Raw genomic sequence first — 125,742 nt, 5'->3', positions numbered from 1 at the left:
AATAGGAGCAGAAAAATATGAGCCCGTCATTCATTAAGGTCATGGCTGATCTTTTACCTCAATAGCATTTTCCTGGCCTATGTCCATATCTCTTAATTCCTCTAATATTCAAATATCTATTTATCTCGGTTTGGAATGAAATCATCCGGGATAGAGAATTCCAAGGATTCCCCCTCCTCATTATGAAGAAATTTCTCACCATCTCATTATAAATGGCCAACCCTTCATTGGAAACTGAGATCCTGAGTTTTAGACTCCTTTGCTGGGGAAAACATCATCCCTGCATTAACCTGTGAAACTCTCAAGGAATTGCAAGAAACTGCAGAGGGTTGTTGACACAGCTCAGCACATCACAAAAACCAGCCTCCCCTCCGTGGACTCTGTCTTCACTTCTCACTACCTCGGTAAAGCAGTTAACATAATCAAAGACCCCTCTGACCCCGGACATTCTGTCTTCTTCCCCCTCCTATCGGGCAGAAGATACAAAAGCCTCAAAGCACTTACCACCAGCCTCAAGGACAGCTTCTTTCCCGCTGTTGAATGGACCTCTTGTAGGATAAGATGGACTCTTAACCTCACAGTCTACCTTGTCATTACCTTGCACCTTATTGTCTGCCTGCACGGCACTTTCTCTTTAACTGTAATACATTATTCTGCATTCTGTTATTGCTTTTACCTTGTACTAACCTGATGCACTGATGTGATGAAATGATCTGTGTGGATGGCATGTAAAACAAAGTTTTTCACTCCATCTCAGTGCATGTGACAATAATAAACCAATTACATTTCAATGATGTCACCCTCTCATTCTTTTAAACTGTGGAGATTAGAGGCCTAGCCTCCTCAATCTCTGCTCGGATGACAGACCTGCCGTCAGTCTGGTGAATCTTCGCTCCGTTCCCTCTACAGCAAGCATATCTTTTTTTTAGATAAGGAGGCCATAATGAAGTGCACTACTCCAGATGTGATCTTACCAGGGCCCTATATAATTGTAGTGAGACATCTTTACTCTTGCACTCAAATCCCCTGGAAATAAAGGCAAATCTTTTGCCTTCCTAACTGCATGCTTCACCCATATGTTGACTTTCAATAACAGGGATACCCAGATCCTTTCGAACATCAACATTTTCCAATTGCTCCATGTTTAAAAGATACTCAGCATTTCTATTTTTACACAAAATTCTATTGTGCACACAAGGGCTGCTGATGGTGTGGGGATCAATGGTTGGAACAGGGGTAAATTGGAAGTTTGAGACCTCTCTCAACATTAGTAAAATGTCTTTAACTTTTCTATCGTTACTTATTGCCGACCCCTTGTTGCTGGTGTCCACACTAACCCACCCACCCCTTTCATTATTAACCCAACCCTTACCCTGGCACCCCGCCCTCTTGTGGCCCCCTCCATGACCCCTTCCCCACACCCTATGCAGCTCTCCATTAACTCTGAGAGGTCCATGATGGCAGATCACAGAGGAAGATCCCATTCTCCCATACACAACACTTTGTCCTGACCACGGGGTATCTCTCTCGAAAGCAAATCAACTGGCTGTTATCAGATGAGTGACACAAGAGACTGCAGATGCTGTAATCTGGAGCAAAAAGGCAAACTGCTGAAGGAACTCAGTGGATCAGGCAGCAGCTGTGGAGGCAAAGGAACAGCTGACATTTTGGGTTGACTGATACAGGATCTCGACTCAAAACATCGACTATCCCTTTCATTTCCTCCAGCAGTTTGTTTTTTTATCAGATTGGTGTCTGTGGGATCCTGCCTTATGCAAATTAGCTGCTGAGCTCTTTATATCACCCAAGTGAAATTCATTGCTAAAATGCCGATTAAGTGCCAAAGCACTTCAGGATATCCTGAGATGAAAGCTTTGAAATAAACTGAGTCGTTCTGGTGTAATAGGAAGGCGGTGCTTCAGAGATTCCACAGATTAGATAGGTTATGAAATTTTGAGAAGCAATTGAAAAGTGATTGCCAAGAGTTGTTCAGTTGTGGTCCCTGTGGATTTGATACAGAAAGGAAAATAATTTCCAGTGATGATATCAATTAAGGCAGATTTTTTGGGTGAGCTGCAGTTGTACAGTCAGTCAGAACCACTCCTAGACACACTTCATATTTGACCCAGGGTCTTTGGTATTAGAGTCACAGAGCAATACAGGACAGATACAGGCCCTTTGGCCCAACCAGTCCATGCCAACCACATTGCCCATCCATCTAGTCTCAATTTCCTGTGTTCAGCCCATATCACTCCAAGCCCTGCCCCTCCATGTACTTCTTAGTGCTTCTTAAATGATACTATTGTACCGGCCTCAACCACTTCCTCTGGCAGCTCATTTCATATACTCTGTGTGGAAGAAGTTGCTCTTCAGGTCCCTTTTAAATCTGTCCCCTCTCACCCTAAACCTATGCCCCCTAGTTAATTTATGGAAATTACTTAGATATTGGTGAAATCATAGTCATACTCTTCTCAATTCTCCACATCTTCTCTCAGTGAAAGTAGAAAGCTTCATGACAGTAAAATAGGTGATATAATGGACAATGAAATTACAGAGGGATCTTGATCAGCTGAGTAAGTGGGCTGAGGAATGTCAAATGGAGTTTAATTCAGATAAGTGCGAGGTGTTGGCATTTTGGAAAGTCAAATCAATTTGAACTTTCACAGTGAACGGTAAGGTCCTGGGGAGTGTTGTAGAACAGAGGGACCTTGGAGTTTAGGTACATGGTTCCCTGAAAGTGGAGGCACAGGTGGACAGATTGGTGAAGAGGGCTTTTGGCATGCTGGCATTCATTAGTCAGGGCATTGATTATAGAAGATGGGAGACCATGGTGCAGTTGTACAATACGCTGGTAAGGCCACACTTGGAGTATAATGTTCCATTTTGGTCACCCTGCTGTAGGAAAGATGTTATTAAACTGGAAAGAGTGCAGAAAATATTTACAAGGATGTTTCCAGGACTTGAGAGATTGAGTTTTAGGGAGAGGTTGGACAAGCTAGGTCGTTTTTCCTTGGAGCATAGGAGACCGAGAGGTGATCTTATAGAGGTATATAAAATCATGAGGGATATAGATAGGGTGAATGCACTCGGTCTTTTTCCCAGAGTTCAGAAATCTAGAGGGCATAGGTTTAAGGTAAGAGGGGAAAGATTTAATAGGAATTTGAGCTGCAACTTTTTTTTTTACACAGAGGGTAGTACGTATGTGGAATGAGCTGCCAGAGGAAGTGGTTGAGGCAGGTACAATAACAACTTTTAAAAGGCAGTTGGACAGGTACATGGATAGGAAAAGTTATGTGCCAAATGTTGGCAAATGGGACTGGCTTGGATGGACATCTTGGTTGGCATGGACCAGTTGGGCCAAAGGATTTGTTTTCATGCTGTATGACTCCATGACTCTACCCTCTCCACCACCAATCACTGGAGTTGGTGCAATGTTCTTAAACAGGGCTAAGGACCCTGAACACAAGGGATGTGAGAAGGGATGGGATCTCAAACTTGTTTATCTATGAGGTAGCTGGGAGGCACAGTAAACACTTACGCGTTTTCTTCTAATAATTCATGCATTTTATTAATGGAGAAAGATGGGTTAAGAATGGATTTCCATTGCCTTAGCTGAATCAGGGACAAATTGCTTCAGAGGAAGCTAAAGAGTTCAGACCACAAAAACTGGACCCAAGTATGGCCAACTTACATGGTTAAAACATACAGCAGTTTGCAGGTTTTCCCTGTAATAGTGTGGATTTGTTTTCAGTGCTTCGTTTTCCCCACACTTCCCAAGGACATGTTGGCAGGTTAATTGGCTACTGTCAATTACTCCTAGTGTGGGTGGGTAGCAGGAGAATCAGTGGAATGTTGATGGACGTGTGTGAGAAACTAGGTTATTAGAGAAATAATAGGATAGTTAGAGGGGAATGGGATATATGGTGTGCTCTGGGGGCATCCTTCTTTGACGTGAAAAGTAAAGGAAATATGAAATTCATTCCCAATTAGATGTGCTGTCCTCTGATGCTTGTACCTTGCTGTGGTGGGTCAATCTAAAACATAAGAACATAGAATAGCAGGAATAGGCCATTTGGTTTCTTGAGGCTGCTGTGGCATTTAATAAGATCATGGTTGATCCAACCTTGACCCCAACACCACTTTCCCACTCTCTCTCTGTATCCCTTAATTCTCTTTTTATTCTGCATTTTACTTTGTAACTACCGTACATCAAGGTATCATACTATAACATACCAATGATCAGGTTCTTCTCATGAACAGCATTCAAGACATCAGTGTAAATTGTTGATCTTAGTGGAAATGTCCAGAGCCATTTGCCGTATTAGATTCAACAAATCCTGATCAATTCTGCATCTTCAGCAGTAGTTCACCTGGAGCTCTGCCTTATCTTTCATCTTTTACATTGCAGTCTGTGTAAAGATTTCATCTTCCACTTCCTGTAGTTCTGCCAACTACCTGCCTATTTACTCAACCTATTCATATTCCTTTTCAGGCTCTTTATGTTCCCCTCACAACTATCCCAGCTAGCATCAGCAAGTTTGGCTACAGTACACTTGGTCCCCACATCTAAGCCATTAAAATCCATTGTAAATTGCCAAGCTCCCACCACTGATCCCTGTGGCACCCTATGAGTTACTGACAGCCACTATGAAAATAACCCACTTATCCCGACTCTCTGTTAGTTGGCCAATGTGGATTTCATTATATTACTCCCGACATAGTGCACTCTTACCTTGTGCAGCATAGCCGTATGGCTAATAGCTAAACCTTTGAGCATGATGGGCCAAGACTCATGGACTCTGCAAACAGAAGTCAACTGTACATGAACTCTCTAGCCAGGTGCAAAGAAGAAGTGGAACCAGACAGCTGCAGCTTATTGTAAGAGTTATTCAACCCAGTGGGGGCCCAGGTCGCTCAAATTAAGGATGGAAAAGGGAACAGTGGAACGGATGTGTCCCGTTTACCTTTTTTGGAGCTGATTTGCAAAATGAGTTGAGATTGTTTTGAGCAAATCTGATCAGAATTTTCGACTTGCACTTCTTAATTTTTCACAATGCTTTGCATTTTTACTGACAGTTTTCTATCCTTGCAACTGAGGTGACCCAAGCACCCATCCAAATGTGACCTTAAGACTTGGCCTACAAATTTCTATTATTTTGCCATTCCATAAAATTAAGTGAGAATGTTAGATAAATGGTTGTCTCAACACATTTCCCACTCCCAACAAACATTCATAACTGGTTATCTATAGGATAATGTATTCCATTTATACTAGGCTGGTTATCTTGCCACTTCCGAAGAATAAAGTAAGGACCTTCTTTCTTTTCCATCATGAAGTTATAGTATAGTGGTACATGATATAATCTCGGACCTCTTGCTTCTGTAATATGATACATGCTCCTTAACTTATCACAATCACCATACTACCTATATATACAACAAACATACAGAATGTAAAAATAAATGTTTATTTTTTAGTTGATTGTGTTAAAAACGGTACTTACTTATTGCTTGGTCAAATCCCTTACATGTTAGGGAAACTTCGATTATGATGGATCCAAAATCAATCCTAGATCCATTTCAATGTTAAAATTAGAAGAAATAATTAAACACAATAATAGACATAAATAATGAAGGAAAACTTATATGGAGATTATACCATTTATTATGGAAATACATGGAATTTCAGTGAGGTTACATAATGGAATATTGAAAATAAAGCTATGAAGACATTCAGTTGATTGGAAATAACATCATAGAATGACCCATGTATATAAAAATTAAAAGTTGCTTACACATAGCCAGAGAAACTCAAAGCATCAACTCCAAAATACGTCAGGAGACACAAAAGATTACAGATGCTGGAATCTGGAGCAAAATACAAGCTGCTGGAGGAACTCAGTGGGTCAGCCAGCATCTGTAGAGGGAGATGGACAATCGACATTTTGGGTCGAGTCCCTTCATTTGGACTGAAAGAGCAGAGGGGAGACAGCCAGTATAAAGAGGTGAGGGGGAGGGGTGTGGCAAGAGCTGGCATGCGATAGGTGGATGCAGGTGAGGACTCGTCGATTGGCAGATGGAGTCAGTGGGGGAGGGAAGGGTGGAGAGAGCAACAGAGGCTGGGAGGTGATAGGTGGAGGCAACAAAGGGCTGCAGATGATGGAATCCGATAAGAAAGGAAGGTGAAGAGGGAGGGATGATGGGCAGATGGGAACAGTGGGAGGAGGGGACAGGGGACCCAGTGGGAGGAGTGTATGGGTGAAAGACAGACGGAGGAAGTGGAGGAGTGGAAAGAAACTGGCTGATAGAGGGTTGTGGGGTGGGGTTGGAAAGAAGTGTGTGTGTGAGAGGGCCTGGATAGATAAGAAGGAGAGAGAGCAGGTTATCCGAAACTAGAGAATTCAATGTTCATGCCATGGGGTTGTAGACTACCCAGGCCAAATATGAGGTGACGTTCTTCCAGTTTGCATGCCATTTTAATCCCCCTTCCCATTCCCACACCAACCTGTCTGTCCTCAGCCTCGTCCACTGTCAAACACAGTGTACTTCCAGCATCTTATGGTTTTATTTCAAATTTACATGATTTGCAGCTTTTTTTGCCTTTCGATTTGCCTTGGACAAATTACTTTACAGAATCATGCACTTCTTGCCAGGATACTCCGGAGCATATACTTTGTTTTCAGTGCCGTACACAAAGTAGCTGTGCTCTTTGTTTTTCCACTGGAATTGCACTTCGGTGACTGGGATGATTTCAACCGTATGTCGCTAGCAAGGGAGGGAGAAAAAAAGCATTATGGTTAGAGAGGGATGGGGACCTGCATATAATGGGTACAAAGGAGATTGTTATTTTAGGAGTTATTAGTTAATTGAGACAGCAGTCAGACTTAATTAATTAAAGACAACAGCTAAATCACCAAAGAGCCATCAGGAAACTCTGAAAGCTCAAACAATAGTCCTATAAGAATTGATTATGAGGAAATCACTCCACGTCCTCTCAATGTCCTTGTGCCTCAGTACAGCACTTAGTACAGCAGCAAACCAATTAGAAAAAGACTTGCATTTATAAGGCACCTTTATAACATCGAGATGTCCCAACTATAGATTCACAGTTATACAGCACAGAAACAGGACCTTCGGCCCAACTTGTCCATGCCGACCAAGATGCCCGTCTAACTAATCCCATTTGCCTGCATTTGGCCCATATCCCTCTAAACCTTCCTATTCACGTACCTGTCCAAATATAACCAATGAAATGCTTTCAAAGTGTACTTAAGGAGCAATGACAGCCTATTTGCACACAGTGGTGTAATTATGTTTCACTATTTTTGTTACCTTAATTGAGAGGTAGGTATTAAGCAACATGCTAAGGAAAACTTACTGCTCTTCTTAAACATAGTTGTCTTTGGAAGAGTAGGCAAGGCCTCATTTTAACGTCTCATCTGAAAGATGGTGCACCCAGCATTTCAGTGCTCCCTCAGTGTTTATCATGTCCATCCAGGTTTCTGGTGTGGGATTTGAACCCACAAAAGTCTGACACAGAAGCAAAACAGCTCCCAATTGAACCCTAGCCAACACCATGAAAAAACAGGTATATAGCAGGTTTAGGCCTTGTTTGGTAATGCAATAGCTAATCTCAAATAGAGCAGTAGAAGGAATTTCAAATCAGCAGCTAATGAAATAGAGTGTGGGGAGGCAGTGTAAAAATATCGAATAAAACTGTGATTCTCTACTGCTGCCTATTTCATGGGAAATAGATACTGTGAATGTCTTTGGGGCACTTTGCTTTGTTAAATAAACATAACGTATTAAATAAAAGTGCAAATTCTTGATGGGTCACCTAGCCAATATTTAAGCCTTTGCCAATATTATAAGCTCGATGCTACAAAATAGAGATATGTAGAATTATTCCTGAGCATGAATCAGTGACTTCAGGAGAGGAGAAAGGAAAATCAATAGAAGGAAATAAGCCCTGTGGTGAGATAGTTCCAAATCACACTGAGAGCAGAAGATCCATGTGCTGCTTACTGATAGCAGGGAGCGTAGAACCAAGCTATTAAACCAGACTTGTCATATTTGAGAGGGAGGGAGTGCTCTAATCAATTGATTTTTATCTTGTGCTGGTCTTAGGTAAAGAGCACAATGGCCTCAATTTCACCACCACCCCCCTCCCCCCACTCCTGATGGGTGGGAGAAGGTAGTGGGAATGGAGATGATTATAGTATTGGTTTTGAGTATCTCAACCCCATTTCCAGGCACCATTATAGTTATGAACCAGATGAGCCTTGTGCTGGAGGAAGTCATTTTAGGGGATGGGGGTCAATGTAATATGCAAAATTCTTGATCGGAGGTTTTTGACACTGCATCTAAGCAGAGAGACCAGGTAGCATCAATTCATTGGTAGTGGGAATGGCAGGATGAGCTGATTCATGAGCAGTAGAGGCAGGCTGTTGGGCTGTGGGCTGTGCTGATTCATTTACCTCAAGCTGTGGTATTCAGACCAACGAATCCTCCACACCGCTTGAGTTTGCATTGTTCTTTGTCTGCTACTGAGAGTGTCCATCAGTTCAGCTTCAGTAACTATGGATGCCTCTGCTGCATGTTTACAAGAATAATATTGCTTTGTAATCTTCTGATTAAGATTAATTGATTTTGATCAGAAGATTCAGTGCATCAGTTCTCAGTAATAGATTGTAATTATGATATAGGACAAGAATTCCATTATCTCTACATGTAGGTCCTCCCCAGGTTACAAATGCCCAACTAAAGTACAGCCTGTACATATGAATGAGCATTTGGGAGATCAATGAGATGGAGTTGCCGGCTGCTGCGGGGCTTCAGGCACCTTCTGTCGCCTGGGAACATGGGTCACGGCTACATTTCTGACTTGAACTGTTCAGGTTACAAACAGTTCGCAGGAACAGAACCTGCCATAATCTAGGGAGGACCTGCAACTGAAAAACGTTTGTTGGTGGCCAGACAGTTTGGTAATGATTTCTTTATGTTATCATGAATAGCCCCTATGTTGTGATATTGTAGCTTCATGTGGTAATGCCATTACTGCACATATGCATATTGGCTAAGAGGTCATGGTTGGTATGTACATGGAAAGATGGCAAAGTGTACCTTATAGGACCACCTACTGAACTGGCCACAGTTAGCTTGCTCTCCCAAGGCTGAAGCTGTGATACTATAATGGCTGGGCTGCTTCATGTTTCCTTCTCACCTGTTGGATTATACGAGAAGTCTTTCCAAACTGAGTCCAATGCTCCTGGATCCCCTGCTGGGAGATCTGATTAATCCTGGGATCTGGGAAGCCCAGGATAGGGTACACCTAAAATGAAGAAAACAAATACGACACTTGGATAAGACATGAATCAGGATGTAAGCATTCATTTGCATCCCCAGAACAAAGTAAAATTGCTAAAGGAATGCAAAAGGCTCTACAAACCAGGATGTTTTGGTGCCATGACTTGTGGAAGCAATGAACATGATTTCTTGCTTATATCAAGGGATAGATTATAAATGGGCATGTTCCAACTGAAAGAGTCCAGGTCAAGGTACAGTGTGTGACAAGGACTTGCAATAGGCGGAGCGGTGATCAATTTAGACCTCTGGATGACTTGTCTATTCCCATGACAAAATAACCCTATACATTCTGAGGCCCATAGATTGGCCACAAACTGCTCAACACACATCCTGATGAAGATCACTGGTTTAATGACTCAAGATCAAGCCAAGCAGGTAAGTTATGCAAGGGAGGGAGGGGGCAGAGGCTTTAAATGGTGAAGGGTCTTGACCCGAAACGTCGACTGTTTATTTCCCTCCATTGATGCTGCCTGACCTGCTGAATTCCTCCAGCATTTTGTGTGTGTTTATAAGATAAGATAAGACATCTTTATTAGTCACATGTATATCGAAACACACAGTGAAATGCATCTTTTGTGTAGAGTGTTCTGGGGGCAGTCCGCAAGTGTCGCCACGCTGACGGCGCCAACATAGCATGCCCGCAACTTCCAAACCCGTACGTCTTTGGAATGTGGGAGGAAACCGGAGACACGGGCAGAGTGTACAAACTTTGTACAGGCGGCGGCCGGAATTGAACCCAGGTTGCTGGCGCTGTAATAGCATTACGCTAACTGCTACACTACCATGCCTGCCCTGTTGCACTACCATGTTGCTACATATTCCAGCACCTGCAGAATCTCTTGTGACTCTAGATGGTAAAATTATTTTGGTGAGCCTCAGTTGAGTACTCCTGCTCTCCAGCTCCTAAAAATTATTCAGCTCCATAACAATTGGAGCTTGATCAGTATGCAAAACACAGGATTGGATTAGCTTTGACCTAAAGTGACAACTATGTCCTCAATTACATCAGAGGAGCCCAGCATCCACATGTTACCTGAAGCAAGCAGAGCATTCTTAGGAGAGCCAAGTTGTTCAGTAGTAAGGATACCAACTCCACTTTGAGGCTGTTACCATAAGGCTAGTACAGGATAAATTAGCCTCTTAACACGTTTTTCAGTCTCAACACCTATTCTCTTTACCTGAAACTGTTGATCACTGAAGAGCTCCTTCCCAGTGACTTTACTGAGTTTCTGTGTGGGAAATTCACACTGTTGTTCAATAACTTGTTCAAATTTGTTGTTTTCCCTATTTATGAATGAGAAAGCAATAACAAGCCATCAATAGTTTAATAGAACGTATCTGGCTTTTAAACTTCCACTTTCAAAATTAAAATGCTTTTCACTCCATGCTTCAGTAAATCTATTCACTAAATCTAACTAAATATCAGCCAATCTATACACTGAAAGCAATAGTCCATTCCTAACAATGAGCCATACTTTTTGGAGAATTGGTTTCCATTGTGTAAAAGAAAAATTGCCATAGGTTTCTGTGTAGAGCGACTTCATTCTGGAAGCAAAGTCTTGCAATATAATCTTACAAAAACCTGTTGAGAGTATCACAGTTCAAAGTGTCACACAAAGGAAGTGTGTGTCACGTTTTCACCTGATTAGTGGAATAACTTAACCCATTCCAGAGCAAAGGAACAACTGACTTCCAAGCAGCGATCTAGCTGCTTGTTAGGTCCAAGTGACCTCTGGATTGACGACTGAGCTTCCCACACAGAGGAGTTGTGCAAAGATTAGATCAACTTGTTCAGTGCTCTTTATGTCCTTAAAGGAATAAGGTAATAGTTTCACATTGACATCAGACAGCTGTGGTCTGGGGACCTCCCTTCTATCTATTCAGGGCAATCAAGATCTCATGCAGTAAAAAAAGTACATCAGCCTGAACAACATCAAGCCAACCGATGCACTTCCTTCACCTCTTCTCTCCCTGCCTGCTGAAGATGCAGATTACTTGCTGTATCTTGGTTCCTAGTGCCTCAGTCATCCCATGGAACTCAGCCAACTGGCCATTACTGAAATCTGAACTTTATTTAATGACGGTATGGCTGGATCCTGACCTGATCCAACACTCACATACCGAACAATTCTAACATGGAGTGAATATAGAGAGTCCGAGATCACAGGAACATTCAGTGAGGAAATAGGTCTTTCAGCCCACTTGAGTCCATGCCAACTAATTAGCAGCATTTACACTAATCCAACACTAATCCTATTTTATTCTCCCCACATTCCCACAATTCCCACAGTTTCTATCACTCACCTACACTGGATGCAATTTTACAGCAGCCAATGAACCCACCAACACTCACATCTTTGGGTTGGAAAATAGAGCACCAGATAGAAACCTACTTGATCACAGCGAGAATATGCAGACTCCACACATGCAGCAACTGAGCGGAGGAACTGGTTAGGTCACTGCCGTTGTGAAGCAGCAGCTCTGCTACTGTGCCACTGTGCTGCCCTGTAGTCAGAATAAGCCCTGCCCCATTTCACACTTCCCAAAAGGACATAATGATCTATGTGCACCCATCACAATTCTAACTTTGCAGTTACTCTCAAAACATTCAAGAAGCATCCAGATGAGCAGCTGAATTGCCAAAGCATTAAAGGCTATGGTCCAAGTGCTGGTAAATGGGATTAGTGTCGATGGGTTGGCATGGACATGGGGGGCTGAAGGGCCATTTCTGTGGTGTATGACTCCATGACCTTACTTGGTGAGCTATACAGCAGAAAATAATTCTACGGACCCAGAGGAGCAAGGAAAGACAAATTTAATTTTTCTCCTATTAAAAATACACACACAGTTTTAGCTGCCTCTATGTAAAATCCTGTCTAACTTTATCTAGTGAAAATATTTAAGGTTTGATGTGACAGGTACCATGTTTAATAAAAATGGCCGACTCTCTCCTTATCCAAGTAATCAACCCAACTTTCTACCAAAGAATCAAAAACAAAACTCACCATTTTACTGTCAACTGAATGTAAAAATACAATTGACCACGGCCTTGGCACACATCGCACTTCTGTTGCCCATGTCCACTGCAGGATCTACAACTGGGGGAAAATGAGACAAATGATGATACAGTCTGCATCACATATCATATCTTTTTGCAGTGATTGTGCCTTTAATAAACATAAATTATACTTTTTATTATACTTTTTACTAAATTATACTTTTTACTAAATTATATAAATTATACAGCAGATTATGCCTCTAATAAACAAGTAATAGTGAATTAGCTTTTGTCCTTTATTAAACCAGTTCCATCATGGATACAGCTCTCCCCACCATTGAGGACATCTATAAGAGGCAATGTCTCAGGAAAAGTGACATCTGTCATTAACGACCACCACCATCTGGGCCATGCCCTCTTCTCATTGCTGTCATCAGACAGGAGGTACAGGAGCCTGAAGACCTACATCTCAAGATCCAACAACAGCTTCTTCCCCACTGCCATCAGGTTCGTGAACTGACCTGAAAAACCCTATATTTCCTCCTTGCACTAATGTCATTATGCAGCGACACACAAAGCACTGGAGGAACTCAGCAAGTCAGTCAGCATCTGTGGAGGGAAATGGAGTGTCAATGTTTCAGATTGAGACCCTTCATCTGGACTGAAAGGTTGAGGGGAGATAGTGCAGTCTTGTGTGTGTCCACTGATGTTGTTTATTTTGTCATGTAGGTTATGTATAAGTTATCTTAATCTATGTAATGTACTGAGCTGCTGTTGCAAAAAGCTAATTTTCAAGGTATTTATACCCTAGGTATATATGCCTATGACAATAAACATGAACTTGAAATCATATATGAACTGAATAATTTCTGGCTCAATATTAATACATCTGCACTACTAATTATATCTTAGTTGATAATGCAATTTCTTTGGAGCTTTATTAGCTGTGTTATGCCATCCTTTTGTCTCTACTTTCCAATTTGGTTGAAGGTCCCATGCAGTTATGCTGCAGCACAGCGTAACCCATGCCGTGGGGTGACTCCCTTACTGATAGCAATCAGGCCACTGTAACAGAGTTTGCATGTAAAAACCAGGCACTTCTCCAGAGTATGGAGAGAAAGCCACGAGGAATTTATTCTATTCTAGGATTCTTTCCTCATTTCAGAGGATGCCCTTCTCTCTTTCCCTAGAGAGCAGCAAGATCAGAGAATACAGTATTGACTATGAGTTTAGCCAATATTCCACAATCTCAAATGAATACTAAATAATTTGTGGTCAGAAACTCTGGCCCTGAGGACAGGTGAAAGGATAGGATCAATTGGCACCTAAGTCATATCATGGACGTCACTAAATCAATCTGTACTCAGTTCAAATCTAGCACGTCCGATCGGAACAGAATATTTTACTTTCTACAGAGCAACCAGTCAAGAACATGTTGTGGAAGTACCTAGTCTTTCAGTAATTCTGATTTAGCAAAAGGTGAGGTTCAGAACAGAGCAGGGAGAAAAGTACATTTAAATTGAAAAATTAAAAACTAATTAAAATTGTTCATTAAATATACAATCTTTAGATGAATGAATAAATAAGGTTAGACAGGGATTGCAGTACAGGAGACTTGGCCCAAAACCTGCAGGTGAGAGTTTATAGAGAGACAATCACATCGGCAGTAAGCCACTGCTTCTTGAGAAATCTTAGCCCAGAGTTGTTGAGCTGGAGTCCAAGCTGCAGACATTGTAAGACATCATGGATAGGAAGAGTGAGCTGGACACTAATCCAAAAGGTAATCATGTCCCTTAAGGTAGGCAGTGGTATAGGTCTAGCTAGTGCTCAGGCATTGGAGGGGGTGCCTGACTTCAAGCAGGTAAGGGGAGCCTGTGGAATATTAGAGGACCTTGGCTTTTGCCCTTATCCAGCAGATACAAGGTTCCCTCTGCTTGTGTAGGTGAAGAAAAAGCCTCACAACGGATGGGAAAACTGGCCATTGGATGCCATCTGGGTAGGGGGAGTGAAGCGGGGGTGGTAGAGGTGATTTTCAGGTTTAGTTACTATTTTCCACAGAAATAGCAGATTTGATGTTGCCTACCACTTTCAGGGTAAAGGCCAACCCCACGCCTGTAAACCCTGCATAAGATAGGGTTAGTAATGAGGTCCTCAGGAAGGTTGAGCTGCTAGCAGCCAAACTGAAATCCAGATCCTCCTTCACCTGAGTAGCCATGCCAGGTGCAAACTGTCATGAAGCAAAGGGAAGGTCAAATATGCGTCCAGTAGAGTGGCAGTAAGGGCATCAACTCAAGGGGCACTGACTCCAATTATGGGGAAAATGAGAGCCATTCCTTTGGGAGATGCCCCACTTAAATGGAGCTAGGACCCATAACCTGGTGGAATCCAATGAGTAGAATGGTGGAAGGAGCGTGAAACTGATTGTGGGGGGTATGGAAGGTATCAAGGATAGACAAAACTGTAAGGGTGTGTTCAAGACTGAAGAACAGAGTAACAGTTTAGGTAAATAAGACCATAAGATATCAGAGCAGAATTAGGCCATTCGGCCCATTGATTCTGCTCTGCCATTCAATCATGGCTCATATTTTTTTTAACCCCATTTTCCTGCTTTCTCCCTGTAACCATTACCAATCAAGAACGTATTAATCTCTGCCTTAAATACACCCAAAGACTTTGCCACCACCCCTGTGGCAATGAATTCCACAGATTCACCACCTTCTGGCTGAAAAAATTCCTCCTAATTTCAGTTTTAAAGAGACATCCCTTTATTCTGAGGCTGTGCCCTTGGATCCTAGACTCGCCTACCAATGGAAACATCCTCTCCATGTCCACTCTATCTAGGCCTTTCAGCATTTGGTAGGTTTCAATGAGATCCCCCCCTCATCCTTCTGAGCTCCATCAAGTACAGCCCCAGGGCCATCAAACACCCCTCATACATTAACCCTTTCATTCCTGGGGTCATTCTTGTGAACCTCCACTGGATCCTCTCAAGGGCCAGTGCATCCTTCCTTAGATACAGGGCCCAAAATTGCTCACAATATTCCAAATGCGGTCTGACCAACACCTTATAAAGTCTCAACAGTACATCCTTGCTTCTATATTCTAGTCCTGTAAAAATGCAAGCTTAGTTGATCTGGCAGGGACAGGGAGCTTATGAACAGTTATAGGAAAATATTTCACATCTCAGATGATACCAGGCAAAAATAGAACAGAACTAAAAATAAAGAGCACTATATATAAACAGGTGAAGTATTCACAACTAGTTTGATTCCTGGATGAAGCAATGGGTAAGCTAGGCCTCATTCACAACCTCACTTTTATTCTTACCTTTCTACCCCGTTACCCATACAATGATTGCATCTGGTGTCATTGCCAAGCATAGATCCTCTACCATCGCACATCCTACATTTCACCTGTAGGTGGAAATCGTTCAATGTTATTTCAACGTATTTCACAAAATGACCACCTTTTACATGTGTAGATTTACATCTTAGTGACTTAGCTTAAAATGCAACACGTTCTCTGGGGCTAGAAGTGCATGCTCCCTTGCACTGAATTCAATGGAGTCAGTTTTGACCACTTGCTCTGGAATAAGCTGGCCATCCATTTCAGTGGCCAAGTGGAGGTCCTCTATCAGCCCCAAAATTTCAGGCTCCAGCTTCAAGTACGTTTGCCAGGAGTCCTCTTGGCTTTGATGGCCAACTTGAGCAAACATAAGCTCTGCGTGGGAAGGTAGGTCACAGAGATGGAACTGGCGGAGTCCACACCCCAGTTTCCATATTTAGAGGGTCCTATTGCTTGAAGCAGATACTCAACTCCTTTTAATGAGCAGTTAAGGCTACCATCCCCATTTTGAGCTTGTTTCTGTTCCCTTGGTAATGGCTTTGAAATCGTTGGTCCTTGCTGTGATACAGTCCAAAATGTACTTTCCAGTTTCTACAGATACTGTAACAAAACTGTGCCAGGCAATTGCTGTAAGTGTGTAGTTGGGTGACGTGTGCTCCAGTACTGGTGGGGAGCAGCACAGTCTCTCATCACCAAGTCAGATGGAGCTGGATTCTAACCTCACTGCAGGTCCCGAGCGCATAATTTTTCAGTGATGAGAGAACAGTTGGACACACCATCTTCTGATTGGGATCTTGAACAAGCCTAATCCACTTGTAAAGGTGGACATAAATCTTTAGTATTCCAAGTGCCCTAACTAATATTTATTTCTCGACCCACTTCTCCAAGATGCCTTAAGTGCTCTTCTGTCTGAGATTTCTGGGATCTTGCTGTGTAAACCCAGAAGGCTCCATTTACCTACATAATGGTGACTACACTTCACAAGGTAACCTTGCCTGTGAAGGGCATTGACGGGCCCAGAGAACCTGAAAGGTTTTTTATAACTGCATGTTTATTCTTTGTTAACTTACCCGTCCTGTTTGAAGGCAATCATTGCATGGGATTTTACCCATCGCCATACATTTGTGGCACCCCTGGAACAGAGCAGATTCAAACAAAGTGAATGCTTCCTCCCAGCTCAGTAACTGGTCAGGATACTGGAAGTTTCAAATATTAAGGCAATGCAAAGAACATAGAACATAGAACAGTACAGCACAGGAACAGGCCATTTGGCCCACAATGTCTGCACCAGACACAATGCCAAATTAAACCGAATCTCTTCTCCCTGCACGATCCATATGCCTCCATTCATGTGTCTATCCAACAGCCTCTTAAATGCTTTTATTGTATCTGCCTCCACCACCACTCCTTTGCAGGACATTCCAGGCACCCACCACTCTCTATGTAAAAAAAAGTTAACCCACACATCTCTAACCTTTCCCCCCTCACCTTAAACATATGTCCTCTCGTATATGACACTTCTACACCGGAAAGAAGATTCTGACTATCTACCCTATTATGCCTCTCATTAATTTTATAAACTTCCATCAGGTCCCCCCTCAGTGTCCGACATTCCAGAGAAAAACAACCCAAGTCTGAACAACAAAAGGGTGATCATCTTCTTCAAATGTTTTGACTTTCCATTTCCTGAAAGCATTCGTTAAATGTCTGCATATTCGAGGACCCTCAGTTTCCCCAACATCTGGACTTGGAGAAGAAGTGAAGTTACCAGTGTTCATGGAAGTTTAGCCCAAGGTGAGTCAGTAACAGTAAGGGATAAGGTGAGTGGAGGTGGAGGAGCTGGAATGAAAGGAAAAGCTGAGTATAAAGCACTGCACAGACTGGCCCGAACTCACAGTGGTGCACTATTTAGCAATGCCACCACATAGCTGTAGCGACCCAGGTCCAATCCTGACACTCAGCGCCCTCTGTGTGGAGCTTGCATGTTCTCCCTGTGACCACTTGGGTTTCCCCCGGACGATCCGGTCTCCTCTCATATCTCAAAGATGTGCTTTCAGTCTGATTGGCTGCTGTAAATTACCCCAAGTGTAGGTGGGTGGGAAGAGAATCAGGGGGCTATTCTTGGACATATGAGAGAGAATAGGCTGCAGGGAGATGTGGAGAGATGGGATTGGTGCATTGCTCTGAGTGCCGGTATTGACTCGATGGGGTGAATAGCCTACTTTGTCATAATGCAATATGAAAAACATAGGAACTTTAGCAACAGTGCCAAAGGTTGGAATGGCATCTTAAAACAATACAAAGGATCTGTATGACAGACCTTGGCCTTGCTTGCAGTCTGAACTGAAGGGATGAAAATTGCTCCTTTTCCTAACAGTGGTGATTATATAGAAAATGAGTTTGGTCTTTATGAAAGCACACATCTAAGTCAACAATCTGTCATAATTCTAAAGTGTTGGCCATCTGACTCAAATTAAGCACAGACAGGCTGTGAGGGAAATGGAAAATTGTCACACTTGCTGTAGAACCACACCTGCCGGTGTGTCCTTGGAACAGTATAAAGGGAGATTTAGTCTTTTTGTGTAACAGCACTGGATAAAATATGGAGAACTTCATGCTGAAATGTGAAAGTATCCCATCCCCGACATTCACCCTCCTCAGATTGAAGGGCTTCCTGTACTAGTCCATACTGAACAGCCTGATATCTACTGGTTAAACATCCTCTTCAAAGAACACAAAAAGCAAAAGGCTGCAGATGTTGAAAATATGAAATATTGAATGTTTCCAGCATTTTCTCTTTTTTAATTCCCTTAAAGAACATCACCTTCTGAAAGCCAACCAAGCATTCTTACTGAAAAGAAAACAAGCGCCTTTCCAAAATTCTGTAGCCCCTCTTCAACAGCCTCCGCATCCTACAAACAAATGACAGCCTGACCTCCAAATGGCACAGCTCCTGGCTGACTGTAAACACTGCAAACCTAGTGACTGACCTGACTGATGGACTCCCAGGCTTCAGCCTTCCAAGGATAAGCCGAATGACCCTCAACTGCTTAAGGATGGGCCAAGTCAGATGTGCCCACCTGCTCCACGAGTAGAACAGAAAGACTAAGGGGTACAAGTACATGGCCCCCTGAAAGTAGCGTCACAGGTAGATAGTGTGGTGAAAGAGGTATTTGGCATGCTGGCCTTTATCAGTCAGGGCATTGAGGATAGAATTGGGATGTTTTGTTGCAGTTATACAAGATGTTGGGGAGGCCGCATTTGAATATTGTGTTCAGTTTTGGTCACCCTGCTGTAGGAAAGATGCCATTAAGCTGGAAAGAGTGCAGAGGAGATTTACAAGGATGTTTCCAGGACTCGAGGGACTGAGTTATGGAGAAAGGTTGAGCAGGTTGGGACTTAGTTCACTGAAGCGTAGGAGAATGAGGGGTGATCTTATAGAGGTATACAAGATCTTGCGGGATATAGATAGCGTCAATGCGCAAAGTCTGGTTCCCAGGGTTGGGGAATCAAGAACTAGAGGGCATAGGTTTAAGGTGAGAGGGGAGAGATTTAATAGTAACCCCCAGGGTAACTTTTTCACGCAGAGGGTGGTCAGTATATGGAATGAGCTTCCAGAGGAAGTGGTTGAGGCAGGTACATCAACAACATTTCAAAGGTACTTCGACAGCTACATGGAGAGGAAGGGTTTAGAGGGATGTAGGCCAAACGTGGACAAATGGGACTAGCCTAGATGGGAATCTTGGTCAGCATGGACCAATTGGGCCAAAGGTCCTGTTTCCATGCTGTATGACTCTATGACTCTAGATCACAAGGAGCAGCCCAAATGTGACTGTGGTTGTCCCAGTTAGACCTCTGCCAAAGTGATTGACCAAGTAGCAGCACAGCCATTCACACTGCCTCACCCGAAGTCATTGAATGCAATGTTAACCTTGACACTGAGTTATCCCTAGCCATATATATACTTATATAAAACATAACCAGCTGAAGATGCATAAATTCGCACTGAAAAAGAACACTACCGATAAAGGGTTTAGAAAATTACAGGTAATCCCACGAATGCAAGATCGGTCTCCGCCCAGCATTATTGAAGGATCCTTCAGTTCACAGATTGAAGATTGGAATTGACTAAAGCTGTTAAGATGCCCATGGAGTTAAGGAAATGAAATGTTTTCTCTGAGGAAGCCTTGATCTTACCCAGAGCTCCTACTCCTAATGCTGCGAAATAACTGCACTGCCTCTCATCAAAGATCAATGGTCTAGGAGGTAAATAAGAACCTCTGTTTCCAAGTTTTTATGTGGGTATTTGGGATTAAAATAAAGACTGTTATAATGGCTGCAAATGCCATGATCTGTATCTAAGAGTTCCAGCTTGTTTTATTCTCCCTCGTTCACCTCCCTTTATTTACACCTCTTCTAGTCAGATCAGCTGCAATATACAAGCCTTCAACATCCTCTACCAACCAGTACCAACAATGCCTCTGCCATCCAGTGTCTTTTAATCTTCTAGCTTGTCATAGACATTCCCTTTGTTCTTACTACTTCTCCCCCTGCTTGTGCTCCAACATTTCCTAGTTCTAAAGAAAATTAACTCTGCTTCTCTGCCTGATCTGCCGAGTATTCTCAGCACTTCCCATTTTTATTTCAGATTTCCAGCATCTATAGTTTGCCTCTTTCCCTAAAACCTACTGTTTTAAGTTCATTTGCTCAAATATATTCTTTAGTGTCAAATGTAGTTTGACATTTCAGTGAGGTATCTTCAAACATTTTGCTCTATTAAAGTTACTCTGGTTGTAGCTACACGTCTGGCATTTGCTGGCTCTGTCCTTGGCTCTGAGTTACTGTACCTTGACAGATGCAGTGTTAGGCACCTGTACTTTTTTCTTATTTTTCTCAAACATTTTCGGAATGTCTACTGGCACTTCCCATGGCGGGGGAGGGATGCCAAAACCAGAGCTGTCAATCACCTGACCTGAGGAGAAAGAGTAATGAGAGAAATATTTTAAATTTATATTCCAATTGTAATGAGAAAGCTGAAAATAAATGAAAATATGTTCTGACCAAGGGTCTTTGACCTCAAACATTGACTCTATTTCTCTTCCCACATATTGAACTTGCCTTGCTTGGTATTTCCAGCATTAAGCAACTGATGTCTTTTGTTGTCTTAATATTACATTATTTCTGTTTGGGGTTGAGGAGACTGGTATACAGCAGTCAGTACCCCGTGCCAAATCTAGCTCTCTTCTGCAATGGCAGATTGTAGACTATTTACTATTATTTTGAACATCTGGGTTAGAGAAACACAGTTGAGGAAGATGAATACAACAGGTCCACTCACAGACACCAGACTCCAGAAATCTGCTTTACTATTTATTTAGTTTTTGGGATCTGAGCATTGCTGGCAAGGCCAACATTTATTACCCATCCCTGGCCGCCCTTGAGAATGTGGTGGAGAGCTGCCTTCTTGAACCAGTGCAGTCCTTTTGATGAGGGTACTCCCACAGTGCGGTTGGCGAGGGAGTTCCAGGATTTTGACCCAGCAATGTGGAAGGACCAGCGATATATCTCCAGATCAGGATGATATGCAACTTGGAGGGGAACCTGCAGGTGGTGGTGCTCCTATGCATCTGCTGCCCTTGTCCTTTATGTTGGTAGGGCTGGTGTGTTTGCGAGGTGCTGTTGGTGTAGCTTAGACAAGTAACTGCAGTTCATTTTGTAGATGGTGCACTATTGCGCCCCTGCGCTCTGGTGATGAAGATAATTAATGTTTAGGGTTGCTGATGGGGTGCCAGTCACTTGGACAGCTTTGTCCTGGATGTTGTTGAGCTTCTTGAGAGTTGCTGGAGCTAGACTCATTCAGGAAAGTGGGAAGTAGACAGAGAGTTGTGGGCATAGCTCAGTCCATCATGAAAACCAACCTCTCCTCCATGGATTCTGTCTACACTTCCCACTGCCTTGGGAAAGCAGCCAACATAGTCAAAGACCCCTCCCTCCCCAGACATTCTCTCTTTTCCCCTCTTCCATTGGGCAGAAGATACAAAAGCCTGTAAACAGGAACCACCAGATTCAAGAACCGTCTCTATCCCATTGTTATAAGACTCTTGAACGGACCTCTTGTATGATACAAACTCTTGACCTCACAACCTACCTTGTCGTGGCCCTTGCACTTTATTTGTCCACCTGCACTGCACTTTCTCTGTAACACTATATTCTGCATTCTGTTATTGAATTTCCCTTATAATACCTCAATGTACTGATGTTTTGAAATGATCTGTATGGATGGCATGCAAAGCAAAGTTTTTCACTGTATCAATAATAAACCAATTACCAATTATTCTATCAAATTCTGGATTTAAGCCTTGTATATGGCAGAAAGGTTAGGCTTGTATCTTCTGGAGTATATATATGTGCTTGTGCAAGAGATGTGCAGAACATTCTCTTGCAATGCTCTTCTTACCAGTCTGGGCTATGACAAAACAGCTAATCCTATTCTTTTAGAGGCAACACACAAGATCCTGTTGAGTCTTGAGAAGATGGATGTAGGAAGGATTCTTCCTCTTGTGAGAGAATTTAGAACCGGGGTCAATATTTAAAACTAAGGAGTCATTCATATAAGACAAAGATAAAGCAATCTTTTCTTCTCTCAGATGGATATGAATTTTTGAAACTCTCTTCCTCAGAGAGATTGGAAGCAGAATTTTTAAGGCAGAGGTAGGTAGATTCTTCATTAACAAGGGGCTGAAAGGAAGACAGGAATGTAGAGTTGAGGTTCCAATCGACTGTGGTCTTACTTAATGGTGGTATAGGTTTGAGGGGCAGAGTGGCCTACTCCTGCTCTGAATCCATATGATTGTGTTATGATGAGAATTCAACAGCAGGCCCACTTGAATAAGCAGCATTAAATCAGTAATTTTGAAATGTGTATAAGCTTCTCCATGAGGTGTTAATCCTTTTCTGACTTTGGCTGCTCTCCATTTCTTTTTTCAGAAGTCCATCATTCATAATAATGAAGCCCCCCTCTGGAGAACAGATCAACAGCATGGTAATAATTAACAGTAGGCTATTTGACCAGAGAGGGCTACCATATCAATTTTCCTCCCTTAACTCAGGCCCTTGGTCAAACATACATGCCAATTTTGTGAACCAATTCAGAAAATGCTGAAAATTGTGTCCAAGATCTACCCAGTGTGTGAGGTTTAGTTATGCATCTGCTCATTTGATAACTATGTTAAACCACCTGAAGAGTAGCTTAAAAAAAACTATGATGGGTTTTCAGATGCACTTCCAATAGAGAGTTAAGAATTATATTGGTCTGGAGTTCACTGTTGCTGCAAATAATCACTCTGTTTAAGCAGAGATTAGAATGTGACAAACTCACCAACATAAGGTTCACTTTTCCATTCTGGTGATCGAGATTCGGTGAAGCTCTGAAGGCGATACTGGAATTAAAGTTAAATGAATCGTCAAATTCTTTCAATGCATCTATAAATTTTGTTACGTCAGAGAGTGCTATGTGGCATATTAAGGGTCAAGAAATACAGAGTAACAAACAATCTGCTGGAGGAACTCAGTGGGTCGAGTAAACTCGACTCTCAGTCCTGATGCAGGGTTTCAAATTAAAACATTGACAATTCCTTCTGTCCTCAGATGCTGCTCGACCCGCTGAATTCTTCCAGCAGATTGTTTGTTGCTCCAGACTCCAGCGCCTGCGGTCTCTTGTGTCTCAAGAAATATTGAGCTTGTTTTAGCCCATTGAGTGTCATGAGTATTTTGTTCTGGGACTGCAGAGGGCCTTATCTACAATCCAGATAACATGCCTGGAATACAACAGAAAATGCTGGAAATACTCAGCTGATCAGGCAGCACCAATGGAGAAGGAAACAGGAGTTAATGTTTCAGGTCAATGGCCTCTAATTGCTTCTGAAGGAAATTCATCGAGCTGAAATGGTAACTTTATTTCTCTCCAGATACTGACTGACCTGCTGTGTATTTCCAGCACTTTCTGTTACATTTCATATTTTCATCATCTGCAGTATTTTGCTTTGAACTGATGCACTGGTAATTTGATTCAGAATTTACGAATCCCATGTCAAGACTTCCTTGCCGAATAGATAACTTCTCAAGTTATTAGACTGCTACTGCCTCAGTGACAGCTAACATCTTTAGGAAGCTGAACAATGAGGTCTCAGGCACTTTCTTCCATCATCTATTGTTTCAGATCCTCCATCACACAGCATCCACTCTTCTACTAACATCGTCCTCTGAGACAGTACCCACTCCCTAGATCTGGTAAATCCATGAACACCCACCTAGACAAGTTAGGATAGTGGGTGCAGAGACACTATCTCCAAGTCACCATCCAGACTGGACATCATGTTCCTTCATTATTATTGGGTGAAAATCCTGGGCTTCAGTTGCCATCAGCATGATAGAAATACATTGACTGTAAGCACTTCAGGAGTTCAAGAAGGTGGCTCACCACCACCTTTCCAAGTGCCAGTGGCAGTGGGCAATAAATGCTGGCCCTTCAGGAGATACTTACAGACCCTAATCTAAGGGAGGGACAGGGTGACTCAGAACAAGTACAGACAAATAGCTGAAAGAAATTTCAACCCCTCATTGAGAGATGAGAACATACCCTATACATGTTGTATGGTTTTAACTCTTTGAAGACCATTTCTTCAGCAGGACGGCTGCTGTAGGTGACGTGTTCAGATGCATACTGGATCAACGCTTGTCTGGCTGTATCCTCAGAGATGGAGGGAATGCTGGGAGAGAAACAACACAAAGAGCATAGTGTTTTTCCATTCATTTGCCAGTGTCACATTGATCCGTGAAAATAGTTATCGACAATGTGGAAACTTGCTAACAAAATGCAATAAACTGCGATTTAAACAGGTTGCCAATGGGAAGTAAAGATGTCAAATTAAATATTTCTGTTAAACTGCACAAAGGAACATAGCAGAATCCTTGAAAGGGATTTTATTCTTAAATCTCTTATAAAAAGTAAGATAAACATACAGGATCAAAATATAAGTGAAACCAAAATAGTGCTCGTGAGGAAGCCACACCTTCGATGAGAATTGGAACTGAAAGCAGGCCAGGATTTTCCATGTTTTTTTAATACCACCCATAATTTGTTCCGAGTTTTCATGCGTTTCAATGTAGGATCAGCTAACACCCATATGTTGCTTTTCGCCCTAAACATTTAGCAGCCTTTCAGCAAGAAATCTGGCCAATTACCATTCAATCAGTCCACAAAGTGATGGAAGTGACGAAGAAAGTGCACCAGCACCTCTACCTTCTTAGAAGCTTCAGGAGATTTGACATGTTGCCAAATACTCTAACTAACTTCTACAGATGCACTGTTGAAAGTGTCCTAACTGGTTGGTTCATGGCCTGGTATGACAATTTAAGCCCACAGGTACAGAAGACGCCGCAGAGAGTAGTGGACATAGCTCTCCCCGCCATTGACAGCATCTACATGAGATGCTGCTTCAAGAAGGCAGCTCCTATTATCAAAGATCCCCACTATCCGGGCCATGCCCTCTTCTCGCTGCTACCATCGGGCAGGAGGAACAGAAGCCTGAAGTCCCACACCACCAGATTCAGGAACAGCTACTTTCCCTACGACCATCATGTTCTTAAACAAACCTGCACAACCCTAACCCTACCTCAGCAATGGAACACTATAGACCACCTCTTGCACTATCATGGACTGGTCTCTGATTGTGTTTTTTTTTGCATTAATGTCTTGTTTTACACAGGCTTTTTCTTCACTGTCTTGCAATTTATGTGTAATTTATATATAATTTCTGTATAATTTATGTTCTGTATGTTGTCTGTACCTGTGTAAACCTGTGATGCTGCTGCAAGTTTTTCATTGCACTGTACCTCACCGTACTTGTGCACATGACAATAAGCCTGACTAACTTGACTTGACTTAATTTGATGGTGTCATTGGCAGTGCCATCTATTGGCACTTATTCATCAGAATCTGCTTACCGACACTCAGTTTGGGTTTGATCAGGGCAACTCAGCTCCATAACTCCTGACAGCTTTGGTCCAATCATGGATCTAAGAGCTGAATTCCAGAGGCAAGGTAAAATTATTGCTCTTGACATCATGGCATCATTTAACTGAGTGTGGTATCAAGGAGCCCTGGTAAAACTGAAGTCAATGAGCATCAAAGGGAAATGCTCCAGTGATTGGAGTCACTGCTTGTACAAACAAAATGTGGTTGTGGTTGTTGGACGTCAATCACCACAGCCCCAGGACACCACTGCAGGAGTTCCTCAGTGTCCTAGGCCCAACCATCTTTAGCTGCTTCACCAATGACTTCCTTGCTATCATACGGTCAGATGTAGGGAGACTCCCCAGCCACCATGGGAGTAACTTCACCAGAAGACCTAGCACTACCTTCTCAAGGGTAATTAGGGACGGCCAACAGATGCTGGCCTTACCACTTTGAGTGGTTGAAATGAATCACACTGATAAGGCAACATGTAGTGGAAGGATATGCTGAGCGACGAAAGGCTTGCATAGAACAAACACCTAGGTAAGCCACTTAGGTTGAATAGTCTGTAAGTTATATTGCTAGCTAACTCCAAACAATATGTACAGCTCCGATCGATCTAAACTGCTGAGGCAGAACTTTCAATGACCCTGAGATTGCCAAGCTACTCTGTACCAACCATATTTTCCAGCATGGATCCAGGTGTGTCTGCACAGAGGTGGCTTCCAGCTCATCAGCCTGGGCCAGTGCAACACAGGGTCTCTCTCCGTGACAGTGAGGGATGCACTCATAGAATGGCTTTGACAACTGGTAAGGCCCTGTACCCTGCAATGGATTCCAGGACTTTTGTGAACAAATCTGACAGACATTTCAACACTATGAGGAAAATCTGCCTCATTAGCTGTGCTTCCACCTCCACACATGCTGCCTGATTTCCTGTGTATTGCTAGCATTTTCTATCTTTATTTACATACTGTATCCAGATCTCACCTCCATTGCTGATTAGACTGTGGTTGGCCACCCTCTGCGTTGTATGCTGGATAAACCGGGGGAGGTAGATATCTTTCCTCTGTGAAGAAAAAGAGATGAATTTCCCTTTTTACACAATATCACTACTTGTTGACATTCAGCGAACACGCAGGCAACATTAATCGTTGTTCTAAAGTGCAACCAATCTGGGGAATCCCTCTAGAGTCATTTCAGCTCCTGTACTGAACTTAGCAAACTTATGATGTGGCCGACAAGAAAGTGCTTTGCCCAACATCTTCTTTGAGGAAAACTTTTTAAAAGAAGACCCACAACAGTTAACTTTCCTGCCATCCTTTGTCCTTGTTTGGAGAGAAGGGGATTTTACTGTAATTTGCGTGACCAAACTAACACAACCCACTGAGGGCCATTGATGGATGCTTTCTGCTTGAAATTTAGTACCAAGCAGTTAGCTAAGGGAGTCTAATAGACCTCTTTGTAAGAGCAAAAAACAAACTGCCAGAGGAACTGAGCAGGTCAGGCAGCATCTGTAGAGGGAAATGGACAGTCGATGTTTTGGGTAGAGACCCTTCTTCTGGACCGAAAGAGGAGAGGGGAGAGAGCCAGTATAAAGAGGTGGGGGGAGAGGACGAGCAAGAGCTGACAAATGATAGTTGGATCCAGGTGAGGGGGGGGGGGGGGATAAGCAGATTGAGGAGGGAAAGGTGGAAGTAGTGACAGAGGCTGGGAGGTGATAGGTAGAGGCGGCAAAGGGCTACAGATGATGGAGTCTGGTGGGGGAGGAAGGTGGGAGGTAGGATGGGCAGATGGCCATCTACTCTACTGCTACTGGCTATCTCCCCTCAATCTTTCAATCCAGATGAAGGGTCTTGACCTGAAATGTCGACTGTCCATTTCCCTCTATAGATGCTGCCTGACCCACTGAGTTCCTCCAGTAATTGTTTTATTTTACTCCAGATTCCAGCACCTGTTGTCTCTTGTGTTTCCTTCTCTCTGAAAGAAGTGAGAATTCTTTTCTTTTTTTTGGAATACTTGTGTACAGAGTTTCATTTTAGAAACAGACAGGTTGATTGCGATGTTGTCACATTACTAGGCTACAATTTGAAGGCTGGAGGGAGCTCCCTGGATATCCAAGTGACAATTAATCACTAATCAAGTGTTAACTTTATAGATTGCACCCCTACCTCACCTGATAACCTCATAGCCACTTTTAGTCAGCGTCATGAAGGGTGAAATAACTGAACACCTTGAAAAGAATAATAGAATGGAGCAGAGTGAACATGGACATATGAAAGGAAAGTTATGTTTGACTAACCTTTTGCAGTTCTTTGAGGATGTGACTAGTAGTACAGAAAAGAGGGAATTAGTGGATGTGGTTCAATTGGATTTCCAGAAGGCTTTCAATAAGGTCTCTCAAAAACCTAAGGAAGTTCAGCATGTCCCCAATTTCTACAGATGCACCATAGAAAGCTTCCTATCCGGATGCATCACAGCTTGGTACAGCAACTGCTCTGCCCGAGACCACAAGAAACTGCAGAGGGTTGTGAACACAGCTCAGTCCATCACAGAAACCAGCCTCCCCTCCATTGGCTCCGTCTACACTTCTCGCTGCCTCAGGAAAGCAGCCAACATAATTAAAGACCCCTTCCACCCCGGATATTCTCTCTTCTCCCCTCTCCCATCAGGCGGAAGATACTAAAGCTTGAAAGTATGTACCACTGGGCTCAAGGACAGCTTCTATCCCACTGTTATCAGACTCTTGAATGGACCTCTCGTACATTAAAAGATGAACTCTTGATCTCCCAATCTAACTTATTGTGGCCCTTGCACTTTATTTGTCTACTTGCACTGCACTTTCTCTGTAACTGCAGCACTATATTCTGCATTTCGTTTTTCTTTTTACTACTCTGATACACTTATGTATGGAATGATCAGTCTGGATGGCATGTAAACAAAAGCCTTTCACTGTATCTCGGTACATGTGATAATAACCAACCATTTGGTTTGGTTTGGTTTATGATGTTAGAGCCTGTGGTATAGATTAAATACTGGCATGGATTAAGAATTGGTTATTGGACATAAAGCAAAGAACGGGAATAACGGATCCTTCTCAGGTTCATAGGTGGGATATTTCCAAGTTTGTTGATAATACTAAATTATGTGGGATTCTGGGTATGGAGGAGGATGTAAGGAGGCTTCAAGGGAATATGGACAGATTAATTGAGTAAGAAAGTACTTGACAGATGGAATACAGTGTGGAAAAATGCAAGGTCACCCACTTAGGTGCACATAAATGGTAAAAAAGAAGTATTTGTTAAATGATGAGAGATTAGGTTGTGTTCATGTCAAAGAGACCTAGCTGTACATTATCCACTGAAGGCCAATACATAGGTGCAACAAGTGATTAGGAGCACAAATCGTATGTTGGCCTTCATTACAGCGGGTTTGATTACAGGACTAATGGATTCTTATTGCAATACACAAAAATTGCTGGAGGAACTCAGCAGGTCAGGCAACATCCATAGAGGGAAATAAACAGTCGATGTTTCGGGCCGAGACCCTTCATCCGGACTGGAAAGGAAGAGGGCAGAAGCCAGAATAAGAAGGTGGGGGGAGGGGGAGGAGCACATGCAGGCAGGGGATAGGTGAGTTCAGGTGAGAGGCGAGCCCAGGTGAGGGGGGAAGGTAGGTGGGTGGGGGAGGGGGAGAAGATGTAATAAGCTGAGAGGTGACAGGTAGAAGAGGCAAAGGGCTGAAGAAGAAGGAGTCCAGTTGGATAGGGCAGTGGATCATGGAATTAAGGATGGAGGAGGAGAGGAGATGGGCAGATCATCAAGGTGAGGGAAGGGAACCACAGGAATAAGGGAAGACAAAGGAGTGGGGGGGGAGGGAAGGGGAAAAAAAGGAGTGGGGTTACCAGAAGTTAGAGAAATCAATGTTAAGGCCATCAGGCTGGAGACTCCCAAGGTGGAAGATGAGGCCATTAGGTTGGAGATCCTTCATTCCATGGTCCACTGCCCTCTCCTACCGGATTCCTTCTTCTTCAGCCCTTTGCCTCTTCTACCTGTCACCTCTCAAGTTATTACATCTTCCCCCCTCCCCCACCCACCTCCCTTCCCCCTTCACCTGAACTCATCTATCACCCGCCTGCGTGTCTCCTCCCCCTCCCCCCACCTTCTTATTCTGGCTTCTGCCCTCTTCCTTTCCAGTCCTGATGAAAGGTCTCGGCCCAAAATATTGACTGTTTATTTCTCTCTATAGATGCTGCCTGACCTAATGAGTTCCTCCAGCACTTTCTGTGTATTGCTCCAGATTCCAGCATCTGCAGAATTTCCTGTGTCTCTGGATTCTTATTGCAGTTGTGTAGGACTTTGGCTAGACTACACCCTAGAGCGTTGTGTACGGGTCTGATTACTTACCTAACAAACGATGCACTTGCCAGAGAGGGGGTGCAGCAAAGATTTACTGGACAGATTCCAGGGATGGAAAGTTTGCCTGATGAGGAGAGACTGAGAAGACTGAAATTTTCTACCCCAGAGAGGTCAGAAGCTCAGTCACTGAATTCATGCCAAACAGAGATCGATAGATTTCTGCACATTAAAGGAATCAAGGGGATACAGAACTAGTGCTGGAAAATTGCATTGAAGTAGATCAGCCGCCATTTTGGTAGGCTGTTTGCTCCAATTTCTTATGCTCTTAAAATGCTCTTAAAATAATTCAAAGAGGTTACCTTTCATTCTTCTGAACTCTAGAACATATGATTTCTGTTATTCTACATATAAAGCATCTGAAATCCTCAATTAGGTTGGATATATTAATGTTGAATGGGGAGCAGTGGATCTATGTTCATGTCACCCTTCCTGTTGAATTCACATCCCAACAAGAATCTCAGTCATATTTGTATATGCAGTAAAGCTCCAATACTTGGATATATGACTGTTTGGAAATCCTGATGGTTTGGCATCTGGCTCACTTGGTTCTGGATTGCCACGTTCCCTTTACCACACTGGGGCCCCATTTCTCATGTTCCCTTTAACACAGCAGTGCTTTAGCTCCTGGGCTTCCTCTAACATTTCAGCAGCCCCGGTTCCTATACTCCCTTGAAGCACACCTGGTTCTGTTCCCCACACTCCCTATAAACTAGCTGGGCCCCCATTACTTGCACATAGAACATAGAACAGTACAGCACAGGAACAGGTCCTTCATGTGCCTATCTAAGAGCCTCTTAAATGCCTCTGTCATATTTGCCTCCACTACCACTCCTGGCAGTGCATTCCAGGTATCCACCACTCTCTATGTAAAGAACTTGCCCCGCACATCTCCTTTGAACTTCCCCTCTCTCACCTTAAACACATGCCCTCCGGTATTCGACAATTTGACCCTGGGAAAAAGATACCGGCTGTCTACTCTATCTATGCCCCTCATAATCTTATAAACTATCAGGTCTCCCCTCAGCCTCCACCGCTCCAGAGAAAACAACCCTAGTTTGTCTAACCTCTCCTTATAGCACATGCCCTCTAATCCAGGCAGCATCCTGGTAAACCAGATCTGCACCTTCTCCAAAGCCAACACATCCTTCCTATAATGGGGCGACTAAAATTGAATGCAATACTCCAGATACACTCCCTTTACACTTACCAGGCTTCCTGGTAAATGTATTATATTATCATGTTACATCTTTAAAAGAGTGAGTTAATAGTGTTCGATGTATTAATTCGAATAACCTCCGATAGTCTGGAAAGTCTGCCAATCTTGCACTGCCAAAAGCTCAAGTGTGCCAGATTAACGGAGTTTTGCTGTAGAAAGAAAACCTGGTCTCAAACTATATCATGTTTAAACTTGGAAAAAATTAGGAGTGGTACTGTTGATCCTTCGCTTAAATTTGAGGAAGTTTGAAGTCCATTTATTCAATATTTCCACATGATATAGATCCCCTTATAATAACCTTTCAATTTAGAGGAACGGAGTTGATGACATAATATTGCTCTGTTTCTATTGAGAAATTTTAATCCAGTTTGTTTTTCTGCTTTCTTTTAAATTTTTTTTTTCTTTAGCTTAGTTTGATTTGATATATTGTTTATAATTTTTCTTATTATTTTGGGGATTTTTTTCTTTCTTTTATATTTTATAATAAATCTTTTTCTTTTATATTATATTCATTCACTAACAGATCGTTGGATCTACAGATTTTTTAAAATACTTTATTGTTCTTTATGATTATCCATGTCATGATTGTTCTCCTGATCTCTTTGTATTACATGTATAAACATTGATATATTAATCTGTATTAATTTGAAAACTAATAAAAAGATTGAAAAAGAAAGAAAGAAAGAAAGAAAGAAACCCTGTGGATCTAAATTGGGTCAATAATCCAAACTTGTATTACAGCACGTAACTGATCCCCATTAACCCTTTAACAACCTCTACTCACTTACCTCCATCTGCAGCTATGGACTCATAGCCAGCCAGTTTATCCAGCATGTTTGCTGGTGGTACAGTTTGGCCCCCACTAGCCATTGGAAGATCTCCAGGCACTGCACCTATGAGGAGTAGAACATTTAGTTTAAGGTCACAGAATTTGTTTCTTCCAATTCATGCTTTATGTGTCGAGTGATGAAGCAAACATTTTAAACAGACATTTTTACCCTCAGGAACCCTTCCAAAACTCAAGTGGAGATACTCTTAGATGCAGTGAGTGGACAACTGATCACACTACCCTGCCCTCGCTCAGCCAATGTTATTCAAGGTATTAGGATGGTTCCAAGGGAACCAATCAACAGTGCAATTAGTCCAGTACTCTGAGTCGATATTTTTGCCATCCAGTCTGATGCCATCTCCATTTGGGAATAGGAGCCTATGTATGTACCAATCCTCTGCCAAAGTGAGCAATGTGCCCTTCCATCTGTTTATGCAGATATGAGGGACCTCATGGGAGGATCCAGAATAAATAGGTAGAGTGATTATGACAAAGGTGATGGACTGGGCTAGTAATCTAGGGAATATTAAAAAAAACATGCAGATGTTGGAAATCTGAAATAAAAACAACACACATGGGAAAACCTGCAGGTCAGGCAGCATCGACATAAAGAGAAACAGTTAATGCTTCAGGTCTGAGATTCCTCACCAGAACTCAGAACATTAACTGTTTCTTTTTCCACAGATACTGCCTAACCTGCTGAGTGATGCCAGCATTTTCTGTTGTTATTTATGATAATCTAGGGCAGTGGACTGATGATCCAGAGATACGAGTTCAAATCCCACCATAACAAATCAATTAATTAAATAATCTGATGAAAGTAGAGAATATTAGTAATGATTATGATGAAGATACTGTTTATCTTAAAAACAAATCAGGTTCTTTGGAGATCTGATTACAATCATAGTCCAAGCATTCACAAAACAGCATAATTGCAGAGGCAAGGTAAGAGAGACTGCCCCTTGGACATCAAGGCATCATTTGACCAAAGTCAAAGGAAATGAATGGATAGGGTAGTGAAACAATGATTAAATTATCAGAATTAGTAACCCAAACGCCTGGATAAATAACCCAGAAGCCAGAGCTCAAGTTCCACCAAAGCAACTGTGGAATTTAACCTCAGTTAATAAAATATAACCTTGTCTTAGTAATGATGACCACAAAAATGACTGCCTTTGTCCCCTGGTATTTGGCATTTACTAATACAGTAAAGGATATAGGACCAGACAACACCCACCTCTGGTACCAAATGCCAGTGTTTCAGTAGTAGTCACACCACTAAACAGCTTATTCCAGTACAGTTACCACATTGACATCCATGTGACAATGTGAAAAATAGCCCAGACATGTCCTGTTTACAAAAGGCAGGAAAAAGCAAATCTGGATAATTACTCTTAACAATCAGTGTACTCTCAGTCATTGGCACAGTGATAGAAAATGCATTAACAGTGCTATCAAGCTGCACTCTCTTACCAAAACCTAGTTTGAACTTCCTCAGGACCAATCAACTTCAGACGTCATCACAACCTTAGTAGAAACATGGATAAAACAGTTGGTTCTAGAGGTGAAAGTGACTGCCCTTAATATCAAGGCAGTATTTGGACTACAGAAGCAGGAATAAAACCGAACTCAATGGGCATCAAGAGGAAGACACTCTAGTGACTGGAGTCAAACCTTGCATAAAGCAAGGTAGAGTCACAGAGATACACAGCATGGAAACAGGCCCTTCGGCCCACTGAGTCCATGTTAAACATCAACCACCCATTTACACTGATCCTACATTAATCCCACTTTTTCTTCTTCCCACATCCTCAGCAACTCCTCTGAGATTCTACACACACACTGAGTAATTTACAGTGGCCAATTAACCTACCAACCCACACATCTTTGGGATGTGAGGGAAAAAAATGGAGCACCCAGCAGAAACCTATGCATCACAGAGAGAACGTGTAATCTCTGCATAAACAGCACCCAAAGTGAGAATTGAACTCGGGTCTCTGGCACTGTGAGGCAGCGGCTCTACTTAGTTGTGCCACTGTGCCACCTCCAAATCAAGATGGTGGTGGTTGGTGGAGGTCAGTCCTCCCAGTCCCAGGACGTCACTGCAGGAATTCCTCAGGGTAGTGAACTGGGCCTAACTGTCTTCAGCTGCTTCATCCATGGTCTTCCTTCCATTTAAGGTCAGAAGTGGGGACATTTACTCCATGGGGCAAGACCCAGACAAAATTCAGGGCTGGGCTGCTAAGTGGCATATTGTATCCGGGCCACATCAAGTGCCAGACAAATGCCATATGCAACATCAGAAAGTCCATCCACTTCTGCTCACCTTGACATTCATTGCATTCAAATGCACCACCTCCACCGCTCCTCCTCATCCCTACCCAACCAATCATCATAATCCTGTGGGTCACCACTGACCAGGAACTTGTCTTGGTCAGCCACATAAATAGCTTGCTGTAAAACTGGGTATTTTGCAACAAGTTATTCACCTCCTGGTTCCCTATCTATTCACAAGATGCATTGCAGCAACTCTCAGAACAACGGAAGCCTCTTCAATAACAGCTCCCAACCCACAATCTCCACTGACTAGAAAGACAAAGGCAGCAGGTGTATGGAAAGGCCATCAGCTAAATATTCCCCTCCAAACTGCACACAATCCTTAGGGAAAACCAAAATCACTGCTCATTCCATTGTCACTGGAGTTAAATCGTGGACCTCGAACAGCAGCATGGAGTACCTTCACCACATGGACTGTAGTGGTTCTCGAGCACAACTGGGGTCTGGCATTATGTAGAGTCTCTGCCAACAGTGGGCACAACCTGAGAATGATTAAAAATTATAAAGGCTAAATGGTAGCAAATGTAAAGAAAGAAATTAGAAAGAAATGGGCCAAAATTTATTGAGTGATTCTTCTCCTTTAAGTTCACGTCCATATAAAATTCAGAACCACTCTACACAGATGTATGAGGCATAAATGTGCTACCACAGGGATTTGACACAGATGTCTAGACGATGTTACACTTTACTCTCTTCCAGTCATCATTACAAAGCTGGTGGAACTTTAGTGTAGTGGTTAGCATAATGCTTTACAGTGCCAGCGACCAGGGTTCAAATCCGGCCGCTGTCTGTAAGGAGTTTGTACGTTCTCCCCGTGTCTGCGTGGGTTTCCTCTGGGTGCTCCGGTTTCCTCCCACATTCCAAGGACGTACGGGTTAGGAAGTTGTGGGCATGCTATGTTGGCGCTGGAAGCATGGTGACACTTGCGGGCTGCCCCCAGAACATTCTACGCAAAAAGATGTATTTCACTGTGTGCTTCGATGTACATGTGACTAATAAAGATATCTTATCTTATAACTCCTCCAGAAACTAAATGGATGGAAATCAGATAGAATTGCTGGAGGAACTCAGTGAGTTAGGCAGCATCTGTGGAAGGAGAAGGATGGTTGACATTTCAGATCGAGACTGATGCAGGGTTTTGACCGGAAAGGTTGACCATTTCTCTGCCTCCACAGATGCTGTCTGACCTGCTGAGTTTCTCCAGCAGTTTGTTTTTAGTTCTAGAGTACAGCACCTGCAGTCTCTTGTGTCATCATCAGACAGAACTGATTGTTTTTATCCTTTGCTAATCTACACACAGATTAAAATTTGCCTCAATTCTATGGATTAAGAATGTGTTTTGGTACAGAAACTGGAGAAACGACACATTAAATTTGCTCTGGTATTTATTTCCACTTGAGCAATCTAGTCTATTTCCACAAACTACTTAGTTCCCAACTAAAGGCCATAGAGCACATTCGAACTTAATTAGTTCAGATATTTTACTCAGAAAACAAGGATAGATCTGAACTGGGAAGTTCACCAGTCGCCCAGTAAGCACCAGCAGAATAATAATCACCAGTCATAGGTGGAAGGAAGCTAATTAAATCACTGAGACTCAAAATGATGAACTTTAATTGGGAAACTTAGAAAGACTACACTGGTTCTCCACAGTGTTCTGATTTGTTGGTTCTCTTGGTCCTCTGGTCTGAACTCTCACTGGGACATCCCCACTGGTATTTTTAAAAAATGCCTCCACTTGGGCAGGGAACCTGGTGTGAATCCCTATCAACACACACAAAAAGTGCTGGAGGAACTCAGCAGGTCAGCCAGCATCAATGGAGAGAAATAAACAGTCGACATTTCGGGTCGAGACCTCATGAAGGGTCTCGACCCAAAATGTTGACTGTTTATTTCCCTCCAAAGATGCTGCCTGACCTGCTGAGTTCCTCCAGCATTTTGTGTGTGTTGCTCCAGATTCCAGAATCTGCAGAATCTCTTGTGTCTCTGGTGTGAATCCCTGTTCTCTGCTTGTGCTCCAATGTAGCAGTGAATTGTCTATGGTTCAGTGTGGAGAGGCTGGCAGTGAGGGATGGCTTTGGATGGGTCAGAGTGAGAAGGTATTGGTTTTGGTTTATTATTGTCACTTGTACCGAGGTACAGTGAAAAGTGTGTCTTACAAACTGATCGTACAGGTCAATTCATTACACAGTGCAGTTACATTGAGTTAGTGCAAAGTGCATTGATGTAGTACAGGTAAAAACAGTAACAGTACAGAGTAAAGTGTCACAGCTACAGAGAAAGTGCAGTGCAATAAGGTGCAAGGTCACAACAAGGTAGATCGTGAGGTCATAGCTCATCTCACTGTATAGGGGAACCATTCAGTAGTCTTATCATAGTGGGGTAGAAGCTGTCCTTAAGTCTGGTAGTACATGCCCTCAGGCTCCTACCCGATGGAAGAGGAGAGAAGAGAAAATGTCCCAGGTGGGTGGGGTCTTTGATTATGCTGGCTGCTACACCAAGACAACGAGAGGTAAAGACAGAGTCCAAGGAGGGGAGGCTGGTGTCCGTGATGCGCTGGGCTGTGTCCACAACTCTCCGCAGCTTCTTGTGGTCCTGGGCAGAGCAGTTGCCATACCAAGCCGTGATACATCCAGTTAGGATGCTTTCTACGGTGCATCGGTAAAAGTTGGTGAGAGTCAAAGGGGACAAACCAAATTTCTTTAGCCTCCTGAGGAAGTAGAGGCACTGGTGAGCTTTCTTGGCCATGGCATCTATGTGATTTGACCAGGACAGGCTGTTGGTGATGTTGGTGAACTTGAAGCTCTCAACCCTCTTGACCTCAGCACCATTGATGTAGATAGGTGCATCTACACCGCCCCCTTTCCTGAAGACAATGACTAGCTCTTTTGTTGACATTGAGGGAAAGGTTGTTGTCATGACATCACTCCGCTAAGCTCTCTATCTCCTTCCTGTACTCCGACTCATTGCTGTTTGAGATACAGCCTACAACAGTGGTATCATCTGCAAACTTGTAGATGGAGTTAGAGCAGAATCTGGCCACACAGTCATGAGTGTATAGGGAGTAGAGGGCTGAGGATGCAGGCTTGTGGGGCACCAGTGTTGAGAATAATTGTGCCAGAGGTATTGCTGCCTATCCTCACAGATTGCGGTCTGTTTGTTAGAAAGTCAAGGATCCAGTCACAGAGGGAGGTGTTGAGTCCTAGGTCTCGGAGTTTGGTGACAAGCTTTCTTGGAATTATTGTATTGAAGGCACAGCTGTAGTCAATAAACAGTATGTGTCTTTACTGTCCAGATGCTCCAGAGCTGAGTGTAGGGCCAGGGAGATGGCATCCTCTGTAGACTTGTTTCGTCGATAGGCGAATTGCAATGGGTCCAGGTTGTCTGGTAGGCTGGAGTTGATGCGTGCCATGTGGTAGATGCGAGGATGTGGTAGAAGTCGCTGCCTCCCCCTCTCTCTTTGTCTGTTTACATCACTCTCTCTTGCCCAGAGATTTTTCAGGGCAACAACTCAACAGTAATCACTAGCAAAGAACAAACGGTGGGTGAAAAGGATACAGCAGCTTCTACCACGTCCAACAGGAGGTGATGACAGAGATGGTAGGATCTGGGTGGTCTGTCAGTGCTGGGAGCAGGTGCTGCCAGTCTCCAGCAATAGGACACACTCTGTGCGACCAGGGTGCAGCCCAATCCTCACACCTCACCGCTGAGTGACCACACCCCTTACCCAGCCTGCCCAACCCCACCCTTCACAAGCAGCCGCTCTACGCAGAGCCATGTTGCAATTCATTGTCAGGCTCAGGAACAGCTACCTTCCTGCAACCATCAGGTTTGTGAACTGATCTGCACAACCCTAACCCTACCTCAGCAGTGGAACACTATGGACCTCCCCTTGCGCTACCATGGACTTGTCTCTGATTGTGTCTTTGTTTTTTTGCCCTAAGGTCTTGTTTTTGCACAGGTCTTTATTCTCTCCCTCTATCTTCACTGTCTTGTGTAATTTATGTATAACTTATTTAGAATTTATATTCTGTGTGTTGTCTGTACCTACGTGCCTGTGATGCTGCTGCAACTAAGTTTTTCATTGTGCCTGTACCTCACTGCACTTGTGCACCTAACAATAAACTCAACTTGACTTGATTTGTATCATTTCCCAGCACAGGAGTACTGTCAATAACACATCAATTATAAATAATGACTCTTTTGAGCTCTAATCCTGTTAGCGTCCTTGTGAACTTATCTGCATACCATTTCTGTGTCTGCTAATGATGGCCAGCTTTATTCCTTGGCATGTATTTATCCATCTCATTTTGGATTCAAAAATCAACCAATCCCCTCTTCCTATTGCCATTGTTTTGTTCTTCTGTTTGTGTTTAAGTTTTGCTTGCTTCATGCTCAAGTTAACGAGCACAACAAGCTGCAGTTAAAAAAAGCCCTGCTTCAGGCTAAGAGCATGGTCGTGATTATGTGTTTTTTTGCTTTGCAATGAAGCTGAATGTGCTTATTGATGTGCTTCGGAGAAGAACTGAACAGGCAACAAGATGGTCAGGATTAAATCATAACACATGTGAAGGGACTTGTTGAGAATAATTCAAACATTCTGAAACGCACAAATGCCAAAATGGAATGCTTACTTCTAGATCCGCAATAGAAGAGATTTAAGAGAACACTCCCTTTGCAGAGTTTCACTTTCTCAACAAATCTTTATCAACAGAGCTAACCATTACTGCATTTTGTAGGGAGTTCCAATGATATTGCTCTCTGTGCCATAAAATTCCACAATCAGTTCCCCTTTCCAGACATGAATGTGCTGCTTTATCAGACACTTACAAAGTGACTAACCAATATCCATTTATTATCTACTGTTATGTAGCACAAAAAAAAGCCCTTTGGCCCATCAAGTTGATGCTGACCATCATGAATCCACTTACACTAATCCCATTTTTTCCTCCTGCATCAACTCTTCCTGAATTTCTTGCTATCTTGGGGCAATTCACAGTGGCCAATTAATCTCCTGACTAGCATGTATTTGGCACAAGGGCAGAAATCGGAGCACCCATGGGAAAACCATGTGGTCATAGGGAGAACATGCAAACTCCACCCAGGCAGCACCCGAGGTCAGGATTGAACCCAGGTCTCTGGAGTTGTGTGGCAGCCAAGTTACCTGCTGCGGAAGAGTTGAATACAATCATTCAGCAAGGGTACTATAGCAATTCTGTAGTTCGTATTGTCAGAAACATAGAAATTGAGAAAAGAGAAGCACGTGTAGGCTATTTGGCCTTTCAAATGTGCTGCACTATTCAATAAAATCATGGATGATTACCAAATGAATTGTCAATAAATCCTTTGATTATGTATCCAATTTAGGACAACATCTTTGGTCACTTCACTTTAAACAAATGCACATCAAAAAAAGACAAAATTATTTTAAGTAAATAAAATGTGAAAACTAAAATGCTTTCTTACATCAGTCTATTGTTTTGGGCTCATGGTTTTTCATCAAAACTGGGAGAAGTTAGTGATGAAGAGGTTTAAGGTGCAGAGAAATGTGCAGGTGTCTTGTACAACTTATGTACAACTGATGTTCTTGTGTTGTCTGTACGTATATGCTCGTGATACTGCTGCAAGCAAGTTTTTCATTGTACCTCTACTTCTCAACTTGACTTGACTTGAGGTGGGGGAGAGAATGGAGGGAAGAACTGTGACACAGTGAAGGTAGGAAAGAGCAAATGACAGAAGGAGTGATAGTGCAAGGAGAAAGAGAGCAAGAACAGATTGTGGACATAGTCACAGTGACTCCCAGTGCACTCTGAGTTACGTATATACTTTTCCATTCAGATTCTGCTAATGGACAAACTCACTCTCATTGTGCAGATATATATATCAGAGGGAATTAATTCTGCCAGAATTCTGATGAAATTCTGATGATGGATCTTTAACCTCAAACATTAACTGTTTCTCTTTCCACAGATGATGCCTGACCTGCTGAGCATCTACATGAGGCCCTGTCTCAAGAAGATGGCACCTATCATCAAGGATGCCACAACCCAGGTTATGTCTTCTTCCCACTGCTACCGTCGGGCAGAAGGTACAGAAGCCTGAAGTCCCACACCACCAGGTTCGGGAACAGCTACTTTGCTACAACCATCAGGTTCTTGAACAAACCTCCACAACCGTAATCACTACCTCAGCAATGGAACATTACAGACCGCCTCTTGCATTGCCATGGACTTGACTCCGATTATGTTTTTTTTGCATTAATGTCTTGTTTTGCATAGTCTTTTTCTTCACTGTCTTGTATAATTTATGGATAATTTATGTTTGTCTATTGGCTGAATCCATATGCCTGTGATGCTGCTGCAAGCAAGTTTTTCATTGTACCTGTACCTCACCATACTTGTGCACATGGCAATAGACTCGACTTGTGTCTGGACTTGATTTGACTTGAAATTCAAAAGACAATTTGTTACCTTTACCAGGAACAGATATAATGGGTCAAACCCAACTCTGCAGTTCCAACACTTAGGGAATTATCTTAAAACCACACAGAATGGGCTGGGTCCAACCTGGATCCCAGGGGACCAACCCCAAGATTCCCATGTCCTTCTCCATTTCTCTGTATCCTTGCAAATCATCCCTTAATACACACCCATCAGCCCTTTACACTGGGGTGTAGCCAGCAGCCAATTAACCTGCCACCGTGCATGCCTTTGGGACGTGGGTGGAAACTGGAGCACCCTTGGGCACAGGGAAAATGTGCAAACTCCACACAGACAGCTCCGGAGGTCAGGATCCAACCCAGGACCTTTTTTTTTAATACAAACGTTTATTCGATAAAAGCACTACAAAAGGACATCCAGTGCCAAAATACAACAACTAATACAGAAAGTTGAAGGGAAACAATGCAAACTGCAGAACTACAGCCAGCCCAGGACCCTGGAGCAGTGAGGCAGCAACGCTAACCTGAACTGGAATATTTCTCCCCTACTTTGAGGATTATTAAGATTTTTGGTTTCCCCGAGATAGTATATTCAAGAGTCGAGAGCAGAGAGATAGTCTCGTTCCATTCACGCTTTTCCCAGACTCACAGCACAAACCTGGTACTGGAGAACTTTGCTGGAGTTACATTAAAGTTATCAAGCAGTCGAGCCGTCGGGGCGAATAATTGGACGCCTTTTCCAAACAAAGATTTCAAATTTAACAGTGTACAGTTAACTTACATGGCTTTGCTTGTTGGGGGTCCATAAGTTACAGCTCCGGACTTTCTGTTGTTCGCTAGTCCACAAGCCTTATAGTCGATCACAATTGCTAACGCCCCGCGGACTCCTTCTTCCGAGAAACAGAAAGCAACTTGTGGCAGAGTGTTAACAGCTCTACTTCTTGGCACTCCGTTATAAAAAACACTGGCCAGACATTATGTGCTGCGCGTACAATGCAATCACACAGCTTCCACTGTACTGGCATCTATTAATACAATATTTGGGGCGTGTCTAAATCCCGACTCCAGACGTGTTCTGCAGGGCACCCCTCTCCCTCCACTCCCATTCCCCCATCCCTCTCCACCACACCCACCCTCCCTAACCTACTGTCTGTCCTCCACCTTTCTCCACTAATATTCCCTCTTCCCCACTCTTCCTCTTCTCTACCCCGCACTCTTATTTATCGTCCCGTCTCTTGCCACCCACGCTCCCCTTTCTCTCTCCATCCTCTCCCCTCACTCTACCACTACTTCCTTCTCTGCCTAGGCTGCTACCCCTTTTCCTCCACTCTCCCCCACTCCTGCCCTGCCCTCCCTACCTTCCCATCCCATCTCTCTCTCCAGTCAACACTCTCTCTATCTCTGCACCCCTTTCTCTCCACTATCCCTCTCTCTAGTCCCCTTCCCTTATTTTACAGATGTTTACTTCCTTCCATTTGTTGATCCTGTTGACAATGACTCTGAGCTGGGTCTTTGTGTGTGCACACAGGCAAGCTTCATCGAAGCACTGCTGCTCGATGACAGAAACTGGAGTGATTTGGGTTCTGGGCTGGAAATGATGGCAGTTGAACAGCTTTCCATTTGTCTTGTAGGTTCATTCAGCTCTGGAGGGAGGTATGTTGGAGGCGAGGAAGCAAGAAGGATTGGGGAAGGTGTTGGAGCAATGGCATAGCCTTGCCTAACCCTAGTCTGCACCTGGAATAGTTCTGTGGTGGAATTGTGAGTTAGATTCAGGGCTTGCACTTTATCATAGACCCTCAAGTCATACACCCAGCAACAGCCTTTCAGCCCACCACGTCCATGTCAACTATCAAATATCCATCAATACTCTCTCCCACAGCAGTCATTCCCTCTTGTCTCCCCCTTCCATCGAACAGAAGACACAAAAGCTTGAGAACACATAAGACCAGGCTCAAGGACAGCTTCTACCCTACTGTTATAAGACCCTTGAATAGATCTCTCATACATCACAGATGAACTCTTGACCTTCCATTCTACCTTGGCGTGGCCCTCGCACTTTATTTGTCTACCTGCAAAGCACTTCCCTGTAACTGTAACACTATGTTCTGCATTCTATTATTTTTTCCCTTTTCTACTACTGCAGTGTACTTATGTATGGAATGATCTGTCTGGATGACATGCATACAAAAGCTTTTCACTGTATCTCAGTACATGCGACAATAATGAACCAATTACCAATTATCATTACTATTTTCCAGCAGTTGGCCCATAACCCTCTATGACATGGTGTTTCAAGTGCTTATCTAAATATCTCTGCCCATCACTCTTTCAGGTAGAGTGTTCCAGATTTCAAACACCCACTAGCTGGAAAAAAGTGATCATCAAATCCATTCTAAATCTCCTAACCTTTACCTTAACCCATGCTCTCTGGTCATAGGCATCTCTGCTAAGGAGAAAAGTTTCTCACATCTACCCTCTCTATGCCCTTCATAATGTTGTATACCTCAATCAGGTCACACCTCAGCCTCCTCTGCTCCAAAGAAAATCAACCTTACCTATCCAGTCTCTCCTGATAGCTGAACTGCTCCACCTCAGGCAACCCCCTGGTGTATTTCCTCTGCGCCCTCTACAGTGCAATAACATTCTTCCTACAGTAGGATCAGAACTGCAGTCCAGCAGTAGCAGACCTTGAATGGAAACAAATGTACTGCGGGATGGTGTCAAGGACACTCCAATCCAGAGTTAACGTTTGAGGCGTTGTTCAAAATGTTCCTTCTAGCCACCCTGTCTGCCTTGCAGTCTTTGATAAGTTCTCCATTCTGTTCTGTCAATGGGGTGTCCACCAGATGTCTATCTGCTCACTATCCCTCTTCCTTTACTTGGGTAAGGTGGTGGCGCAGGTGTTAACTTACTGGGCCAGTAATTTAGGAACCCTCACCAACAATCCAAGGTACTGTTTTCAAATCCCACCATGGCAGCTGTGGAATTAAACAGTTAATCAGTAAATAAATTCGGGGTGGGGGGAGGGGTGAGGAAACCTGTCAGTTGTAACGACATCCACAAAGCTATGGGATTGTTGCAGAAGGCCCATCTTGATTTCTGATGATGCATCACAGGTTGGTATGGCAACTGCTCTGCCCGAGACTGCAAGAAATTGCAGAGAGATGTGAACACAGCCCGGTCCATCACAAAAACCAACCTCCCCTCCATTGACTCCATCGACACTTCCGGCTGCCTCGGGAAAGCAGCCAATGTAATCAAGGAGCCCTCCCACCCTGGTCATTCTGTCACCTCCCCTCTCCCATTGGGCAGAAGATATAAAAACCTGAGAGAACGTACCACCAGGCTCAAGGACAGTTTCTATCCCGCTGTTATCAGACTCTTGAACAGACCTCTCATAAGCTAAAGATGAATTCTTGATCTCCCAATTTAGCTCGCACTGGCCCTTACACTTTATTTGTTTACCTGCACTGCACTTCTGTAACTGTAAAATGATGTTCTTCATTCTGTTTTCTTTTTATTACCTCAACGTGTGGCATGACCTGTCTGGATGGCACACAGACAAAAGTTTTTCGTTGTATCTCGGTAGATGTGACAATAATAAACCAATCCAATCCAACCATGGGAAGGAAATTTTCTGAAAGTTAGATTTGTAATTTTTGAAGTGTATAAGAATGAGGGTGACCTCACTGAGGGCATCACAAAGTAGATGTTGAGATACATCTGCTAGTGAAAGAGTCTCAAACTGTACAAGATTGGGTGGGGGTGGGGGGGGAGTGGGGGGGGAAGGAGGCAGTAATTTAAAACTAAGGTGCCAAGAATTTCTTTCCAGCAGAGGGTGGTGAATCTCTGGGGTTCTCTATCCCAAGGGGTTGCAGAGCTTGGATCACTGCAGGTAATTAGAAAGGAAATAGACAAATTTTTGAAAGATCAGGGCTTTGTGGAACATGCACAGCTGAGGCCTGGGGCAGATCTGTCATGATCTTGAATTTAGGGAGCTGGTGGCCTACTCCTGCCTTCTTATGTTCTTGTGCATGTGCATTTGCTCATATTATATTCCATTTATCATCTTTTTTCCCCTCCCCTGACCTATGAATACCTCTCTACAAACTGTTTGTATCCCTGGCATCTGCAATCTTTAGTGAGTTGGGGGGGGGGGAATTTAAGATAAAATTAAGATATCCTTACTAGTCACATGTACGTCGAAACACACAGTGAAATGCATCTTTTGCATAGTGATTTGGGGGGGCAGCCCGCAAGTGTCGCTGCACTTCTGGCACCAACATAGCATGCGATTTGCTCCAAATGGGGGTAAAGAGGTGCTGCGTGATTTCAATTCTAAAGAGTTTGTTCTGATTTTAAATTTATGGTCTATTGTTCTGGCTTCTGGTTTAAAAATGAGCAAAAGATTTGTAGCAAATATAGTACTGGTTGTGAACATTGCTTTAAGGCTGTAACCCCTTTAAACATTGTGTCATGTGACAAACTGCTCTTTGGATTACAATAATGTACTGTCTTTAGTAACTTCAAAAATAATCTAGGAGAAGCCCTTGAATAAATGCCGCAGAACTTGTTTGAGTTCCTTGTGCATCCGTCTGTGCATTCTGTAATAGAATTTGTCAAAAGCTTAAGAAGCCACTGAGCATGCACATTTTACACTGGTGATGAGGACAGCAATCGTGAAGAATCACAGTCAGCAAAAGGGACAAAATTGGCAAGGATGTTGTGTGACTACAGGACTGTGTTGAGACTGTGAAGCTGCCAATAAGGTGCAGTCATGTGACTGCAAAAAAAAAGACAACCCATGCTGCTGTCCGCCAACCGGATCCCCACCATCTGGGTCATGCCCACTTCTCGCTGCTACCTCAGGCAGGAGGTACAGAAGCCTGAAGTCCCATACCACCAGGTTCAGGAACAGCTACTTGCCTACAATCATCAGGTTCTTGAACCGACCTGCACAACCCAAACCCTAAATCAGCAACGGAATATTACAGACCACCTCTTGCACTGCCATGGACTTGTCTCTGATTGTGTTTTTCTTTTGCGGTAATGTCTTGTCTTGCACTCTTTTTCTTCACTGTCTTGTATAACTTATGTATAATTTATGTTCTGTATGTTGTCTGTACCTGTGATGCTGCTGCAAGCAAGTTTTTAATTGCAACTGTACCTCACCGTACTTGTGCACATGACAATAAACTCGACTTGACTGGACAAAGTTTAACAGTTAAAAATGGCAGTCATATTGGGACTGGTTATATTGGGAATTGCAAAGTAGGCAAAAAAGGCAAGGTAGCCCTTCCACTTGTACATTAATTGTTTTTCATCATTGAAAAACATGTGGACTATGATGGGCCTTGACCCAAAATGCTGCCTGTCCATTTCCCTCCACAGATGCTGCCTGACCCACTAAGTTCCTCCAGCAGCTCGTTTTTTGCTCCAGATTCCAGCATCTGCAGTCTCTTGTGTCTCCAGATATGAGAGGATGTTCCCCATTGTGAGAGAGTCCAGAACTAGGGGCCATGATTTCAGAATAAGGGGTCACCCTATCCCCTTTAAGGAAGACATCCCTCTCTCTCAGTTTCTCCGCTGTATCTATTCTCAAGGTGAGCCTTTCCGTTCCAGGACCTCTGAAATGCTCTCCTTCCTCAGGAAGTATGCCTTCCCTTCTACCGTAGTTGATGGAGCCTTCATTGCATTTCCTGGACACCTGCTCTCACCCTCTCCTCCCCCCAGACAGGATAGAGATGGAGTTCCCTTTCTCCTCACCTTTCACCCCACCAACCATCACATCCAGCATATCATCCTTCCGCATTTCCGCCAGCTGTAAAGGGAATCACCACCAGCCACATCTTCCCACTTCTTCCCACTTTCTGCAGGGTTCACTCTTTCCGTGATTTCCTTCATCCCTCCTGACCCACCCCTCCCTGTCGCCAGGTACTCTCCCCTGTAACCATAGGACGTGCAACACTTGTTCGTACACCTCCTCCTTCACCTCCATTCAGGGACGTAAACAACCTTTCCAGGAGAGGAAGAGATTCATGTGCATCTCCTCGACCTCATCTATTGCATTCAGTGCTCCTGATGTGGCCTCCTCTAATTCAGCAAGACCAAGTGTAGACCAGGTGCAGCACCTGTGCTCTGTCTGCAGTGGTCACCTTGAGCTTCTGGTTGAATGTCACTTCATCTCCCCTTCCCATACCAACCTGTCTGTCCTTGGCCTTCTTCATTGCCAGGGTGAGGTCAAACACAAACTAGAAGAACAGTACCTCTTATTCTATTTGGGTAGCCTACAACCCAATGGGATGAACGTTGAATTTTCCAGCTCCAGGTCACCCTCTCTCCCTGTGTTCCCTTCCCACACCTACTGATCCACCTCTCTCTTCTCTTTCTTATTTTCAACTGCCCGTCATCCATACACATACCAACCTCGGTTTCTTCTTCCTTGGCCCACTCCCCCATCTGCTTCCATCTGCCCATCACACCTCCCTCATCCGGTTCTACTTATCACCTTCCAGCCTCCACCTCCACCTCCCAGTCTCTACCTTCCCCCTCCCCTCCCTCCACCTAGCTCCACCTGCCCATTGGTTTTTGTCCCCTTATCTATTTCCACCTATCACCCACCAGCCTCTGTCTCTAAACTCCCCTCCCTGGCTCCACCTGCCCATCATCCCCCACCTCACCAGCCCCGTTCACACCACTGCCTCTCACCTCTTTACACTGGCTATCTTCCCTCTACACTCACAGTCCTGATGCTGGGTCTCGATCCAAAACGTCGACCGTCCCCCAAAGAAACCATTCAACCCGCTGAGTTCCTTCAGCAGTTTGCTTTATGCTCCAGATTCAGGTTTTACTTTATTGGTGTTTGAGGATGTAAATTGGCCATTGCATTTCCTACAATTCACTACACTTCAGCTGTGGTGCTTTGCATTGGTTTGATACCACATGAGGTTTTAAATGACCAACCCCTACTCTTGTGATGTCTTCTCCTTTGAGATTTTCTCACCAGTGGAAACACCTCAAACATCTACTCTATCTTGCCCCCTAAGGGTCATATATGTTTCAAGAAGATGACCCCTTATACTTCTGAATTCCAAAGAAAATAGATCAAATGGTGGTTGGCGGTGCAAATTACCGTGTTACTGTAACTACTTTAGTCCCACTGCATCCCTCTCATCTTTGACCTTTCCAGCCTCCTGAATGCATTCAACATTACCCCTCCAAGTCCCACTTACTCCAGCCTCCTCTCCTTGCACAGGTCTTCTCCACCTATAAACCTACGGTGATAGATGAAGCTCCTTCCAACCCTTCTCAACTCCAGCCAAAACATAGAAGGATTTCGACCAAATGCTGGTATAGATGGGTACGATGGTTGGCATGGACATGGTGGGCTGAAGGGCCTGCTACTGTACTCTCTATGACTCTCCAACCACCTTCATTTCCCAAGGTGCAAGATCTTGGAGGCAAATGAAAAGCATGTTCCGCTTCTTTCTCCATCAGCTAAACTTGTAGCTCCAAATGTGCTTCAACCATTGGTATTCGACCCCAACAATTTGGTCAATTCTATTCACGAGTCAGTCCTGGTTCGACAGGTCAGTGAGCCCTGCCATCTGTCCAGAGCTCAGCCCAGGGCTGTACAGTGAGGTGACCTGTAGCTTGCTGTTAGTACACAGTAGAAGGATGGAAGGCAATATTACACCTCCATCTTCATGTGGGAAATCCACAAAGGAAACAACAGCCAGAACAAGTTTGTTTGCAAGTCATAAAGATAGTGCAAAAATAAGGACACCACTTTCACAAACCTAACAAAAGTCAGTCACGCTTGCTGACTATGAGCAGTTAAAGTCTCCCCATAGTTAGCTAGTTTCTTTACACTCCAGTCCATGCATCAGGAGCACAGAGAGGCACTGTGTAATGTCAGGAGTGCAGCAACTCACAAACTACCCACCCCGTCGGGCACCTCTTGCCCCATCTGTGGAAAAGTCTGCAGGCCAACCTCATGAGTAAGCTGCAGTGTATTTGCTACAACTGCTGTTAACAAACGTTGGCATTCCAGTGGCTGAAATGGCAGTTACACAGCTCACAGTTCTGCTCAAAGTGAGTTAGTTACTGATGTACTAATCCTTGATTGTGGCCTATAACACATATGTGCAAGCCTTCCAGAATGACTCATTTCTGAAATCAAAAGCAGAATTATAGTCAAAGGGCACAGAAACAGATCCTTCAGCCCACAAAGTCCCCACCGACCATTCACTATTCATTTTTTTTAAACACTAATCCTACATTAATCCCATTTTAAAAATTCTCACCACATTCTCTTCAGCTCCCACCACATTCTACCACTCATCTACACACCAGGGGCAATTTACAGCAGCCAATTAACCTACCAACCCACATAACTTTGAGACCTTTTGGATGTAGGAGGAAACTGGAGCACCCAGGGGAAACCCACGCGGTCACAGGGAGAACATGCAAACTCCACACAGCTCCAGAGGTCAGGATTGAACCTGGATCTCTGGTGCTGAGAGGTTGTGGCCTTAACAGCTGTACCACTGTGCTGCCCATAGTGGATTACAAAATGCACAAACAAAATTATCAAATACAACATTTCATCATTAAACCCTCAAGTAGTCAACTTGATCTGTTCGGTTGTCAGTTGAGAACAGACAACTGCTGTAAAGTTTATTCTCCCACTCAATTTCAAAGTTCAATGTGCTTTCAGCTTCTGAAGTTTTACTGTGCTGAAATGGTGGGAGTGTGGGTTGGTGTGTGACTGGTGTAGGGTTCTGGTGTCTTTAATCATGTCCAAAGAAGCTGAAACTTACAAGCACTCCAGTCCCAGCCTGTAACTCTGGAGCATGGTTCTGGTCGCAAAGCTACCCAACCTGACCTCCCCTGCCTCAGACCGCACACCCTTCCAGTAATACATGGCTGACCTTGTGAGTATGCAAATAGTGAGGACTCAGTGAACTAATACACAATTCTGATGCCAAACCGATTACTGAATAATCAGATACCGGATTATTGATGGTTTAGTAGTTTGTAGGAACATAACCAGTGGAACTGATGTTGCTCAGTTGCCAATGGCGTCTCTGTCCAATCGTCCCCAGACCCCATTGCATGTCTGACCCAAAAATAAAAGCAGAACTGCTGGAAATACTCAGTAGCTGAGGCCACATCTGTGGGACGAGAAACAAGGTTAACATTCTCGTTCTGATAAGGGGTCTTCGACTTAAAACATGAGCTGTTTTTCTTTCCACAGATGTAACCTGTCCTGCTGAGTGTTTTCAGCATTTTTCTGTGTTTATTTTAGATTCCCAGCAACTGCAGTTTTTAGATTTGCATGTCTGACCCTGATCAATGTCATAACCCCTGATAGCTTTTCTCATTATGGTGTGTGACAACTAGGACCCTGTAAATGATAGAATGTTATTGTTAGTGAAAAGGGTAACCTTGCACCTTCCTGAGGCAGGGTCAACAGAATTTCTCAAATATGACGTGACTGACATTAGAATCTGAACACTGGAGATGTGAACAGTGAGGGAGAGATGGTTATGCTTCCAAAAAATGCTCAGAAACAACTATTGAGAACCTTTTTAATAAGTTTGATCCCTTACACCAAGTAGTAGACAGATGTCAGGATTAATTGCAACTAAGATGATAATTGTTTGAAAAGGTGCAGCCAAACAAATGTTAGTATAAAAACCATGATGTTCAGTGTAAGAAAAGTCAATCTGACCCATTCTTGCTCTCTCTCCACAACTTTACAATTATAAAAGAAACCCCACCATTGTCATAATGTGTGCAAGATAACATGGAGTAAGTTAAATTCTGTTTATAAGCTCGAAGGATTTACACCAATTGCATTACTAATGCACTTTAATGGGGTATTGGTATCAAAAGGCTACTTAAAAGAGTTGACCAGTCAGTCCTGTAGAATTATCCTATACTAGAATTATCCTTTAGTAATTTATTCTGTAGTATTATAGAATTATCCAAACAACTACTTGAATGAAAAAAATATTCAGAAAATATAGTTGTGTGGTAAAGCAACTAGGCTTCAAAATCCTCATTTAAAACTGAATTTGTTACAGCAATAGCATTTCCATTATTAATCCCATTTTCACCCTCTTCTTTCCTCTCTCAATCTGTCTCTTTACTCATCTCTTGATCTGTCTGTGTTTCTTTGCACGTGTCTCTCATTGCGTCTCTGTTTGTATATCAGCTTTCATCTGTTTGTCTCTCTGCCTGTGTCTCTTTTGATCTGTTCACTAGTGTCTCAATCTCTCCCTCTCTGCCTGTGTCTCTCAATCTCTCACTTTGCCTGCATTGCTCTTGGTCAGTCTGCCCATGTGTTTCACCAGCCACTCCTTCAGCAGTTCTTGTGAACTTTTATCTTCTTGACAAATCCAATTACGAAGCTAGAATATTACTTGTTAAAAAAAAATGCACAATCTCCAGCATCAAGCCTCATTAAAGTTGCATTAAGGAAGTATTCTGTACTTTCAGGAACCCGTTACAAAAATCAAATGTTTTTTCTGATATGAACACTAATGAAATCTGCCTATGCAACAGAACATACAGCACATCAATTACAAGCTTCGGTGGTGATCACCATTCTTTCAATATAAATGGAGGGAGATGACCAAGGCTGGACAGAGGATCAATCATCTTAAAGCCTTGCGTGTACTGCCAGCTCATGCCAACACAAAGCGGCATCAGAATCCTGGGACCATGTTACATTCCCACCAGAATTTGCAAAGCAAGGCTCCGTTACTGGAATTAGCCTTTTACAATGGGTTAATCCTGTGACCCAGGTTTCTGTCGTGAGGTTCCATACCATGTTTGAAGCCTTGGAAAACTGGCTCTCTTCTATACTGGAGAGATCCTTCTCCTTTTGCCCACTAACTCAGCCCAGTGACTCACACTGGGTAAGTTCTGCAAATGCTCCCAGTCATCGAAAATCTTATGTAAGTGGAGCCGAGAAAGGTAACATCAGAATCACGGGGAAGGTAATGAGTGAAGCTTCATCTCACCTCACCAGAGATCCACGTATCAACATTGGCCAATTTTATCCCTTACCCTCCACCCATTGTGCTGCCCATTCTGTTACACTGGCTGATCAAGGATAGAAGCAGGAGTAATCCTGGTCTAGGTCTCAATGGATTGGGTACTCAGTGAGAAACTCAGTGGCATTTATTGATCCTTTAGCACAGAACAATTGACTCAGGTTTAACAGATATAACTCATCAGTAAAGTGCAGAGTTTGATCTGGGATTTCTGTAGCCTAGTGGTAAGCTGAAGCTTCATGTGTATTTGATGGGCAGCACTGAAGGAATGGCAGTTTGGTCCCACTGGTATGCTTATAGAATGGTGCAGCAACACTTGGCAGGATAGTCAGGGGCATGCACTTTGTTGTCAACTCCGCATACAAAGTAATTGTATTCTTTTCCTTTCCATTCATAGTATACTTGAGTGATGGGAATGAACTCAATCGTCTGACGCTGCCAAAAGGAAAGAAAATTCATTTTAGTTAGACTTTGGGGTGAAGATTGGAGTCTGGGATTGGTTATTTGGACAAAGGCCAAATTTCCTTCTACATTAACTTCGCAAAACTTAAAAGCGTAAATGATTTCAATACCCGCTGATTCAAAATAGGGTGCAAATCAACAGCATCTTGCATTCATGCAAGGCCCTTAACATGATAAAATGTCCCAAGTTGGGTCAGCAGTGATAGCAAACAATATAGGACCTCAAATAGTGACATGAGGAGATAGTAGAATGTGGATAGACTTTAAGGCATGTCTGGAGAGAGAGGTAGTGAGATTTAGGGTGGAGTGTCCCAGTTTAGGGCCTTGTTGCAGCCACCATTGTTGGACCGATTAAAATCATATGAGGCAGGAGTTGCTTCAGTGAAAATACAGAAAACCTTTTCAGTATTGAGGCAAAATAAAGAAATTAGGGTCCCAGAGAGGGTGCAGAGATGATTTATTTGAATTGTTCCAGAGATGAGGAATTTCAGGTTAGACTGAAGAAGCTGGGGATGTACTCCTTGGGGCAATAAAGGTTCAGAGGACTTGCAACAAAAATGCGATTCAGGTGGGGTAAGTAGAGGGAAACTGTTCCCATATGTGTTTGTTTTAAGGATCAGGCAACGGAGATTTAAAGTGATGGACAAAAGTGAAAGGAGGGATGTTTTGATGCACAGTGACTGTGATCTAGAGGTCTCTAGTTGTAAGAGTGAAGGAAACACAACCTTTTAAGGCATTCAAAGGGGAACTGGACAGGTACTTGAGGGATGATAATGCACAGGGCTACAGTGAAAGAGCAGAGACAGGGGTTGGCTGGATTGAAGAGCTGGCATGGACTTAACGGATGATAATGCGCAGGGCTATAGGGATAGGGTGGGGGTATGGGATTGGCTGGATTAAAAATCCAGCATGGATTTGATACTCCAAGTTACCTCCTTCAATGCTGTAATGCATCTATGATTCTACAAAGCTATGAAGCAGGGTCAGATCACCCAGACTGGGTAAAAGTCCCAAAAAACCATCTTCAAATGAGGCAACAAAAGGTGTATGAGGAGCACGTGATGAGTTATTATGGGTTCCAGGCCCGACTTGAAACTCACCTGCTGGATTACGAGAGACGTTCTTGTTAGCTGGACCTGATGCTCCTGGATGGCCTTCCTTGAGGCCTGATTGATTTGAATTTCTGGAAACGTTACTATAGGACTGACCTAGGGTGACCAAGAAAGGAACAAAGACCATTTCAGTCCAGAAAATCAAGCCTGTAGCTCCAAGTCAGAACACTCATTGCTCAAACATTCATTGCCCAATTCTGATCCAACTCACTCCAAGTTGACCCAATTTTTGATTTTCACTGACCGAATTCCCTCTAATTCTTGATGTCATCAGTTTTGCAATGAAAACACAATCCAGTCCCCTTTAAGGAACAAGAGGTGTGAGATTTCAAAAGGCAGGCAAAATTTTAAATTATTTTTTGTCACAGTGGAAAATGCTAGTAAAACTAAGGAAGCGTTGTGCTGTTGGAGGTGCTGTCCTGCCAATGTGATGTTGAACTGATGCTCTGACCATCCTCTCAGGTGGAAGAAGAAGATTCCCATGGCATCATTTTGTTCTCTCAACCATGCTGATTAACATCTAACCCACATTCAATATCACAAAAAGCTTATTTGGATGGAGTGTTAGGGGACATTCTGAGGTCTTGAAAGTCCTTTATTGAAATCTTCCTATAAAAGAAAGAAGTACAATGGAAAGAGTTGGCAAAAAAGGATGGTTCTAAATGTACAAGCAATGGGGGAAAGAATGGATGACGGAAACATATCTTTTCCTCTGGAATTTCTTTGATTGGAGGTCATCTCTCCTATAAGTTCACAGATGTCTTTGATGTTCATCCCAAGTTTTAAGCAGCAGCACTTCTCAATCAATAAAATTTAGGTGAAAAATCAAACACATCTCATAATACAACATGGATGCAGGTCAACAATTCCTAATTGAGTGATAAAATTTCAACTAAAGTTGGGGAAAATCAATGTTAGGATACAGAGAAGGTAGGTTTGGTTTGTCAGGACAGATATTCAGTTGTGTCATGGAACCACAGAGCACAGAAACAGGCCCTTTGACCCGTCACCTCTATGCTGACCTTTTTTGCCGACCTACTCTAATCCCATTTGCCTGCATTAGGACTGTATCCTTTTATACTTTGTCTATTTAAGTGTTTGTCTAAATGTTTCTCTAACATAGTAATTGTATCTGATTCCAGCACCTCCTCTGGCAGCACATTGCAAGGATCAGGGGTTAATTTCCCAGTGAAAGTCAGGATCTGAATAATGCAGTTCACTTCTGAAAACAAGGACCAAAGACAGGCTGAACAAGGAAGTACTTTAATCCAGTTACAATGCTATGTAGCAATATGGGTTGTGAGGTGGGTCAGAGAGGCTTTGAGAGTCCAGACAGGTTACGTGAATGGGTGAAGGCTCGGCAGATGGAATATAATGTAGAAAAATGTTAGGATATCTACTTTGGTAGAAAAAAAAAGGCAGAGCGTTTTTAAGTGGTGAGAAATTGAAAGGGGAAAACAAAAACAATCCCTGCAGATGCTGGGAATCTGCAATACAAACAGAAAATGCTGAAAATACTTAGGTCAGGCCACATCTGTGGGAAGAGAAACAGAGTTAATGCCTCAGATTGAAAGCCTTTCATCAGAACTTCGACTTGAAATGTGAACATTCTTTCTCTTCCTTCAGATGCTGCCCAACCTGCAGTTTCTGTTTTTACTGTAGAAATTGAAAGATGTTGGTGTTCAGAGGGACTCGGGGGGATCCTTGAACACAAGCCACTGGAAGCTAATGTATTGGTACATCTTAAGGAAGGCAAACAGTATGTTGAACTTTATTGCAAGAGGATTTGAGTAGACACATTTTGATCCAAGTATACTGGGCTCTGGTGAGACAGCAGCTGGAATACTGCATTGCTGGAATACGGTCTCCCTATGCAAGGAAGGAGATGCTTGTTCGAGGGGGAGTACAACGATGTTTCACCAGATTAATTCTGAGGAGAAATTAAGCAGGCTGGGTAGGTACTTGTATAGAAGACTAAGAGGGGATCTCACTGAAAATTCTTAGGGGTTTTAAAGGGTACATACAGGGATGAAATTTTCCCGAGCTGGGAGTCTGGAACTAGCTAAGGGTCTAGGTATCAAGCCAATCAGGGGAAATTAGGTTAGTTCAGGAAAGTGGTGCTGAGTAAAAAGTCAGCCATAATCCTACTCCACTGTGGAGCAGGTAGGATGACCTGTTCCTGCTTCTATGTTCTTTTGAGTCCCTTCCTATGGAACTAGCAGAGCAGAACTTTCTCTTTTTATGCTTTAGACAAAAATCATAACTTTTACCCGGGTCAGCAAGCACTCTCCAATCAGGTCTATCTCACGGAGATCCATAGTCACACAGAGCAGAAAACACGCCCTTCAACCCATTGAGTCCACACCGACCGCCAAGAAACCACCTACATCAATGCTACACTCATCCCATTTTATTCTCCCCACCTTCCCATCAAGTTCCCCAGATTCTACCACTCACCTACATGAGGGGTAATTTACAGCAGCCAATCAGCCCACCAACCCATACATTTTTGGATAGTGGGAGGAATCTGGAGCATCCAGAGGAAACCCATGCAGCCAAAGGGAGAAAGTGTAAACTCCACACACACAGCACTGCAGCTCAGGATTGAACCCATGTCTCCGGCACTGTGAGGCAGCACCTTATTATCTGCGCCAGTTTTTCTCTAAGAAAATCAAACCCTGCTTCTGTCTTCTCATTGGCCTCCAAACCTAGCATTTCAAAAGGAAGACGGGAGCTATTCTTTGCTGCTTTCTGAAGTTTTCCTAACTCTCTGGTCTACCATTACCATCACAACACCCTATGCCTTTCTTTCAACTTACTACCATCCTTCCCTTCCTTGGTTAGCCACAGATGGTGGATCCTTCTCGTACAGCCTTTCACACTGTGATTGACCTTGGCTGAGGTTCTTGAACTATCACCATAAACGTCTGCTCCTGGTGATCCACCACCTTACCTCTTTGTATGTTTTTCTGGTCGTCTTCTTTCTCTTTAGACTACTGTGGTCACTTTTATGTAAAAGAATAACTTTCCATTTCAGGAACCCATTCCCAGCATCAAACTTCAAAGAAAGTAGAGATGCTGGCACATCAGCTTCATGGTTGGATATATGTGTTGGGCCCAGGTTAGATCCTCTAAGATATTGGCACCCAGGAACTTGAAGCTGCTTCAAGTGTTCATCTGAATACTTAAATGTTGTGAGAGTACCTGCCTCCACCTAAACAAAAATTCTTCCTCAAATCCCCTCTGAATCACCTATACCTTACCTTAAACCTAAACACTTAAACCTAAACTCAGCTCTGCTGAGGGGAAATGTTTCTCACTGTCTACCCTAACTATGCCCCTCATGATTCTGTCTACCTCTATCAGGTCTCCCTCAGCCTTCTTCACTCCAAGGAAAGCAAATCCAGCCTATTTAGTCTCCTTTCTCCTCTTAGCTGAAAATCTCCAACACAGGCAACATCCTCCTGAATCTCCTCTACATCTTTACCAGTGCAAGCATAGCCTTCCTATAGTGTGGTGACCAGAACTGCACAGAGTACTCCATCTATAGCCTAGCTAATGTTTTATGTTGACCCCTGCTCTAACGGTAGCGTAGTGGTTAGCGCGACGCTACTACAGCGCCAGCAATCGGGGTTCGATTCTCGTCGCTGTCTGTAAGGAGTTTGTATGTTCTCCCGTGTCTGTGTGGGTTTCCTCCGGGTGCTCCGGTTTTCCACACTGCAAAGACGTACGGGTAGGTTAATTGGGTTTAAAATGGGCAGCGCGGACTTGTTACCACACTGTAAATAAAATTTAAAAATTTAAAGTATTCCCAGGTCAGGAACAGCAGAGCTAGATGCAGAAGGGCTCCTAGTACAGCCATGTGCTTCTCCATCTCCCCGTGTATAGGAGTGAAAGTCCATCAGACCAGAGTACCTTACTGTAAATGGCCAGTACATGAGAACTTAAATAACTTTCAGATGAGCTGATAATTGTAAGGTGTACTTTTGTTACTGGGTTTAGGGCAGATGAATATCTGCAGCGATAACAGTCAGAAGGTGTCATGTGAGCAATGTAAACGTGAATTCAAAGAGGATATCTGAGATTAGAAGTGTGTTGGTGTTTTAGTTGATCATAATCAGTATGTTATTTTCATTCATTGTGTCCATGTTCTACTTAGAAAGGGAGAGGGAGTGAGACACAGAAGGGGGGCAAGACAGGTGGTGGTAGAGTGGGGGTGGAAGGCAGCAAAAGAGAAAACAGAATGCAGAATATAGTGTTACAGTTACAAAGAAAGTGCAGTGCAGCTAGACACAAATAAAGCACAAGAGCCATGACAAGGTAGAATGGGACATCAAGATTTCACCTTTTAGCTTATGAGAGGTCCATTCAAGAGTCTGATAACAGTGGGATAGAAACTGTCCTTGAGCCTGGTGGGGAGGGAGAGAGAGCAAGACATTGAGGGACACACACAGACAGAGAAAGAGAACAGTGAAAGAGAAAAAAAGCAAGACAGACAGACAGGGACTGTTAGTGTACGAGTCTGCACATAATGTCAAGGAAATACGCAACAGATATCCCATTATTCCCCATGGCCTCTGCACTGATCTGTCCCTCACCACGGGCTGCCGTCCCATGCCCACTAACTACTGCACAATGACTCATTTCATTAGAGTTTTAAACAAAATTTTCTTTCTTACCCTGACTTGTTCATCAGTGAAGATATTTTGCCCAATCATTTTCTCATAAAGATCTGCAGAAAGTCCACTTTGTTGATCAGCAACGGATTCAAGAACATTATTTTTCCTGATCAAGAAAGAGAAAAATTGCAATTTCTTTTGATGCACAGTTGCAGAAATTATTTTTAACAAATCCATTTAAAATGGAGTTCACTACATATTTAGTGCTTAATGCATCAGAAAGTGACCCTTAAGCATGTCTATGTTAAAATAAAGCTTTGCTTCTGCAAATGTCTGTCCCTTGTGCAGACATCTGTAGCAGACAATAGGAAGTTAAGCTGATTTCAGGCTTCGGTGTTTGTGTAGACACAGGAGACTGCAGAGGCTGGAATCTGGAACAACAAACAAGATGCTGGAGGAACTCAGTGGGTCAGGCAGCATCTGTGGAGAGAAATGGACAGTCGACATTTCCGGTCCACTCTTCCCTCCTCCAACTGCCTATCACCCCCTCCTTACTTGGATTCAGCTCCGGATCCACCCCTTCCTCTCACCTCTTTAGACTAGCTATCTCCCCTCTATCTTTCAGTCCAGATGAAAGGTCTCGACCCAAAACATCGACTGTCCATTTCCCTCCATAGATGCTGCCTGAACCACCGAGTTCCTCCAGCATCTTGTGTGCTTCTTCAGTGTTTGTGTTTTGTCTTGAGTTTTATTACTTATTTTCCTCACCAGAAGGAATGTCAGTAAAAGGTGAACTGAAACTGACTCACAGGAGCCTGGGCATAAATTCTGGGTTCCATTTTGTTGCGCAAGAAGTATCTTTAGAAGGGTGACATTTTCTAAGTACATATAACATACACTTTCATATGTACCTATAATTACCACACGTGATATCACATTAATGAAATGTATTTAGACACCATTCATAAACAACTATGGTGTGCTCAACTGTTGCAGGGAGTTTGGTCACCAAAACTCACTTAGTTCCTCATTCAACCAACTACTACACCTTAGTTCCACCTTTCCCTCAATGCTCCAAATCTGTCCTCATCTTATTCCTTTCTCGGAAATATGCCCCTCAGCCGAAGAACATCCACCTCTAGGTCTCATTACCACGGACAGCTCAAATACCATGATGCCAACTCTGATTTCTTTGTTCCCTTCACAATCCACACCTCCCTGTCCACCTCCAATGCTTCCACCATTGGCTCTGTCTCTGTTTAAAAAAAACTCCCCAATACCAAAATTCCCTACTGTTCATCTTTCATGTTGCCAGTCCCAATCTTTTGAACAATTCCATTCCTTCTCAGTTCAAAAGCATCATCGGATCTTCCCCCCACCCCCCAAGCATCTCCTCAATTCCTCCTGCAATAGTTGTAGAGATATAAAGCACGGAAACAAGTCCTTCAGCCCACCAAGTCCACACTGATTACCCACCAACCACTTACACTGACCCCATTTATTCTCCCCATATTCCCATCAATTGCCAACACTCTCCATAACTGGCCCACGTATACCTGTTGCAACCTTAAATCTAAAGGCTGCAGACCTGAACACTCAAGGTGCAGGGGAGTTCACCACTGCTTCTGGTCGCCAGCCCTTCCAACATCTCAACTCTAGCCAAATCCTTCCCTCTCCAGAATCATGTGAATTCAAGCCAAATCCAAACTCCAGTTCTCCACTGGAAATCAGAGCGTCTCAAGCTGCCCTCCAATATGTGCAAACTAAGTCAGATTCTTCATTTCCACAACTATTTGCAGCTCAACTCTCCTCTCTCTTCAGCTGTCAGTCAAGGGCTAGTTTTATGGGTGCTGACCCATGAAAACAATTGTGAGAATGACATTTTTTTGCAGAATAGATAAGATAGGGAGCATTTTGTTTTAAAACCCTGATGTCTTCCTTTTAATGGAGTCAAACCAGCATTGTCAGATATCACTTCAGAAATGTCCAAAACAAACAATATAGAATGAAAATAATACATTCTGCTGCATACTGCAATCGTTTTGTAGGCCATGCATTAAAATGTCATCCAAAAGCTGACTCAGTAACCTGTGCGTATCTGTAGATTCAACACCACTTCTTGCTTGACATGACCGAGCATATAAGTGGCACTGCTGGGCCATTGTTGAAGGTAGAGATGTGTCATGAATGGCTTGAACACGAGGTTATGACCTGCTCCCATGCCGATAACGTGGCTTGTTCCTACCTGGGATGCAGCCATTGAGTCTCAGCACACATCGTCCTTCCACAATGCACGTTCCTGTGATACTGTGCACCTGGAGCCCTCAAACTCGATTGTTCTCCTATTCCCTGCTAAAGCTGTATCAAAGTTCTCTCTGTTACCAACCCAGCCCACACTGCCACCCCATGATCTTCTGCCCCACCCTCCCCACTGACAGCAACACCCATTTACACTAATCCCATTATATTCTCCTCTCAGTCTTATCAACTGCCCCCAGACTCTACCACTCACCAACACACTAGGGGCAATTTACAATAGCCAATCTTCACGTCTTTGGGGAGTGGGAGGACACAGGAGCACCCGGAAGAAACCTATGTGTTCACAGGAAGAACGTGCAAACTCCCCACAGACAGCACCCAAGGTCAGGATCGAATCTGGGTCTCTGGAGCTGTGAGGAAGGAGCTTTGCTTACAGTGCCATTCTTCTATTTGATCCCTGACTTCCAACCACTTCCTTGGCAATTTCCGCCCACTAAGATCCTCCTCCCAATTACCTGATAATTTCACCAGGACTCTACCACTAACAAAATCCTCTCCCTGTGCCCCCCATCTTCTCCACTCCTCCTTTCACTGCCATCCTCTCCCCGTCCCCTCAATTACCTTCCTCAAATGATCTTCTCACATCCGATCATCTCCCCATCATGAAGTCCCCTCTCTGCCATGGTGGAAAATTGCATTGGCCGATTGCACATACAAGGACAATTCTGCCACACACTATGGTCTGGGCATTGTGTATGGAAAGATGTAGAATCCAGCATCCAACTGGTACAAACAGTTGAAAGACTTCCAGCCTCCTATCCAACACTGCTGTCTAATAGTGTGCAGTACATTAAGAAGGTTCTGAGCTTACCACTTGACTGTTAGCTGGATGTAGATCATGAGCTGTCCACTTTGGTCGCACGTCTCACAGGGTATTGTACCACTGCCATTACACTGGATACAGCTGAGGGCCAACAAGAAACCAGTATCAATTAAACCGCATTCCCTCATCAACTCTGAGACTCATTCACCCAACAATTGGTGCTACATTGCACAGTCTGACCTTACAATTCTCTTCTCTATCTGTGGACTGTTGAAAATATCAAAATCTTGGATATTTTCATCTCTTGGACTGAAGGATCTCATACAGAGGATCTAGTGATCTGAAATCTCTTGGTGCATTATACTTTATTATGGGATTCTATAAATTCTATGGCTCAATCCACTTTAGTATGTGTTACCCTTGTTATGAGGAGAGCAGCCACATTCAAAATTGAAGTGCATAGGAATTTCTTCTGGCAGAGGGAAGCAAATCTCTGGAATTCTCCATCCCAGAGGGCTGTGGAGGCTTGATGAATGGAGGTACTTAAAAGAGGAAGTAGATCAAGTTTTCAAAGATCAAGGAACTGAGGGCTATGGGGAACTGGCAAGGAAGAGGAGTTGAGACCAGGTGTAAATCAGCCACTCAGGAAATACAAGTCTTTTACCAATTTGACCCCCACTGTTAGGAGTAGACTTATCCTTCTTGAAGGCACTAGGAGCCCTCTGATTCCCAAATCAATGGCTGGAGCATTGGCACCCCCGGCTCTTGATGGGGAAGTGTATCTACACTGGGTTTCCCTTCTGTCCTTGTGCTGCATCTAGAGTCTGGTTTTGTGCCACAGTCCTTACTCATCAGTTGTTGAGTCTGAGTTGATATACTTCTGGACACCAAAGGGATATTTGGATCAGGCGACAAACAGGATTTGAGGCAAAGGATCAGTCATGATTTTAATGAAGACAGGGTGGATTCAAGGAGTTGTTTAATAGAAACACAAGGCAATAGGAGAAGGAGTAGGTCACCTGGTCCCTCAAGCCTGCCCTGCCATTCAATACGATCGTGGCTGATCTGCCTCAAGCCTCATCTCCCCTTCACTGCCAGTTCCCCATAGCCCTCAATTCCCCCATCTTTTAAAAATATAACTACCTCCTCTTTTTAGGGGGCTAGCAGGGAGACAATGGACTGAATAGCCACTTTCCTCCTCTTTAAATACCACCAGGGATGGGGAATTCCAGAGATACACCACCATCTGTGAGAAGAAATTCCAATGCACCTCAGTTGTAAATAACTACCCCCTATCTCGCAACTATTTCTTCTTGTTCAAAATTGTCCCACTAGTGGAAGCATCTCGACACTCACCCTGTCGTGCCCTGTAAAGATCTTGTATGTTTCAATAAGATCACCCCCATTCTTCTGAACACCAAAGAATACACATCTAACTTTTTTTGTTTAAAAGCTGTTCATGATAGGACAACCTTCTTATCCCAGGAATTATCCCAATGAATTTCTTCTGGACTCACTCCTATGCTTATATCTTTCTTAAAGAAGGGGACCACAACTGTACAAATGGACAATATTGTCTTCTCTGGTCCAGAGGCAATAAAGCCACAGGTAACAGCGGAACCGTTCATTCGTGAAGATTAACTAATAGGGCAAAGGCTGGGTTTCAAGTCCTGCTAGTTCACAGCAACAATAACACCGAAGACATTCTACCTGGTAAAAATAAAAGCCATTCGTTAGGGGTTTGAGTACATTCCATTGACATGGAGTCAACAACCAGAGGATGTAAATACAAGGTCACAGAATCAAGGTTGCCTGGGCTTCTTGATCTAGGGTGATTGGTTCAGAAGATTCAACGGTAACTTTTGAAAATGAAATGGCTTGCTACTTGAAAAGAACTGCAGGGCTATGGGTACAAAGGCAAATGGGAATAATTGGACAGCCTTTTTAGGGGGCTAGCAGGGAGATAATGGACTGAATAGCCACTTTCCATGCAGCAAAATACTAGGGGTAGATGAGCAAGGAGTAACAAAGTGAAAGGTCCCATGTTATTGCTCTCAATTAGAACAGATACAGGCACCTCAAATGGCCTCAGCATTAGGAGTTAGGAAGGGGAAACCTGATCAGAATTCCTGCTCCTGCTCATTTTCCCAATGAATCCAGGTGTAAATGCATAGGTTGAGACAGGATGAGGCACAGTCTGCCAGCACCCACCATCATAGTTGCCACTTCCAATCTATGAGTAGAAGAATGTTAATGAAAGTGATTCAGCTTCCTAAAGCATTACAATTTAATTGCACTGACAGCAAATTAGACCCCACTCTCAAAACCGAGAGGAAATAACCCAACAACCTTCTGTGATCAAAGGCACTCAGTTAAGGTGGGTTAATGAATACGCCCCACATCAGCCCAAGCTTCCAGAATGAGGCTCAGATGATAATGAACAAGAGGTACCATTGCTCCAACTAATTTCCCAAATTCAATCACAAGCATTACATTTTGTGTTTTCTGCTTCTGATAGGAGTGTGGGAAACCTTTTGAGTAAAAACAACCCAGGATCCTGCCCTAGGGAACACACTATTAGCCATGCCATTGCATTGAATACATCCTAGTATCACTATTGCTTCATGATGAATTAATTACTTGCATATGGATGTGAAGATAGGTAATTGTAAATTGTTTCCAATATTAAACCAATGGAGAAGGGTGGGTGGTGTTGGGGTAGGGAAACGACAAGGTTCTTGATCTCAGCATCTTTACAATGTCACTCACACTGCTTCCCCACACACCAAATACAATTAACTCCTATACCCCGAGGCCTGAGATCTTACTGGGTCTCATGGATTCAGTCCTGATGAAGGGTCTTTGATTTGAAATGCTAACTCTGCTTCTCTCTCCAGAGATGCTGCCTGACCTGCTACGCATTCTCAGCACTTGCTGTTTAGACTTCATTGATTCATTGCTGTGTCTTGATCGAGTTTGCTTACCATTGAAGGCCAATGCCATGGCAGCGGTTGCACCTGTCATCAAACTTGTATCCACGGCCGTTGCAAAACTGGCATTTTACCTAAATTCACAGAGCAGTGTTACAATCCAATTGAACAGGAGAGGATTGCCCAACACCAGAACCCAAGAGACTGCAAGGCATATCAGTAGTATCTGAAGAGACACACAACCATCAGGAAAAACTGTAGCTGGTCATTGTCTAGACCAGCCTTCCATTTCTCTCTTACTTTCAATCCATCTTTCCCACATGGTCATACTGTTTTGAGGATTTCCTGTTCCCTCTCAAGTCTGTTTAGAAGTTACATTCAACCATAAGCAATGCATCTTTCAGTCACATTAGGGGTTCAGGGGTCAGTAATGTGTGCCAACTGAGATGACTGGGCACATCCAGCCATTCACAGGTCAAGTCGAGTTTATTGTCATGTGCACAAGTACGGTGAGGTACAGGTACAGTGAAAAATTTGCTTGCAGTAGCATCACAGGCACGTAGATTCGGACAACAACATACAAGACAGTGAAAAAAGAGAGACAAAAAAAGACAGTGCAAAAGCAAGACCTTAGTGCAAAAAAGACATAATCAGAGACAAGTCCATGGGAGTGCAAGAGACAGTCCGTAGTGTTCTGTTGCTAAGGTAGGGTTAGGGTTGTGCAGGTCGGTTCAAGAACCTGATGGTTGTAGGAAAGTAGCTGTTCCTGAACCTGGTGGTGTGGGACTTCAGGCTTCTGTACCTCCTGCCTGACGGTAGCTGCAAGGATGGTGCCTGACATTCAATGCTGTCTTCTCAGATTTGGGATTGTGGAATTTTGGAAGCTTTGCAACCCATCATGGTAGCTGGAAATGGCAGCTTTCATTCTGTTCCTACTTTAAATGTTCCTACTCCATGATGTTCTGGGATGAGGAATGGGGGAAGAAGGGGGTGAAGTGTGTTACTATTTTGCCTCTGTGCCTTGCTTCCCTTCCTGTGAATATTCTGATCCACCAAGCGACCAGATTTCAAAGATCCTCACTATTTCTTTACACACTCTGACTAGGGCATTGAATATAGACATAAAGGTGGACATGGTAAATTGCATTCTACATGTCACACAGGCCACCACTTTGTGCCCCGTGCACAATCAGGATCTCATTAGAAAAGTCGACTCATTGTTCAGAAATGACTCTCTGGTTTCATTACAAAATGGAAAGGGTTGGCATGCAGTGCAGTTGAGCTCCTCAACATTTGCTCCATTGCCCATCTCCATTACAAAACCATTTGTTGTCCCCATTGGTTCGAGGTTTCAGGTTATTGCTGTACATCCTCACCAATTTTTTTTTCGCCTTCTCCCTGTGGGTTTTCCGCCCGGGTGTTCCCACATCCCAAAGGCGTGCAGGTTGGCAGATTAACTAGTCACTAGTTACCCTGCTGTGATGGGCAGTCGAGAATCAGGGTTAATGAGCATGCAAGAAAGAATAGATTACAGGGAAGTAAGTGGGGGAATAGGGCTGCTGGCATATATGATGGGCTGAATGGCCTATATCATAAGGAAAATTGAGATAGGAATCTTAAGGTAATGCAGGGTCTGCCTGTTGCACCTGTTTCAGATGAAGGTACAATCAGGAGTTCACCCAATAAGTCTCCTCAACCTCACATCACCCAATAACAAAGTGATTACTGTGACAGGTTACTTTGCATTTAGTTGACCCCAAGACCCTACAGGCCGCAGGCTCCAGCTCTATCTCCAGATAGAAATATATAAAATTATGAGAGATAGCCAGTGTCCGTTTAATATGGCAGGGGTATCTGAAACAAGAAGTCAAAGGTTTAAATCTGAGGGGTAAATTTTTCACACAAAGGGTTGTTGGTGTCTGGAATGAGCTGCCAGAGGTGGCAGTGGAGGCAGGAACAGTGAGAATATTTAAGAGGCACCTGGACAGGTAATAGAATGAGTAGGCCATAGAGGGCTATGGTATTAATACAGGCAAGTGGGATTAGCATTGATAGGCATGATGTTGGCATAGACGTGGCGGGCTGAAGGGCCTGTTTCTATACCGTTACAACTCTTATGACTCTAACCCTTGTCACAAAGGCATGTGCTTAAAACTACTTAAAAGGGTTTTAATTACTTTGGTAAGGAAGGTTTTGAAGTAATGGTGGGAACAATTATATTGTATTTATAATCTATTGTCATTAGCGATTCTGTGTCTGTTGCTTTGATCTGTATAACAAGGTTTCTATGCTGTATAAGTACATGACCCTAAGAAAATGTGTGGGTTGGGGGTGGAAATGCCCCTGGCTGCAGAGAAGAACCAGAGTGCTCGTGCCAGGAGTTGACCGCACACTGGCAGCTCACTGGGGACCCTGCTCCACTGTTCGAGATGGGTTTTGTGGACTGGGGAATATTCAGGGGATGATATTTGCGATGGGGCACATTATCTTATCCAGGAAGACAGGGATATGTGACAATGGTTCAGTCCTTTTAGCTGAAAAAGACCCCTACTCAAACAGATTAATAATCACAAGCCTAAATTAGAATAAAATGTGAAAGTACTGCTGCAAAATGATGTCTTTAGAAGTTTCGTTTTATGTGCAAATTCTTCTTGCAAGTTTCTTTTTTCTTGAAAGCCAATTTCCATTTAACAAAAATCAAACAGTCCAAGAACGAAAGAAATCTAACGCCCCAGCACTCTGTTACACACATTACCACTGCCTCAATTTCAACTGGCAGATAGAACATAGAACAGTACAGCACAGGAACAGGCCCTTCAGCCCACAATGTCTGTGCCAACCATGATGCCAATCCAAGTTAATTCCATCTGCCTGCACATGGCCTATGCCCCTCCATTCCTTGTTTCTTCATGTGTCTGTCTAAATGCCTCTTAAGTGTTGCTATAGTATCTGCTTCCACCATTTTCTCTGACAGGGCATTCCAGGCACCTACCACTCTCTGTGAAAAACAAAACTTGCTTTGTAAATCCCCTTTAAACTTTCCCCTCTCACTGTAAACCTATGCCCTCTAGTATTTGACATTTCCTTACTGGTCTATCTATGCCTCTCATAATTTTATATACTTCTATTAGCCTCTGACACTCCAGAGAAAACAATTCACGTTTGTCCAACCTCTAACACGAGCTAATACTTTCTAATCCTGGAGGACCTCCTCTGCACCCTCTCCATAATCTCCACATTCTTCCTGTAATGCATCAACCAAAATATCGTTGAAAAAATTAATGTTATCAATTTCCAGCCCATCAGCCTCCACGTTCATCTTTCACCAGGGGTCGCCACTCACCTTCCACCCCCTTACAACATTCTGCAGGGACTGTTTCCTCCTCAGTAGCCTGAGACAATAAACAAGGTTTCCAGTGAGAGATGGCTCAGTGCCATTCAGATTTAAAGTGACTGGCAAAAGAACCACATTCAGTTGTGATTTGGAATTTCCTGCCTGAAAGGGTGCTGGAAGCAGATTCCACAGTAAAATTCAAAAGGGAATTGGCGTATTACTCAAAAGAAGTTTATGGGATCAGGGAGATGGAGAAAGATTTTGGAATTCAGTGAACTAGTCTACCAACTAGTCTACTAGCACAGGTTCAGTGGGTTGGATGGCCTCCTTCTCTGCTCTATGATTGAATAGAATGAAAAATCCTTCATGGAATAGAGATATACAAATGTAAACTCAGCAAGGTTCTGATCCCAACACAGAACATGACCCACTGACAGTATGGGTGGCATATAGGCTTTTAACACTTAGGGTCGATATGTGATGTGTACTTCTGCTGAGTGGAGACCCACACTTGTAGCAGTAGCTTTGTCAAATTTAGAGTCATACGGCATGGAAACAGGCCCTTCGGCCCACCTAGTCTGTGGCGACTACCAAGCACCCAATTACACTGATCCCATTTTATTCTCCCTGCATTCTCATCAACTCCCTCCAGTTCCTACCACTCACCTACACACTGGGGCAACTTACACAGCCAATTAACCCACTGATCCACAAGTCTTTGGGATGTGGGAGGAAACCAGAGCATCTGGAGGAAACCCAGGCAGTAACAGGTAGAACATGCAAACTCTAACAGGCACCACCAGAGGTCAGGATTGAACCCGGGTCGCTGGAGTTGTGAGGCAGCTCTACCAGCTGTGCCACAGTGCCACCTCTATTAGCCCCATGGTCTCTGGAGAAAGCAAGTGCAGATGAGAAAACGGGAAGTTGTAGATTATTCCTCACCCTTCCAGTTGCAGTGCAGTTGGTACATGCCCTTCTACCCATTGCCATGCACGAGTGACATCCCTGAGAGAGGAAAAAAAACAGGATTAACCTTGGCTCCACTCCGCATCTCTCAAAGTCAGAAGGTGCTCAGTACTTTAACAAGCAGAGAACAAGCTTGACATGGCTCCAGTTATTACTGAGGTTGGCTCCATTTCTGTCAGCTCACCCATCTGTTCCTAAAAAGAGGGAGTGTCACTTTTTATGGCGAATCCACAGGTCGAGTTTATTGTCATATGCACAAGTGCAATGAAAAACTTACTTACAGCAGCATCACAGGAACATAGCATCATATAAGCAGCACTCACAAGAAAAACATAAACTAAACATAAATTAGACACCATTTTTACAAAAAGAACACAATTAGAACAAAAATAAGGTCCATGTTAGTGCAAAGTGATCACAGTGTTGCTAAACTGTAGTGATTAGGGTTGTGCCAATTGGTTCAAGAACTGAATGGTTGAAGGGTAGTAGCTGTGCTTAAACCTGGAGGTGTGGGACTTCAGGCTTCTGTACCTCCTGCCAGATGGTAGCTACAAGAAGATGGCATGGCCCAGATATTTGGAATCTTTGATGATGGATGTTGCCTTCTTGAGGCAGTGCCTCCTGTAGATACTACTGATGGTGGGAAGGGCTGTGCCCGTGATATATGGGGCAGAGTCCAACCACATAATGTTTCTCAATCAAACTTAAGGAGTTATGCTGGGTTGCTCAATATGAAATGCATCACTGCACATGGTTTCATTGTGACAAACACATTATCCTTTCAAAATAAAACAAAACAGGGTTTGGTAAACAAAAGAAGCTGACTGTGTAACTGGTAAATCATCTGAAGATACAAGCTTGTAAGAACAGTACTTCAGGACTGAGGTTATGCAGAATTTCTTACTCTTTGGATAGGATTTACACAAAAAATTGGGAGAGCTGCCTTTCAAAGATTGTTCATTGTAAGCAGATCTGGGTTATTGAAAAATTGTAGTTCAGTTAAAGAACAGGGCTTTCCAAAGTAAAAGTGATCATCATTTAATTAATATGCACAGTGAAGGACAAGTTTAAAAAAAAATCAATTCTAGTATGGCACAGAGAGTAGAACTGCTGTCTCACATCTCCACTGACTCTGGTACAATCTTGACCTTGGGTGTTGTCTGTGTGGAGTTTGCATGCTCTCCTGTGACCACAAGGGTTTCCTCCCATCCCAAAGATGTATGGGTCAGTAGGTCAATCAGCCACTGCAAATTGCCCCTAATGTGCAGGTGTATGGTAGAATCTGGGGGGAGTTGATGGGAATATGGGAAGGATAGGTTACAGGGAAAATTAGCGAGAGAATGTGAAATCCTCCATCTATTTGCTAAGGAATAAGGAAAAATAAGCCATCAGCGATGGGATTATTAAATTGATGATTTGGTTTATTATTGCCACATGTACTGAAGTACAGTGAAAAAAACTTTGTTTTGCATGTCATCCATACCAATCATTTCATCACATCAGTGCATTGAAGTAGTACAAGGGAAAACAATAACAGAAAGCAGAATCAAGTGTTACAGTTACAGAGAAAGTTCAGTGCAGGTAGACAAGAAGGTTCAAGGCCGTAATGAGGTAGATTGTGAGGTCAAGAGTCTATCTCATTGTACTAGTGAACCATTCAATAGTCTTATAACAGTGGGATAGAAGCTGTCCTTGTGCCTGGTGGTACATGTTTTCAGGCTTTTGTATCTTCTGTCTGGCACTGAGGTCAAGATGGTTGAGAGCTTCAAGTTCCTAGGAGTGAACATCACCAATAACCTGTCCTGGTCCAAACACGTAGATGCTATTGGCAAGAAAAGCTCACCAGCACCTCTACTTCCTCAGGAGGTTAAAGAAATTTGGCATGTCCCCTTTGATTCTCACCAATTTTTATCAATGTACCATAGAAATCTTCCTATCTGGATGCATCACAGCTTGGTACGGCAACTGCTCTGCCCGTGACCTCAAGAAACCACAGAGAGTTGTGGACATAGCTCAGCACATTATGGAAATCAGCCTCTCCTCCATGGACTCTGTCTACACTTCTTGCTGCCTCAGTAAAGCAGCTAACGTAATCAAAGACCCCACCCACCCCAGAGAGCCAATTACAAAGTCTAGTTAATTCAATTTTAATTTGATTTTTGTAAAGCAGACAGATTCCAGCATGGTTTCAGGACTTGTTTTAAATATGCAGAAACAGGATTGCTTGACTGTCTACTTTCCTTCAATGAGCCATCAACAACTTTCTTTGGGGAGAGCATCATATTTATCATGTGGAGCTCAGGCTATGTAAATTCAGAGCACCTCTACTTGGTGGGAACGATGGACAACCAATCTTTCAAAGACAACCTGTACCAAGGTGGATCTCAGGTTCTGGGTAATAAGAGGAATTTTGCCCTCCATTTCAAGTAGCCCCTTCCCAATTATACATTCAACAGTTTCCAAAATTATCACCATGTTGGGCAGACGTGGTAGTGTAGCAGTTAGCGTAACGTTATTACAGCACAAGCGACCCGGGTTCAATTCCAGCCATTGTCTGTAAGGAGTTTGTAGGTTCTCCCCGTGTCTGCGTGGGTTTCCTCTGGGTGCTCCGGTTTCCTCCCACATTTCAAAAGACGTACAGGTTAGGAAGTTGTGGGCATGCTATGTTGGCGCCAGAAGTGCGGCAACACTTGTGGGCTGCCCCCAGAACACTGTGTGTGTGCAAAAGATGCATTTCACTGTGTTTTGATGTACATGCGACTAATAAAGATATCTTATCTTATCAAATCAACTCTGAACAGACCTCTATTTTTCAGCTTTGGGCAATTAGGATCTTCCATGGCAAAATGGGGGAATGGTGAATTTGGCAACCAAATACAGGCAGTCTTTGGGTAATGAACGGGTTTCATTTTTTTTTAGATGTTCATAAGTCAATTTTGTCCGCAAGTCGGAATATAGACAAAAATCACTCGATACGGTAAACATACCCTGCAGTATTGTAATGAATGGCATGAAAAGCACAGAAGACTGTTAAGCAAGATCAATTACTAAAAGTGGAGAGAGAGGAAACTAGTTCTGCTGTTTGTAGGAACTAACATATGTATGTACATTGGGTTTTTGAATTTAATAATATTATGGGAGCTTGTATATAGGGTTGTTCATAAGTCGGGTCTGTATGTGGTTTACAGCTTGTGGTTTAGAGTAAACATACCTTTATGGATGAAGTGTGTGGCACGGGAACTTTCTCAATGTTGTCCTGAAACAGTTGGGGTATTTCCACTATAATACTCCAGGGAAGTGGAGCGGGTCCGTAGGCACTGCTATCCACAAACTGACCTAAAACAGCAAGAGATCGTTAGCAGGTTCTAAATGAGTTAAACAAAACTTCTCGCAACAAATTAATAATATTTGATGCAATTTGAGGATCACATTAAATTATATTAGGAATACTAAATTCAGGGAAATATATTATTGGATTTACAGACGATATTCAAATCCTCCAAAGGGCACAAGGGCGTTGAAGGCAGCACAGCGGGCAATGCTGCTCTCTCTGGGTTTATCCCAACCTCAAGAGCTGTGTGTGTGGAGTTTGCACTTTTTTTCCCTGTGACTGTGTGGATTTCCCACCCCAAATGCTCCAGTTTTCTCCCACATAGGAGTCAGGACGTCATGTTGCAACTATATAAAACTTTGGTTAGGCCGCACTTGGAGTATTGTGTTCAGTTCTGGCTGCCCCATTACAGGAAGGATGTGGAGGCTTTGGAGAGGGTACAGAAGACGTTCACCAGGACACTGTTAGATTAGAGAGTATGAACTACAAGGACGGGTTGGACAAACTTGGGTTGTTTTCTCTGGAGCGTCAGAGGCTGAGGGGAGATATAGAAGTTATAAGATTATGAGAGGCATAGATAGGGTAGACAGTCAGAATCTTTTGCCCAGGGTAGAAATGTCAAATACTAGAGGACATGCTTTTAAGGTGAGAGGGAGAAAGTTTAAGAGAGATGTGCAGGGCAAGTTTTTCTTTTACACAGAGTGGCAGGTGTCTGGAATGGGCTGCCAGGACAGTGGTGGAAACAGATACGATAATGGCATTTAGGAGGCTTTTAGATAGGATCATTAATATGCAGGGAATGGAGGGATATGGTTTATGTGCAGGCAGAAGAGATTTAGCTTTGTGTTTGGCACAGGCATCGCAGACCAAAGTGTCTATTCCTGTTCCGCATCAAAGATGTGCTAGTTGGTGGGTTAATTGGCCATTTTAAATTACCCCTGGTGTGGGCAGGTGGAGGAGAATTGGGGGCGGGGGGCTAGTTATGGGCATGTGAGAGAGACTAGGAAATGAATAGGAATGATGGGACTGCTCAGTGTGACTTGATAGGCTGCCTTTCCTGTGAAGGAAGTATACAATGCCAAAAATGTAAAACTATAAAGACAGACAGGAGATAGTGACAGAAGAATAAATGCATGCAAGGGGCAGGGAAAAATCAGAGTTATAGATGGTGCTAGACAAAAGGCTGGGGAGACCTTTCCAAGTGTAGAAGTTGACGGTAGAGGGGATTAGTCATTGGCAGGATTATGCATAGGAAAATGGAGGCTAAGAGTGTCAGGGGAACCATGACTGAGTAAATCACAGGTTCCTGAAGTCATATTTGATGAACTGATCTTGGGCAACACACAAGGTGCGGGAGGAACTCAGCGGGTCAGGCAGCATCTATGGAGGGAAATGGATAGTCGATGTTTCGGGTTGAGACCCTTCATCTAGACCAGAGTCCCTCCAGCATTTTGTGTATTGCTCCAGATTCCAGCATCTGCTGTCTCGTGTGTCCAACTGACCTTGGGGCTGGCCAGGAGGACAGAGAAACAGAAAGGACTTTTAACTACTTGTTCCAACAGGAACTCAACATTGATGAGTTACGGTACTGACTGATGCCGAGGTTAGATTGTTGAGGCAGTAAGGCAATTACAATAATATATTCAAAGGTATCTTCAGTCTATGCTAGTTCCTCCCGGTGAAGGCCTTTGGGTTCAACTTGAACAAAGTAAGTTGTTCATGTGTTACCTTTATAGGGCTCTGATGTCCATTCAGTTGATCTGGACTCAGTGAAGCTTTCCAGGCGATACTGAAGTAAAATGAACCTAGTTTAGCAATTGCTCAGAGCATGTGGACTTACAGTATTTAAATAATTGTTATAGTTCTAGCATAAAGCTTAACATCCTAGCATGGCTTGGGTTTATCAGCATTGGGCTATTGGTGGCACTGATCAGGTTGCTTCCCTTGTTTCCTTTTTACACTGACTATCCACTTTCAGGTTCTGATTTACAGATCTTGTTCAGGTCTTGTCGCACTCTGAATGACCTTTCCCACTCACTTCCTTCTGTTCCTTCACTCTATCGTGCTCTCCCCTTCCACAAAGGGCTCTGAGAAGCTGCCTCTATTGCTGCTTTCTCACTCCTCACTTGCTCCAATAAGTACTGCAAGACGATGCACCCCAGAAGTCCAGCTGCTGTTAAGTGCGACTCAAGGTTTAAGCAAGTTTGGAGCCACACTTGGCCCCAGGTTCTTTAGCGCAGTTATGAAAACCAACGCAGTCATGCTCTTCTGTACTGGATGTTACTATAAACCCAGAAACGCTACCCAACCTCTCCAGAGACCGGAAGCTTCACTCAACAGCAGGGAATTCTTTAGAAAAATTGGATGCAAGTTAACAAGTTGTTACAATTAAGTATTAACATTTATATCAGCATAGATTCCACAGACATGTCATCAACTATTGCTCAAGACCACAGCTGGAAATGAACCTGGTAAACATAGCGGTTTAAGCCATACCACAAATCTGTTAGAAAATGGAGAGCTGCTTTGCACAAATAGCGGATGGAACTCATTAAAAGAGGTCCACAAAATAGCTTGTAAACTTTCCCAAGACTAAAATAGTTGCCACAACCATCCCAAACAAAGGGTACATCAAATTATTAGGCACCCAGTAAGTATGAAACCAATGGCCAGTCTCACTGAAAGGGAAACCAGGCAAAAGCACAAGTCCTTAGATTTTCAATGGGATGTTGCAGTTGTACAAGACGTTGGAGAAGCTGCATTTGGAATATTGTGTTCAGTTTTGGTCACCCTGCTATAGGAAAGATGCCATTAAGCCGAAAAGAGTGGAGATTTAGAAGGATGTTGCCGGGACTCGAGGGACTGAGTTATGGAGAGAGGTTGAGAAGGTTGGGACTTTATTCATTGGAACGTAGGAGAATGAGGGGTGATGTTATAGGAGTATATTAAATCATGAGGAGCACAGAGAGGGTGAATGCAACAGTCTTCCCATCACCTCCCCCCCACCCCCCCCGAGCTGGGGAATCAAGAATTAGGGGGCATAGGTTTAAGGTGAGAGGGGAGTGATTTAATAGGAACCTGAGGGGCAACTTTTTCACTCAGAGGGTGGTCCATATATGGAATGAACTGCCAGAGGAAGTGGTTGAGGCAGGTACATTATCAACATTTAAAAGGCACTTGGACAGGTACGTGGATAGGAAAGGTTCAGAGGGAAATGGGCCAAATGCAGGCAAATGGGACTAGCTTAGATGGGAATGTTGGTCAGCATGGGCTGTTGGGCCGAAGGGTTTGTTTCTGTGCTGCATGACTCTGTGTCATGAGGATTTATATATTGAAAGTTATTTTACATTAGTAAGAGCAACCAGGCTTGAAAAAACTAGTGAAAAAACTGCACAACAAAAAGAACATACAGTATCTGTAGCCCTTGAGATATTTCTTGGAAATGCAGTAAGACATTAGGTTAATTCCAGTTTATCTTTCTTTCAATAAAAAAGTCATCACTTACTCTGTAGGTGTTGCATGATTTTAAATCTCGAAAGACCATTTCTTTGGCAGGCTTGGCACTGTAGCAACATTTGCTGGATGCATACTCAATAAATGCCTCTCTAGCTGTCTCTTCAGTGATAGATGGAATACTGCAGAGGGAGGGATGAGGTGGAAAGGGGTAGGGAGAAATGGAAGGGGATGAGAATAAAAATGAAGGTGTTATGACTGATCCAGGAGTTCTATAAAATTACAGTCCAAGCTTCCACTTCTTCATCCAATCAAAACATTGCTTAAAGTTAACTTACAGTTCAGGATTAATGGGATCCAGTTCAACTCATTCAAATGTGCGAATGTGTTCAAATGTAGCTCAGCAGGCAACCTTGAGGGAAGTTTTTCCAATCACCTCTACATAGTCTGGCCTGTAAATAATTTTGGTTGGGTGACTCTTAACAGCCTCTCAAGTGGCCCAGGAAAAAAATTATTGCTGCTGAGGCTCACCATTTTCTTGGAAATGAATTTGGTAAACATAGTGATTTAAGCCATACCACAGATCTATCGGCAAATGGAGAGCTGCTTTGCATAAATAGCAGATGGAACTAATTAAAAGAGGTCCACAAAATAGCTTTAAACTTCCCCTCAGACTTCCAAATAATAGCCACAACCATCCCAAATAAAGGGTATGCAAATTATCAGGCATTCTGTAAGTATGAAACCAATGGCCAGTCACACCTAAAGGAAAACCAGGCACAAGAACAAGCTTTGGGCTATGCTTTCAAGTTTCTGAGGTACCCAAGGCTTCAAGGGCACACATTCGACTATCCTGTTCTGCTGAAGTACTTACAAAGACATACTTTCTGCTTGTCCAATTTTGGTACCCACAACTCACCCATGGAAAGTCCATGTTAGGAAAGCACTTTTCCATTTATTAGCAAGAGCCAATCAGAAATCTTGGCCTGCATAAGGGATACGCTTGCCTTGGAAAAAGCACAGAGAAGTGTCACTCAATTGGCTCTTTGGACAGATGGTTGCCTTGTGGGAAAAGAGTGAGTGAGGGAGGGCCTTTGCTATCTGAAGTTTGGGAGAACAAGGGTTGATTGCATAGAGACATACAATTCTGAGGGAACTGGACAGGGTAGATGCCATCAGAGTGCTCCCCTTAGGGGTGTGTCTAGACTGAAGGGAAAAAGGTCTAAGGATAAAGGAAGGCCCACTTAAGACAGAGATGAGATTTTTTGCCACAGAAGTTTGAGAATATTTGTAATTTTTACCTCCTTTGAGCTGTGAATACAGAGTTATTTAGTAGATTCAAAGCTGAATCAAGGGTGAGGAGTAAAAAGTGCATTTCTCCTGTGCATGGTAGAAGAGTGGAACATCATAGCTCTATCCAATCCAGTCGGTGATACCCACATGCACCTCTGGAGGGCTGTTGCAGGGAGTCAGATGGGTGGTCACTTGCCGAGATCAGAAGTTAAATTCACAGCATTGATTATGGCCACAGAGACAATGGTAGTCTTCTTCTAATCACCGCACTTTAGCCACAATAGTGACTTGAACTGGGCCCCACTGCTCTTCAGCTATAAGTTATGAGAGGCAAAGCTATAAGGGGCATAGATAGGGTCAATGCACACAGCCTTTTTCCCCAGCATTGGGGAATCAGGAACTAAAGGGCATAGGTTTGAGGTGAGAGATTTAATAGGAGCCTGAGGGGCAACTTTTCACCCAGAGTGTGGTCAGTACATGGAATGAGCCGCCATAGGAAGTGGTTGAGGAAAGCACACTAACAACATTTAAGAGGCACTTGGACAGGTACACGGATAGGAAAGGTTTAGAGGAATATGGACCAAACACGGGCAAATGGGACAAGCTTAGGTGTGAACCTTGGTCGGCATAGACATTGGGCCAAAGGGCCGATTTTCGTGCTGTATGCCTCTAAGGTTTTGATTGACAGTCTAATAGGATGAAGGAATGGAAAGAATCTCTTCCACTTCCTATCTGAAGTGGCTTGATTACATGTTGTCTTTACAGATACAGACAATGGTTCCTTCATGTCGAATTCACACCAAAGGATGTCTCAATAGCAATCAAACTCCTACTCTTCCATTATTGCATCCAGAAAAACAATGTTTAATGATCAAAGGATTTGATAGGCTATAAAGAGAGTAAATTTTTGCCCTTGTGTGGGACAGAAGGTTGCCTTGTGGGAAAAGAGTGAGTGAGGGAGGGCCTTTGCTATCTGAAGTTTGGGAGAACAAGGGTTGATTGCATAGAGACATACAATTCTGAGGGAACTGGACAAAACAAAATTACTACTCTCCATTGCAAACTGATGCCAGGAAACACTTCCTCCAATAAAAGGAAGTGAAAATTTGGAACCTTCTCCACAAAAATGCTGTGAAAGTTACAAACCTGATACTTTTGAGGTATGGTCATAATGGGATATGGAGCCTATATATCAGCCACAAGTTAATTGAAAGGTAGAAAATGTTCACGGGGCGGAGTGGTCTCCTCTCATTCCTTGTACTTAATGCCATCATCAACCTCCCTAGTCGATTATTGTAAGTGTTTCTTCCTCTTTAAACAATGAAATCCATGCCCAACCAGCAGAAATAGTTTCATTCCATCTATCCTTCATATTCTTTTTGTTTTGAAAACCAAATCACTCCTTCATCTAAGTTCCAGGGAAAGTAATTGTAATTTAATAATTTAACTCCTGGAGTCCAGGTATTAGTCTGATAGACTTAGATTACACTCCCTCCCAAACAAAATATCTTCCCAAAGCTTGTGGTGCTGAGAATTGGCTTACAGTACTCTAGTCCTGGTGAGAGTTTGTTGCCAACTTTGAAATTCACCACGTCAAGTGCAACCATATTATTCAGTATTAAGTATCTGCCTTGGCATTTCACCCCAATCTAATCCATTGCTAAACTGTGCGTTACTCTGATGTTGTCTCTCAATGGTCATTACATCAAGGCCCCAGCTGGTTGTTCGGGTCAACACAGAAGTACCCTCTATGCTTTTCAAAGAGCAGGGGAGATCTCTGGCCAATGGTTATCGTCTTCAATTTCCTCCAAAGCCATGCTTCAGACCCAAACTCTTTAACATTCTCCAAATGGGCACACACTGAGGTCAATTAACAGTGGTTGCATAGTGCATGAAGGCTTGGTAGTTATTTGTAAATGTATCAATACTCCCCCTTAGTGGAAGGTAAGATGCCAGCAAGGAAAGTTGGTGCTTCTCTGTTTAAAAACATGCTTATTAGAAAGGTTTGATTACCATTTCTCTTTAGGAATACTCCAGTTAATTAGATGCAACTGTCATTTGAGCTTTGTTTATCTGACATAAATGCAAAAATACTGCAGAATACTGGAAATCTAACATAAAAAAAGAGAACAGAAAATGCTGGAAATACTCAGCATGCAATGTTTGTGAAGAGAGACATTTTAGGACACTCTTGATAAAAAGGTCTTCAACCTTATCTGTTAGCTCTATTTCACTCTCCATGTCCACTGCCTGACTTGTGGAATAGTTCTGACGTTTTCTTATTTTGTGTCTGCAAACAGATAATTTGGGGGCCCTCTACTGGTGAGATCTTGCTGTGCACAAATTGCCAACTGGGTTTATCAGATGACACTTCAAAACAGAAGTTGCAGTGGCTGTATTTGCGTTCGGGAACGTGAAAGGTGCCCTGTTGTCACAGCCCTCTCTCCTGCCTCTCTAACCTGTGTCTTTGATGACACATGCCCAAGCAGAGAGAAGCAGATGCAGACACCAGCACACAAACCAACGTAGTCTGACCACATGGCACAGGCTGGCAAATGATAGATGTGTGGCTGAGTCGATCTCCCCTGCTCTCCTTCATTGGTTCTCGCTCCTTGTGAAGCTGACAGCACTTTGAATTGCTTATGGCTTTCATTTGCTGACGACTTTCATTTCACAAGACACAGATTTCTCACTGGACTTTTTGTTCCGTTTCCCGTTATCCCAGGATTTGCTCCCAGCTTCCAGAACTCCTGCAGGACAGCAGGATTCAGGTTAGAATCGGGATTCGAGTGTTGTAGGATGGAGCATGACCTTCCAGATGTGGGACCTCACCTCCACGCCCCTTGTGGATGGGGCTCATGTCTTCCTGCTCCTTCTGCCGTGGAAAGAGGCGGCGGAACAAATCTTTCCTCTGTGAATTACAAGCAGATTTTTAGATTTTCAACTGGAGGGTTCTGACGTCACCTTGAAGCCCCCCCCCTTCCTTGGCCTCCAGCAAGGTGAGGCAGTGATCTCAGATGGAGTCCGAGAAGTGGATTCTATGCTTCTGGGTTCTATAGAGAGGGGCAAGGGGTGTGTGAAGGGGTGGGATTAAAGGGAGTGGCAGAAACCCCCACCGGTTTATGCCTGTGTGGATTGTTGAATCTGAAAAAGAACAGGTTTTAGAGGCGCCTTCCACTAGCTAATGGCCTGATGACATCATCTACGCTCAGACAAGGACCACCAGCACGGAGTATGGAATCTCTGCTTTTAGGAAAAGGGCCGGGAAAGAGAGAGGAAGCATTACTCCATTTTGATGCTATTCTGTTCTACGTATGTTAAAATGAAAAGCACAGTGATTTCACAGTTATACAAAAACATGCCTATACAATGCAAGTTTGTCTTGGTTGGCAAACTTGGCATCAGAGTGTGGCTGCAAAATGCAAATCATTATTCTGTTCTTCCCCCTCCTCAATGCCAAGGAGCAGTGCAGCAGTCAGTCACTTTGCTGATGTCACCAGTTTTGCTGCAGTTACTGGAACCATCTGACTCTTAATGCAGCATCAGTGCAAGGTGGCAGGATTGAGAAAGCTGCAAATGTGGAACTGGGATCGAACCACACGTGGGTGAAGCCATGGAAGCCTTGTGTAACTTCTCGCATTTGGGCTGGTGTACAAACTGCTATGTTCTGCTCTGACTAATAAACCCACTGAACCAAAACCCAGTACTTACCACCACCTGCTGTGGTCCCCTCATATCCAGTTACATTATCGAACAGATGAGCTGGTGGTGCTGAGGCAAGTTCCTCAGCCTGGGGAGCTCCGGGGTAAGCTGCAAAAAAAAGCGACATATGCTTCTACTTATTGAACTTGACGAGCTATTAAAAGAGACATAATAGTCTTTAAGGCTAATTTGCCCATGTCTATATTTATGCTCCTCTCAAGCACTCCACTTGCTTTATCTAACTTGGACTTGTCTCTAATTGTGTCTTGTGTTTGCACAGTTTTTTTCTCTCTCTCTCTACGCTGTCTTGTATAATTTATATATAATTTGTTGTGTGTTGTCTGTACCCATGTTCCTGTGATACTGCTGCAAATTTTTTCATTGTACCTGTACCTCACTGTACTTGTGCACATGACAATAAACTCGACTTGACTCTGCCAGCATAGTTCTATTCCTTTCCCTCTCATGTACAAAGAGACCCCTAAAGAGATCCTGCAACATCAATGTTGGTCTGACAAGATTCTCAAATCCAGACAAGAGGGCTGTGTGTGCAGCCTGCCTTGTCGATGGGCTGATCTTGCTTAATTAAATAGAGAAGTAGGAACAGGAGAAGTTAATTCACTCCCTCAAGCCTGTTGCGCCATTTAGTGGGATCCGGGCTGATCTACCATACCGAGTCCACTTTCCTGCCCTTTCCCAATAACCTTGGGTTCCCTTGCTGATTAGAAATCCACTTCTCTCAGCCTTAAGTATGCCCAAGCACTCTGCTCTTATAGGTATTGGTTTATTATTGTCACTTGTACCAAGGTACAGTGAAAAACTTGTCTTGCATACAGATCGTACAGGTCAATTCATTGCACAGTGCAGTTACATTGGGTTAGTACAGAGTGCATTGACGTAGTACAGGTAAAAACAATAACAGTACAGAGTAAAGTGTCACAGCTACAAAGAAAGTGCAGTGCAATAAGGTGCAAGGTCACAACAAGGTAGATCGTGAGGTCAGAGTCCATCTCATCGTATAAGGGAACCGTTCAATAGTCTCATCACAGCGGGGTAGAAGCTGTCCTAAGTCTGGTGGTATGTGCCCTCAGGCTCCTGTATCTTCTACCTGATGGAAGAGAAGAGAGAATGACCCGGGTGGGTGGGGTCTTTGATTATGCTGGCTGCTTCAGCAAGACAGCAAGAGGTAAAGACAGAGTCCAAGGAGGAGAGGCTGGTGTCCACAATGCGCTGGGCTGTGTCCACAACCTTCTGCAGTTTCTTGCAGTCCTGGGCAGAGCAGTTGCCGTACCAAGCCATGATGCATCCAGATAGGATGCTTTCTATGGTGCACCGATAAAAGTTGGTGAGAGTCAAAGGGAACAAACCGAATTTCTTTAGCCTCCTGAGGAAGTAGAGGCACTGGTGAGCTTTCTTGGCCGTGGCATCTACGTGATTTGACCAGGACAGGCTGTTGGTGATGTTCACTCCCAGGAACTTGAAGCTCTCAACCCTCTCGACCTCAGCACCATTGATGCATGTACACCGCCCCCTTTCCTGAAGCCAGTGACCAGCTCTTTTGTTTTGTTGACATTGAGGGAAAGGTTGTTGTCATGACACCATTCCACTAAGCTCTCTATCTCCTTCCTGTATTCTGACTCATCGCTGTTTGAGATACAGCCTACAACAGTGGTATCATCTGCAAATGATAGATGGAGTTAGAGCAGAATTTGGCCACACAGTCATGAGTATATAGGGAGTAGAGGGCTGAGGACGCAGCCTTGTGGGGCACCAGTGTTGAGAATAATCATGCAGGAGGTATTGCTGCCTATCCTCACTGATTGCAGTCTGTTAGTTAGAAAGTCAAAGATCCAGTTACAGAGGGAGGTGTTGAGTCTTAGGTCTCGGAGTTTGGTGACAAGCTTGCTTGGGATTATTGTATTGAAGGCAGAGCTGTAGTCAATAAACAATAGTCCAACGTAAGTGTCTTTACTGTCCAGATGCTCCAGAGCTGACTGTAGGGCCAGGGAGATGGTGTCTGCTGTAGACCTGTTTCAGCGATAGGCGAATTGCAGTGGGTTGAGATTGTCTGGGAGGCTGGAGGTGATGCGTGCCAATGACCAGCCTCTCAAAGCACTACATGATGGTGGATGTCAGAGCCACTGGTCAGTAGTCATTGAGGCATGTTACCTTGCTTTTCTTCGGTACTGGGATGATAGTGGTCTTCTTAAAACAGGTGGGAACCTGAGATTGAAGCAAGCAAAGGTTAAATATGTCTGCAAATACTTCTGTCAGCTAACCAGCACAAGATCTGAGCACACGGCCAGGGACACCATCTGGGCCAGATGCTTTCCTCAAGTTCACTCTCCAGAAGACTGATCTTACATCCTCAATGGTGACCATGGGTTCAGCTACATTGGAGGCTGTCAGGGTGGGTAGTAACAATCCATCACCCTTCTGTTCAAAACGCACAAAGAATGCATTGTTCATCAGGAAGGGATGTGCTGCTGTTAACTATGCAGCCCGTCTTTGACTTGTAGCCTGTTATGGCATGTAAGCCCTGCCATAACTGACGGCTGGTCTGGGACTCTATTTTGAGTCTGTATTGCCTCTTGGCATTTCTGATAGCTTTCTGAAGGTCATCTCTTGATTTCTTGTACAGATCAGGTTCACCAGATTTGTGTGCAGCGGTCCTCGACTTCAGTAGGGAGTGGATCTCCCAGTTCATCCATAGTTTCCTGTTTAAGGAAGCAGTCCTCAACACACTTGCTGATAAAGTCGGTGTTGGTGGTGGCATACTCATCAAGGCTGGCAGTTGAGTCTTTGAACATGGACCAGTCCACTGTTTCAAAGCAGTCACGGTGGACAGAAGTTCCTAAGATTTGCAGCCCCCTGAAAGAAGAAATTCTTCCTCATCTGAGTCTTAAATAGGCACTGCCTTGTTTTGAGACCATACCTTCTGTTTCTGGACTCTTCCAGAAGAGGAAGCATTATCTCAGCATTGACCCTGTCTAGCTCCCTAAGTCCCCCCAAGAATCTTGTAAGTTTCAAAAAGATTTTCTCTCATCCCTCTAAACTCCAATAAGTCCCAATTGGTTTAAACTTTCCTGTTAGGACAACCCTTCTGTACTCAAAATCATTCTAGGATCATCCTAGTGAATCTTTTCCGAACTGTCTCCAATGAAATACCTTTCATTAAATTGTGGGACCAATATTGTTCACAGTACTCTAGATGTGGTCTCACTAGTACCTTGTACAATTGCAGAAAGATTTTCCTACTTTCATACTCCAAACCCTTTGTAATAAGGGCCATCATTCCAGGTGCCTTCCCTATTACCTGCGGCATTTGTAGGCTCTGGATGCTCCAATGGCTATTGAATCATTTAAAATAGCTCAGAACACTATTCACAATACTGCACAGGGGATGTGGAATTGCCCTTCTGATGATCCAGACTCATGGATCAGTAATCCAGAGACCTAAAAGTATTGGAGACAGAACTGCAGCACAAATGCATTTATCTCAAAATTAACCACCACTAAAAGGGTCAGGCAATCTATATTGCAAAGATGGTTTTGTGGGCTTTACATAAAAATTAGCCAAGCTTCATATCTCATCATGCTGTGAGGAAACGGGGGATTTTTAAAGAACTTTTAAAATAGGACATGAGCTGAAGGAAATGCTGGAAATGCTAACAACACACACACACACAAGATAGAGTAGAAATTTAGCTATTGGTTTCTGTCTCTGAAACCCTGCAGTTCAAGTGCTTGTCTAGATACTCGACCAAAGGATGCATTGCTGCAGATAAATTGGTGAAGGTGAAGTCAGAGCAGTTTATCCCTTCTGTTGATTCACTCACTACCTGCTGCAGACCCATTCTGCCAGCTATGTCCTTCAGGATGTAAGCAGCTTAATAAGTGCTAGTGTTACCAAGTCAGTCTTGGTGATGGACACGAAAGTAAACTCTGTGCCCTCCCCACTTCCAGTGTTTCTTCCAAGTGTTGTTCAACACATCAGCTGCTGGAGGAAGGTGGGTGGTAAACAGAAGGAGGTTTCCTTGCCCATGTTTGACCTGATGTCATGAGGCTTCATGGGGCCTGGAGTCAATGTTGAGGATACCCAGGGCTCCTGCCTCTCGCCTCCTCCGATGAGCCTGTCCTGCACCTATGCTCCGAGTCCACTCTAGACTCGCCTTGATAGGGATTACCATTTAAGGCTCTCACTGCAACACCAACCACAACTCTTTCAAACACTATCAACAACCAAACAAATGGCACAAATCAAATAATGCAAATATCAACACTGCAGTGGTATTCAATTCCATTCACAGCTCTTCAGCTAGTTCATCCTTGCTTGCAGCAAGACCATAGAAAATATTCAAGCATGGGCTAATGTGGCAAGGAACATATGTGCCACATTAGTGCCAGTTGATGACCATCTCCAACAATAGAGAGTCTAACCATTCAACAACGTTACCATTACGCAGTCTACAATTATTAACCTCCTGGGGGTCATTAATGTCCAAAACCTCAACTGAACTAGCCACACAAATATGTAGCACTGAAAAGCAGGTCGGAGGTGGGTATGAAGCAGCAAGTGGTTCACCTCCTGGTATTGAGATCCTTTTCCCTATCTACAAGGCACAGTTCAAGAACACAATGGAATACTCTCTATTTGTGTGACTGACTACAATTCCAACAACACTTAAGAAGCTTTTAATGCCATCCAGGACAATCCAGCCACACTAAACATTCAATCACACTAAGCATTCTGTCAGCCACACTAAACATTCATTCTCTCCATCACCAGCACACAGTGGCTGCAGTGCACAGCACCTACAAAATAAAATGCAGTTAAATGCCCGGACTACTCTGACAGCACCTCTAAAGAAAGAATAGTTCCAGATGGAGGACATGGTGATGTGCTGCAACTGCTTGATGTGGGAGCTAGTGGACCCTGCTGGGGTGCATGGTGACCACTTCTGCAGTAAGTGCTGGAGGTTGGAGGAACTTCGGTTCAGAATTGATGAGCTGGAGTCGCAGCTTCAAACACTGCAAAGCATCAGGGAGGGAGAGAGTTACGTAGATACTGTGCATCAGGAGACAGTCCCACAGCTTCCCCCCGCCCCCCCCCCCCCCCTTGGTACTTCTAGGGTCCAGGAAGCAGATAGAAGGGTGACAGTCAGCGGAGAGAAAAAGTAAAAGAAAGGGAACAGGCAGACAATGCAGAGGACCCTGGAGGCTGTTCCCCTCAATAACAGGTTTTCTGCTTTGGAGGCTGTTGAGAGGGATGACCTGCAGGGATCAAGCAGCAGTAGCCAGGTCTCTGGCACTGGGACTGGTCCTGCTGCTCAGAAGGGAAGGGAGGAGAAGAGGAAGGCAGTAGTGATAGGGGACTCGATAGTCAGGGAAACAGATAGGAGGTTCTGTGGCAGTGAGCATGAATCCCGGATGGTATGTTGCCTCCCAGGTGCCAGGGTCCGGGTTGTCTCTGATTGGGTCCACAGTATTCTTCAGCAGGAGGGAGAACAGCCAGAAGTCGTGGTTCATGTTGGTGCCAATGACATAGGTAGGAAGAGGGATGAGGTCCTGAAAAGTGAGTTTAGGGAGCTAGGCAGAAGGCTGAAGAACAGGACCTCAAGGGTGACAATCTCAGAATTGCTGCCAGTCCCACGTGATAGTGAAGGTAAGAATAGGAGGAGATGGCAGATGAATGTGTGGCTGAGGAGTTGGTGCAGGAGGGAAGGTTTTATATTTTTCGATCACTGGGATCTCTTCTGGGGAAGGTGGGACCTGGACAGAGAGGATAGGGTTACACCTGAACCCAAGGGGGGCCAATATCCTTGCAGGCAAGTTTGCTAGGGTGGTTTGGGAGGGTTTAACCTAGTTTGCAAGGGGGATGGGAACCGGGGGTAGGTCAGAGGAAGAAGTGGATGTGGAAAAGTCAGATCTAACAGGCAGAGAGGCTTTGAGGAAGGAGAAGCAGAGTACAGGGTATAAAAGTAGAAAGGTGGATGGGCTAAAGTGCATTTACTTAAATGCAAGAAGTATCAGCAATAAGGGAGATGAACTGAGAGCTTGGATAAGTACATGGGACTATGATATTGTGGCTCTTGCAGAGACTTGGCTGTCATCAGGGCAGGAATAGATAGTGAATATTCCTGGATTTCAGTGTTTTAAAAGGGATCGGGAGGGGGCGAGAAGAGGAGGAGGGGTGGTGTTACTGGTCAGGGATACCATTACAGCTGCAGAAAGGGTGGATAATGTAGATGGATCCTCTCTAGAGTCAGTATGGGTGGAAGTTAGGAATAAGAAAGGAGCAGTTACTCTACTGGGAGTATTCTATAGGCCCCCCGGTAGCAGCAGGGATACTGAGGAGCAGATTGGGAGGCAGATTTTGGAAAGGTGCAAGAATAACAGGGTTGTTATCATGGGAGACTTCAACTTCCCAAATATTGATTGGCACCTGCTTAGTGCCAAAGGTTTAGACGGGGCAGAGTTTGTTAAGTGTGTCCAGGACAGATTCCTGTCACAGTATGTTGACAGGCTGACTAGAGGGAATGCCATATTAGATCTTGTATTAGGTAATGAACCGGGTCAGGTGATAGATCTCTCAGTGGGTGAGCATTTGGCGGACAGTGACCACCGCTCCCTAACCTTGAGCATTGTCATGGACAGGGATAGGAGCAGAGGGGACAGGAAGATATTTAATTGGGGAAGGGCAAATTATGAGGCTATAAGGCTAGAACTTGAGAGTGTAAATTGGGATGACATTTTTGAATGGAAATGTACTATGGAGATGTGGTCATTGTTCTGCAATCTCTTGCAGAATGTTAGGGATAAATTTGTCCCGGTGAGGCAGAGAAAGAATGGCAGGGTGAAGAAACCATGGGTGGAACAAGAGAGGTGGAACAACTAGTTAGGAGGAAGAAGGCAGCATACATAAGGTGTAAGCAGCAAGGATCAGATAGGGCTCATGAGGAATTTGGGGTAGCAAGGAAGGAACTTAAGAAGGTGCTGAGGAGAGCAAGAAGGGGACATGAAGAGGCTTTGGCGAGTAGGGTTAAGGAGAATCCTAAGGCTTTTCTCACGTACATTAAGAGCTGAAGGATGGCGAGAGTAAAGGTAGGACCGATTAGAGACAGAAGATATGCCTGGAAGCTGTGGAAGTGGGTGAGGTTCTCAATGAATACTTCTCTTCAGTATTCACCAAAGAGAGGGGCCTTAATGACGCTGAGGACAGTGTTAGTAGGGTTAACGTTCTAGAGCATGTAGATATCAAGAGAGAGGATGTGTTAGAGCTGTTAGAAAATATTAGGACAGATAAGTCCCCGGGGCCTGACAGAATATTCTCCAGGCTGCTCCGCGAGGCAAGGGAAGAGATTGCTGAGCCTTTGGCTAGGATCTTTGAGTCCTCATTGTTCACGGGAATTGTACCGGAGGATTGGAGGGTGGCAAATATTGTCCCCTTATTCAAAAAAGGTAGCAGGGATAGTCCAGGGAATTACAGACCAGTGAGCCTTACATCTGTGGTGGGCAAGCTGTTGGAAAGGATTCTTAGAGATAAGATCTATGAGCATTTAGAGAATCATGGACTGATTAGGGACAGCCAGCATGGATTTGTGAAGGGAAGATCATGTCTCACAACCCTGATAAGGTTCTTTGAGGAGGTGACCAGGAAGATTGATGAGGGTAGTGTAGTGGATGTGGTCTACATGGATTTTAGTAAGGTGTTTGACAAGGTTCTATATGGTAGGCTTCTTCAGAAGGTCGGAGGACATAGGATCCAGGGAGGCTTGGCCCTGTGGATTCAGAATTGGCTTGCCTGTAGAAAGCAGAGGGTTGTGGTGGAGGGAGTGCATTCAGATTGGAGGGCTGTGACTAGTGGTGTCCCACAAGGATCTGTTCTGGGACCCCTACTTTTAGCGGTATTTATTAATGACTTGGATGAGGGTGTAGAAGGGTGGGTTAGCAAGTTTGCAGATGACACAAAGGTCGGTGGTGTTGTAGATATTGTGAAGGATGGTTGAAGATTGCAGAGGGATATTGATAAGATGCAGAGCTGGGCTGAGAAGTGGCAGATGGAGTTCAATGCAGAGAAGTGTGAGGTGGTACACTTTGGAAGGACAAGCTCCAAGGCGGGCTACAAGGTTAATGGCAGGATTCTAGGTACTGTGGAGGAGCAGAGGGATCTGGGGGTTCATATCCACAGATCACTGAAAGTTGCCTCACAGGTGGATAGGGTAGTTAAAAAAGCTTATGGGATGTTAGCTTTCATTAGTTGTGGGATTGAGTTTAAGAGCCACGAGGTAATGATGCAGCTCAACAAAACTCTGGTTAGACCACACTTGGAGTACTGTGTCCAGTTCTGGTCAGCTCATTATAGGAAGGATGTGGAAGCGTTGGAAAGGGTGCAGAGGAGATTTACCAGGATGTTGCCTGGTTTGGAGAGTATGGATTATGAGGAGAGACTAAAGGAGCTAGGGCTTTACTCTTTGGAGAGGAGGAGGATGAGGGGAGACATCATAGAGGTATACAAAATATTAAGGGGAATAGAAAGAGTAGACAGCCAGCGCCTCTTTCCCAGGGCACCAATGCTCAATACGAGAGGGCATGGCTTTAAAGTAATGGGTGGGAAGTTCAAGGGAGATACCAGAGGGAGGTTTTTCACCCAGAGTGGGGTTGGTGCATGGAATGCGCTGCCTGGGGTAGTGGTGGAGGCAGATATGTCGGTCAAGTTCAAGAGATTATTAGATAAGCATATGGAGGAATTTAAAATAGGGGGATATGTGGGAGGAAGGGGTTAGATCGTCTTAGGCATGGTTTAAAGGTCGGCACAATGTGGTGGGCCAAAGGGCCTGTATTGTGCTGTACTATTCTATGGTTCTAAAGCATGTGACCTCTACCACCAAGAGGGTGGAGGGCAGAAGGTGCATGGGAACACCCAGAAATTGGAGGTTCCTTTCCATCATGCGACATCCCAATTTGGAGATATATTGCTGGTCCTTCATTGCCGCTGGATCCAAATCCTGGAAATCCCTCCCCAACAGCACCATGGCTGTACTTTCACTAAGTGGACTGAAGCAGTTCAACAAGGCAGCTCACTGTCACCTTCTCAAGGGCAGTTAGGGATGGGTGATAAATGCTGACATTCCCAGCAAGACCCAGATCCCCCCCAAAAAATTAACTAAAGAGAAACCTAGTTCTGGAGATCAATGAGCCATAGAGCCACAGAGTCATACATCATGGAAACAGGCCCTTTGGCCCAACTCGTCCATGCCGACTGTTGCCCAGCCAGCCAGTCCCATCTGCCCATGTTTGGCCCATAGCCCTCTAAACCTCTCCTATCCATGTACTTTTCTAGATGGCCTTTAAAATGTTGCTAATGTGCCTGCCTCAACCACTATTTCTGGCAGCTCATTCCACCCTTTGTGTGAAGAAGCTGCCCCGATATCCCTTTTAAATCTCTTGCCTCTGACCTGAAACCTATGCCCTTTTTTTTAAGCAACCCCTCCCTGGGAAAAAGACTGTGTGTTTTCACTCTGTCTATGCCCCTCATGATCTTATATTCCTCTATCAGGTCATATATTACAATGAGTAAAATGTAATTGTTTTGTTAATTACCCCTGTCCCTGTCAGTTAGTGACTGGTGCTGAACACTGCCAATTACAATGTGCGGGAGAGCTGTCAGTCCATCCTTGTGCAAGATGTAGAATGTAAGATAGAGAAAAAATACACACTTCGGTAGAGTCTGTTCTTAAGCAGGATGGGAGAAGTGGGGCAATGATATCACTACCCGACTTCTGACTCAGGACCCCAGGAGCAGGGAGATGACAGAGTTGCCCCCATTACTTTGGCATCCAGGGTACAGTTTGGGGGAAAAACACTGCTGACAAGCCGTTTACACATGAGATCGCAGAGGGCATATTTCATCACCCGGCTGAGGAATACACACACCAGCTCAGTCGTTGATTCTCCACATGCATGATCACAAAGAGGAAACTTCTCTTGCTGATCACCAACAAATCCAGCCTTGGTTTGGATCTTTGTTCTCATTTAGCTACAACAGTTTATTGGCTTGGTCTGAATCATCGATATACTGGAAACAGGCATTGCATAATCTCCATGACCCCTGCTGTGCTGGAGAATGTAGTACAACGAACAATGCCTCAATTACTTGGAACCTTTGGAAATACGTTGATTCCATGTGGCAGAGTTTAGCAGCTGGCTTTGAGCACATCACTTTATTTTATTCTGTGCTAAACCTATGTACCAAGGTCAGAGCAGCTTTAGAAAACTACCTTTCTCAATAATCCACATGTTGCAACTTCAACTATCCAGCACATTACTGGTTTTGCTGAAGGGAACTTGGGCAACTAAATGAGATGAGCTGACTCGGTTCAACTACTTCTGCATGACTGTCATTACGACTGACTTTTCAGAAGGATAGGGAGCGCGTTGACTTACCAAATCAGGGAGAGCTACTTCTGCCAAATCATTATTCAACTTGAACACATACAGAGGACGTTATGCATTGAAACATAATCTTTTATCAAATGCACAGGGCAATAGTAGTGGCTTTGCAGCTAAATTACTGTACTGCCTTTCCAGATGCCTGGATTGCAATCCAATAGACCCGAATTCAAAGCCACCATCATAGCTCTCAGAGTTTATAAAAAGTTAAGTCATTAGTAATGATGTCACAAAAATTACACTCACTAGATTATCATTAAAAACCTGTCTAGTCCTCTAATCCCCATTCAGGGAAGTAAATCTGTCTTCTTTACCCAGTCTGGACTCCCAACCAATGTGGTTGACTTCTAAGTGCCCTCTGGAATGGATGAGCAGCCTACTCAATTCAAGGGTAATTATGGAACAGGCTATAAAAGCTGGCCCTGGCAGCAATACCCAGATCCCAAAAAATGAATAACATTGGAAAAAGTTGTGGGGTTATTTGGGCAAACAACAGATAGCTCTGCTCTCTCAGCAGTAAGTAACAGAACTTCATGTTGCTCCAATTTTGGCACTGATAAGGGAAGCACGTAAACCCACCTTGGTTTAGCTCCTTTTGCTTGGCTCTCATCCCCACTTATACTGATTTATAAATAAGGTCACTTCTGTAAATAGTTAATACCTATTGCCTAGCCCCACCCTTCTGTTATGCTTCAATCTGTTGGTAAACTGTAAAGCAACATATCTGTGAAGTGGATTAAGCTGTTCCCTTTACTGAGCATAAATTTGCCCAAACTCAGAATACCCAACTTCCTGTGCTCCACCCACTGAAGCCCGAAGTTCCAAATTTCCTACCCACTTCTCTCTCTTTCTGTTTAAGATGCTTGTAGAATTCCAGTTCCTTGACCAAGTTTTAGGTCACTTGATAGGAAGCCAGGCAAGTTATAATGATACAACAAACAAGATGCTGATGGAACTCAGTGGGCCAGGCAGCATCTCTGGAGGGAAATGGACAGTTGACATTTTGGGTCGAATCCTTTCATCTATCTTCCACAAAAAACCCGCACCATCACTCAAGAGATCTTCCCTCCACAGCCTCCAACCTGATAGGAGTAGGCAGTCCAGGGTTGGGGAACTACCTCCTGCAAAAAAGCTGCTCTAAGCTATAGTGATTATATACAGTAAAATAAATATAAAGGTAATCTCTTTATGTTGAACAATGTCTGAATTTTGATTGGAACTGTTACCATTAAGCACCATTACTATGTTAATGATGGTAAATAAATGCATGTTGTTGTTGTTAAATGTTGGGTGCAGGGCTATCCTGCCTCTACATTGGTCTAACTAGACACTTGAACCCGTTTTTTCATCCCAAGAACCCAGCAGTTTAAAATTTCAATCTCCCGCACATTGGGACATTCTCTTAAATATGATGCTCTTCTAAGTCAGGCTCACAATAGTCTAGCTACTGAACTGGCGTGTGGTGTGCCTCAACATGTCAATTGCAATCTCCTGCATCGAACTTGTTAATACTTCACCACTCGTTGGCTGGAAGTACACCTTGTACTCTGTGCTACCAGGCATATACAAAGGTTAGTTACACAATCCAGGATTTTCAGCAGAAAGTGGCAATCACAGGAAATTACGCACGATCTGCACAATTGTGCTTCTCATGGGCACCACACACCACTGCCACTTATCTCAGAGCTACGGTTTTACCTGCAGTTGCAGCCATGGATAAAAGCTGGGGGCTCAGGGGCTGACATGGTTGGTTGGTTTCAAGGTTTCTGCAACAACAATACATGATGTGATCTGTGTGAACTGTAAAGACTTTTGTACACATCACATGTAGATTCAGTCTGGTTTTCAAGTACTGGAAACATCTAAATGAAGACGGCCCATCATCACAAGTACACGCTATCACCCATTAATCCAATTTCAATATCACAAAAGATGAAAAAGAAAATAAAAATATAAATACAGATGAACAGGAGGAGTCATTCAGTGCCTGCCAGATAACATCAGTAAAATAATTGACTATTTTGCTATTGGTGGGAGCTTACTTTGCACAAAATGGTTGTCATGTCGCTTACATTAGACCAGCAAATACACTTTTAATGTTGCTCATTTACTCTAAAGTGTGTTCGAATGGCATGGCTAACAGGAAGCGGGTCTTTTTCTGGTTGGCAAGACCAAACAAGTGATGTTACCGGGATGGGTGCTGGTGTCTCAACTCTTTACAATCAAGTGGACTGTGAGAGACTTTTTCCCAGGGCAACAACGGCTAACATAAGGGGACATAATTTTAAGGTGATTGGAGGAAGGTATAAGGGGGACGTCAGGGGTAAGTTTTTTTTTAAACACAGAGGGTGGTGGGTGCGTGGAACGCACTGCCAGCAGAGGTTGTGGGGGCAGATACATTAGGAACATTTAAGAGACTCTTAGACACATGAATGATAGAGAAATGGGGGGCCATGTGGGAGGGAAGGGTTACATAGATATTAGAGCAGGATAAAATGTTGGCACAACATTGTGGGCCGAAGGGCCTGTACTGTGCTGTAATGTTCTATGTTCCAGTGAAATTATAGCAAGTTTACAGATGCAGAAACTAGAGAATAGGCCTCTATGAAGGGCTGCTCCTTCCCCACAACAGCCTTTTTTCAAGCCAGTGCATACAGTAGCTTCTTGTGCATTCACAGACTTCTCAGACTGAGGATGTCATGATCGCAGACGACCTGTACTCAAGTATAATCTTGCAAATCAACGTGATAACACTAGCCATATCCCGAAGTCTCCACTCATCATGGAAGGCTTCAAGTGGGCCAGTGGGCACCTTATAACTCCTCTCCAAGGCCACCAGGGCACGAAGGCAGCCATGGTAGAAAGGTAAACAGTTAGAACTACTCTTGCAGAGATCCTGCATATCCTACGCCTGAACAGACATTTCTCTTCCCACAGATGCTGCCTGACCTGCTGAGCATTTCCAGCATCATCTGTTTTTATTTAACACTCTGCTGCAGGAGCTCAGTGGGTCAAGCGGCATCTGTGGGGGAAAGGAACTGTTGATGGTTCGGGTCAAGACCCTGCAACAAGACTCTAGCAGATTTGTTTCCTGGTCCAGGTTCCAGCATCTGCAGTCTCTTGTGTTCGGCTCTTGTCTGTTTTCGTATTTTTTTAAACCTTTTTTCTGTAATCATCCATCTCCTGTTTACATCTCCTTCAGGAAGATTAGTTGCAATTAAGGGGCCTTCAATACCCTCTCCCCGCCAACACCACCACCATTTGAGCCGTTGAGTCCCTCTGGGTTTCCTCCACATTCTTTTTGTTCCTTCCAACCCTCCCCCTTCCATGTAACCGAGACTATGTTGGATTTCTAACTTCTGCAAATTCTGATTAAAGGTCATCAACCTGACGTTTTCATCCGCGTCTCTCTCCACAGATGCTGCCTGACCTGCCGAGTATTTGCGCCATCCACCAATGTCATTTTGGACTCAAAAGGGGACCACATAAACGCTGGTCTTTCTTGGTTAAGTGACGGGTGAGTTTCAGGACGAAGGGCCTAGATTTGCAAGGGCAGCTGAACAACACTGCGACATCTCTCAAGCAGGCTGTTGGGGGTGGTGAAGGCGAGGGTTTGGAAGAACTACTCATGGCTCAGATCATGCTGTTGGGAAAAGTTTTGCTGCTGAGTACAGAAATAGTAATGAACGATAACAGAACCCCTCCTTAATAGCAGCACTGAGTATGAGGGGGAGGGCAAGCTCTCCCCACTGATGTACGCCAGCGACCGAGTTGGGCTCTGGGTCACTTACCCTACCTGCGGGCTACAATTGCAATCGCTCCGGACCTGGAACGGAGGTGGCCACGGCGGATCAAACAGTGCAGTAAGTTGAGCAGAAGACGTACCTGAGCAGCGGCTGCTTGTCCATGGTGCGAGCGCCGGCTCTCGGATACAGCCGCTACTGAGGCAGACACTCGCAGTCACTCAGTCCCACTTAGTTTCGGTTTCCTCGCTTTCCTTTCCTGCGGCTGTGAAGTGCGTCCAATCACAGAGGCGGAAATGACTTTGTTATCAATCATTGGAGTCACATACGCACCCAAGAGCTGCCTGTTGAATGTTCAGCAGCACGGAAGCACCGACCCGTCACTGAGTTTAAACCCCCCGGCATCCCAGGGGGTCCCCGAGGGCACAAAGCGCCCACATATATAGGGGGTGTTGGCATGGGGGGGGGGGGGGGGGTGTCGGAGATCCAGAGAGGTCAAAGAACCATAGAACAAAAAAACAGGCTCGTTAGTTAGCCCACCAAGTCCACACCTACCACCAAACACCCCACCAAGTCCACACCTACCACCAAACACCCCACCGTCGACACCTACCATCAAACACTCCACCAAGTGCACACCTACCATCAAACACCCTACTAAGTCCACACCTACCACCAAACACCCCAGAAAGTCCACAGCTACCACCAAACACCCCACTGTCCACAACTACCGCCAAACACCCCACCAAGTTCACACCTACCACCAAACACCCCACCAAGTCCACACCTACCACCAAACACCCCACAGTCCACACCTACCACCAAACACCCAACTGTCCACACGTACCACCAAACACCCCACTGTCCACACCTACCATCAAACACTCAGCAAGTCCATGCCTACCATCAAACACCCCACCAAGTCCACACCTATCATCAAACACCCCACCATCTACACCTACCACCAAACACCCCACCAAGTCCACACCTATCATCAAACACCCCACCAAGTCCACACCTACAACCAAACACCCCACCGTCCACAACTACCACCAAAAACCCCAACATCCACACCTACCATCAAACACCCCACCAAGTCCACAGCTACAACCAAACACCCCATCAAGTCCACAGCTCCCATCAAACACCCCACCAAGTCCACACCTACCACCAAACACCCCACTGTCCACAACTTCCACCAAACACCTCACCGTCCACACCTACCATCAAACACCCCATCAAGTCCACACCTACCACCAAACACCCCAAGTCCACACCTACCACCAAACACACCACTGTCCACACCTACCATCAAACACCTCACCAAGTCCACACCTGCCACCAAACACCCCACCGTCCACACCTACCACCAAACACCCCAAGTCCACACCTACCACCAAACACACCACTGTCCACACCTACCATCAAACACCTCACCAAGTCCACACCTGCCACCAAACACCCCACCGTCCACACCTACCACCAAACACCCCACTGTCAACACCTACCACCAAACACCCCACCATCCACACCTACCATCAAACACTCCAGCAGGTCCACACCTACCATCAAACACCCCAAGTCTACACCTATCACCAAACACCCCACCGTCCACACCTACCACCAAAAACCCCACCGTCCACACGTACCATCAAACATCCCACAAAGTCAACACCTACCACTAAACACCCCACCAAGTCCACACATACCATCAGACAACCGACCAAGTCCACACCTACAACCAAACACCCCACCAAGTCCACACCTACCACCAAACACCCCACTGTCCACACCTACTGCCAAACACCCCACCATCCACACCTACCACCAAACACCCCACCAAGTCCACACCTGCAACTAAACACCCCACTGTCCACACCTACCATCAAACACCCCACCAAGTGCACACCTACCATCAAACACCCTACCAAGTCCACACCTACCACCAAACACCCCACCAAGTCCACACCTCCCATCAAACACCCCACCAAGTCCACACCTACCACCAAACACCCCACTGTCCAGACCTTCCACCTAACATCCCACCGTCCACACCTACCATCAAACACCCAATCAAGTCCACACCTACCACCAAACACCCCACCAAGTCCACACCAACCACCAAGCACCCCACTGTCCACACCTACCATCAAACAGCCCACCAAATCCACACCTACCACCAAACACCCCACCGTCCAAACCTACCACCAAACACCTCACCAAGTCCACACCTACCACCAAACACCCCACTGTCCATACCTACCACCAAAAACCCCACCAAGTCCACACCTATTACCAAACACCCCACCATCCACACCTACCACCAAACACCCCACCAAGTCCACACCTACCATCAAACACCCCACCAAGTCCACACCTACGAGCAAACACCCCACCGTCCACACCTACCACCAAACACCCCACCGTCCACACCTACCACCAAACACCCCATCAAGTCCACACCTACCACCAAACACCCCACCAAGTCCACACCTACCACCAAACATCCCACCAAGTCCACACCTACCACCGAACACCCCACCAAGTCCATAGCTACCACCGAACCCGCCACCAAGTCTACCCCTACCATAAACACCCCACCAAGTCCACACCTACCACCAAACACTCCACCGTCCAAACCTACCACCAAACACCCCACCAAGTGTACACCTACCATCAAACACCCCACTGTCCACACCTACCACCAAACACCCCACTGTCCATACCTACCACCAAACACCCCACTGTCCATACCTACCACCAAAAACCCCACCGTCCACACCAATTACCAAACACCCCACCATCCACACCTACCACCAAACACCCCACCAAGTCCACACCTACCACCAAACACCCCACCATCCACACCTGCCACCAAACACCCCACTGTCCATACCTACCACCAAAAACCCCACCAAGTCCACACCAATTACCAAACACCCCACCATCCACACCTACCACCAAACACCCCACCAAGTCCACACCTACCATCAAACACCCCACCAAGTCCACACCTATGAGCAAACACCCCACTGTCCACACCTACCACCAAACACCCCACCGTCCACACCTACCACCAAACACCCCATCAAGTCCACACCTGCCACCAAACACCCCACCATCCACACCTACCACTAAACGCCCCATCAAGTCCACACCTACCACCAAACACCCCACCAAGTTCACACCTACCACCAAACATCCCACCAAGTCCACACCTACCACCGAACACCCCACCAAGTCCATAGCTACCACCGAACACCCCACCAAGTCCACACCTACCATAAACACCCCACCAAGTCTACACCTACCACCGAACACCCCACCAAGTCCACACCTACCACCGAACACCCCACCAGGTCCACACCTACCATCAAGCACCCATTTACACATTCTACATCAATCCCATTATTTTATCAATTTCCCCCCAGATCCTCCCACTCACCTACACACCAGGGGCAATTTACAGCAGCCAATTAACCATCTTTGGAGGGAACCAGAACAGCTTGGGGAAACCCACACAGTCACAGAGAGAGCTCACAAAGTTCACACAAACAGCACCGGGGGTTGGGATTGAACATGCGTTATTGGATCTGTGAGGCAGCAGCTCTACCAGCTGTGCCACTGTGCTGCCCAGGTACTGGCCAGTGGTAGTGTTTAGAGTGGAGACACAAGAGACTGCAGATGCTGGAATTTGGAGCAAAAAAACAAGATGCTGGATGAACTCAGGGGGTCAGGCAGCATCTGTGGGGGGAAATGGACAGTCGATGTTTCAGGTTGAGACCTTTCACCTGTACTGATGAAAGGTCTCGACCCGAGATGTCATTGTGTTGAGAGTGACTGACTGCCCTTTTCCTGTCTTCCCAGTTACTACATAAAATTGCCGAAGCTATGGTTGGACTGTGTTCCAGATGGGATTTATACCAGTATGTTGAGCAGCTAATTAGAAAACAGGTTTTCCTAGTTTGGGCATTGTGCATTGAGAAGGGATTACTGAGGAAAAACAGGAAATGCAGGAAACACTCGGTAGGTTGGGGAGTATCTTTAGGTAGGGAAACATAATAAATGTTTCAGGGCAAAGTCCCTTACAAGGATTCAAAAATAAACCCGTTATGTGGGATCCTTTAGGGAAGAGTAGTTGAGTGGTGCTGCTCAATGTCAGTAAAGCTAAAGAGCTGATTGTAAGAATTCAGGAAAGGAAAGGTGGGGGAACATGTGCCAGTCTACACTGGGGGATCGGAGGTGGAGAGACATTAACATATCGGATAACTTGTCCTGGACCCAATAGATAGATGCAATCATAAGGAAAACATGCAAGCATTTTTACTTTCTTAGAAGGTGAAAGAGGTTTGGCATGTCACTGAACACTAATAAACTTCTACAGATGCACTGTTTAAAGTATCCTGACTGGTTGCATCACGGTCTGGTGCAGCAATTCAAATATGCAGGAACGTAAGGTGCAGAGAGTAGTGGACTCAGCCCAATACATCACAGGCACATTCCTCCCTACCATTGGTAGTATCTACATGAAGTGCTGCCTCAAGAAGGCAACATCTATCATCAAAGATCCCCACCATCCAGCCCATGCCATCTTTTCACAGCTACCATCAGGCAGGAGGTACAGAAGCCTGAAGTCCCACACCACCAGGTTCAAGAACAGCTACTTCCCTTCAACCATTTGGTTCTTGAACCAACCTGCACAACCCTAAGCACTACCTCAGTGTAGTAACACTGTGACCACTTTGATCACTCTGCACTGCAATGGACTTTGTTTTTCTTTTGCTCTAATTGTGTTTTCCTGTAAAAATGGTCTATAATTTATGTTTAATTTATGTTTTCTTGTGAATGCTGCTTATATGATGCTATGTGCCTGTGGTGCTGCTGCAAGTGCTTCATTGCACCTGTGCAAACACGTACTTGTGCAGATGACCGTAAACTTGACTTTGACTTTGATAATATGACAGAATGCATAAATGACTAGTTCAACCAGGACCCTAACCAAAGGAACTAAAAAGATACAGTGAGTCGGTGGACAATGACGGAGGCATGCTAGTGGATGGCTAATATTTAGGGAACAAAATAGAGACTGCAACAATTTTACATTCCTTTCTGAAGCAAAAATACAAAAGGAAAAATTACACGACTATGGCATACAAAAGCAGTTCAGTATAGTATTAGTTCCAAAGAAGAGACATCTAAAGTTGAAGGCCTGAGGACTGGGAGTAGTTTGGAATTCAGCAAAAAAGGCTCAGAGCTTCAATGAAGGGAGGAAAATTAAAATACAGGAGGACACACGACCTTTGCATTGGGGTGGAGGGGAGTGAGGGGAGGGGGACATGTTGTGTTCCTAGAAAACAGTCAACAGTCCGTATCACAATTTTCCCTAATGTGAATCCCATGTCATCTGCGCGTGTCAAGAAATGTGAGTTGAAAAGTAATACATATCGTGTTTATTTACTTTTTTTTCAACATAAATTCAGTGAGAGTGAATTTTATTTTGTATCTCAAATTTTTGGGTAGTGATTTGTGAATTCTGCAAGGGCGAACTTCCGTAACCCGAATGGCCATAAGATGGGATCGCTTGTGAACATAGAAGTGGACTGTAAAAACTTCTACAGGTGTGCAGAAAGAAAAAGCCAGAACTGTGAGAATCTACAATGGGGAACAAAAGTGGCAGAGCAATTCAGCAAATAATTTAGTTCTGTATTCACCAAAGAGAACATAAGTAACTTAACAGAAATACTGGGGTCTAGAAACAAGAGTCTAATAAAAAGAAGGAACTAAAGGAAATTAGTATTTGTAAAAAAATACTGCTGGGGAAGTTAATGGGATTAATAAAAAAGCCAATAAATCCCTTGGGTCTGATCATCAGCATCCCGGAGTATTAAAAGGCGTTCTGGAAAGTGCATATGCACTGCCATCATCTACTAACGTTCTATAGATTACAGAATGGTTCCTACATATAAGAATACACACAAGAAAATAGGATCCGGAGCAGGTCATCTGTCCCCCCCAAGCCCACACCACCATTCAATGTGATCATGGCTGATCTGCCCCCAGGTCTCAGCTCCTCTTCTGTGCCAACTCCCAAAGCCCTCAATTTTCTGATTTTTAAAAAACATATCAACCTCCTCTCTGAATACCTCCATTGATCCAACCTCCACAACCCTTGAATAGGGAATTCCAGTGATTTACTGAACTACACACCTCAGCTTTAAATGACCTCTCCCTTATCCTGTAACTATGTCTTCATTCAAGGCTCTCCCACTAGTGGAAACCTCTCTGCATTTGCCCTATTATGCCTCTTTAGGATCTTATATGTTTCAATAGATCATCCCTCTTTCTTCTAAACTCCAAAGAAAACAGGTCTATCGTTTTTTAGCCATTCTTGATAGGATGTTCTCAGACCAGAGGATAACACTTTTTTAAACACTAAGTAGTGTTTAAAAAAGAAGGGAGAGAGAAAATGGGGGACTACAGATCTGTTAGCCTAACATCAATGTGGGGAAAATGCTGGAGTCTATTATAATTGGATATGATAAGAAGCTACTTAGAAGAACGAGAGGAGGTCTCATTGAAAAGTACAAAATTCTGACAAGGCTTGATAGACTGAATGTGGGGAGGATGTTTTCTCTAGCTGGTGGTCTGGAACAAGGGGCCACAGTTTCAGGATGTGGGCTAAGACAATTAGGACTGAGATGACGAAAAATTTCTTCACTCAGAGTGTGGTGAACCTGTTGAATTCTCCTCCATGGTAGGGTGGAGGGCAAGTCGCTGAATGTATGTAAGTGGCAGATAGATTTCTAGATGTAGAATGCATGAAGGGATATGGGGCGAGAGTAGGCATATGGTATTGAGATGGAGGATTAGCTATGATTATACTGAAAGGGGCAGCCTTAAAGGGCTGAAATGCCTACTCCTGCTGCTACGTTCTATGTTTCCAACCCATTCCATGGACAGATAGAATGCCACCAGACTCATTGACCTTGAATGCCAATCATTGTCATGTGATGTTCAGGCTAGCCTTGTGTCATTTTATGCCAAGCATGACTATTTATTATGCACAAATCATACAGAAATCAGTTTAACCTGGAGGAGATCACACTAACCATCCTTTCTGGGTGAAATTGCATCCATCAGAAAATTGGATTGGGTGTTAGCGCATCTGATATTTATCCAGCATGCCTGCTCCTCATGAGGGCACTATTCACACCTTGCCCATTTCTGCCCTTGCTGCTGTGAATTGGAGCTCAAGGGGGCATCTTGCGGGTGTAGTGTAACCATCACAGTACAACCAGGAGTGCACGGCACCACCTCATTGCTTTTATGGTCATTTAAAGGGACCACGGAAGCAGTGGGTCATGGAGGGGTCTATTCATCCTGACCTCCTGCCCCTCCTTCCCAGGATTCACCTGTGCCTAATGTCCCTGGAGAGGAGGCATACAGTGTCTGTTGGTTTGTTTATGTCTTTCCACCAGCAGAGGGCTGTAGTGGGCCCCTGTGATGCTTCTTTTGGCTGTGTCCTCTTGTACCAACATGACTGCCATTGGAAATAGCTTCTCTCTATTTATTTCATAAATGCCATTTATGATTTCAAACTTCACTTTCAAATCTCCCTTAACCTTCCTGATGTAAGGAGAAAAATTAAAGTCTCTGCATATTCCTTTAACACCAGGAGATTCACCAGGATGTTGTCTGGATTGGTATTGGTATTGGTTTATTATTGTCACTTGTACTGAGGTACAGTGAAAAACTTGTCTTACAAACCGATCTTACAGGTCAATTCATTACACAGTGCAGTTACATCAAGTTAGTACAGAGTGCATTGATGTAGTACAGGTAAAAAAAATAACAGTACAGAGTAAAGTGTCACAGCTACAGAGAAAGTGCAGTGCAATGAGGTGCAAGGTCACAACAAGGTAGATCGTGAGGTCATGAGGTCATAAGTCATAGTTCATCTCATTGTATAAGGGAACTGTTCAATAGTCTTATCACAGTGGGGTAGAAGCTGTCCTTAAGTCTGGTGGTACGTGCCCTCAGGCTCCTGTATCTTCTACCCGATGGAAGAGTAGAGAAGAGAGAATGTCCCGGGTGGGTGGGGTCTTTGATTATGCTGGCTGCTTCACCAAGACAATGAGAGGTAAGGACAGAGTCCAAGGAGGGGAGACTGGTGTCTGTTATGCGCTGGGCTGTGTCCACAACTCTCTGCAGCTTCTTGCGATCTTGGGCAAAGCAGTTGCCATACCAAGCCGTGATACATCCAGATAGGATGCTTTCTATGGTGCATTGGTAAAAGTTGGTGAGAGTCAAAGGGGACAAACCAAATTTCTTTAGCCTCCTGAGGAAGTAGAGGCGCTGGTGAGCTTTCTTGGCCGTGGCATCCATGTGGTTTGTCCAGGACAGGTTGTGGGTGATGTTCACTCCCAGGATTGGGGGACTTACGGGAAATTGGATAGGCTGGGCTTGTTTCCCTGGAGCGAAGGAGGCTGAGAGGTGGCCTGATAGAAGAATATGATTATGAGAGGTATAGATAGATAGTCAAAATCTTTTTCCTGTGGTAGGGGTATCAAAAACAAGAGGGCATAGATTTAAGGTGAGAGTAAAATGTTTTGAAGAGGATCTGAGGGGTAAGTATTTTACACAGAAAGTGGTTGATATCTGGAACTCGCTGCCCGAGGAGGTGGTGAAATCAGATGCTAATACTATGTTTAAGGGACTTTTAGACAGAGACTTAAATAGGCAAGGATTAGAAGGATACGGTCCTAATGAGGACAAATGGGCCACAAAAAATTATGCAGATGCTGGAATCTGGAGCGATACACAAAAAGTGCTGGAGGAACTCAGCAGGTCAGGCGGCATCCATGGAGGGAAATAAACAGTCGATGTTTTGGGTCGAGACCCTTCATCAGGACTGGAAAGGAAGAGGGCAGAAGCCAGAATAAGAAGGTGGGGGAAGGGGAGGAGCACACGCAGGCAGGGGATAGGTGAGTTCAGGTGAGGGGGGTAGGTATGTGGGTGGGGGAGGGGGAGAAGATGTACATAATAAGCTGAGAGGTGATAGAAGAGGCAAAGGGCTGCAGAAGAAGGAATCTGGTTGGAGAGGGCAGTGGACCATGGAATGAAGGATGGAGGAGGGGAGGAGAGGAGATGGGCAGATCATCAAGGTGGGGAAAGCGAGCCACAGGAATAAGGGAAGATAAAGGAGTGGGGGGTGGGGGAAGATAAAGAAGGGGAGGGTTTACCGGAAGTTAGAGAAATCGATGTTGAGGCCATCAGGTTGGAGACTCCCAAGGTGGAATATGAGGTGTTGTTCCTCCAAGCTGTGACAAATGGGATTAGTGTAGAGGAACAAAGAAGGTTAGCATGGACATGGGCCTGTTTCTGTGCTGTAACTATGGCTGCAAAACTTCTCTGCTTCTTTAAATCCTACTAAAAGTGCAGAGCAATTCTCCACGTGGCCTAATCAGCATCTTAGAAAGATTGTCTTGGTTTTACTCAATTGCTGAAGGAAAGGATCCTGCATCCTGTACGTAGAACCACAATTCTTTGCTCATATGGGATCCCCTTGTGGAGACTTCTTCTGACCAGGTGGTTTGGAATCCAGTGAGAGTTTGGATAAAGAGTCGATTGTGTTATTGGGCATTTCAAGAGAAAGTTGATGATGAGCAGCCCATGATGTCTGCAGTTGCAGTTCTGTGTTTGCTGTGATGTCCCAGGTTCACCCTACGTTCTAATACAGTACTGTTGGCTAAACATTAAATACTGAGAACATTCAGAGTCCAGTCTGGTGTTTATAATGATCACAATGTCTTTGAATATTCTTAAAGCAGAGATAGATAGATTCTTGATAGGAAAGGTTACTGGGGGTCAGCAGGAATGTGGAGTTGGGGTTACAATCAGTTCACTCTGATCTTAGTTAATAGCAGCAGAGGCTTGAGAGGTGAATGGCCTTCTCCTGCTCCTAGTTTGTATATTTGTTGGTTTGACAATGCTTAGGGAGTAATGCACTGTCAGTGGTTTCCTTATAAGGTTGAGCCCAGGCCTCATCAACCCTCCCGGCTGAACTCAGAATATCCCCTGGTGTTGTTTGTAGAAGAGCAGGTGAATTTCTCCTGGCATCCTGGCCAGTAGTTAACCTTCACCCAACATTATTAATGCAGCTAGCCTGATGCTTATCACCCCTCTGTTTGTGAGAGTCTGCTGTGTTCCCAGGAAGTTTAGGACGTCCTGAGTTCATGTGGGGCAGACTACACATGCAGTGACAGTAAAACCGATAATCCGCCATCCAATTGTTCGGGGAGCCTGATGGGTTGCTACCTAGCTCACTGGGTACTGATTCCCATGCTTCCATTAACATACTGGTGGCCTGGTTTCCACGCTCCATTTAACACACCAGGACTTTGTTTCCCGTGCTGTCATTAACATGCCGAGATCCCGGTTTCAATGCTGCCTTTAACTCACTGGGGTCCCAGTTCCTGCACTCCCTTTAAATTCACTGGGGCCTGATTCCATAGCTCCCTTTAAGATTCTCGGATTTGATGGAAAATTTAGTGTACATCTAAAAAAAGAGAATGAAAAGTGTGTTAGAATATAAATTGGAATAGCATAGCATAGCAGTTAGCACGACACTATTACAGCGCCAGCGATCAGGGTTCGATTCCCATCACTGTCTGTAAGGAGTTTGCACGTTCTCCCGTGTCTGCATGGGTTTCCTTCGGGTGCTCCGATTTCCTCCCACATTGCAAAGACGTATGGGTAGGTTAATTTGGGTTTAAATTGGGCAGCGCGGACTTGTTGGGCCGGAAGGGCCTGTTACCACGCTGTAAATAAATAAAATTTAAAAAAGATAGCATCCTATAGTCTGGAAAATCTGCCAGTCCAGCACCATCTCCAAGCGTGCTGGATTATCGGATATTTTTGAACATCCTTGGTTTTAGGCCCAGCCCATTATATCCAGTAGGTGGAGGTATAGGGCTGTTGTCATCTGAACATTTTAAAACAAACTCATAAACAGAATGTTTCAAAAATAAATAAAGTGCAGAAATTATTAAAAAAAATAAGTTAAAGGAAACTAGAGACACAAGAGAATACAGATGCTGAAATCCAGAGCAATAAACAAAATGCTGGAGGAACTTAGCAGGTCGAGCAGCATCTATGGATGGAAATGGACAGCCGATGTTTCAGGTTGAGACCCTTATTTTCTAATCTGCTGTCCCAGAACGCCCTGAATTCAGTGGGTCCCAGGTCTGGATCCTACTGCAACCTGGGAAGGATCTGAAAGAGTGATTTCCCACTGGACTCCATGCTGACTATCAGTGTGGATGTCTGGGACTGACTTCTGCTCTCCTGAACGTTGACTACTGGCAGCAAGATTTTTCCGATTGGATGATTCTTCTTTCTTCCTTTTATAAGAGTATGCACAACTGGAATGAAGAGTGAATGACAGGGCTTCCGCTCCAGGCATTGCAAAGCATACCAGCAGCGCACTCCTACCCTGGATCATCTCACACAACTGATACCCAAAACCTCGCAACCTCCCATACTGGCTGTAACTTTGTCATGTATGATTTCCATGTGTGATGGAGAAACTTCATCCATTTGAATTATATTCCCAATTTTCCAGTTAGGAATTCAGGATAATCTTCTTTACTCAGAGCATGATTAGCACCTGGAACTTGCTAGAAAAAGAGTAACACGATATAGGAAGCTAGAGAGTTGTCCTCTAGTTAAGGGAGTACATGTCTGGAAGTTCATTCCCAGTTGGTAATGTTTAGCACACCGTAGCCAAGCCAAGGTTAATGCAAATTCTAACTTGAAGTCAATGGAGTGGATTTCACAGGCAGAGTACAATGTTCTGGCAATATTATACAGTGTACTCAGTGTCAATTACTGGGAATGAACTTCCAGGTGAGCCTTTATGCCAGAGGAGATGTTTGCCCTTCTCATGGGCAAGTATGTGGTTTGTGTGACCTCACAACTTGTTCTGAGATCAGCAGTATTGAGATACAAGAGCCAGCTGGGGATATATTGAGCCTGAGGGAGAAGCAGAAAGCTATGCTGATAAGATTCAATGAAGTAGAGCAGGAGGAGGCTCCTGAGCAACATGATCAGTTAACCTGTTGCTGTGCTGTAGATACTGTGCATTGTGACGCCTTGCCTTTCATTTGGTGGAGATGATGTTCAGTGGGTCCCACTGGTATTGCTCGTCATTCAAACGTCCATTCTTCACATTGGCAACACCAATGCAGGGCTAAGTACCATCTCCACCAAGTGAGGGATAAGGAGGACCAAATTACACCAAAATTACAGCACAGAAGCAGGATATTCAGCCTAATGGAGATGTATTCACTGTTGGTACTCTGTGCACAACATGGAGTAGTGCACTCTGAATCTGGAATTCATTCCCTCACCCTCAAAGGAATGAACTTCAGAGCCAGAGGACAGCCAATGCTATAATGTCTCACACTTAGCATTGCCCTTGGGGTGAATTTCCAGATGAGTGGTTCTTTTAACGAGAGTGCAACTTTACAAGCAGTGCCCCTTCAAATGCCCCTTTGAAAGCAATGCGCAAGTTCAAGTTTATTGTTGTCACAGGCATACATACACAAGGTATAAATGCCATGAAAATTAGCTTTTTGAAGAAGCAGCACAATGCATTGCAAGATGAGGACAAACATGACATAAACTTAAATTAACGTAAATCATACATAACTTATATGTGTGCTCCTATTAAAATCCCATTAAAGTAAGCAGTAACCATTGGGGTAATAAGTAGAATTGGTGATTGGGAAGGGGATGGGCTGCTGGAGAAACAATAAACATGGGTGCAGATCAGTTTAATTGTTGGAATACTACAGGCTCTCATGAAATGCTTCCACTTTCATTAGCACTAGGAGAAAGAAATCCATATTTAGTGAGAGAAATCTGTAACCTGTGGTTGAAACAATCTGTATTTATTCAGCATTAGGCTGAAAACCCCAAAGTTGACTGCCATTGGCACACAGCGTTGCACTCAAGCATTCCTTTCCCTGATATGTCAGAGGCAGAATATTCTGTGGTGCTTTGGGAACAGCTGATGCCAGTGACAGGCTGATCACATAGCACAGGCCGTCCGACAGAGCTATCGGTTTACATGGGCTGGGTCTGCAGCATCTGCGGCTCCAAGCACAGCTCCGGTACTATCCCCTTCAACGGCTGCTGCCTGCCCTGCCTGCCCCACCACTGATTCTCCACGGTCGGATGTGCAAGCATGCTCACGGGCGAGCACGTGAACGAAACCAAAATTGACCTTGGCGAGGAGCAAGGGCAGCCAGATCAAAATGTTCCAGCGGCCAAAGGGCAGGTCTCATCGGTCGAAGATCGGGACCCCAGAGGCATCAATGCCCACTTAAAGGTGAGTTCCGCTTGGCCTTATCATAGCATGTGGAAGCATGCAGAGTGGGAATGATATAGTGCAGTGCAGTCGGGTAACTCTCTGTAACCTTGAACTGGTCTAATTAACACTCCCCTTTAAGACTGGGCAGTGAAAAATACAAAGGGTATATTTTCAGAAGCTCCAGCCCCTGCAGAAGAGTCTCGCTTGAAGAGAGTCCGGGTTAAAGGATTGATCTGTGCGCATGCCTGATTCAAACCGTTCTATGGCAAATTAATCTGTGACACTGCTGGCAACACTCCATTGCTGGAGGCATCCTTGTGGCCATGGCTGGCCACTCAAGGTAGGGATCGTCAGGACAGGAGGCAAATATACGGCTACCTCAGAGCAGCCTACTCCTGCAGAGTCTTCAGAGACCCCACATCCCACCCGCACCTCTCCAATGGACAATACATTGGCATGCTTGGGTTTTACAGGGCTGCCAGCAGTGAGGTTCAGATTCAGATTAGTTTATTGTCATATACACCAGGGTGCAATGAAATTCCTTGCTTGTGTGAAGCTTATAAACAGTATACATAGTAATGCTAAATATTACAGTAAATTAAGCGACAAGAGCAAAAACAGCAAAATGGTGCAATGTATAGTAGTGCAAACTGAGGGAGTGCAAAAAGAAACGCACACTGACAATAACAGAAGAGGTAGAACTGAGGGTTCGAGAACATGGCATCACCACCGGGAAGGGGATGTGAAGAGGTGATTGGTTCAGAATTCTGACAGCAGTGATAGTGGTCTGATAACAGTACGTGACATTCTGTGGGAAGGCCATCGCACTTTCATAGCTGAAATGGTGAAGGGTGCTATGCAAATGCACCCTCCTTCAATGATGAGGACTAGAGTATGTTGACTCAGAGCCCAATTCTCTGATCAACCCCTTGAGGGAAAACATAATTTACCTGGTGCAAATTAATATTCTGATCATGAGAGTGCATTGGCCAAACATTCTTTGAGGAAGCAGGAGAGGGTAAAGGTAGTCTACAGCAGCCTTGCTTAACCGACAATCTAGTGATGCTGTGCAATGAAGCTCTCAGGTTATATCACTTTTTTCAAACAATCCACTAAGTACATTTTTCGGGTGGTGTTCAATTGTTGCACTTGCAAGCTGTCCGTAGACAAATGAAAATAATATTGGCCAGGCACAATATTATCCTCATTGGTGATGGTCTTCCCACAGGTTTCTGTTTCTTTGTTTGCAGGTCTATCTGAGTAGGATACATTCTATTTGAGCTATTTTATTGAACTATAAATGTATTCTGCTTTTTATAATTTAGCACCAAAAGTATGGAACAATCAATATGAGTGTGCTTTTGAAAAGGAAGATAAGTGGCCTAGAAACTAGATGGAACAGTGTGCGTTTGTTAGATACAACAGAATCCAATATTGATTTTACCCAAAAAAGACTGAGCTGGAAATTATTTCAAGGTGAAATTGCGCAGATGTGGAATTGGACTGGGCACTTCTGTGCGACATTCATGATAGCATGTCTAACGTTGTCCCGGTGTCATGCATGGACCAGGTGGTGTTATTGTTTGTGTAACACATGTTTCTGCCTGTATGGACCTAAGTAGGAGCAGAAACTTGCTACAACCATTGTGGAACAGTCTCTGTAGTACTAGGGACACCTTTCAGTGGTTTATTAGTTTCTTCACTATCCAAAGGGATATTCTGCTTACATTGGGAGACCTAACCAGGCACCTTCAGAGCTGACTGCATACTTTAAGGTCCACAGAGTGTGCTCTGACTAAGAGGGGGTGCTTTTTCCAGAGAAGTTTAAGGAGATTGGGCATGTCATCGAAGACTCTGAAAAACTTCTATAGATGTACAGTGGAAAGCTCTCTGATTGGTTGCATCGCAACCTGGTATGGAAACTCCAATGCAAGAAGCTACAATGAGTGTTGGACTCAGCCAGTTCCATCACGGGTAGAAGTCGCCCCACCATTGAGGTCTTCTACAAGAGACGATGTCTCAGGAAGGTGGCATCCATCATCGGGGACCATGCCCTCTTCTCATTGCTGCCATCAAGCAGGAGGTACAGGAGCCTGAAGACCCACACTTCAAGGTTCAACAATAGCTTCTTCCCCACTGTCATCAGTTTCTTGAACTGACCTGAAAAACACTAATTCTACCTTGGACTGTATTTCCCTCAATTTGCACTAATGTTGTAATGTTAATTTTGTTTATTGTATTGTGTAAGTTATGTATAATTTATGTTAATTAGAGTCATAGAGCACGAGAGCACAGAAACAGGCTCTTTAGCCCATCTAGTCCATGCCGGCCTGGTTTTCTGCCTAGTCCCATCTACCCGCACCTGGACCATAGCCCTCTATACCTCTCTCATCCATGTACCTATGCAAACTTCTCTTACGTGTTACAATTGAGCCCACATCCACCACTTCTACTGGCAGCTCATTCCACACTCTCACCACCCTCTGAGTGAAGTAGTTTCCCCTCAGATTCTCCTTAAATATTTCACATTTCACCCAAAACCTATGACCCCTAGTTCCAATCTCACCCAACCTGAAGGGAAAAAGCCTGCATGCATTCACCCTATCTATAACCTTCATAATTTTGTATACTTCTATAAGATCTTCCCTCATTCTCCTGCGCTTCAGGGAATTAAGTCCTAACCTATTCAACCTATCCCTGTAACTCAGGTCCTCAAGTTCCGGCAGTATCCGTGTAAGTTTTCTCTGCATTCTTTCAAGCTTATTGATATCTTTCTGGTAGATAGGTGACCAGAACTGCACACAATACTCTAAATTTGGCTTCACCAATGTCTTATACAACTTCAGTATAACATCCCAACTCCTGTACGCAGTGCCCTGATTTATGAAGGCCAATGTGTCAAAAGCTCTCTTTACGACCCTATCTATCTGTGACGCCACTTTCAAGGAACTATGGATCTGTATTCCAAGGTCCCTTTGTTCTGCTGCACACCTCAGTGCCCTACCATTCACTATACAAGTCTTACCCTGGTTTGTCCTCCAAAAGTGCATCACCTCACACTTGTCTGCATTAAATTCCATCTGCCATTTTTCAGCCCATTTTTCCAGCTGGTCCAGATCACTTTGCCAGCTTTGATAGCCTTCCTTGCTGTCCACTACACCCCCAATCTTGGTGTCATCTGCAAATTTGCTGATCCAGTTTACCACATTATCATCTAAATCATTAATATAGATGATAAACAACAACTGACCCAGCACCGATCCCTGCGGCACACAACTAGTCACAGGCCTCCAATCAGAGAGATAACCATCTACTACCACTCTCTGGCTTCTCCATCTAAGCCAACACTGAATGCAATTGACTGTTTAACATAGGACATAGAACACAGAACAGTACAGCACAGAACAGACCCTTCAGCCCACAATGTTGTGCCAACATAGCTAATCCCTCCTACCTACAGAATGCTCATCTCCCTCCATTTTCCTCTCATTTACGTGCCCATCCGGCACTTCATCCTGAATGCCAAGTGACTTAACCTACTGGAGCAGCCTCCCATGCGGGACTTTGTCAAAGGCCTTGCTAAAGTCCATGTAGACAACATCCACCACCTTCCCTTGATCAACCTTCCTAGCAACTTCCTCGAAAAACTCAATTAGATTGATTAGACATGACCTGCCACGCACAAAGCCAAGTTGACGATCCCTAATCAGGCCCTGTCTATCCAAATACTTGTACATCCTGTCTCTCAGAATACCTTCCAATAATTTACTCATGACTGACATCAGGATCACCGACCAATAATTTCCCGGCTTATTCTTAGAGCCTTTCTTAAACAACAGAATAACATTAGCCATCCTCCAGTCCTCCGGCATCTCACCCATGGCTAAGAACATTTTAAATATCTCTGCCAGGGCCTCTGCATTAAATTTATGTAATTTATGTTAGTTTATTTTTAATGTACTGTGCTGTGCTAATTTTCGTGGCATTTATACCCTGGGTATGTATGCCCATGACAATAAACTTGAACCTGCTGAGATACACCACATGGTTGCCTCAAGTGGTGGCACTGTTGGCAACACTTCAATACTAAAGGCATCGTTATGCCCAGGGCATGACTGGGTAGGGATCTTCAGGACAGGAGGCAAATATGTGGCTACCTCAGAAGTGCTTACTCCCACAGGGTCTTCAGAGGTACCATATTCTGTTTGGAACTCTCCAAAGAGCAATACATTGACAGCCTCAGGTTTTTCAAGATGGACCAACACATCATTGAGATGTGTGACATTCTACGGGGAGACCAAGATAAGTGTGAAGTGTTGCATTTTGGAATTTCAAATCCAGGTAGGACTTTCACAGTGAACAGCAGGGCCCTGGGGGGGTGGGGGTGTTGTAGAACAGAGGGACCTTGGAGTACAAGTACATGCTTCCCTGGAAGTAGAGTCAGAGGTGGAGTGGGAGTTGAAGAAGGCTTTTGGCACACCGGCCTTCAATCAGGGCATTGAGCAGAGAAGTTGGGAGGTCATGGTGCAGTTGAACAGGACACTGGTGAGGCTGCACTTGGAGTACTGTGTTCAGTTTTGGTCGCCCTGCTATAGGAAAGATGATATTAAACTGGAAAGGGTGCAGAAAAGATCTACAAGGATGTTGCTAGGACTTGAGGGACTGAGTTATAGTGAGAGGTTGGACAGGCTAGGACTTAGTTCCTTGCAGTGTAGGAGACTGAGAGTTGATCTTACAGAGATGTATAAAATTATGAGGGGCATAGATAGGGTGAATGCACTCGTCTTTCCCAGGGTTGGGGAATCAAGAACTAAAGGGCATAGGTTTAAGGTGAGAGGGGAAAGATTTAATAGGAACTTTTTTACACAAAGGGTGGTATATATGTGGAACGAGCTGCCAGAGGAAGTGGCTGAGGCAGGTGCAATAACAACTTTGAAAAGACAGTTGGACAGGTACGTGGATTGGAAAGGTTTAGAAGCTTATGGGCCAAATGCTGGCAAATGGGACTAGCTTGGATGGGGCAGCTTGGTCGGCATGGACCAGTTGGGCTGAAGGGCCTGTTTCCGTGCTGTATAAATCCATGACTCTATGACCATCACACCTCATGCCTGGTCTGCTCCTCCCAAATTCACATTTACTCTGAACCTTTCCTCCAAGCAGAAGACCTCTGTCAAGTCTCCTAACCGCAGCATCAGAGAGGTCACAAGTAATGGTTTCATTTACTTTAATTTTGGGGAGGAACAGGTGCCAAACATTGTTGGCATCCTGTGATTCCAGGCAGCATTGACAGCTCTCAAGTGCCCATCAAGGCATCCCTTAGTAGCCCAGACCTTCCCATCAATGGGAAAGGTTTCCGCTCCCTCACTGTGCAAGTCGTTGTGGATCTGGAGAAGAATTCCCTCATGATGAATGCCTTGTTTCTCGGAGGCACGCATGACTCTTTTACCCTGAGAGAGTCTATACTGATGGACAGTGCAGAATTTCAACAGCTAGTACCAGCTGGGGGCATGGATCCTAAAGGACAATTGCTACCCTTGCAAAATAAAATTCCCCAATGCGTTCAGGTGAACCTCGCCACACACCAATCTATAACACTAACCCTATACACCAATAAATAGGCTAGAGAGCCCAGGTGATGCATAAAGTGCTAAAGCATCATTGTTTGCACATCTACTTGGACTGATTCTAGCATATGAATAAATGAATCCTTGCTCCAATCAGCATAATGACACCACTTGCTTCACAGCTTCAGTGACCCAAGTTCAATCCTGACCTCTGGTGTAGCCTGTGTGGAGTTTGCATTTTCTCCCTGTAACCTAATGGGTTTCCTCTGGGTGCTCTGGTTTCCTCCCTTAGTCCAAAGGCATGTGGGTTGGTAGGTTAATTGACCACTGTAAATTGCCCCCAGCATGTAGGTGAGTGAGAGAATCTGGGGGAGGTTGTTGGGAATATTTCTTGGGGGGGGTGGGGGGAGGTAGAATAAAAAAACATGAGATTAATGCTGGATTAGAGTAAGTTATTGGAGTGGACTCAGTGGGTTTATTTCCATGCTGTGACCTTCAATGAACCCAGAACTCTGCATAACATACACTTACCTGTGAATATCTGCAAACTGTAGGTGTAAATAGTGGTGGGCAGATCACTACTGCTGTGATGGCAAGAAATTTCTTCCCTCATTGCTCTATTGTGAAGGGATTTTGACTCCTGAAGGCAGCCAAAGTTACTACCTCTTGCCAGGCTCTTCTTCTGGTTTGCCTGGCTGGTCTTCTGATTCCACCCACCCCACCCACCCCACACACAAAAGAAACATCCCTTGTTAAATGTGGGAGCTGGCTCCATTTCCTCTGCAACCTCTGTCTCCATAGCAGCCAAAGCTCTGTGAGCGCCATGGAGACTGTGCCTTTAAGTGTTGATGCCCTTCTCTAGTTCCTGTTGGGACATGAGTAAAGTTAGGTGTGGTTCCTTCAAGACTCTCCCAGGTCCTGTTTTAGCACTTGTTTCGTGGTGTAAGCCTTCTGGATGCCTTTTCAATCTGGATTTTGGGCCATTTTGTGATCTTTTTTGTGGGTGACCCATTTGGACGTTATGTCAAATATCAGTCAGTGTACCAAAAGAAGGTAAATTCCCTTCCAAGATCTGTTGCTACCTTACCCATGTTTGAGCTAATACTGGTAGAGCACTGGGCAGTGGGAGAAGTGCAGTAACAATGAGACTAGTAACTACAGAAAAGAAAGGCATGCCTGTATACACATGACTGCCTGGAGTCTGAGCCCAGGAGGCCATTCATTGTATCCGGTGGCATTTGGGTGTGAGGAATTTTGAAACCGTAGGCTTTGGCAAGATAAGTTGTTGGAGAACAAATGTTCATGTTGTCGATGACAGAAATGCACTCACCCAATGGTTGGATAGCTCCAAGTCCTGCAAAGGGAAATGGAAGGCACTGAACCATCTTCTTCACCTGCTTTGTGATTGCTATGGGGACTGTACCTTTAAGAATTGATGCCCTTTTCTGGTTGCTGTTGGGAGGTGAGTGAAATTAGGCATTGAGACTCTCCCACACGGCGCTGGACACCCAGCGTTCTGTCCCAGTGGCAATGAAAGGACACTGATATCATTCCATGCCGGAATAATGTGCAACAGAGGGGTACCTTGCAGATGGATGGGGTTCCCTAGCACCTGGTATCCCTGTCCTAGGTGGTAGATATTGTGGCTTGGCAAGTCATACAGTCGTACAGCACAGAAATGAGCCATTCAGCCCATCACGTCCATGCAGACCTCTTTGCACATCTACACTTGCCATTTGCCAGCATTAGGACTGTATCCTTCTATGCCTTGCCTAGTTAAGTCTTTCTAATACCTGTTAAACAAAGTGATTGTGTCTGATTCCACCGCCTCCTTTGACAGCACGTTCTAGATTTCAAACCACCCTCTGTGTAAAAAACTTATCCCTCAGATTCCCTTCACAACTCCTTCCTCTCACCTTAAACCTATGTCTTCTTGTGTTTGATACCTCTACCATGGGAAAAAGATTTTGACTATCTACCCTATCTACGCCTCTCATAATCTTATATACTTCTGTCAAAGAAGTCTTGGTGCTGGTGAATTTTGTAGATGGTACACGTTGGAGCCACTGTGTGCCATTAATGGAGGGAACATAATGTTTTATGTTTCAACAACTTCAGAAAACCAGCCATTCCACTTTGGATGAGAACTGGTTGAATCCAGCACTGATTTATTTTCTCTCTTTCCTCATTCATCTCCTTCAGCCAAATTATCAACAATCAATAAGCCTTTACCCCTTTCTCTTACATGCCAACATCACCATTTGCATCAAAGTAGCCCTTGGTCTGCACCCTATTACAGACATTCTTTTTATTCATTCCATCCCCACCCTTTCTCTTCCACCTAAAACATACGTGTTCTAAAATTTCCCAGTTCAAATGAAAAATCACTGACCTGAAATCTTAACTCAGTTTCTCGCTCCAGAGATACTGCCTGACCAGTGGAGTATCTCCACCATTTTCTGTTTTCACTGCTTCAATGCTTTACATGGTTAATAGCTTCAATCAAGTGGCCAACTTAGTCCTGGATGGTGAATTTCTTAGCTGTTGTGAGACCTGAGCTAATCCAAGCAAGTGGAGAGCAATCTATCTCACTCCGGATGTGCTTTGTAGGTGGTGGGAAGCTTTCTTTGTAGGTGGTGGGAAGTTACTTCTTCTTTTCTCATTGATTCACAGGTGTCGAATGACACTGGCAAGGCCAGCATTGAATGCCCATCCCTGACTCCTCCAGAGAAGGTGGTGATGAGTCACCCCATTGAACCACTGTAGCTATCGTTGTAGTCATGCTTCCATCATGCCTTTAGAGCAGTAGTAGTTGCCGGATTTTGACCTGGTGTTGATTAATGATCGGTATGGTGTGTGAATTAATGGGAAATCTGGGGGTGGCAGTGCTCCCATGTGTATGCTACTTTGTCCTCTGAGGTGGTAAAGGTTAGTGACTTGGGTGCCATCAAAGAAGACAGGTTGCTGCAGATGTTGGAGACTAGAGCTATGATACAAGGCTGGTGGGGAGAGTGAATGGTTAGGTTGGTGGATGGGATGTCAGTCAAACTGGCTGCTCTGTTCGAACTTCTTGAGCATTGTTAGGCCTGCAGTCATCAGTTCCAGCACCATTCACATTGACTGCAGTGTTGGGAGGTTAATTGGCCACTGTAAATTGTCCCTAATATGTAGGTGAGTGGTAAAGGGGAGGAAGTTGATGGGAATGTTGGGAGAATAAAATAGGACTAATGCAAATGGGTGTTTGATGGTCGGCACAGACTTAATAGGCTGAAGAATATGTTTCTGTGCTCTATGACTGGTCCTCTTGTTATTTGTCAATGGTAGACTCTTGGATGTTTATAGTGGGGGATTGGACACTGGTAAAACCAGCGAGTGTAAAGGAAAAATGGTCAGACGTTCTCTTGGCCTCTCTCTTCTGTGACAGAAATGATACTTGACACTTACCAGCAGATGCTTGAATGTTGTCCAGATCTTGAACGTGGCCATGAACTGCTTCATTATCTGAAGTTGTGAATGGAACTAAACACTGCAATAATTTGTGAATTGTCACATTTCCACCCACATTGATGTACATCTGTTCAGGACTTTCTCCGGTGGCAATGCCCTGGGTCTTGAGATGTTTGTTCTCCAGCCATCTTCCTTTGGGATAGGTATAGTTGCAGTCAATGGAAAATCCTCCCCCGATTTCTTAATGTTACCGGGGTTCCTTAATGCTACGATTTGTCAAAAGCCGTGTCAATGTCACTGTCTCACCTCTGGCCAAAGATATAATGATTTTAGAGTCATGTAGTCCCAGTGCAATTCAAAGAGCAATGGTGTGCAAATTATTGGTGTATAAGTGCTGTCTGATATTTTTGTTTGAACCACCTTCTAACTTTTGCCAGTGATTGCAAGTGGATTGATGATTTGTTTACTTTTTCCGATCTAACAAGGCAAATTTTCTCTGTTGGGAGGATAATTGCTTGGGGTTTACTGGTGCAGCAGCTTGGCTAGAGCTGTTGTCTATAACACAGGTCTTTAGCAATACAGCTGAGATGTTTTGAGAGTCCTTTGACTTTGATGTATACAGTTTACAGTCTATAGCATGCTGCTTCCGCAGTTTAACAAGCATGTGGTCCTAGGTTGTTTCAACAGCTGGCACCTCATCTTTAGGTAAACATAATAGTGAACCTGATGTGACTTTTTACACACTTCGTTGAACCCAGAATGGTAATGGTATAGTAAGGGGCATGCTCAGGCAAGATGTTAGAGGTTGTGGTGGAATACAATTGGGCAGCTGCCATGTGGATGCTTTTCTTTCCTTGAATGTATCTCACGTTCTGAGAACAAATATAAAAATATTCAGAAATCCTTTCCAGCTTCACTACTGAATGAGAACTATGTGGTCTTCCAGTTCTGGCCTCTTGTGTATCCTTAATTTCTTTCACCTATCATTGGTTCCGTGCATTCAGAATTCTCTCCTTAAATCTCTCTCTCTCTCTCTCCCTTACTCACTCTCTCTCTTCTCACTCTCTCTCCTCTATCCCTCTCTCCTTCTTTGTTAGTCTGCCTCTCTCTCCCCCCTCTCCTCTCTCCTCTATCTCTCCCTCCCTTTCTCCTTCTCTCCTTCTCAACTCTGTCTGTCTCTGTCTGTCTCTTTCTCTTTCCTCTGTGTCTTACTCTCCTCCCTCCCCCTCTCCATCTTTTCCCCTCTCTCACTCTCTCTTGACTTTCCCCTTTCTCTCCCCCTCTCTTTCTCTCTCCCCTCTCTATCTATGGCATGGTTCCGGAGGACTGGAGGGTCGCAAATGTAGTTCCGCTGTATAAGAAAGGTGGGAGGCAGCATAAAGGAAATTACAGACCTATTAGTCTGACGTCAGTGGTGGGAAAATTATTGGAATCGATCCTCAAGAATGGGGTTATGGAATACCTAGAGGTGCAAGGCAAGATAGGTCCTAGCCAACATGGTTTTGTGAAGGGAAGATCCTGCCTGACAAACCTATTGGAGTTTTTTGAAGAAATCACAGGTAGGGTGGATAAGGGAGAGGCAGTAGATGTTGTGTATTTAGACTTTCAAAAGGCCTTCGACAAGGTGCTGCATAAGAGACTGATTAGTAGGATGAGAGGTCATGGAATTACAGGTAGGTTAACAGAATGGGTGGAGCATTGGCTGGTTGGCAGGAAGCAAAGGGTGGGAATAAAAGGATCTTGTTCTGGTTGGTTACCGGTTACTAGTGGTGTTCTGCAGGGGTGGGTGTTGGGGCTGCTTCTTTTTACCTTGTACATTAACGATTTGGATGATGGAGTAGATGGTTTTGTGGCTAAGTTTGCGGATGACACCAAGATAGGTGGAGGAGTAGAGAGTATTGAGGAGACAGGAAGGTTGCAGAGAGACCTAGATAGTTTAGGAGAATGGGCAAGGAAATGGCAGATGCGATTCAATGTTGAGAAATGTGCAGTTGTACACTTTGGAAACAGAAATAAACGGGCAGATTATTATCTAGAAGGAGAGAAAATTCAAAGTACAGAAGTACAAAGGGACTTGGGGGTACTCGTGCAGGATACCTTAAAGGTTAACCACCAGGTCGGATCAGTGGTAAAGAAAGCGAATGCTATGTTGGCATTCATTTCTAGAGGTACATTGTATAAAAGTAAGGAAGTGTTGATGAGGCTCTACGGGGCACTTGTGAGGCCTCATTTGGAATACTGTGCACAGTTTTGGGCCCCATATCTTAGGAAAGATGTGCTGATGTTGGAGAGGATTCAGAGGAGATTTTTGAGGATGATTCCCGGAATGAAAGGGCTTACGTATGATGAGCGTTTGTTGCCTCTTGGACTGTACTCACTGGAGTACAGAAGAATGAGGGGGGACCTCATAGAGACATTTAAAATGTTGAAAGGACTGGACAGAGTAGATGTGGTCAAGCTGTTTCCCTTGGTGGGTGAGTCCAGGACCAGAGGGCACAATCTTAGAATTAGAGGGTACAGGTTTAAAACAGAGATGAGGAGAAATTTCTTTAGCCAGAGGGTGGTGAATTTGTGGAATTCCTTGCCACGTACAGCAGTGGAGGCCAGATCATTGGAGGTGTTTAAGGAAGAGATAGATAGATATCTAAATAGTCGGGGTATCAAGGGATAAGGGGATAAGGCCGGAAATTGGGGTTAGGTTTTTTTTGGCCCCCCCCCCCCCCCCCCACAATTTCACATTTTTTTCTTTTTTCCTTTTCTTTGGAGCAGACTCAATGAGCCGAATGGCCTACTTCTGCTCCCTTGTCTTGTGATCTTGTGATCTCTTTCCCCCCTCTCTCTCCAGCTCATGGCCATCAGTTTTGTAAATTCTTAATAGTCAACTTTTTGATCTTAAATGCTTCTGTGACATGCCTATGGGATGTTTTAGTAGATTAAGTTTTTTAATATAAATTGTTGCATTAAAAACTTTCATTTCTGCCATTTGGGTGCCCATCAGGAGGATCTACTTGGCCCCATCCTGGCCTCTCCCCTCCACCCGCTCCCTCTCCCTCTGCTGCCTCTTAACAGTGATTATTTCTTTCTGGGAGATAAAAATACCATCACAGCTGTGACAGGAACCAGCAACCCTGATCAGATCAAGCCCTTCCAGTGAGACTAAAGCAGCATTCAACCCAGAGTTGTGTGTTGAATGCACAACATTTGCAGTAAGAAAAAGGAGGAAAGCTGAAGATGACCAAGAAATTGGCACTGAGAATTTTACAGTGCACTCATCTGACACATGAGACATTCCTTCTTGTTGTTTTGATTCAAGCTGAAAGCCACTTATTTTAAATAGGATAATGCCTCCACTAAAATAGCAGGTGCAGGAATGATATCTGAGCACACTAATCATCCACCAGTGAATGGTAATTTATGCATCACATATGATACGTTCCACAGTGTTAACAGAAACTGGGCAGGTTCAGGAATCAGTACTGCAGCTCTCAGAATACACTTCATGGTACTGTGGTCTCTTCTCGTAATACATCACATTTGTGTTCATGATTCAAGTGGCTGAACACGAGAACACGAGAAAATAGGAGCAGGAGTGGGGGCCTCTCGATCCCACAAGATTGCCCCACTGTTCAATATGATCTTGGCTGATCCTCCCCAGGCCTCATCTCCTCTTCTGTGCCAGTTCCCCATTGCCCTTAGTTCCCTGGTCTTTCAAAGATTTGTCTGCTTCCCCTTTAATACTCCCAGTAATCTCTGCAGCCCTTTATGTAGAGAATTCCAGAGACTCACCACCCTCTGTAAGAAGAAGTTCCCTTGCACCTTGGTTTTAAGTGACTGCCTCTTGCAACAACATCTCTCATTTGAGTTTCTTCCACCAGTGGAAACATCCTAACACTTGCCTCAGGATTTTATATGATTCAATAAGATTCATTCTTCTTAACTCCAAAGAATATAGATCCAATTTCTTGAGCTGCTCATGATAAGACATCCTCTCATCCCAGGAATTAACCTAGTCATCCTGGGAAGTAGCCTAGTCATCCCAGGAATTAGCCTGTGGTTAGTCACAGGCAGGGTGGGGAAGGGGGTGGTCAACACAGAAGTTAGAGGGACTGTTTGGATGGTGGAAACACTGGATTAGTTAAGGATCAAGAGTTAAAAGGATTCAAGGTTAAATGTCAAGGGACCAGAACCCAACGAAAATCCTATAGTGTGGTGACTAGAAGTGCACACAAAATTCCATGTGCTGTCTAACCAGTATTTTGTAAGATTGCAACATAATGTCCCAACTTTTATATTCTGTGCCCCAACCTATGAAGGCAAACATGCCATATGCCTTCTTCACCACCATATTGACCTGTGTTAACACTTCCAGAGAACTACGAACTTGAACCCCCAAGGTCTCTCTGTTCATCAACATTCCTTAGTGCTCCACCATTTACTGTATATGTCCTACCCCTATTCGACTTCCCAAGATGCATCACCTCACACTTTTCAGGATTAAATTCCATCTGCCAATGTTCTGTTCAACTTTCCATCTGATCTATATCCTGCTGTAGTCTTAGACAGCCTTATCCTCTATCCACTACACCACTACTTTTCATGACATCCACAAACTTACCAACCATATCTCTTACGTTCACTTCCAAGTCATTAATATGTATCACAAACAACAAGAGTCCCAAAACCGATTCTGATTGGAAATCAGACTAAATCAGAAAAGCTTTCTTCCAACACCACCCTCTGTCTCCTATCACCAAGCCAGTTTTGGATCCAATTAGCCAGCCCCCCTTGGATCCCATGTGCCTTAACCTTTTGGACAAGGCTACCACCTTGGGACCTTGTCAAATGCCTTACTAAAGTCCATATAGATAACATCTACTGCCCTGCCTTCGTTTACCTTTGTTACCTTTGTGATGCTTGTTTCCTTAAAGGTGAACTTCGAAGATGTGATTGCAGAGCCTGATTCGGTGCACAGTTTTGACAAAATCTGGATTTGGAGTGACGCCTTATTCGAAGTATCCAAATTATGGTGCTATAGAATCATCTCTGTTATTTTTGCTGTACCTGTGTCTTTAATCTCTGGAATTATCTTTGCTATTTTAAGTTGTCTGCACATCTGGTAAGTTCAATTTATGCAGAACTCATTGTTTTGTTTCAGTGATTCCTGTTAAATAGCTGCTGAAGTTTGTTGATATTTATCACAGATCCAACTCTTAATGTTTTCTTTTGACCATTGTTGTCCTGCTCCCTTCCCTCCTGTCCTGAAGGTGTTAACCTGCTCTATGGGTGGTGGAGAGCTTCCATTACTTGATCTGAGTGGTCATTTTTCATAGTGTGAGCCGTGACATTGAGTTAAACAGTAACAACTTGCATTTACATAATAAGCACACCAATGCCTCTACTCCTCAGAAGGCTAAGGAAATTCTGCATACCCCCAATGACTCTTACCAATTTTTACAGATGCACCATAGAAATCATCCTATCCTGATACATTACAGCTTGGTATGGCAACTGCTCTGCCCAAGACCATAAGAAATTGCAGAGAGTTGTGAACACAGCCCAGTCCATCACACAAACCAGCCTGCCCTCCACTGACTCTGTCTACACTTCCTGCTGCCTTGGAAAAGCAGCCAACATAATCAAAAACCTCTCCCACCCCAGACATTCTCACTTCTTCCCTCTCCTGTCTGGCAGAAGATACAAAAGCTTGAGAACGCGTACCATCAGGCTCAAGGACAGCTTCTATCCCGCTGTGATCAGACTCTTGAACGGACCTCTCATACGCTAAAGGATGAACTCTTGAACTCCTGATCTCCTAATCTACCTTGTCGTGGCCCTTGCACTATTTGTCTACCTGCATTGCACTTTCTCTGTGACTGTAACACCATATTCTGCATTCTGTTTTCTTTTTACTACCTCAATGTACTTACGTATGGAATGATCTGTCTGGATGGCACACAGACAAAAGCTTTTCACTGTATCTCGGTACATATGACAATAATAAACCAGTTCCAATACCCTAGCATCTTTGATGCAGTTAACCATGCTCAGGCTCTTCAGAGGAGCATCATCAGACATCCACTCATGCATTTCAGAGCAAAAGCTTCTTGGATATCAGTGTGGTATGGGAATCGTGGCTGGAATGAATTTTAGGGGGGCTTCTAGGCATTCTTGTGCATTAATCAGAAGAAGTTAGCAGGCAGGTTCAGCAAGTAGTTTGGAAGGCAAATATCATTTTGGTCTTTATTACAAGAGGGATGGAGTTTAGAAATAGGGAGGTATTGTTACTATTGTACAGGGTGTTGGTGATGCTGCACCTGGACTACTGTGCACAGTTTTAGTTCCCTTATTTCAGAAAGGACATACTGGCATTAGACACAGTCCAGAAGAGATTCACTCTTCTAATTCCTGCAATGAGAAGGTTGTTTGATCTCAAGAGGCTAAAAAAGTTGAATGCGAAGTTCAGAGAATGAAGAATGATCTTATTGAAACATTTAGGATGCATGATGGTGTAGATGTCGAGATGTTTCCACCAGTGGGAGAGTCTTGAACGAAGAGTCGTGGATATAAGATAAGGGGACAGTCATTTAAACTGAGGTGCTTAGGAATTTCTTCCCACAGTGTGTGTTGAATCCCGAATTCTCTATCCAAGAGGGTTGTGGAGGCTAGATCGCTGGAGATATCTAAAGAGATTGATGACTTTTTGAAAGATCAAGGAACTGAGCACCGTAGGGAGCTGGCATGGAAGAGGAGGTGAAGCCTGGGGTATATTAGCCAAGATCATATTGAATGGTGGGGCAAGCTTGAGGGGCCAAGTGGCCTTCTCCTGTTCTTGAGTTCCCTGGGCCACCTGCTTCTGTTAGTTTCTCAGATCACCTCCCCCCCACGCCCTGCCTGGGTAAGTTGATGAAAACTCCAGGTGTGGTCTCACCAGTGCTTTATATACCTGAAGCATAATCTCTCTATTTTTCTATTCAATTCCTGTAGCAACAAACAATAACATCAGCTTTCCTAATTACTTCCTGTACATGCATATTAGCCTCTTATGAGGACCCCCAGGCCTCTCTGCATCTCAGAGCTCTGAAATCTCTCACCATTTAGATAATATGCTTCATGACATGCCTCTAACCAAACTCTTCCAGTACAGTTATAAGACTGATATCTACTTGACATTTTGGAAAATCCCGATCTCCAACATCAGGGCAGATCCAATTCTCTTTATTATCACACAATAAGTCTACTCTCAACGTTCAGCAAAGTGATGGAAGGTGTCATTGACATTTACTTACAAGTGGCATTTACTCTCCGATTACTTGCTCACCAATGTCCCATTCGGGTTTTGTTAGGACAACTTGACTGCAGACTTTATCACAGCTTTGATCCAAAGATGGACCAGAGACCTGAATTTCAGGGATGAGGTGAGAATGGCTTCCTTTGGCAGTAAGGCAGCATTTGACCAAACATGGCATCGAGGAGCCTTGGTAAAGCTGAAGTTAATGGCCATGAAGGGAAAAACACTCCAGTGGCTGGAGTCATATCTCACACAAAGGAAGAAGGTTGTGGAGGTTGAAGGTCAGCCCCCGGACATTGCTGCAGGAGTTCTTCAGAGCACTGTCCATCTTCAGCTGTTTCATCAATTACCCTTCCTTTCTGAGGTCAGAAGTGGGGATATGTGCTGATGGTTGCTCAGTTCAATTCCATTGGCATCTCCTCAACAAATGGATAGTTCATATCTGCATGCAGAAAGATCTAGGCAACATTTAGGCATGGGCTGATATGCCAAGAAATGCAGAGAGATGTGCAAGTAGAGCTGCCACCTCACAGCTCCTGTGACCCCGGTTCAATCCTGGCCTCCGATACTGTCTATGTAGAGGTTGCACGTTCTCCCTGTAATGACGTGGGTTTCCCTTGGGTACTCTGATCTCCTCGTATAGCCCGAGGATGTGCTGGTTGATAAGTTAATTGGCCATTGTAAATTAATCCTGGTGTGGGTGTTTGTCAGGAGAATTGTTTTGGGGAGGAGGGTTGGGGAGAGTTGATGGGAATACAAGAGAAAAAAGTGAAGATTAGTGTTTAATGGTCTGCATAGACATGGTGGGCTGAAGGACCTGTTTTCTAGGACTCTATAAACATATACATCAGGTGATGACTATAGCCAACAAGGGACAGTCTCACCACCTACCCTCTACTTTCAAAGGCATTACCATCACCAAAACCCCATTATCAATATTCTGGGGAGTTACCAGAAACTGAACTGACTAGCCACATCAATAATGTGGCTGCAAGAGAAGGTCAAAACTGAGTATCCTGTGTTGAGTGACTCCCTTCCTGACACTCCAAAGCCTTTCCACTATCTACGAAGCACAGAGCATGATGGAATACACTCCGATTGTGTGGATGAATGCAGCTCCTACAACACCCAAAAGCTCTTCACCATCCAGGATAAAACCCGCTCACCCCTTTAAACATTCATTCCCTCCACCACCAGTGCACAAGGGTTGCAGTGTATACCATCTACAAAATGCACTACAGTTACTTATCTAGGCTTCTCCAACAACACCAACCAAACCTGCGATTTCTGTCACCAAGAAGTAGCAGATATGTAGGAACATCACCACCTGCAGGTTCTCCTCCAAGTCACACGCCATCTGAGTTGGACATGTATCACCAGTCTTTCATTCTCTCTGGGCCTAAATCCTGGAACTCCCTCCCCAACAGCACTGTGACAGTTCCTTCACCTTTATGACTCTGAGTTCAAGAAAGCATCTCACCACCAACTGAGGGATGGGCAATAAACTCTGACCTTGACATTGATACATTGATGCCCAGAGCCTAAAAGAATGGAGGACAG

At 44.1% G+C, this 125,742-nt stretch overlaps 1 protein-coding gene across 1 annotated transcript; it reads right to left on the bottom strand.

Annotated features, from left to right (window-relative positions):
* Positions 1–5,680: 5,680 nt before the first annotated feature.
* Positions 5,681–94,833, bottom strand: LOC127571367 (uncharacterized). Its single transcript, XM_052017679.1, has 24 exons — positions 94,651–94,833; positions 92,464–92,531; positions 80,323–80,421; positions 79,444–79,522; positions 75,371–75,500; positions 73,594–73,654; positions 71,746–71,870; positions 68,511–68,573; positions 64,289–64,368; positions 61,353–61,445; positions 58,283–58,388; positions 53,592–53,699; positions 52,326–52,464; positions 32,147–32,251; positions 26,715–26,793; positions 24,348–24,477; positions 23,088–23,148; positions 20,557–20,681; positions 16,780–16,842; positions 15,692–15,777; positions 12,372–12,464; positions 10,545–10,650; positions 9,224–9,331; positions 5,681–6,765 (listed from the first exon to the last, which is right to left on the bottom strand). The coding sequence occupies exons 1-24, from the start codon at positions 94,671–94,673 to the stop codon at positions 6,628–6,630; spliced, it is 2,268 nt and encodes a 755-aa protein (XP_051873639.1). The 5' UTR covers positions 94,674–94,833; the 3' UTR covers positions 5,681–6,627.
* Positions 94,834–125,742: the final 30,909 nt, after the last annotated feature.

Source organism: Pristis pectinata, chromosome 6, assembly GCF_009764475.1.
Source record: "Pristis pectinata isolate sPriPec2 chromosome 6, sPriPec2.1.pri, whole genome shotgun sequence".
NCBI classification, from domain to species: domain Eukaryota; kingdom Metazoa; phylum Chordata; class Chondrichthyes; order Rhinopristiformes; family Pristidae; genus Pristis; species Pristis pectinata.
Note: the sequence above shows the minus strand (reverse complement) of the source record. Positions and strands in the feature narration are given on the sequence as shown.

Excerpts from the sequence above, each read along its gene's own strand:
- LOC127571367 (XM_052017679.1), bottom strand. The coding sequence starts at position 94,673 with ATGGACAAGCAGCCGCTGCTCAG. Across the intron at positions 53,700-58,282 it reads TCACTGATGAACAAGTCAGG|GTCAGTCCTATAGTAACGTT; the intron begins GTAAGAAAGAAA and ends TGGTCACCCTAG. Across the intron at positions 15,778-16,779 it reads ATTGCCTTCAAACAGGACGG|GTGAAATGTAGGATGTGCGA; the intron begins GTAAGTTAACAA and ends TTCCACCTACAG.